The 122836-nt window shown below is 41.1% G+C and overlaps 4 protein-coding genes across 10 annotated transcripts; 3 read left to right on the forward strand and 1 right to left on the reverse strand.

Moving 5' to 3' along the window:
- Window positions 1-7608: 7608 nt before the first annotated feature.
- Window positions 7609-29074, reverse strand: LOC142369121 (B-cell scaffold protein with ankyrin repeats-like). Of its 2 annotated transcripts, none has more exons than XM_075451379.1 (15): window positions 29013-29074; window positions 28332-28727; window positions 26042-26181; window positions 25809-25947; window positions 25578-25720; window positions 24328-24442; window positions 23388-23584; window positions 15553-15616; window positions 15067-15264; window positions 13332-13394; window positions 11485-11669; window positions 9304-9367; window positions 9173-9202; window positions 9023-9084; window positions 7609-8869 (listed from the first exon to the last, which is right to left on the reverse strand). In XM_075451379.1, the coding sequence occupies exons 1-15, from the start codon at window positions 29023-29025 to the stop codon at window positions 8846-8848; spliced, it is 1833 nt and encodes a 610-aa protein (XP_075307494.1). In that variant the 5' UTR covers window positions 29026-29074; the 3' UTR covers window positions 7609-8845. The 2 variants fall into 2 exon arrangements, with proteins under 2 accessions (XP_075307494.1, XP_075307493.1); XM_075451378.1 differs by having other exon boundaries at window positions 23388-23587.
- Window positions 29075-32104: 3030 nt separating this feature from the next.
- LOC142369371 (protein phosphatase 3 catalytic subunit alpha) lies at window positions 32105-100003 on the forward strand. 5 transcript variants are annotated; one of them, XM_075451725.1, is made up of 15 exons: window positions 32106-32384; window positions 61947-62147; window positions 69901-70025; window positions 70601-70712; window positions 71132-71277; window positions 72031-72170; window positions 75486-75563; window positions 76429-76523; window positions 84173-84298; window positions 86479-86550; window positions 87992-88018; window positions 89444-89528; window positions 91481-91578; window positions 94665-94694; window positions 98188-100003. In XM_075451725.1, exons 1-15 carry the CDS (start codon window positions 32324-32326, stop codon window positions 98388-98390), a joined length of 1599 nt encoding a protein of 532 aa, XP_075307840.1. In that variant the 5' UTR covers window positions 32106-32323; the 3' UTR covers window positions 98391-100003. The 5 variants fall into 5 exon arrangements, with proteins under 5 accessions (XP_075307844.1, XP_075307840.1, XP_075307842.1 ...); XM_075451729.1 differs by lacking the exons at window positions 94665-94694; window positions 98188-100003 and adding an exon at window positions 91940-94533 and having other exon boundaries at window positions 32105-32384; XM_075451727.1 differs by lacking the exon at window positions 94665-94694.
- A 3706-nt stretch (window positions 100004-103709) lies between these two features.
- LOC142369084 (uncharacterized) lies at window positions 103710-110892 on the forward strand. 2 transcript variants are annotated; one of them, XM_075451323.1, is made up of 11 exons: window positions 103710-103941; window positions 105487-105546; window positions 106516-106653; window positions 106929-107033; window positions 107336-107425; window positions 107739-107759; window positions 108459-108512; window positions 109324-109425; window positions 109594-109618; window positions 109700-109782; window positions 110420-110892. In XM_075451323.1, exons 1-11 carry the CDS (start codon window positions 103887-103889, stop codon window positions 110431-110433), a joined length of 747 nt encoding a protein of 248 aa, XP_075307438.1. In that variant the 5' UTR covers window positions 103710-103886; the 3' UTR covers window positions 110434-110892. The 2 variants fall into 2 exon arrangements, with proteins under 2 accessions (XP_075307438.1, XP_075307439.1); XM_075451324.1 differs by lacking the exon at window positions 107739-107759 and having other exon boundaries at window positions 103716-103941.
- Window positions 110893-115840: 4948 nt separating this feature from the next.
- Window positions 115841-118052, forward strand: LOC142368836 (DNA damage-inducible transcript 4-like protein). The gene is made up of 3 exons (XM_075451034.1): window positions 115841-115941; window positions 116138-116278; window positions 116834-118052. The coding sequence occupies exons 2-3, from the start codon at window positions 116188-116190 to the stop codon at window positions 117322-117324; spliced, it is 582 nt and encodes a 193-aa protein (XP_075307149.1). The 5' UTR covers window positions 115841-115941; window positions 116138-116187; the 3' UTR covers window positions 117325-118052.
- Window positions 118053-122836: the final 4784 nt, after the last annotated feature.

Here is a 122836-nt window from a genome sequence, read left to right on the forward strand (position 1 = left end):
TAATTCCATAAGTTACTGCTGTTTGAGTCTCTTAAAGTGGTTTCTCCAGCCCGGATGTGACCTTTCCGAGTCATTGAAAATGCAGAGTAGCAACAGACAAACTGACCTGCAGAGGAATTAGCCGCTGCTCCTTTCGTCTCCAGCAAACCCAACAGCTTGAACACGCCTGGGCGCTGCTTCACAAAGACGCTCTACAGAGGAGGCCTATTAATCTTCCCAAAGCCTCAAAAAGCAAAGAGGCCAGTGTGGGCCCCTGAGTCTGGTGCCCGGGGCCCACAGACAGGGGTCCTTGGCAGGCTCTGTGGGGTCAGTCTTGGCCCGCTATCAAATAGGCGGGGGCGGGACAAGGGCACAGGATGGTGTAACTGTGCCCTTTAGCAGATGCCAGACTGGAGCTGACTCCGGGGAGAGGTGAGAGGATCATTCCTGGTGCTGCTGGCCTTCACAACATCAATCAGGATGTAGCTGCTGTTCCTCCTTCATTAAAGAGGAGCTGGATGGAAAGTAATCTGAATAAGCAACACCTGTGGGGCCACTTTTGGCTTAGTCTGTGTTGTTTAAATCAGCATGAGGAGACTTATTCTATTAGGAGTTTGATACACAGACATAATAGCTAATAGCACAAAATGTAAGTTCGGGGTGTAAATGGTTCGCTTGTTTGTGCTCTGAGTAAATATTGAAATGGACAAAAAAAAGAGTCAGTTCAGTTTAACTGTATTTACTGTAATCAAAAAATGACAGTAATTACTTACAAGTGTTTACTTCTAAATCCTTCAATAAAAAATGGACAGTTTTATAGCTGTATCAATAATCGGCTTTACATCACCACTACTTCATCCCAACTGAAAACTGAACAAATCCGATGAAATGACCATGAAGATGAACAAAATTAATAATTATGTATTATACTCATAATCAAAGTGGTTAGCTGATAGTAAACACAATATATCTGGCAACTTAGTGAGTTTGATGTTACCAGTTATCTCTCTGCAGCTGTAAGTAATGCACCAGCTGTGCCAATACCAGAAAAGGGGTGATATCATTCAAAAGTGCTAGATTATCAACAAGTAACACACACCATAGGACTCTGAATGTAGGAGGAACATAGTCCCCTGACCTGCGTTTGAATCTAACCTTGTTTTTGCTTTCTTTTTTTCTGTCTTTATTTTGACTTCCCTCACTATTCTACAGCGCGACTACATTACGTGATAAAAGCACTTGTTTAAATCCTTCTGGTTATGTGTTAAAATACACTATAGAACTTATTTCACTGCGGAAAGCATCATTTGCATTCTGCCCATTGCCATGGCAATAAGTCCCAAAACTGTTACGTTATCAGCTCAAGGGAAAACCCTTCACATCAAAAAGTTATGGTTTTGGGGCAAACCCTTTGCATTCAAAACTGATGCAACGATCGACTGTTCACACCTACTTTTTTTTTTTTAAAAACAACAAAAAAGTCCCACTAAGATCCACCAAGATGAGGCTTTTAAGTGCAATGTGGGGAAAAAAGCAAATAACTGGTAATATTCACTATTGACTGTAACGTCTGACAATGATGTTCTGAAACTGACTGCAACTACTCGTCGATTAAAAAGAGACCTGATCTGTTTGTAAGTTAGCTGGCAGCACAGTGATGTCTGGGATCCTATCAAAAATAAATGAACACAGGTGGTTGGGATTATCAGAAATTGTGTTCTGACGCAGCCTACACAGTACAGTTTAATTTCATACCTCCACCGTTGTTTCAAGCTTGTCCCCTGGGAGCTAGTGGTAGTCTCTGGACTAATTCTGAACATCCATCCATCCATTTTCTATACCGCTGAATCCGTCGGTCGGGTCGCAGGGGGGCTGGAGCCTATCCCAGCAGTCAATGGGCGAGAGGCAGGGTACACCCTGGACAGGCCTAATTCTGAACATATTAACTGAAAAAAAAAAATTAATCCACTTAAACACTACTTTTCGGGTAAGAATATGTGATGAGTTGAGGAAAATGAGAAAAAGTTTGGGTCCCCGATTACATTTGAGTGGGCTTTGGTTGCATAGCATTAGAGTCGGACAACCACGATCAAACTGGCATAAGTTATATCACATGTCTGATTGGAATAAGCAGCTTCAGACCCAGCATACTGACTGATAAATATAGCTATCATTACTGTACATATGCGCATTACAGAAGCCATTTCTCACTGAACCAATAGTTCCACACATGTAGCTGAGTAAAGAGACGCCCAGTTTAAACTGTATTTTTATCAGAAAGCTGACCTAACTTGTTGATAGCTACAGACATGAACTAAGTTTTACTCCACCATGGCTGTCACATGATCCATTTCCTGTCTCAGTGTTAAAGTTCATGCACTGAGTCCTTATACTTAACATTTGCAACCTCTGGAGACCACTGATTCTCTAAGTTATGTTTGTGGAATACAAACCGCTTCTGATTCCTTTTACTGTGGTTGATATACCGGTACTTGTTGGAGGGGCATCATGATGACATGATATGAGTGATTAATCCCAGAGGCTAAAGTCAACCCAACTAACTGGTAGGTTACTGGCCATTGCATGGAATGTCAAAGTCGCACACATGAAGAAGAATTAAAAGAACTAATCTGCGCTTAGAAGGGAAAATGAGTTTAAAGTTCCTGCTCGGGCCTTTTTACCTGCAGACATGCTTTTCACAAGCAAATACCAATAAGTAAACAGAGCCAGCACCTCATTACAGAGCCAAAACAAACGTGCATGCAGATGGCCTTCTACTTGTCCTCATCTTTAATTTATGTCTCATTGTCAACATCTTATTAGTCTGTTTTCTGGCTCTTTCTTGGAGTGCATTTCTTGGAAAGGTGAAGGGGCCCCCTGACTTCTCGGGCCCCCGGACCTGTACCCAGAGCAAACTGCCAGTCATTCCAGGAACAATGGACACCGTCTTTTGTTGAGTGTCCTGTTGTCAATAACTCTCAAATGGTTTCAAAGGATGCATTGTGGGCAGCTGAAAGCAGTCCTCAACATGCACACATTCTATTCTTGTCTATGTTTGCTAAAAAGTGCTGCGTCTGCTGTTTTTGGAGATTGGTCTGTGTGAGTGTGTGTACTTAACACCTTTTAATATTTGAATATATATAACTTTTATTTGAAGAATAGCATCTGCAGAATTAAATAGCTGTTATCCTAGAATATTGATATTTGATTGATATTCAAGAGAAATTATCTTCAGAGATCATTTCGATACATCTAACATAATACACATACAGTATATGATCAAAAGTTTGATTCTTCACATAAATGGGCTCTTAATTTTGTAATGACTAAAATGATAATTATGTAATTGGATTATTTTCGTGCCTTGGAAAGCATTCTCATGAGACACAAGTCCCAAGGCTTTAGTTCTGAATCCAGCAGTGGCCTTTGTTGAGGGAGTGGAGTTAAATCAGAATATCATCACGGAGAAGAAATATAACTCACACGATTAATAGTATCTGCATCCATTAGCCATCTTAAAGTGATGTATGTAAAAGGAGCAAGTGTAAAATATGGCCAAGGTAGAGTCCTCTGCATTAGAAACTTTTAAACTCCACATAAATCTGAATTAGAAGGGAGCAGCCATGTGCTTTCGAATCATTTGTCAGTAATGTTTAAGTCGAGACTTTTTCTCACAGGATGCAGATGGGTTTTCTCTCATCTCTCCATAATGGGTTTTATCCCTTTCATGTCTAGTTTGGCCATATTCCCAGTGAGATAAGAGTTGATATAGTCTTTAAGTATAGTATTTAGTGGTAAGTATAATTTTTTTAAGAAATAGTTTTTGTTTCTTAAGTGTAAAAAATAAAATTAATAAAAAAAAAACCTGCTATACTCAAGTTTCCTGATTTGTAAATACACAAAAAGCAAATGGGGAAACATGTAATTCGATTTTACGTCCAGTCAAATAAACCTGCCAAAAGCAATACTATAAAATGATCCAGACATTTCGTTAAAGCTTCAGCTGGGTCTGTTGCCTCTTAAACAAATAGACCCTGCTCAGGCTTTTCAGTGTGTGTAAAGACTTGTCAGAATAGATGTGCCCTGCTGTGGCTGCTGCTCTTTTCACCCCACAGCCTGCAAGGATGAACAGAGCTCTACTGTGCCTCTGCAGACATTGAAATTCCCCTGACATTTGTACAGTGAATTCTATTTCCTTGCCTTTTGATTCATACTCCTTTTTCCTGCTCTTTTTCCCTTGAAGTACCTTTTTGTCCCCTGTTTGAACTTGGTGAGGAATCACTCAGCAAATGGATGTTGGGGTCAGACAAAATGGGTGAACTAAGGGACTTCAGTAGGGGGGGGGTGTCTGTGAAGAATTGTGGGATGCAACAACAATGAAGAACGTTAAATGATGTATATGATGGCCTCTTTAAGCAAAGCTATTACTGGAAGTGGGTTATATAGGAGTAAATGGGAATGTGTTCAAAGTGGTTTAAAACTTTAGAAATCCCCAAGAATTTATGGTAATGTATGTTGAAAGTTCAACCAATCTATCCTACTGTTAAAATCTCTGAAACCATAATTATTTCACTTAATTATCTTTAATATTCTCTCATATGACTGGTGACTGTGAAAAAAAGACACAGATCTATCCACAATGGAAGTCAGTTTGCACTGGCTTTGTTTTTCCTACTGCATCCCACAGTGTTGCTGTTCGATGTCTCTGCAGCCAGTCGAAAGTGTCCACACTGACTGGTGAGGTCAACTCGGCAAAGCTTGTTCTCATCGCAGTGAGGTTCATCTATAACTGCATGTGGCTTGTGGATTAGAGGATGAAAGAATGCCACTGACTGTGAAATTGCCTGATTTTTATCGGGGATGTTGGTGAGCAGCTGTGCACAATCCTCTGCCCTAATCTCAAGGCTGGAGAGGGGACTGCGCAAAGAGGGCAGCTGTGCATGGTTTTTGCCTCTCTGTGTGTTTTACTGTACACACTATGGACTTCATACAAGTTTTTTTTTTTTTTTTTTTTTTTTTCCCACCTTATCGTATGTACATGCCAAGGTGCGTAACAGACCATTCTCAATGGCTGCGTTGCATGCTCCTTGAGTGGACTGCTTAAGAAGTTGAACAAGACTTTTCAGTTTATGCCAAACGATGGTTATGGTAATTTATTTCCATATCTCTTTTCCACCAACTTCATCCTGTTTGAGATTGTTTTTAGGTGGAGCCTACAGCATCCCAGCTACAAGGGGGTGAGAGGTGGGGTCCATCACAGGGTTCAGACAAAGACATCAAAACAACCATCCATGATCACTTTCATACCAATGGAGTATCTATGAGAAAAAAAAAAAACTCAAATAGATAATTGCTAGTCAAAAAAGTGCAAAAAAGAGAGTGAATGTTAGACTTCTAGGTTAAACTTGAACTCATGATAATCCTTCCAGAAAACAAACCACTTCAGGCTTGTGTTTAACATGCGTTTTTTAGCTTTGTGCGTGTCATTTTTAGCAGTTAAAATTGAATGTGAAATTGTTAGAGCAGGTCATCATCCTCTCACTGTACATGACTTGAAACATCATGGAAGCACAAAAAGTGAAGATTTTAAAAAAAATCCCGCAATTTCAGGAACTCAGGCTGCTCAGTCTCATTCCTTTGCAGTACATGGCATTCACTGACCTGCCAAAAAAGCAAAATGTGGTATGATTGCATGTAGCATAACTTGGTGTGTTTGTTGCACACTGTTCAATGAAACCAGGGTGCTGGGTTAGCCTGAAACACAACTCCAAACAACGATCGCTCTGAGTCTCTGAGTAACAATTAAGGGTCTGCTGATCTGCACTGGGTTTTGAAGACCAACTTGTTGTCACTTTGGTTTAGCTAACATTTTGGTGCTTAGTAACCTGTTTTAAAAAAAAAAAAAAAAAAAAAGTGTCTGCGCCATATCCAGCAGCATTTCATTGGATCAATTGTCTTCAATGCATTAATAAATGCAACATTGCCAGTGTCACAAATGAACTATAAGCCTATCATTGCTACGTTCATTCTAAGAAGCCATTGTAAGAAACTTGAAAATTTAAAATATGATTAATCATAATAGTTATGATTCAATACAATATTGTATACATTGGAATAATTAGTCCTTTATTATCATTATTATAATTAGTTATCTATTATAGAATATATTTCAGATAAACCTAAACTATTTGCCATAAAAGTACAATGATTTGCCTCTTTTAGTGATTTGTGTTTCAGAAGCATTGACCACAACCACTGTTGTGATCACTGTTGCATTAAGAAGATGTGAAAAAAAAAAGACATATAGAGGACAATTAGGGTCTGTTTGGTCAACTGAATTAAGCCTTTATTGATGTGTGGATCATTTACATTTCAAAAAAATCGCCCGGTTCATTTTATGTTCCTAGATGTGCAGGGTTTTGAACTGCTGTACAGTAATTCTTTGATCTTTTCTCTTTGATGTGGCGCTGCCCACGTATAGAAGTAATTTTTGGTGTGGGCGACGCATGCCACTGAACTTCTCTTTATGACTGGGGATTCATTCCTCGTCGTGGCGCTCAGATATTTGCATGCACAACGATTCGAGGCCTTTCTCTGTGGCCATTTCTGATGTGCGTACTGAAATATACTCAGCAGGTGACAGGCAAACATATGCCTGAAATGCCATGGGGTCCCGAAGCCGGATCATCTCCAAAGGCTAACTGGCAGGTCTAAGTAGGGACGGCATTAATACATATTATTCACAAAGAGCATGATTGAACAGAAAAATGTGCCCTGCGTGTACCCAGCTGCTTTGTTGGCACACAGCTCAGCCTCTGCCTGGGTTTCAAGACTGAGCTTGGATTTAGCCATGCATTCACTGAATTCCCCATGCAGCTCTTATTCATTCATTCAGGCACAGGCAGGGCTGCACCAACAAACTGGTGTCTGTGTGTGTGAGAAAGAGTGAGTGCACTTGTGCCAATTCCCGAATAGTTTTATAAATGACAGCAAATTCTGAATTTTAACAAGTATATACAGTAAATGTGCAGAAGCTTCCTGGACGTGGAATAAAAAGGCCCCTGTATGAGTATTAAATAATGCAGGTGTTTGCACTGTGGCAGCTGAACACAATGAGTCTCCCAGCAATATGAAGCCTCTGACCTTTAATTCTTCGCTCACTTGCTGTTACGGCAGCCCTCTGTGAGCGTTTTTTTTATCTATCACAGCAAGCGGACTCATAGTTTTACATTTTTCATTTTCCATCAATTCATTCACAGATTCGTTTTGACACGTCTTGGCTCATGCGAACCACAACTGAACACATGCTTCCTGTTTGCAACCAGACACAGCAAGAGGGGCTTCACTGATGTTCTCACCCTCCGCATGAGAGTTTTTACTTGCTGTTTACATTCATAAACATGTATGGATACGTTTTTCCATAGTTTGCCTTCCAGCCAACAGGAGGTCAGCAGGTGCTCCTGCGCTCACCAGATGGCTCAGCTGCGTCAGACTATGGGTGCTAGGGCTATGTTTAGAGATATGGCGCCCCCTAAAGGGAGAATTTAGATGTTAGATAAATGAGTTAAATGTAGATTAACTTTACCTAAAGTCTCAGTTATGGGTAAATGAGTACAATATACAGGAAAATAGCAGTTATGTAGGTAGTTTAATTGTTAAAATTAGGAGAATTACACACAAAGATTTGGGGTTACACAGAATCTACGTAGTATTGGTCATCATATGCACCACAGAGTATCTGACGAGTGTACAGCGTGAAGCCAAGCACATCCATTTCAGCATTTCATTTACCATTAACCTGAAAATCAAAATTAAGATGACACGAGTAGAAAAATGATGGTTAATATTACAGTTCTTATATATTTGGGATATGGAGCTCAGAAACATAGAATAAGGTATACAAACAGTATAACTGGATTTGTAAATAATCAAAAGAGGCTTACTTTAGAAACGGTTATTGGCATAGAGCTTGATTAATATTGATTAGTTGTTATTTTATCACGTGCATAAGTGCTGTCTCACAAGAAAACAAGAAATCTGGGATATATGTCCACTTGTTTAAAACGTAGTAGTGTCGCAGTAAAGGAACAGAAACCGCCTGATGTTTTGTGAGACAAATGTTGAGGTGATACATGATGACACCATGTATTGATTCATATTTGAATCTAACTATGAAAGCTTTTATCCCTAACCAACCTCAACTACATGGTGAACCCACACATGCACAGGCAGGCTTTTCAAACTCCATAAAGAGGCAGAGATCCAAAGCCTTTTGCTGTGAGGTGACAGTGCCATCCACCACACCCCATTCTGACAGCAAAGTGAATTAAATGAAATTCTATTTGACAATATTGAGATGGATGGGACATGAACTTGGCTGTCCAGTGAGAGTACAAGTCTGACCAAAACATGGATTTAAAACAGATGAGAACATGAAATCAAGCTTCTCAAACCCAGACTAACACACACAGATGATGGGATTGGGGACTGATTTACTCTGCATGTATATGCTCAGCTTAACTCAAATGGGCCTTGGCTGTCTGTACAAGCTTTGAAATTCCATCTTTTCGAAACTTCTGGTAAAAAAAAAAAAAACAGGAAAGTGTAAGTGTATATCATAAATATAAATCAAGCTGCTTTCGCATATTTTTCTGCTTCTAAACTCAGCAGAAAATGTGACTAAAAATCAGCCCGTCGAATCTACTAGACAGTTTCATGCTTACAAATTTGAAATTCAGACATGGGCATCTGAAAAATTTTGGCGCACTGAAAATGTTGTAATTTTACCTTTTTTTTTTCTTTTTTTTTTTTTAACCTTTAAAGTGAAACTGACATGTTTTAGATCTAAGACCGCACTGCACATTCTTCATTTTTGGCGCTTCCGACAGTTCTGCAAAGAAAAGAGAAAAAAATTGAGAGATACGTGTCATTTGAAATGGTTTGAATGACTTCTGTCAGTTCACTGATATACAGTGATCTATCAATGATGACGTATTCTTCCATTTTTGCCTAACTTTTCTTTTGGCAAGTGAGGTAAACTTACCTGCTGTCCTTTGAGTGGCTTGCTGTAAAAATCACACTCAGCCGGGAAGCTTCCTCTTCGACCTGGGGTCGGGAGATTGTACAAAATTTACTAGTACGTGTTCAGTAGAAATGGACATGGAGCACTCTGACATAAGTTCTTAAGACTCACCTGATGTATGTCGAGCAGTGCTGATTTTATCTGCAGGCAGAGAAAAGAGATTTTCAGCCATTTCCAATATTCAGTTTGTAACTCTAACCTCCCTCCATTGCCTGTTTAGCCCACATAACCAGAGTATTTACCATAAACGCTGTCGTCATCCTCTTTGATGTTGGTGACACTGGCTTTCCGGTGACTCGGCTTCTCCTGCAGTGACAAAGATCAGTGTTTGGGTTTTTTTTGCCTTTTTCATATTCCACCTTGGAACTACAGAGCATCACTGACAGTCTCAAAATCACAGATTCCAACAGTGAGTTTCCTACATCACAAAACTCAGGAGGCAGCCATGTCAGCTTGTGAGGTGGAACTTACCTGGAGCACAGCTTATTGACGCTACTGCAGCATTTAGACACTATTAGCAATGTGCTAACACGGTGCAGTCAAAGGCACGTTATGTGTGCAGTCACTTGATTTCAGTGTCTTCTGATAATTCTGCACCTCTTTCACCTCTTTGTACACTGTCATTTATATATCGTCATTTTTTCTGAAGGTCGAGTGGAAAACATGGAAACAATGTTCAAATATATACAACAGAGCAGATTCTCATTTATACCTCTACTCTCTCCACATTCATCTGATAGCAGTTAATGGTTACTTTTAAGATTCAGATTCACACTCTTTACTGACTAAAACATGCGAGATGAGCTTGATATTATAATAATGTTAGAAATATCAAAGCATGATGTAACATTAAAAAAAAAAAAAAAAAAAAGGAGTGAGCCAAGAAATAACATGAATTACTTGTAAAGAGCTTAGAGAAAAGCTTAAAATATCTGACAGAGGGATATATATATTTGTGGCAGAACCTGTGACTCTGGGCAGAGCTGTAACCAGTTATTGGGACCTCCTGCAACCCTGAATTCGATAAAGCATAAAAAATGAAAAACTGTGTTTGCTTCCTTTGTGTACTATGCTGCACTCGTGTCCTCCTTGTGTACAGGAATATGAGACTTACTTTCCTGCTGTTTAGCCTTTAGCCTGCCCTTTGACACTTTCCTTGAGTTAGTCTCACATTTGCTAATATAGTTTGTTAGTGTCCTTCTGTTTAACCATCACACTGAGTTTCAGTTTTGATATTTCAATGAGTATTTTCACTTTGCTGTATTGGCAGTAGATTTCATTAACAAATCTACCCCTGATCTAACTTGCACATCCTCATTTACATTCTCAAAATCTATGACTTATCAGAGAAGGAGAGGGGCAGGTGACACCAAAGACATCAACACTGGATTGCTGATAGATATTACACGATGGCAGCGAGCCAACATGCACAATAACAAGACCCTGAAACCAAATGGAAATCCCCACTCAGTCATTAAATCAATTCCTACAGTGACATTTCAAAATCTGAACAAGGCCTGTGATGAGGGCTCGTCACTTGAGTGTATGTTCGCAGTCATATTGAACTAATAGACTATAATGGTTTGTTTTTATTCCGTTTTATTGGCCATTTTCCCTGGAGCTTATGACAATAAATCTTCTGTTCGCTCTTCCTGCCAGTAGGGGTCCTCAGCTCTTCCTGCTGTTCCGGAGTTGCCTGATTCTTTCTTTCTTTCTTTCTTTCTTTCTTTCTTTCTTTCTTTCTTTCTTTCTTTCTTTCTTTCTTTCTTTCATTGAGGCTTTCTCTTTACTTTCTTAAACGATCATCCTAAGTAATGGAGCATTTAATCTATTTATACAAATGTTATATAATACAGCTAAACCTGAGTCTTAGTTTCAGCACTATATGGTCAGATTCCTTATTGCAGCACAGTCTTTTGTCTTTTCTTAAGTCATTATAATGATCTGTTTGCCAAATTTCCTGTAATCTCTTCACCTCATGATGTTTTTAAATAAATTCAAGGAAATGTGCTCAGGAAAAGCCTACAGTACGAAATGTCTGTTCAATAGAGTTGTCTCTTCCAGAATACAGACAAAAAAAATTATTGATAGCCAGTTGATAAGGGCAGTGAAGTCAACAGATAATTAGATTGGCCAGTCTCTGAAGCTGTTATTCTAAGTGTTGCATTTAGCCCTCCCATTGAAGTGTCAGTTTCACATTTTTGGCATATCTTGCTTCCTATACAGTTCATAGTCGATGCATCATTTGGAATGTGGATAGTTGTCCATCATTTCCTCCCTTCCCCTTTCTCTCTTATTTGATTGGATGACTATGAAGTACTGCATTCCCCTGTTACACAGCATGAGCAGAACATGTTCAGGTTTGGTCCTGCCCGTGTAAAATCCATACAGCAGCATGTGGTGACAGTATGCAGACGTCCTACCTCCTGCTGGGCATCCGTGCCCTTCCGAACCTGTGGACAATCACTAATGTTCTCAAGAGCCCCGTCCCCAGTGAGTAGACCTGCCTTCACCCTCTGCTGGAGTTCAACAAGGCCCTGAAGCTTGTGCATCTGGTTTGGTACAAAGGTGTCATAGGTGGAAGTGAGGCTGCCTTCCCGTTCACGTGCTGCAATGAACAAAGCTCCATAAGAACATCTGCTGCTTTATCACAGAAAGTTTCAACATTTCACTATAAAATAACAGATAAATATACTATAACAGTGTGTTTTCCAGATATCAGTGTTACGAACAGAACCGCAAGGGGAAAAAAAAATTCCTTTGTGGCCACGTATATGCTAAATGTAGCAGTTGCCTCACCCTGACACACTATTTTCTATTTTTCTAACCCTCTTGGCACCAAACTGTGTATAAACGTGCAACCTGCTTATTTTATTGCACTTTTACTGTTTGTGCTCTTATAATTTTGCCTCATAATGAGTCATTAAACAGTGCTTATAACAACAGTTTTAATCAAACAAACACACCTAATTATTACATTACAACCCAGCAGGTAACAAGGAACCATAGAGAGTAGTCAGGAAAAATAACTGCCACTGTGTAAGTCCTGCTTAGATGTACAACCTCTACATCACAAAGTGATCACACCATTCCAGCAGAAACAGGGGAAACCCAAGCAGCTTTTTGTTAACAGAGACAGAGCAGCCAGCAAGATGCTGATTATTTTCCAGAAAACTCAGCCAAGAGTCAGGCAGGTTATTTCCAACCAGCTCTGCAGAACTACCACATTTACAAATAATAAGCTTGCACCAAAACAAAGACTCGAGTAGAATATAGTGTTAGAAACTACTATAAGTAGTGATGCACCAAACATGAAATCTTTAACCTATACTGATGTTAAAGATGATAATTTGGCTGATGGCCAATAGATGATATTGGTTGTTTTTGTCGTTTATTTTCCTTCTAATACCAGGTTAATGATGTAATATCAATTTAAAAAAACTTTTACAACTCAGTGACTTTTCAGCGCTTACATTGACCAACAAAATGAAATGTGAATAAATGATTTCACTTTATCTGCCTGTCAGTCAACAAGCTGAACATCAGCTGATCCTTAATTATAAGTATGTAGTTGTGATCATATATACAGTTTATAAAATTACTTGATGCCTGGTTGCTGTCAATGTGTCCAAAATGATGTCCCGATAAAAGAGCAGAAATTGGGGGATGGTAAGTTACAGTTGCAGTTACTGATATTCAAACCTTAAACATGACCAATTCTTTATTTACTAGTAACCCTAACCAACTGTGGCTGACTGAAAAACAAGACCCCATTTGACATTTTTGGTCAAATGGGGTTTGAATGTGGTTCTACGGTGCGACGGCGGTGCAAAACCCTTGTCCACACCTTCCTAATGCCTCATAAATCTAGTTTCTTATCATGTCGAACAGAAGCATGTTACTGTTAGCAAAAGAAAACATTGGTGCCTTGAAAATTGTTATTTTACCATTTTTGTTCAAGCATGGCAGTTTCATCAAATGCAAAATGGAAACACCTTACAGTTTTAAAAGGCACATGTAGGCATGCAACAATTTTGGAGCCCAGATAATGTAATGTAATTTTACAACTTTTGAGCCTCCATTATAAAACTGCTATGCTGTGGACGAATATACGATAGTTAGACAGTTTTACAACTATGTGAGCCTGCATTGAATTATTCATGCACATCTACTTATCTTATGAGATGTTGTGGAGTAAATCAAAAAATGAAAAGCAACACTGTTATTCTAATTATTCTGACTAAACCATGTCAGGCGACTTGGCGCTCACCTTGTTTTGTGGGAAGTGAATACAGATCAGCATCTCCCTGTGGGGTCTTCTTCTTCTGGAACACTGTGAGCAGAAGTGCAATTTTTAAAATAACAAAACTTGCAGCATTTACACAGCTGGACAATAACTTCACTGAAAACAGTGAAGCAAGCCAGAGTAGCTTTTGCTGCAGTATTACAGTAACCTTTCCACAAGATGGAGCCATAAGCTGATTTAAAAACAACCTACTGATGGACATGCACAGCGACAGTGGCTCGCCAGTAGAAAAGCCTAACAGCGTTTGAGAAATTTCAAATATGATAGCATCTGGTATGCATAAATGGGTATGGATAAAAGTTGGACTCTTGGCTTCTCCTAGTAAAAGACTCATGTTCAGCTCTGGATTAAATTAGACACCATGAGTGATGCTTTTGGTTTGGTAGTGAGCTCTCAGATGAAAGGCTGCACTGTTTAGCTGTCAGAGGTGGTGGATCTGCGGCTATGTGACTAAAACTGGATTAAAATTCAACATCCACACCCTTGAGGATAATCCCACCTCTGACAACATCCCCTGTGACATCCTCTCTTTTCCACTTCACTTTTGAGCACAGCCTCTCTTCTTCTGCTTTTGCTCACAAGACAAGCTTGTCTTCCAGGCTTCATTCAGTAAATAGATGGACTGCTTTTAGTGTAGTTTACATGTCGTCTAATCCCCTCCAAAGGACTGCATTTAATTCACAATTCAGCTTTTTGGTCGAGACATTGCTGCGAATAGGAAGGAGACTCCTCATTATTTCCACTTGTACAGGATTCTCCAATAACTGGCTCCTCGCCTAATCCTCCAGCAAGCTTCAGCTCACCTCTACCATCTCTGAGAGCCGCAGTGGGAGTGAGGAGCAAATGGGATCCTTTTGTGGTTTGAAGCTCCACTGTGTCAATAGATGGAAACCTCTTCTTTCTCTTGTACACTCTGGGGACAAGGACGATGGAAAACATGTGTAATGACTTATTCTGGCTGACTTGGCCTTGGTCTGGCCAAGATTGGTTGCAGATGGCAGCCTAGTCATTCCCTCTATTACCGAGGAGATGGTTGGAAGATGGAGAATTCTTTGGGGCACTCAATTTCTTTGTAAGTCCCACTGGGAAGAGGATGGGCTGGTTAGATGCGAGCAAGCTTAATAAAAAGCTGCAAAATGAAGAGGAGGCATCTACTGAGCCATTACAATCACATTCATGCGTTTTGAAGGAGATTGATGGCGAGGGAGGGGTGCAATGTTGTTTATGGGAATAAGAATTGATTGTGGAAGCATGTGTTCATGTGTGCGTTTTCAAAATGAAACAGAAGTCACAGCTGTTTTAAAGATTTATAAGCCTTAATAATACCAGTCACTTTTGGATGTTTCATCTTCATGAAATATTCACGCAGTTGAAATTGAACAGTTAGCGTACAGGCTCTCACTGTAGCCAAATGTGTCTGCCTCCTGCCTCGCTCCTGTTTGTTTTGCAACAGGGAGCAACTGTGTTCTCGTGGTTTGTCAGATCGAAACAAACTGCATCGTATGAAAGGCTCTTCACTCTGTTCAGCAGCACTCCACTGACGATGGCGACTCATATTCCAGGCACTTCCTCCCTCCCACGTGAACTCCCCTTCACATACTGTGCATATCTCAGATTTGTTTTTACTCCCAAAGCATCTCTCTAGTTTAGGTGTTTAGGTGTAGAGAAGCTAGAGAATAATATGAGGAAAAGAACCTACCTTGGGAAATGTACGGGGTTTTGCTCTCTTTTACTGGGGTGCCCTCAGGCCGGGGTGTGGGGGCCGGTGGGCGATTGGCGAGATCCACTGCTTTTTCTGGGTTCAGGAAGGTGTCATATTCATCATTCACGTCTAGTGGCGCGTAGAGATCCTCATCCTCCCCCTCCTCGTCCTCACCTTGTTGCTGTTTCCGTACATCTGTTATGGAAAGAGGACCTAATTCAAAAAGTGTTTACTACACCACTGCTTCCGTGTCATGCTATGTGTGTGTGTGTGTGTGTGTGTGCTTGTCATGGTACTGTCATTTCACAACTAATGGGAAGCAATGCTACACGATGTCCCCATCAGCAAGGGGAAACTATTCAGCGGTCGGAAATGAATAGTAAACCGACACAATGATATACCGGAGAGGAAAAAAGAAAACAAGCAATTCCATTACCAGCTTTCCTTTGTCCTTCTTCCATTTCCCATCATTCCCACACTCACCTGAGTTGCACATCATTTCGTACACGCTGGAATCGGCATTGTCCTCGCCTGAGTTGAACATTTTCTGTAACGACATGACATGGTGACATTTTAAGCCTCACCTGCATCACAAAGAAGCAGCTTGAGAGGAACAGTTTTTCATCTGTGATGTTGAAGCTGAATGTTTGCCTTCTAAGGTTTATTATTTTTCTCAGTATTTGTGCTTTTGACAAATCTTACAAAGGGGACTTATGATTTTGTTGAATTTGTGAGTTTCTCCTTTTTACGGCTGATTTTCTCACCTGAAGCCTCCCTCCAAAGAAAAGGGGGGGGGGGGGGTAAAAAAAATATCCTGGGGAGTTGCTCCCACTTAAGTCCCACTCTGGCAGTTTAGATCTTCCAAAAACTTCTACCTTTACTAAACTATACCTTTTAAAATGATTCGATATGTGACTACATCTTCTTCTGGGAGATTGGCCTGTGAATATGTTAATCTGGCCTTGCCCGGGAAGCTGACGCAGGCCCTCCCTTTCTCTGTTAGGCAACGGTCACTTGTAATTAGTGTTATTCATCCATCCATCCATCCATTTTCTATACCCAGTTAATCCAATTCAGAGTCAGGGGAAGGGTGCGGCTCTGGAGCCTATCACAGCTGCCATTAGGCAAGAGGAAGGGAATACACAGGATAAGTCACCAGCCCATCCCAGCAACTCTTCCCATTGCTAGCAGCTTCTGCAGCAAGCTTTCAGCCGGCTTGCTTCCAAGCCAAGAGTCTGCTCTGCTAGCTCTACTGGAGCTAGTGGCTTCTGCAGTTGGCTTCCATTCAACTGGTCGCAAGGGAGCAGGCTTTGTTGCATAGTTCCAGAGCTTCTTGTTCGGCTTTACTTCTGCCCTGTTTTCCACCTAGCCTGTCCTAACTTCACCTCATCTGTTCCGTACAGCTTGTGAAAATTAGCTGTACATCCCCAACGAGCAAGCAGTCAGGATTGGTTGGTGTTGGTTCATCCAGTCTTTAACTCTGCTCATACTGGCTAACTGACCTCACCTTTCTATAACTTTCAGTGTTTTCCTGGAAATTCGAAACAGAAATCCTAAGCCATGGGACTGATTGCTGATTTAGTTCATAAAATGTCTTGTGACACATTTAAAAAAGCCATCTCATGGACACGTTCAAAAGGCCAAAAAAAAATTGACCTAGAAATCCAATGAGCACTCTTTGAACTCAGTTGAAACATGGCACGTTTGTTCTAAAAGGCTTGCTCTATTTCACTTGTATGACAATCTTTTAACTTGTGTTACTTATTGTGTTGCATAGTAACAGTGCTTAGTTAAATATGTCTGTTGATAATGCTCTCCTTGAATACTCTGTAGGCATATCAAATACATTTGTGACAAAATCTTTAAATATTAACACTGCATTATTTTCATCTTTTTTAAGCATTTACTTTTAGTCTTCTTTGGTTCTGCTAGAACAAATGGCTGACCTTACTCATTTCACCACATTCATTTATAAAATGCTTGATTTGGAATTTTCATCTTATTGTGATGCTTTAATGTTCACGGTTTTCATATAAGCTTTGATTTTATGAGTAAAGATTCATCACTTTCTGCTAGGAACTGCAGAAAAGTGATTTCAAGTCTATAAAATTAAATTGAGAGTTGTGCTGTTGGCTGCCTGCTGGCCTCACAGAGCAGTTTTCCTTTAACAACAGAGCTGTTGCAGAGTCGGCCTATTTGTTAATTGCATACTGAGAGACAGACGGGTATGATCAGGGTAATTATGAAATCAGACAATCTTCCCCTTTCAGTCCAAACATCTCATTTAGCAAGTGACTCAAGACCCGTTACTTGATATTAGACTGCAGCCATAATTAGAATCAGATATTAGGTTATTTTCTGCCACATTTCAGCTTTTGATAGATGTGAAGTACAAAAGAGTTGATTGATCATAGATGGACTTACATCAGGACAAAAACAATAATGATAAAGTCTGAACAAAAAGAATATTCTTTAAAAATATGTCTTCACATTTTCTCAGTTGCACTTGCTACTATTTTAAATCAGTCAGAATGTTTGTTTATAAAATTTGTTATACATGTCTGCTCATCTGTAAAGTAGTAATTCGATAATTCGGTCGATATTATTATACGTGTGAATTATGTGAATCTTTCGATAGTTTTAGAGCATATATTACCAATACAATATCAACAATCTCTCTAACTCTGCAGAATACATAAGATATGGCTCCATTGGATCAAACTATCACCACACAGCCAGCTCTGCACTGTCTGCCGTTTCCAAGCAACACAGCCAATCATGACTCAATTACAATATTGTACTGTTCCTAGAACTGCAAATTAGGTATTGGCTGCCATGAATGCATTAACTGACAGTAGATATTCTTTGCAGGCCCAACAGGTTGAATGAGCACATATTTACCACATTGAATTTTAATAGTCAGCTGCTGTGCTTCAGCACAGTGTGGTATTTTCAGAGGTAAAATCTGAGCAGGGGAGAGATATTTATTTACAAACCACAAATGTTAAATCATTTTACAGATGTCTGAATTCTGCAGAAGCCTCAGACATTCCAGTCAAATTCAGTTTCACTGCTGTAATCCAAGCAGCGGCACTTCAGACAAAACAGTAGGCATGGTTTTGTTATTTAGAGAAGAAATCTTGAGCATCTTTAGAAGCTATAGAATAAGGAGTGTAAATCTGTCTTCTGCAGCTGAAATGGTCCATTCAAAAACGGGGAGGTCTTTACTCTTAGTGGCAGCAGAATGATGTCTCTTAACACAGTGGTGTCAGGAGGAAAGTTTTTGATGCATGGCAAAGTGCAGAGTGTACCACTGCAATCATCATACGATGCAGTGCAGCCACAATCCTCTCAGCTTGTTTTTCTGTGTAAGGAAAATAACATGTGCTTAGGATGTAATACTCCACACAGAATTAATGTAGCTAATGTAAAGTATTACGAGCAAGCGTCATGACTGTTTGCGTTCGAGTTTGTTGTTTATTTACAAATCATATTCCATAAGTTGGGAAGCTACGGAAGCTTATTACTGCCACTCTACGAAAAAAAGAGGCTCAGTATCACATAATTACGTGAAAAGTTTATCACAATATCTTTTTCACATTTTAACAATATATTGTTAATGGTCTTAGGATTGAGTATCTTTTTATCACGTGGAACGTGAAAATGTTGTATCTTGAAATAACGTGATAGTTTCACGTTATGACGTAATAAATATATTGTTAAAACGTGAAAACTTTTCATTTTTTTTCGTAGAGTGGCAGCAATATGCTTCCGTAGAAATCTGTGTAAAAGGTTAATGAAAATATAATGCAGTGATTTGTAAATGCCATAAACTAATAGTTTTATTCTATTATATTCTTGGTTTATGAGATTTGTGAACCATTGCAGTTTGTTTTCATTTAGATATGACACAGCATCCCAACTTTTGGGTATTTGGGTTGTAGATGATTTTCCTCAATAACTTTCTTTGCACAGGCAAACCGTCGGCTAGCGAGACTCAAAATGCTGCACTTTGAGCTGAATGCAAATTACAGTCTGCTCACACTCTTTACCATGCTTCTTTTTTTTTGGCACATGAGTATGCAAACATGTACTGAACTCCCTTGAACGCCAAGTGCAGCTGAACCATGTAGATGGATATAGAAGTGTCTAATGGCAGCATATGAAAATTTAAGGGTTCCTTAAATCCATGGAGTTTATAATCCAGAAATCATGAGGTATTTGACTGCCCAGCTGGTGTCAGGGTTTTTGGTTTTTGTGCTTTGGTTTCTAACCTTTTTGTTATGGTCTGTGGTCTTGGTTGTTTTCTTCATGCTTGTTTGTACTTATTTTGTTTGTTCTCTTGTTCCTGTTAAGTTTCTGGTTTTGGTTAAGTTTTAGTTTTCTATCCTTTTGCATGTTTTGTTTCTGTAAAACTCCTGATTTATGTTCACTTAGTATTTTCTCCATTTCTTGTTTTATTCTTTAAGAGATGTACTCTTTGTGCTGTCTGCATTTCACACATGGGTTCTGTTCTGTTGATGAATGCTTCATCTGCATCCTATCAGTTATTACACTCCTCTGTATATATAGTCCTTGGTTCTGGTTGTTCTTTGCCAGTGTTTCCTTTCCTGTCCTTTTGTGTTTATGGGTGTCTGTTTGGATTTTGTGTTTTTGTACTCCCTGCTCGACAGTGCCTATTGTTGATTATTAATTTTTGTTGTTTTTTTTTTAATCTGACATCTACCAGTCTCTGTTGGATTTCTGCATTTGGGTTAACAAATGGTTAAGCTTGCTAATCAAGTTCACTGTAGTCAATATACAGCTGAATTTTTCACTGAGATTCATCCTGTAGTTGTTCAGAGATTTCACTGTGTGAAAAAATTCTCATCAGTGGGGTCGCAGATGGGCTACACACCAAAAAATACGAGGGATGAAAACCAGTTGTTCGTACAGCGTGAGTCGTGACGGTATTATTCAAATGATAAACAAATCTCCAGTTCCCCCACCTAGACTGTTCATTTTACCTGCTAAACAAACACAGTATGCAAAGTAAGGTCTGTGGACTCCCTGGATTGGAGTCTCGTATGTCACCTAATTTGGCTTTCCTGAATTTGGATAGGGTTATACTTTCACAAGCAGAGTGTGTTGCACATAAATGGCCCTTTGTATTTCCAGGCCTTACGGTTGCAAGCTAATTTGTATTTATCCAGCTCTGCTCCACATCCGAGAGCATGCAGTGAAATCTCATGGTCCGTCTAAATGCCAAGTGAAATTTATGACCTGGTATTAAGATATTAAATAAAGACCATGCGCCCTTATGTCAGTAATTCACCACGCAGAGTATTGCATTTTGAGGACATAAACATTGTAGATAACTGCAAAGCATTTTCTATATTTGTATTCTGGTTATGTTCTCTCTGAATAATTTAGCTTTCCCCACCGGAGCAGTTCACAGCTAATTAATGAAGAAGTGCGATGCCAGGGCAGACTAGTGGATCTGACGCAGGCCTTGTGAGTGATTCAGCCTGTGTATGAGGCAGGGGACATATTCATCTTGGACTTATTGACAGAGAGCTGCTACACCAACACCCAAATCACTGATGCATCATGGGTTGATTAATTGGAGTTTGGGGAAACACTGTGGATGAGTTAATGAACGTGCCAAACCGCACCACACAGTCACTACTTCTCCAACATGCTCCACCAGCACAGACTGCGTGTAGGTTTTAGCTGTCAAGATAAACTTGAATTCCCTTTAAAGAAAACGCACAGAAATGTCAGGCGCTTAGGCGTGTCGAATCTATCCGTTGTGTTACATCTATGGGCTTGTTGAGATCCCTGTGGAGAGACCTCTGTTTGACTATGTTGCTCCCCTGTCAGTTCATTCCAGGCTTCCAGGAAAGCACTCACTAAAGCAGTCTGATCAAACCATGCCCTGTCTACAGTCACTCTCAATTAGAAGTGTTGTTAGTAGGATAAGTACTACAGCTGTTGGACGTTCTAAATTTCCCTCGGGGCTAAACTCTCCATAGGTTGACCCAAAGCATCAGAAAGTTAAAGGATGATGGTAATAAAAAGACAGACAGATGTGTAATGCTCAGTCGTTCTCTGCTTCTGTTATAATCTTCTAACATAATAGGGATTCAACAGCTGGCTTTAAGGGATCGTCCCCAAAATGACAAAAATAGACATATTTATATTTTCAGATCACTGACACCTAGTAACAGCGAGCCTACAGATAGTTTTGGTTTTATTTGTCCAAGTTTTGATAAACCCATATTTGTTTAGCTTTTTCAGTCAAAAGCAGTACAGAGATATTATACTTAATGCTAAAAGTGACATATCTAATTTTGTATTGAATCTGATGATATTTTTCCTTAATTGATGCCAGCCACACATTTCTGAAAGTTTTTACCACTGTGCTCCATCACAACCTCTGAGGAGACTATTTGCTGTGTTTTTGAAAATTAAATATTTTCTCATCCTTGATTACAAATCACATTTTAGTTCATACTTGTGTTTTTTTTCGGCGGGTTTCTGAGGTGCAGGCAGGACTAAATGTATGTATATATGTATGTGTATGTGTAGATTTTTTTTTTTATTAGTTCCGCATCAATGGAGCCTTGACAGATCTGCAGGTTGCCGATGCCGTGTGCACTGATCCATCCCCATGGCTCAGTCTACGTGCTGCTGACAAGCAGGGTGGTCTCTCTCACTTATGACCAGGAGAATGCAGCATTCCGGATTTCCAAAAAAATTATTTTCGAATTTTGATGCACAGTTTGCTGTTTCATCTAAGAACAATGGTAGCATTTCTGGATTTTGTTGATACGTTGTTTTTTTTGTCTCTGTGTGGTTTTCACCTTGTATTTGTTGACGCAGTAACAAACTGTTCACTGACCATGCTTTTTTTTTTTTTTTTTTTTTTTGGATGTGTTCCTGAGACCGAGCAAGAATTTCCAGCACAGTGCTGCATGCCTTTGTTGCCTCTTTAAGACTGTGCCTTCTGTGATGCTCTCTTTAATCAGTGGTGTTGCTGACCTGTTGCCAATTAACGTAATTAGTTGTGGGATGTTCAGTTTGTTTATTCCAAACATAGCTGAGGCACTTTTTTTCTTCTACGCACTTTGTTACCCTTGTTCCATCTTTTGTGTGTGTGGGCGTGTGTCTGTGCGTGTTGTTGGCTTGAAATTTAAAATGAGCAAATGTTTTTCAGAAGTCCAGGTAAAGCTAAAGCTATCGGCCTATCACATTTTGGTCTAATTGAAATTATTTCTGGACAGACAAATTGCCTATTATTTTTTAAAATGCATTTTCTGACGCCTTGAGCACCACAATACCAGCGCCTCCCAGTTTCATTATATTTGAGGCAAGGCAGACTTGTCAACGTGTCCAATTCTGATCTCTTCTAAACAGAGACCAAAACAATCTACATGGCTAAAAAAAAATTGGACTTGGACTGATGAGGAACCGTAACCACATGCACAAAATAGTCACAAATACTTACAAACAGAAGCTCATCAAAAGACATGCCAAAGAAACAATGTTTGTTTAAGTGATCTATGGTTTAGCATTAAAAATGCTGTGGTGTTTTCAGTTTTCCTGCTTGGATTTATTCTTTTTTTCTTCTTGAATGATGCTGTCCTCGTTGCCTAATTAAATTTTCATCGGAAAGAACATCATGACACTAGTGTCCTCCATCCTTTATCAAATAAAGAGACGTCCATGCATACAAGGGGACTATTAAATCTAGATGGCCTCTCATTAGCGTGCGAGTGGAAAGCGTGCTGCTTCAGCATTAGTATATGTTTACAGTCAAATGGGAGGTTGAGCAGGAATCTTCAGATTAATATGAGAAAAATGTCATTATTCAAAGAAATTTCTGCGATAGTAGCTGCAATAATTGTCTGAATGTATTTAGATGGCCTGTGCTGGGAGCCATTGTGCGTGCATGAACAAATAGCCTGCCTAGTGTCTGTGGGGGTGTTCCATAAGGAGGACAGCAGGCCAGACCTCCTTCAGGATGAGAGGAGAGGAGCAATCATCCATCCTCTTACAGAGCCACGAGCTGGATGTAAAAAATACAAGTCAGGAGGGAGTGAGGTTGCATCTGACACATAGGTTGCTCTCCTAGCTTTCCACATTTCTATCCTCTCTGTTGTGCTCATTATTAATAAAAAGATACTCGATCCTAAGAGCATTCCTGAGAGCTGCACTGCATCTCCTGGTTGTGAGATCTCAAGCGCTGAGACGCCTTCTGTGTTAGTTCCCTCAACTTTGAGGATCATTCCAGAAATACATAAATATGCTTAAAACAAAGATGTGGAAATAATTACCAGTGTCTCTTTCAATAAGACATGAAGCTCCGTATGGCCGTGATTCCTGGCAATTTCGGTGGGAGTCTGTCTGTGGCGATTGGCTGTGCGTAGGGCTTGTTCAGCACCAGGACACTGCAGAAGAAGGCCGGAGAGATTTCGGAATCCATATCGGGCAGTAAAGTGGAGGAGCGAGGGTACATCTGCATGGTGGCGCTCTGCTGAGGAAAATAGCCCATTTTGATAAGGTGAGCAAGTGTGGATTCATTGTTCCTCAACAACCTCATTTTGACCTCCTACTTGAGTGACAACCTCAGGGTGATGCTATGCAATGAGGGTACTCTAACACATCCAAAGAAAGACAGCTTGGAGGCACTTATTGATCTGTTTGTTATGGCAACATCCCCCTCTGTCCATTTTAGCAGAGTTAAGGATCAATCTCAAGCTGATGAAGCCATCAGTCTGCTGCATAATGAGCCAAGAAATAATGGTAAGCTTTTTCTTTCGTTGTGGATATTGTTTAGCAGACAAGAAGAATGAGTTACAACTGTGAGCAATATGTTAAGTTCAATTCATTGCATTACACAAGTCAGATGGAGAGATTGAACTGAACAGACACCCTGTTCTGTTGAGGTCTTGGAACAATTGCAGCACTGTTTTCTTGTACAAAATACTCAAAATAACTGTTTGGTTTTTTTTACATATAACTATGACTTATTGCTATAGTTTGAAAGGATTTACACACAACTAACAGTATAACCTGTATTTTAGGTTCTGCCGTGTCTTCACACTGCAGTTGGGTATTTAGCAGATTTACTGTCGTGTCCAAATAATTTCAGATCAATGCACTGACAGCAGAGGGTTTTAGATGTTAAAAGCATAAATAACATATAAGGAAAACTCTACCAGGTTGGGATTTTCTCTTTGTGATTGCTTTGCAGCAAAGTTCAGAGTGCTCTACCTCTTTCATGTGTGTTTTCACTCTTCAGTCCCTGAAAACCTCCTGTGGGCATGCCCTCCAGCAGCATGGAGGACAACTTCTGATCCAGCTTGTCCACAGAGGCAACCTGAAGAGCCTGAAATCCAGTTGCACTTTGAAAAGTTTTACTTGAGTTATGGCTTTAAAGAAGAAACTTCTTTCTAACCAGACCAATGTAGGTAAAGCACAAACTAAGTCTTAAATTTGATGCAGAGTATCAAAAACAGTGATATTGGAAATGTATATAGCGGCACAATAAAAACGCCAGGTTTAATTCAACCATACACACATCAAACCTCTATCTTGTCGCTCCTCACCTTTTAGTTATAAATTATAAATTCTATTGGTAAATTCTTCTTCTGGCACTGCTCAAGTGTGCTTTTTCAGCAAAACTGACCCAATCAAATCAAGTTTTCATCAATGAAATTTGGACGAAAGCTGCTATCCCTTCAGTTTAAGACTAGAGAGAGTAAACAGTGCCTCGTATAAACATGAACAGAAATATGCTGATTCAGTGCTGTTTCACTACAACTTCCAAATTGCTTAAGAACCCCTATGAAGCAGTAAATAACTCCCCTCTATTGCTGGGTAATGTAACAGCATAATATATTTAGAGTTATTAAAAGGAGAGACAAATAAAGCAGCTTTCAAATAGCCTGCTTCACTAAATCAGTGACTGATGACAGTCTTTTGAATATTTTTGGGTATCTTAAGAGGTATCCCCACCTTTCAGTGTTTTACTTTCAATTTTATGACATAGCCTCTATTAAAGTGAACAAGGTTGGAATCACAAATGCACAAGTTGCAAGTGTTGTGGAAAGGTTTGGCTATATTGCAATTTCAAACACAAAAATATGAAAACTCAAGCTTCCTTTGATTTTAATGTATTCATCCATTTATCATTCTGTTTCCATAAAGTCAGAGGACTTGCAACAAACTGTTTAAATAAAGTAGAGCCAGCAGATGGTGAGATGTACTGACTTTCAGTCCCTTTTGCAAGTCATGCTGATCCTACATTTTATATAATCTAAAGGCTGTCAGTATCCAGTATGTAATCGAATGCCAACTGTCATCTCAGTAATTTTATCAGGTCCGTCAATGATCAGAAATCCCCTGGTAGACACTGACCTTTGCAGGAAAACAGGGTGTCCCGTCTGTAAAACTCAGATAAGACAACAAAAAAACTAAAGGTAGCTATTCCTTTAACCAAGAAACCTCTTTAAAGGCTTTACCTGACACATGAACTCTACAGGATCTGCCACCCTTGACAGGAGGCACGAGAGTTCCTCCATGCTTGTGTAGTACTGCAACTGTGTATTGCACAGTGGTTTTCCACCACTATAGACAGTCACCCTCACACTTCCTGCTGGAAAATCTGTAATAGACAATAATACATGAGCAGGACAATAAAAGGAGAGTACGTCATCAATCGTGCATCCATCATGTGCTATTATTTTGTTCACCTGGTGCTCTGACACACAGAATCCGCTCATTCCAGCGAATAGGCTTCTCTTTTACCATCTGATTGTCAACACTGAACTCGACCTCACAGTCACAGTCAGCCGCTTCATTTTTCAAAAGAATGAACAACTCCATGGAGCTCTGCCCAAGAGACAAGACAGAGGATTGCTGTGTAGTCAGTGTTCCAGATGTTTTTTGCATAAACAAATTGGATTGCAAAAAGAGTGTTTCTCACCCCGCATGAAATTCTTGAGGGAATGACTACAACGTTGGCTCTGACCCTTTCAGCTTCAGATGAATGCATTGGGTCAGCCTTTGGCTCTGATTCTATTGGTTTACGTGTCAGTGGGTTGATATTTGCTGTTGTTGACGCACCTGTAAAAGATTTACACCAAATGTCGAGGGCATCAATATCCTCAGAAGGTGCCTTGTTATCAGCATCGAGCCAGGTGGCTTGAACCTAGACGAGGTTCCCTTGGCATGATATGTCAGATATTTCAGTCTGGCAGAGATAACAGATGTTAAGTTTTTCACCAAGAATTTTCTACAGACATCCATTGTCTCCCGAGAGTCCATCTGATCTACTATTGTTTCCTGTCACAACTATGAGGTTCTTATTTATCGAGTTAAATGAATTCAAGACCACTTGAGGATGAAGTGTAATTACTTAGTGATTCCTTGACTTTGACCCGATACTATCATCACACCAAGGTTCAGTTGTTTATGACTGAATACATGAAAAGTATTTAATGTTTCTCTCAGAGGCTTGTACTTGAAGATAACCATCAATCTGTAGGGGCCTACTTAGTAGTGCTAAATAAAAGTTAAAAAATGGTGTTAGCCTTTAGCTCAACACTGTGCCTCAGTAATATATTATTTTAACTACACTATCATTAGCCTGATGGTTCAAGGGCTTTAAAACTGAACACTTGAAAACCAATCAAGAGCAATCTGTACTTTTATGTTTAGCATTGCTAACAAAAGTAGTGGTGAAAGTGGATAAGACTGCATCTGCCTGCTATAATGTTGTCATAAGTCAGCATGTTGGCATTCAAAGTTAGCATTTAGGTCAAAACACTATGTGCCTCAGGACTGTGTTGCTTAATCTAGCACTGCCATTAGCCCAAGGTTCAACTGTTTATGAATGAATATTTAAAAAATATTCAATGTTTCTTTAAGAAGTTCATATTTAAGGCAAACAATCAATCTTTACTTTAGCATGCTAGGAGCTAAATATTGGTGAAACTGTTGAAACTGCCTTTATTTTTTAAATGTCACTCTTGAAATGTTAGCGTTCAGATGTTCGCTCAGCACAGGGCACATGACTTACAGACCTACTGGTGGCTAAAAGCTGTCTTGTTATTCAAAAGTGAACGTGGTTAAATTTCCCATGTGTAAAACCTCTCCAGATTAGAGTAATTTTAGGAGATTCATAAACAACCTTGTAATTTCGATAATTGTAGTGGTTTAGTCTTGTCTTTAGGGCAGTTGCAGTAACCAGTCACATCACTTTTTAAAAACCTACATGTCATTTCACATTAATAAGCGTTAATAAGCGCAGCATCATGCTGCATGAATAGTGGACATAATTCTGGATTAAAATATAACTGTTCATGGGATGCTAGTCTGAACCACTTCACTGTATCAATGCCATAAAGTGATGTAGAGTGCTCTTAAATTTGCATGACTCGCAATGAGTAATCAGTGGCGACCAAATTTGCATCAAATGTTCCTCCTGCTCACGCACCTGTTTAAACACAAGCCTACAGCTCTGCTTTTGGATTTCATATAAATAGTGCAATTAGGAAAAGCGAGGAAGGAGGCAGTGGATAATTGGCAGGGTAGAGGAGGACATGGTCGAGATATGTGCAGTTCCACCAAAATTGTTTCTGCAGATGTGAGGAAAACATTGGTTGTCAGTCTTAAAGAAACAGAAATGGCATTAGAAAATAGTCAGCAAATGAGGTTTTCCTATCATATATGTGGTTGGTGAACAGAAAGCCACTGAAAAATATCCAGAGGGAAGGGCAAGACTTTACAAGGTTTAGAAGACTGGGATCAACTTAAAGGTTCTGTTATTTTCTTTCCCTGAAGAAACTATTTCTTTGGTTTAGATTTGCTTAAGTTTTTACAGACACAGAAATTGGATGTAAAAAGTAGATGATCAACCAGCTATTCTGATCTTAATAAATGTATCTAGTGGAAATGATAAATCTTTTGTTTGAGAGAGAGTTTTTAAGATGTATTTGAAATGACATAATCAGCATTATTACTCAGCAGCATTCAGATAGAACAGCCCTTTTCAGATTTGAATTGAAGCACAAAATATCAAACATTATCGCACCTGTCTGGCTTCTGATATATTCTGATATTCAAGACACTAATAGTTTATTGTATCTATTAATCCACAACCAAAGCCAGTACTAGGCATACCAAAATGCCACTTTAGTTCTGTTCGATATGTTTATAGTGATTTTGGAAGGATTAAAAAAAGAACTGAAAATATGTTAGAGCCAGTGCAATACCTTTTCTTACAATTTCAGTCACAGCAGACAAATATTCAGGAGCATCTTGTTCACTGGAGATCTGCAGGCACTCGTCGCCGTTCAGGGGGATAAGCTCCAGCAGAGGGGTCAGACTCTCCACCCCACACAGCAGCACCACCACATGAGTTGAAGGACTCAGTACACGGGAAAGGAAGAAGCGTCGCAACTGGCAAAAACCCTCCAGCATGCCCTTGGAAAAGATCAGGAGCTTGCAGGTGTAATGTGACAGGCTGAGAAAGTCATCCCTCCGACTGAGCAGTGTAGCAATATCATAGCAGCAGATCCCAGCCTCTGAGATTGGGCCAGTGAAAACTGATTGAAGGTAGGTAGCCCATTGCTTTGCCTCCGTCTCATAGATGATAAGCAGATCCCCACCTGTTTGAAAAAGGATTCAACAAAATGTTTGCAGAAATCAACTATCATCTGTAGGCTATACATAACACATATTCATCCAAACTAATTTTTTTTTACAGCTGATCGACATAGTAGTCAGAACTTTTCAATAAATATGTTGTGCAAATATTAAAGGCAAAATGTTGCTCTGAAAATTGCAAAGATTCATACATCATTGAGACTTATGTATTAAAGCACTAATCATCTTCATTAGCCAGTATAGGCAGTAATAAGTTGATGGATTAATAATGTGAAGGGGTTGCTCACCTGTCTGGCTCATTTCTACAGTGCTGCGTTTGTTGTCAGGTCTCACTTCCCAGTGACATGAAAAACAGAAGGGCTTTGTTAGGATAAGCTCAGATAAGAGGGAGTTTCCGGCTGCGTCAAAGTGGGCGAAATGAGACCTTTTTTTTTCTTTTTTTTATTCGTAGGACAAGAAGTCTGGGCTCTGCTCTTGTGACAGTTAGGGTGTTTCATTTTCTAAAACAAATTGAGTTTAATTGCAGTCCTGTTAAGTTGTTTCGTCAGTTGAGCGACATATCATATCATGTTCATGTGATGAAAAACAATCCTACCTGACCCTGGGGTTAGGGCACGAAAAGTTAAGGATCTAAGTACAGCTTGTGTCAGTATTATACCAGAGCCAGCAACAACGGGGCGCAAAAATTGGTAGTTTTAAATATTACATTTGAAATGTGAAGATATAAAAATCTTCATTATCTTTATTGACTGAAAAGGGCGGTGCAGATTAAAAGGGTGTCTGTATGTGTGGTTCTTAAGCTTTTCATCTGGAAAAAGGAACTTTGGGTGATTGCACATTTTCTCATTATATCACTGAATATATTTCATGTAATAAAATTCTCCAACAGTTGAACTACTTTAATCAGAAACTGGAAAATCTCACTCTTACAGCTTTACTTAGTATTTTACAGTGTCCTATATGAAAACAAAGCAGGTTGCTATGTAAGCAAATAGGGGATATGGCAAATATCAAAGGTGACTGTCAAGCAGACAGCAGGTAACCTGAAAGTGAAGATCCTAAATCACGATCTTGACCAGAGTTTAATTAAGTCTGTCTGCGAAGCAGAGCACTAGAACCTGAGGCGTGTTAAAACTAATGATCTGGTGTGAATGTCTCCAGTGCAGGCAAAGATGAAAAGGATGTTCTGACCTGCCACGCACACAGACCCTCACTGAGAGAGATGAAAAACTCAGGGCTTCATTAATTGCCTCCACCTGCCAAACAACTGACTCATACCACACCAGTGCCTCACTAATAGCGGTTTGTCTCCGTTTGCACTTAGCGGGGTAATCTAAATGTACAAGTGTTGAAGGAGAAAAAAGAAAGCGGAAAGTGAAAGTTGAGGTCTCCTTCATGCCAATCACTGGTATGTGGTGGTGACACACCAGTGGCTGATCACGCTGTTCCTATGCATACATTTTCACACACTTTCACTCGCTCATATATACAGGACATGAATTCTTCTTTCACGTCTGTGTTGAGTTCAGCTGAATAAACACACCCCATTTGGTGCACAGCCAAACTATCAAAGCAGTCATAACCGATGACAAGAAAAATGGTAAAACTCGACCTAAATTGGCTGTTGATGGGAGTTAAGACAGTGAAACTGCACATCCTGTACTGAGGGTGCTGCCAATGGAAAGGACATGGAGTAGCTGAAATTATAATGGTTTCTCTTCATGGAACCACAACCATTCCCTGCATTTACTCTGTGAAACTTGGTCTGCTATCTGCTGTTGTGGCTGGCATTGATGCTTATTCCTGAGGGTGGCGCTAGAGTAAACAAATGGAAATTGGTCAAACGTGTCTTTTTTTTTTTTTTTGTCAAAATGTTATTTAAGTGTTCATGTAATTATTATCTCGTTTTTAAATCCAGTTATACCTGTAAGTGACTGTGTCATCGTGTTCTGTCATCAAAATCTCTATTTATTCAGAACTTTTAAGTCTAATATGAGCTTTAATACCTAAAGTCATTTCTTCATATTTTGTCAGGAAATTGGGACATATTACAAATATTAAAGTGTGCAATCTCAAATGGAAATACAGCATACAAGGCAACATTAGAATTTGTACAATTTACACAAATTACATTTCTATTCAATATTTGGTATGACCACCTTTATTCTTCAACACAGCCTGAACCCTCTTAGACAGGCTTTCTTGTCATCTCTTTAAGTAGTTTTCAGGAATAGTTCTCCAGGCTTCTCCCAAAGCTCTTCTTTGGGTGTTGGCTGCCTTTTGTTCCGTGCTCTGTCAAGATGATCCCATACTGCTTCAATAATGTTGAGGTCCGTGCTCTGGGGAGGATTCATTCCTCCATAAGACCTGTTGCCACTGATTTTCAGTCCAGTTCTTGAGTCATTTGGTTTCCCTTCCTTAAGAATGCCTTTAAGGACACCCTGCACACTTGGTATGCCAAGTTTTGAGATAATACCTCTTTGTGAATCCACTTGGTTGTACAGAAATACTATGTTGTGTCTGTAAAACTGTGTTAAATTTGGCATTTTCTGTAGATGAGATTAGAGAAATGGAATCAAATTATGTGTCAAATTTGCAAAAGACTGTGAGTAACAAAGTGCCTAAAGATACAATTTAACATACAATAAGTTATTTGGTCAGTTGTCTGTTATTTGTAGACACAACACTTGAATTGAGTGTCTTTTTTTTATACTTGAATGATTCATAGGTCAGTGTTAAGTGGCTTAACAAAGAAACGCATTCCTCTGAAAATGGTCAGGTACAAGGTCTGGGCTGAAATGATTGAAACAGCAGCCAATGTGCGATGAAAAACTTTACTGACCTTCAGAAATCCTGGAGAATTCTTGCTCAACACCTATTTAAAAGATTAGAAGAAAGCCTAGCTGTTCTGAATGACTGTTAAATATAAAGAATGAAGGGTGGTTCGAGATTTTAGCACAGAACTGTATGTTTTAATCAATCCTTCAGCTTCAGGCAGAAACGGATTTCCATGATGCAAAGGCAAATTCTAAAGGCAACTACGCATGTATAGATGCTCTTTCAGCTAATTTGATATTTTTACATTATAAGTATGTCTTCTACTACAGAGCCTTTATCATGCAAATATTGGCTTGTTTATTAACTCTTTTAGATTAATCATTAAATCATTTGACAGAGCAATTCTCGCTATAATTTAGATGAAAGTTTATTACAGGTTATTCACCCCAGCTAGTAATAGAAAGACAGAAACAGTCCTTTGATAAATCTGACTATACAGGCACAGAGGCGAGCTGTCGCCCTCCACCAATGGGAAGAGCCGCTGTCAGTTAGGGGGCGGGTCTTGTGAGTCATCATGTTTGAGTGTACACTGCGTTCAGACAACTTGATACAGAGTAACAGTAAATCAGACAGAGCAGTTCCTACAGCTCCAGCAGTGAAATTGTAACCCTGTTGCAAGTATTTTTGGCCGCTGATAGGACCGAGTGAGCTCACTGCGGTCTCTTTTCTCGGCCAGACTCAAGAGTTGTTCGGCAAGAGCAACACAGGGACCGTTTTCACTCTCATTTCTGCTATATCTAAATTTTATATCACACTGGAAATGTCCGAAAACAAGCCGAATGATGAGCCGAAGTTATCTACGACGGACAGGGTGGTGAAATGTAAGTGTAATTTTTCGTGTCACTATGAAACGAGATGCAGGCACGGCTCTCTGTCTGACCACAACAGGCAGACTTGGAAGAATTCACGGTCGTCGCAGCGGCAACAGCAGCAGCAAATGCAGTCGAAAATTGTTTGCTGGCTTATGGAGGAAGAAGGGTGTTAGCCGAGCTATGACAACAGCTGTAAACTAGGAAGTGAGGGTAACTCCACATTGTAGACCACAGCAAAAAATAAGCAAGAAATCTCTGACTGTCTTTATATGACCCGTGATGTAGCTGCATGTCCAGCAGTGTGACAGATGACTGGTCATTTTGACTCAAATCCACTGCACAGCTTTACAATACGCATGCAAATATTGCACAACCATTGCTATCAACATTAAAGGCGTTTTTAACCTCCTAGTGCATGCACCACCAGACATACTTTTACTTCTTTTTAACCATTGCACAATACTCTATTTTAAAATCTTGCCATTGGAGGTGTTCTTCGGGTGCTTCCAGTGCCTTCATGCCACATGGGGTGGCTCTTCCTGCCTTCTGTGTTTACAGGTCTGACATTCCACCTTTGCAGTCTACCATAAAAATGCAATAAAGATCATAATCGAGTCGACCTATCCTGGAATAGGAGCAGCATAGCCTGCCCTGTATCATGTCAATCGACGTCCCCTGAAAGGCAGTATTGAAAGATATTTCTGGTTAAGGATATGAGCAATTAATGTGTCACTGGAGGACGAATGTACAGCCTCTCTTCAGAAGTAAGATGACAGTGCGTTAACTTGTGCTTTTTGTGTTTGATCCAGCTCTGTACATCGCAGCAGGCGTGTGCAGGGATCACAGTGTGCAACAGCACATGAGGGAATTACTGAGTGATTATTATTTTAATTTTAATTTTTTTTTTCTCTTCTATCTTTCTTTCTTTTTTTTGCAGGTTAAGCTGTCGATTGAAATGATTCCATTATCTGTGATCATTAACCAAGAATCTCTAAATAAATGAGAAAAGGCAGCGATCCAGTCCTCAATAGACCACGACTAAAGCGATTGACTATGCTCTGTACATCAAAGTCTGAGCTCTTGTTCCCTGATCTCGATCACAGATATATTTTGCTTTCTCAGCTTGTAATAGAAAAGTCTTGAACAAAACAGCATCTGCAAAAGCTTCTTTTTTTGTATCAAATACAGAGGGAACCAGTTGTGTGATGGCTACATTTTGAAAATGGGAGTGAGTCTTGGGTGCTTTTGTAATGAATATTTCAGGAGATCATACCATTCCAGTCTCCGCCAACTTGATGGCTAATGAAAAATGGATATGACAGGGATGGGCTCTAAAGAGATTTAACAGTATCACTGGGTGACATGACTGGTTATGTTTTTGCGGATCCAAAGCTACTTTTATCGTGTCATGGAAGATGCCATCCATTGCACGTCTCAATTCTTTGTTTCCACCCCCCCCACCCCTCCCGCTGCTCTATGTAAAGATCTGCAATGGTGTTAATCAGTTTCAAACGTATTGATTAGACATTAGAACGGCTGTCAGGCAGTATGGGAGCCCAGTTTAAATGGCTTTCTTTTTCAACCTGATGTCGAGATCGTCGCAGTAATTCAACTCATATTTCATTCATCAGGGTTTTGAGAAGCCGGGGTTTTGAGAAGCTGGGGTTTTGAGAAGCCGGTGTTTTGGTAATGCCTCAGTATTATGCCAACACAGATGCTGGCTGTGTACAAAGCACCTCTGCATATCTGCAGGCTATACATGGGAGGTCATTTGTTTTCAGCTGCCTTCTTTGCCGTGCTACAAGGTGTCAGTCCCAACTTATCGAAAGTGCTTTGCATCCACCTGTTCTCAAAAGGGCTTTATTATAATGCTCCTGAAAGCCAAATCTGCATCGTAATTACCTATAAGACTTTAATCAGCTGCGGCAGGGGAAGTTGCACAATTTATTTTTTCACTTTTACACCCCGGACCAAATTAAATATGGGAGCAGTTTCCACTTCACGGCGTTTCAGTTCAACGAGCTGTGTGACCTCAATGCTAGTTGATGTTATTGTATGGAATTAATGCTCGTTTTCTGACCAACGGAATTGCTGTGCATACATTACCCAAAGGTTACGATCATGATGATTTAGTCAAAAGTCGATATGTTTTTGTTTTTTTTCTTCCTGAAATTATTAGCCTTTGTGTTAAAACTAATAGCTGCCTATTTCCATTGATGATTAATTAGATGGTTTTCATTCAGTCTTACCGATGTTCTGAAATAAAAATATTTAAACACCGCAGAAGGCTTGAAAGACTATCAAATATTCATTTTAGAGAGCCAAAAAATTTTGCAGACTTTAGCAGATACAACTGATGGTAACTTTATGATGAGATTGAAAATGGGACAGAGCCTTATGTATGTGGTTGTATGATAGTTTGTACTCGTGCAACCATATATATACATAAAAAATTAGTCAGTAATATGGTTGTCATGGTGCAGTCATGACGACCGCCGCGCTCCAAAGCAGAACGAGCTCGGTAATGGTGTTTTTCCGTCTCCAGCTGAGAAGCAGGGCCTCAGCGCCCCCGATGGTGTTCTGGGTCCTTTTCTGTGAGTGGGGATGGATAACATCTGACATTTGACTTTTGAGAAGAGGCCCCCATGCTCAGACATGCGTGGGTTGGAGAGATCGTGGTGGTGACAGCGGCGCAATGCCAGCCACTGATCCCAGCTGGATAGCTGAGTCATTTATAGAACAGGACATTAAGTAATGCCACATACTTGAACCCGCCTTACGTGGGATCACCTGCATACAGATCTGCCTCATGTACATAAGCCGGCAAATGCGCCATAACAGCGTCTCTCTCTTATCAGGTGCTTTGCAGAGGTTTGAAAGTGCCAGCTGTGAGGAGTTTTTCTTGAGGTGTTGTAATTCTGAGTAATATCTCCTCATTAGCATTCATAAATCTTGTCGTTAGGTTTATTTGCCTTGGAACGGGATTGCTGTGGCAAAGTTGGGTGATTCATAATAACTGCTTAGGCTATTTATAATTGAATTCCCGTGCCAGTCTCCTGTGTAAATAATTTGTAAAGTTGAAATTTTCACTGGAAATGGTGTGCTTTGTTTGGATGTACTAAACCTGTACAAATCAAACAGTCATTAACTGCATCCTTTATTGTTTTTTTTGCACACAATTTATTTTTCTGCAAAACATCCAATTTAAATTAGGAGGCAGTAATGACGCAGGTTCGCTGCTCTGTGAGAAGTGCACTCAGAGACACTGTCTTTTTGTTGTTTGAAGAGCCATTATTGTGGCGTAGTTGAGGTGTACTCTGTCTGGAAAAGCATTTCCCTGACAGGGAAAAAATGGTATGAAATTGCTTTGTGAGGTTGTTGTTTTTCTGGCCATCTCTTTGAGAATGGCCAGACAAAAAAATTGGATACATTATTGGAAGTTTCTTGACTCAATTCTCAGAAAAAAAAAAAAAAAAAGGCACCGAGTACAGTCACTTTGTTATTCTAGTTGTTTATGACCCAGTTTTCTAAGCAATCTTTGGGAACTTAAACATAATAGCAGAGATTAAAACATTGTCAGTTTATGAGTCGGATGTTAACAGTTTCGATAAGCACTTGTTTGAGATGTTTCACGAGAAAAACATGCAACACTTTCCCTTGTTTCTTTTTGGGTCCGTTTTCTGGATTTCTTATCATTTCCAACAATAAACTTGTTGCAGCTGCCGTGGAGTGGCTGGTCTGACAAATGAACCAATGCAGCAAAGTGGGCATTTCAGTGGGAGACTGTCAATATCGTACCCAGTCAAGGTTAATTGTTTACAGAAGTAAAAATCCTCAAGATAGCGAACATGAACTGTGCCACCATGCTCCCTTATCTAAAGCCCCCCCCCTCAACGTTTTGCTTTCCACATTTGTCCAATTTTCCCTCGAATGACTGTTTTTAAACACTTTGGGTTAGAGACTTTTCAGGGACACAGCCTCCCTATATGTTGACATGTCGACTTGTCAGGTGAAGAGTTCTTTTTGCTGGTGGGTCTGGTTGAATGTGTGATGGTCGAGGGGTTTCCCACCTTCTGCCAAGCTGCACCTTTTGACAGCCGTCTCTTTGCACCTCTAAACTAGAAAAGCAGAAGCTATAAGTGGGGGGGAAAAAGGGCAATCAGACAAGCCTGCCGCGTATTTGCTTGCTCGGTCTGCTTTAACATTCTCTTTTGGTTGTTTATAACACTGTATTGCGTCATGGCATAGGAAGGAAGACCTGAGCCATCTCTGTTATGATGTGCCTCTCCGATAGGCCGTATGTGGTGTTTTGAGCCTGAGTAAGTGCACCTTTACTGCTCATTAGATTAAGGAGGAATTAGGCTCTGTTGTGGATTTAGGGCACCGCAAAGCAGCAGATTTGGACAGATTAAGCTCCATATAGGGGGATAAAGGCAGCTCTGCTCTGAGGTTGTAATCTGACTCCGTGCATTAGCTGGTGCTCTTGCTAATTCATGTGAACAAATTGATGTTGGGTCCTGATCAAGGAAAAGACCGAGGAAAAAATGTTTACCCACCTTTGTATTTTTGATTGTTGTTAAGCCCTTGAGTTCAATTTGGAGACATGCAAGCTTTTGAACCGTTGATGTATTCGAATCATTACACATGTACAAGCAGCAGTTCTGTAGCTTCTGTCTCGATGGAAGGATTTTACTGTTGCTTTTTTCTATTTTGGCTGTCCATAAGGTGCTTTGTGAGCGCCACATGCGCTACATTTTCCTCTTTTGCTTCAGACCAAACACAAAACTTCCCCTCTTGATTGCCTATATCCACATTTGCCATGCGGAAACCATAGAATATGACGTTGTGCTATTGTATTTTGTGAAAATCAGCCCATGTATAAACAAATCCTCAACATATTTCCCACTTAATGGCTGGCAGACACCAACACATTGCTCTATTGTGAGCTACAGTGGGTAACAAAAGCCATTCGGAATAGGGCCTGAAGTTGTGTGTCATTAGATAGCTCGCTGGAGTTGGTCGCAGCACAGTCACAAATTAATCGATAGAGTGTCTGCAACACATGTAACAACATGATGGGCACCCAGTGTGCTGACCGTGGGGGAGGATAACCCAGTGAACTGGGAGCTGTAGCGTTGCTAGGTTGTATTATAAGTCAGTAGAGTAGTCACTTTATCTCCCACTTACAGGGCTGAGCACGGAGAGGCTGCAAAGATGCCGGGTTTGCGGTGGGTTCAGAGAGCGACCATGACCCCACACTCAAGCACACACCCGTGCTCATGAACTGCGACATGGGCCACTTTTAGTTGATAGAGAAAGCAAAAAATTCAGAAAAACATCTGCCATGGGATTGATGCCAAATGCTGTTTCGCAAAATTTGGGAGCAAATGCTTTGTCAGCAGCTGGCTTAATATAGACTCAGTTCAATTATCAACTCAGTGGATGAAGAGTGACGTGTGTGTGTGTGTGTGTCATTTGCCTTAAGATTTTTTAAATTTTTTTAGCGCTGCTTTCGGTTTAAGTTGAATCTATTTGTGAGCTGCTTTTAAACTAATCACAAGGAATAAAACGTAAATGCTTTCTAACTACTTCTGTTAAATTAATTCAAATAGTGGCCATCCACTGCACCGCCACGACAGTGCTAATTATGTTGTAATTGTACCAATGGAAGTACCGGCATGAATAATATGAAAATCAAACTTGTCAGGGTGGCAGCGGGTGAATGAAAGTGGTGAACATGCGAAAAAGAGGGTAAAGGCAGTTTTTTTCCCGACTTTTATTTCACTAAATTCATAAATCAGTGCAATGAAGTCTTTTGATTGATCTGATATGTTGAATCTACCCATGTGGAGCCATTTTTAAAGAGATAAGGATGGTTACTTTTTTTCTTTTAGCATATTCCCGCTTTTGTGATCAACGCAGTCGATGGGATCATCTCATCATGAGCAAAACGACAGCAGTGTTGATATTTTCTGTTGGCTGTCTAATTATTTAACTCCTCTGGTTCAAGTAGCCGTGTTAAGCTGGATGCTAAGTAAAGCAAAACTAAGTAATGTCTCAAAATATCTTAACAGACACGGTTTTATCTTGGATACGGCGATGCCTCAAAACACCCAGTGTCTTTGCCTCAGTTTTTCCCGCCACACAATTAGAAGAGGAGCTTCCTTGTGGTGAGAACATTCCTGCATTCTAAATCTCAAGACTTTACTTTGTGGATTGGGACAAGCCTCAGCACGCTGCTGTGTGACAGATGCAAACATAGGCACACTCCTGTGTGGTGCAGGGCAGTTGTTTGTATTTAAATATGGGCAAAATGAGTAAGGCCATTTGCGGGTTGCCTATAAATGGTTGATTAGTAAGCAGAGAAAAGCCGCCGCACGGGAAGAGATGTTGTAGCTCGCCTGTCAGCTCATCAACTCAATGTATATGCAAGAGGGAATGACATCAGACGGGTACACAGTATCTCTAGGTAACTGTCTAGTTGAGATTGCTTCTAAATATGCTAATATGCTGTTGTGGCAGACTTTAATCATCGTCTTCGCTCAGAGTTTTGCCTCCTGCCATCTGGGAGGAGGTATACTTCTCTCAAGCGGGCCAAGTCTAACAGAGACCGGAGACGATTTGTTCCATCAGTGGTTGGGTTTCTTAACAAGCTATGGTTCAACTTTCCATTGCAGTCTATCTACAGTTTTATGGCGCTTATTTGACATTCGTCAACTATAATATGTTTTTTTTTTTTTTATATATATATATATTTGGTAACATGTAATTATGTCACTGTTTCTTATATTACATTTTATGTGATTAACTATGTTTTTTTTGTGCTAACTACTGATATCAAAGTTTATCCAGTCCGATCCAATCAGCGCACACACGTTGAGGCCGATGTAAATTTGACATCCTACTACGACAGATGCAATATTGATTTTTCATTTTCGGTGCATGCAGTCAGTCCTCAGCTACAGTCCTTAGTAGTGTGTTATGATGATATGACCGTGCCTCGGCATGTCAGCCGAGGCCAAAAAGGGACAGTGTCACAGGCTTATTGAACAACTCCCAAAAGCAAATTTGCCTCTAAATCACTGCACCCAGCGGAACGAATCGTGGACATGAGAGCCTGTGAGACCTAATTTTCTCATTTCAGTCAATGTGCCCTTATCATTACTGAGTTTTTTTTTTTTTTTTTTCCCAAGCGTGTTAGATAAAAACCAATCAGCGGTTGTAACCAGATTTCACAGAGACTTCACAGTTGTCTTCAGGGCACGGCTCTGCATTCCACTGCAGGTTTGTTTTGGCGGGACTTTGGTTTGGCAGAGCAATGATGCATAAGCAGAAGGAGCGGATTCAGCCAACATGGCATTAGCTCTGTGCATTCAGAAATGTCGCCCCAAGTGGTTTCTGGCCAGCGATTGGCCCTAGCCCTTAAAATGCAGTTGACATTTTCCAGGACAGGATTCATAGTTTTTGACTCTGAACCAGTGTTCAGAGTAACCAGTAAAGTGAGTCATTTTAAATTGTCTTGTGTACCAGCTTTCCAGTAAATTGCTGTAAGAGCTGGGCAATATGGACCAACTAAATGGCAGTGAATTTCTATAGATAATTAGTATATAATAATCATATTGGTACTGCACAGTATGCATTCTGCTTTCTGTCTGTCATTGTCATTGCAGAGCAGTAAAAGGAAGACAAGTGGGCAAAGAGCCCCTCTTTTACAACCAGCTGAAGTTGGCAGCCCATGCTCGGGGGGTCTACATCATCCACCGCATTCTACCTATTTCTAGCATTGCCCTTCAGAATCACGTGAACTTGCTGCTCATCTTTTTCCCATGCGTTTAGCATCCCAGAACACCTGCTTTCCAACACCGGTGTATGAGATCCTCCAAAGTGGGCCTTGGGGCACCTCACTCTTTCGATCAAATGGGGAATTAATCCAATGAGCATATAACTTTTTTTTGTGTAACTCGGGTAATGCTGTGATGGATATGATGTGTTGAGCGCGTGAGTCCAAAAATGACAGCAATCAATAGCCTTTACCACAGTGGTGGGGCAAATCATCCGGAGAGATGAAATCGATCAATTCCTGTAATTCTTTTGTCTTATCATCTCTCAGGGTACCTCCCCTCTTCTCTCTCACAGTTCTTGCTGCGTGTGTTTTTTGGACAAAGCTTTAGTCCAAGCTTCCTCAGTGAACTAAAGTATCATGATGTATCAGATGTTAAAACTTTAGGTGTATTATGGAACTGGTGCTATTGAAGCTCTGATACTGCTGCCTTGTGAAATGCTCAGATTGTTGACATTACAAGTGACTGTTGGACTGCTGTTGTTTTCCACTTAAGATATTTCCACTCTGCAGTTATTTTAGCATACTGCTGCCACAACTTTTTAGGACAGCTGTATCACGGTGCGACTGATGTAAAAGAAAAGTCGTCAGGTTTGAGGTCTATGTTCAGAGCGATTCTTGCTAATGGGATTTAGACACACCCCACATAAATTCATTTTCACTCTGCTGTGAAAGGTCCAGGCTATTCTCAGGGTCTTCATCCAGGCTTTGATTAGCAACTGTTTTTTTCGTTGTTGTTTTTTTTCGTTTTTCTTTTTTTTAGAAAATTGCTGTAAAAAGCCAGCTTAATTGAAGAAAGCCTTAATAACAGATGGGTAAATAAGGTGGGTGCCGTAAAGTTTTCCTCTGTTCATTCACGGTTGATCCCGGTGCGTGAAATGACAGTCCCGGGAGTCTTTTCTTTCAGGTGTCGTCAGCTTACGAGCCGAAATACCCAGCGTGTGGACAAGAGAGAAACTCCAGCTATACAAATACAGCTGGAGGTGAGTTGAGGCCCCAAGGTTTATTTGCACACACTCACTTGTGTTAATTATAGACCACCTGGCTGAAAATTAACCCTCTTATTCCATGTGGTGGTAATTTTCGTGTCGGCTTATTTTAGTTCACCGCTGGAAAAAAAAAAAAACTTTCATCGGATATCAGCAGGTTCTGGAATTGACTCGACAGGATGTTGTCTCGTCAGATCGCTGTTTGTGTGATGAGACATGACGGAACTGCCTGATGTTGTCTGACATGCTTCTAATCCCGGTGTGTACTATTTATAATTGGTGGCTATTTTAAAGTGGAGGGGGTTTTATTTGTTTGTTTTTTTTCAACCCATTGCGAAAACACAATGGGGAGAAGAGGTGTTAGGTTTGCCTCGGAGATGATGATGGCAGGTCGCTCAGTTAAGGCTGAGTTATACTTCTTTTAACTGCCCTTGCGTCTTGCGCTTGCGTTAATGGCTCGAGACGTTTATGCTTCATTTAGCTTTGCCGGCGCTTGCGTGTGCTGCGTGGCGATTCACCGCCAGGACAGTAGGTGGAGCAGCGGGTTTTTTCAAACTACGATGAAAGGAAATTCACCGCCAGGACCTCTTCGGCAAGTCTCTCTTCGAGTGGATTCATCATAGACATAATATATTATATATATTATGTCTATGGGATTCATGCTTCTTCTTCTTCTTCTTCTTCTTCTTCTTCGCTTTCTACCTTGTCGTTTGAAAACAGCGGTCTTTTATTAGGGGAAGAAACCGGAAGATGAACACGCCGCCAGTTGTGATGTAGATAGTGGCTTGTGCTCGCGTCCAGAGTGGCTACTAGAGAGTCTCTATTATATCTGTAAAAGGGCTTTGGTGGCTACTCTATAGCTCTGCTCGGGTCTTGCGTCTTGCGTGAAGTTTAGAAAATTGAGGTGACACACGCAAGCACGCAAGGGGGGGCTTGCAACTGCGCAAGGGCTTGCGTTGCGTCTTGCGTTACCGACTATAAACCAGGCTTTACTCCCACCGATGGTGGAGAGGTGAGGGAGGAGGACTGCTGCTTGGCCCGCTCACTCAAAACACACTCTGCAGTGGAAGGTCAGAGCCAGAGTCGTGACTGTGGTGTGTTTCCGTTGGTGGGGAGGTTGGGGGTAGTAAAACTGCAGAGGTGCCATGTATTTGTCCTCTGGCCTCGTTGTTGTGTCTATTGAATTAGTCCCCCCCCCCCTCCGATTTGATCCAGAAAGAGTCAATTTCCTTTGGTGATATTCTTGTATTAATCGCAAAGCGTATTGACCCTGTTGGGGTAGATTTAACAGCAAAGTTAAATTTGATTTACACTGGGCTTTTGTTTCCCATAGACTGTAGCTTTTCTGCATTTCTGGATGGTGACCTTCACAGTTGCCACACCGAGGTGTGCGCAGTCATAGTGGAAACTGATGTCTCTGTCTGGACACTATTAGCCAGATTTGCGAGATGTTTGTGTGTCCCATGGCTCCAATTGATTTTGTGCTTGTCCAAACACCACCACACAGCCATACATTTCATTGACCGATCATTTGAACCTTAATGTCGCCCCACTCTCTGTTAAACCACTAAGAGTTGAGCAGACGCTCAAATACTCGTGCTGTTTCCATTTATGACCAATTCCATTTTTTTTTAATCAATTACATACTGAGAGGCTCTCAGCTGACTGCGGTTGATGCACTAGTCAAAAATCATTGCAAATGGCATACATTTTTATTTGTGTGTTTTCATATTTGTGTGACAATGGCATTTAGTAGGAACCTCTACTTCTACCAAATCTTCTGCAAAGGAGGGTAGACAGCTGAGGTATGTGTCACTGTTGTTTGTTTGTCTTCCAATAAGACGACACAAACCTGCCAGGCAGAATTTAATGAAACTTTGTCGGAGCGTCGGCAAAGACAGAATTCATTCAGTGGTGGTGTGGATCCATGTCAGTTGCTGTAAAATTGAAAGATGGGGCATTCAGAGACCTGCATTCTCCGGACGCCCCTGCAGTTATAGTCTTTGTTTGTCGAAATTAATGAAAACTGAATCGTAAAACTGAGAGAGACCTGTTGTTTCAGAAAGGGAAGCTTCACTGTTTGCAAACTCCTGAGCAGTGATGCCCTGATCAATTAGCTGGTGACTGGAATCAGGCAGTTTTCCAGCTTTTAGATAATCTTTGTCAGATATATCTGATTCTTTACTCGTCAAACTTACATCCACGAGCAGCAGGATGGTGAGGAAGTACTGTGACACCACCAATAATCATCGCCACCATCCACACTTACAATATTGTGCATAAGTCTTGAGCCACCTATCATTTATTTATGTATTAAAATGGGAAATGGGTTAATCCTTTGTGTTAGCTTGAAAAGACTACAAAGCTGCTTGGAGTGAAACTACAAAGAAATTCCGGGTGTTTCAAGACTCTTGCGCAGTTTCTGTACACGCTAATCATGCAGGATTGCCATGAAAGACAGAAAACTTTGCATTTTGTTTTGAAGTTTGGGTTAAGTTGCATGGGTAAGTTAGAGATAATAGAGAGTCAACTCGGTGTAGCAGCATCTCTACAAATGCTCTTCAAGATTTCAACTTCTCAGATCAATAACTTAGAAGCAAAATGTTGTTAAAACACTGTAAGATAAGCTATTTTAACACAGGGGAATCGGGTATCGACTGCCTCTGCAGTTGCTAGTTGTAGTGTTTTGTTTACAGCACAACAGGAACGGTGAATGCGATTTCCAGTTTACACATAACCATTACGGTTATTGTGTTTATAACAATACTGCAGACATTAAGCAGCATCTGCAGTCTAGGGGGCGAGCTCGGTGAAAGCTCGAGGCAGCCTTATTTTTGTGAAAATGGCTGCAGATTATGTGTTCTGCACATAACAGTTCTATCCCGTGGCCTGGAGACCGTTTGAGTGGGAAGAGGTGCAGTTTAGTAGAGTTATTGAGAAGTCAATACTCTGTTATGAGTCAAACTTTCCTTCAGAAATTTTGCAAAAAAAACTCTGGCTTTGCTTTATGTACCATTTCCTTATCCCAATCCCACACCTACATGGGACTGTCATGTCCTGGCAACTTGTTTGTTGCATACAAACCTTCAATGGTGGCCCACCTCCACAGAAACTGGAAAAGGTTGTGGAGTGACACAGCAGCTCAGTGGTCTACAGCTACTGCAGTGAACATAAGTTTGAGTATGTCTGCATCCTTAACACAGTCATGAGAATACTTAGGGGTACAGTGCCTCTGACAGCTTTTCTACTGAGGCTCCACAGCACCTCGCTCAGCCTTTTTCTCTATCTTGTAAAAGTGAGGGGCATACTGTACGAGGCCCATTATTTTCTTTTCCACTGGCCCAACTGTTTTCTGTATCAGTCAGTCATGTATTCCAGCTACAACCTGATAACAGATTTAATACCTCTCTCTCTTTAGGAAGTTTTAGCTGCAGCTTTGTTATCCCTGCTTTCAACCACGATTGCAATCCTTTGCTCCAGCCCACCGTCGGTTAGCGTTTCTCTCATTCCCTTTTGCACACTTTCTTCCCGAAGCCATGTTGTAAGACCAAAACACCCATAATGCCTGAGGCCTGTCTCCCTGTATAGAGCGTAATCCGATCCCCCAGGAGGAATGTGGCAAGCCTTGGGGACGGCCAAATTGAGGTACAAATCAGCTGGTCAGCCAGCAGATAGCGTACCTCTAAGTGATTTTAAGCCAGCACTTTGGCAGTTATTGGAAGAATAAAATCAGTTTTGTATTCATCCCCCACTGAACTAGATTCATAGTTATATTTAATCTAAAACACTCTACGACAGCAGTGACGTCAGACAGTAGTTGTAAGCTGCATTAAGCATTTGTTGGGGACTGTGTGTTTTGTAGCCAGCAGTGAAAAGGGCAGGAGCTAACAGATGGTGTATGCAGTACAGAACTATGCAGTTCCACAGTACTGGGCTGCAGTACTGCATGTGATGTCTTTAAAAAGCCTGTTTGCTTTTGATGAAAGTAAATATAGTGCGTTTGAGAGCCAGATCATTTAAACACCCTGCCCAGCGCATGGGGTGGTGTATTTATCTTTACTCGCCGTTTGAGACAGAAATGGTGATGTAAGTTTTCAGGTCTGCTTGATTCACGCTTTCTTTATGTAGACATTGCAATTATTTGGCATATAATTGGCGGGAGAGCTCCTCTGGGCAGCACAGCCGGCAGGAATGCCTCTGGAAAATGTACATAAAGAAATCTGGAAAAACTGACTAACTGTATCTGGTCCACAAGATTTGCATGCACAGCTTGTGAAGTGCAGTAAAACAGAGTCAAGACTCCCCTCAGGCAGTCAAGCTGTCAAGTGAAGTGAACTTACTCACTGACCTGTCCTCAACAACACATGACCCTTGTAGCAGGCCTGTATGTCCTGAAGGGATCGGGGCACGCCCTCTGCAGCTCACTGCTGCCTGACCCGCACCCAGCACCACATTGCCCATAGTCTTAGAAAGACTCCAAACCTTCCGTCTTCTCTCATATTTGATTGGACGCTGACTGCAGAGAAGGCTTTTGAATGTGATGCTTTTACTGCGTTTAATCTCACGGCTGCTAGTAAAGCCTGGACAGATGGTGCCTTCAGCATAATTCTCCACTAGTGAGTTTTGAGAGTGCTTTCTCTGCAATATGGAGGTCAGGCTGGCAGCAGAGACGGATGATTTACTTAACAGTCACTTCTAGCCCAGAAAGGTTGCATAATAAGTGCTACTTCAGGGGCTCCGTCGGTTTCTCCTGCTATATAGCACTCCTCTGGGGGGTTGGCGAGACAAGATATGTGTGTGTAGTTGGTGTGGAGTAATATCCCTTGCTGACTCAGAATTCCTTTGGTCTGCAGAGAAGTAATTCCTTTGTTGCCCACCATCCCTGCAGTCCCAGCTCTGTGCAGTTTTGCTTTCTTTCTTGGCAGTCCAGTATCCCTGCTGGCATGAGAACCCACCACACCCGCGCAGTCATGGCCTAGAAACAGAGATGTGCATTAGAGGTGGGCGTGGGCAAGGGGGGGAAGGAAGAGAACTCTTAGGGGACTTGTTGTCTTGGCAAGAGGTGGGAGGAGGTGGCCGGCTGCGCCATCCTATTGCCTCACCACCTGTCCTCTGAAAAGCCTCGATCAGTCTGCCAGAATTTAAAACTCGACCACGGAACACTTGATGCCACAGAAATCCCTGCTAGAATCTTATTGTCAATGGCCAAACTACTTATTTGAGTATTATATATGCACAAACTCAAAGGGAAAACAATTAGTATTTTGTTTGCTCTTTGTAACCCAGCCTTGTTCTTTTCTCACTGCATGCCGGAATGCAATTTCATACATGTGAAGTTGCTATTCTTGTACGGTCGGGAGGGTTTGCCCCAGTCGTCAGATGGTTGTGATAGTTGGCAGTGCCGCATTCATTTTTAAGTCGAGCAGGTAGGCTTCTCGGTTAAGAGGAGTGGGGGTTAATTAACAATGAGGAGTGTTATCTACAGTTCAGATTGCGTTTTATTTGGGTCAGCCTCGGGTCTGGTGTGCTCCCTTTACCAAGTGTTGGTGCAAATATAGACTAGCCTCAACCCCTCTGTATGTGTCTAGTAATTGCATTCAAGAAATGCCAACATTGTGGCTGCCAACTAGCCCTCCTTGGGAGGTGCGATCACGCCTGTTGAGGCATATTATCTCAGAGGCAAGCTGTGAATGACTACAGAAAACACAGAAGTCAGCTGGAGTTTTTGGAACGTAGCGGCATTTTTGTTTTAATTTACGTTCCATACTGTGTCATATTGGATCATGTTGTGTTCAGGTTGTGGTTGGGGGGGTCTTGCAGTAGGTGCAGATTTCTAATCAGAGATTTGAGATGTCATAGTGTAACATGGCTCAGGACTTCACCCTCTGCAGATGTAGAACATCGGTGACTCTAAATATAGTCCTATATTTTCTTGAATCCATCATCGTATTCCCTTAACAAGGCATCGTATGTCTAGACAGTCGAAGCAGATATTTTCTGCAAGCTGACATTTATTTTCAGTGGGCTCTCCGTGGGTTATGTGGCTTGATATATTTAAAAGGGGCCGGATCTTTGGTAGTGTTCTAGACTGTTTACTGTAGCAAGTAGTGAAACAGATGAAAGCATTCAGTCGCAACATTACATCAGTAAACTGGGTGCAAAGTAAAACAAATTTTCTTACTGAGATAACTCTCAATAAGCAACCAGGATTTCAAAGCACTTCAGCACATGTTCCTGTGAGCTGCACACAGCAATTCTGCTAATGTACGGAAATATATTTTTGCTTTTCTGACATGTTATCATTATAGTATCAAATGTCAAATGCTTAGCAAAGCTTTTAAAGTCAGACTTCTGATTTTGTGATGACAACGGCAGCCCCGGCTGAACTGCATGCTGCGGATCTGTGTCATGTCCAACCACCCGTCTGCGTGTCACCGCACACTCATTGAACAAGCCACCAACAAGACCACTTTGTAAAGTGGCTGCCGTCGCTCCAACAGGGCTCTCCAGGTTTAGTGGGGACATATGTTCTCCATAGACTGGTGTCGTCAGTCCTTCCCAATACAAGCGCCAGTCAACTGTATGATAGAGGGAGGTGGAAGACTACATTTTTGTCCAGAATGCAATCCAAGCATGCTCAACAAGTCTTCTGCAGCTGTCTGACATTTTTGTCTACTATCTAATGAGATTATGTAGATTACATCCTTGAAGCCCAATAGAAATATGTCACCTTTATTGTATGTCAAGTCTTGGACATCATAGACCTTATGGCTAACCATTTTTAATTGATTTAGACCAAGGATTGATTCTTTAATTAATGAGTTGTCTCTATTTATTTTGCTTTAACTTTGTAGGCAACAAACCAACAAGAGCCGATTAAAGTTTCCTTCAGATACGCTCCGCTTTCCATTAATTTGGTGGCAACTGAACCAAAGTGAACAGCCCTCTAAAGACAACAAGCTCTGCTCATATCTATGTAGGGCTGTTACTTTACTTTTAATGATCACACAAATAATTGTCATTGTCAGTTTAATTGTCTCTCTGCTCCCTGTTGGTATCATTGAATTATTCACTTCACCCATGCAAAGATTAACACTCGACATGAATACGGATTCACTGTACATTATTGCTACAAAATGGATGAAAACGATTTAGGCTTTCTGAACAAAAAATGCAGGTGGCAGAAAGGCCACAGTGTGAAAATGTTTGATTTCTGATAGTTCTACCTCACAGAAGAAAGACGACTACCATGACGATCATGCAATTGCTGTTCTATGATTCTGTAATCCCTGTGTCAGGCTGATATGTATATTCCTTTGCTTTTCTCTGCAGTGGTGTTCAGAGCACAGCTTAAACGAGGGAAAACCCGGATTAAGTTTTCACTTTCCGCAGTTAGACTGACCGTGTTCTGTCTTATTGTTTGAAGACTGCCAAGAAGTCCAGGTTACCCTCCCTGTGGTGTCAACACCCTGAAAAGACCAATTAAGCAATTAACATTTGTCACAATGGCAGTCTTTTAAGAACGCACACAACGTTGGGAAAACACGGGTAAGCTACAGTGGCACAATCTGGGTGCTGTGTGCCACAGGTTACTGTTGTAGGAAAGGATTGCACACGGCTGAGCCTGCACCCATAGCACCCTGTCTTCCAGATCCTTTCAGCCTCCTCCATTGTTCCGTCTCTGCTATGCTTGAAAGCTGATTACAGCGCCTTCTCTAATGAAAGCTAATCTTGTGTCACGGTATTGTGGAGGAGGAGGAGGAGGAGGGGGCAGGCCTTAGCTTCGCAAAGCTACCAGGGAATGTCTTCTTCAAGGCCTGTCAGAGCAGCTTTCAGGCAAAAAATGCCAGCGACGCCACATCTCCACAAAGCTGGAAATCTGCGAGTGGGTTTTACATCGAGCCATTCTTTTCTGCACTGATCTGTTGGCTTTTAGCAACTTACACAAAGTAATGTTCAAGACTGTAATGTCCTGTTAATATTGAGTCTTTCTTTGTGGTGGATATGCAGGGGTCAATACAGTTACTTTAGTGTTGATATTTTTTGCAGATTTGGTAGAAATGACGAAAAATAACCTAACCCTAACCCAAAACTGTACTCTGAATCTGTTCACGCCTGTCCTAATAAGCCACCTGAGAGTATGCAAATATTATTTTGGTTAAATTCTTTTCAAATCGGTGCACCTCACAGAACTCAATGGAGTCAATTGTTTTTCGGCTTGATAACCTGGGGGCAGAGATGATTGTGCCACTTAAACATATGTATATATGTAAGCGATAACAGAAAACTGAATATTAGGAGGACATTAACAAAGAAACTCTATTTGATATAGATTGGTTGTGTCATGGCTGATACCGGATCAATGTAATCAGGTCAGTCAGGGCATAGAAACCAATCCATCACACTGGAGCATCTCTCTTTAGTTTTCGGCAGCTTTCTTATGTATGATTATGTACATTTGGAGAGGAGTGTGGCCAAAGAGGCAATATGATCAATATTTCCCCCTTTTGTGTACTTTTCCCAGAACATTTACCAATTCTGGCTTTTTTTCAACACGTCGTGATTCTACGTTGCGATATAGAGACGTCTCTTGAAAGGAAAGCTGTTAGTCAGCCCGTTTTCTTTATTTTTGGTCATGTTTCTCATAAATGTGGTTCTTGTGAAGAGCTGATCTTTCATCAGAAATTTCATCACGTGCTCCTCTGCTACAGAGACAGAACACCCACAAGGTCGAACTACAGTCGTCTCGGTAAACAGTGATTTTTCTCCGGCCTGTTGGTATGCTCTGAATGAACCCGAAACAGATGACTTGCGCTGCTTGATAAATTGTCCTGTTTGGTCAGATAATGCTGCAGGAACGATGGCGGCGGAGCTGCTGGTGTTCTGGTCGGGGCGAGGTTCACTCTCATTAGAAATAGATGTTCAAGCATACTCACTTCTGTTGGGATTTTCAGATTGGGTGTATTTGATTTACAGATCTAGCAGTGACTCTGACTTTTGTTGAGGCGTTGGTGGTTGTTCACCTATCGAAAGGATGCTTGTTTCATCCCCAGCCCCTCCACATGTCGAAGAGCCCTTTGGCTAAGCACTGACCCCACATCTTTTTCCTTATGTGCTCATCGATATCTGTAGAAGTAGTGCTCTATGAAAGGGTGAATGAGGAATGCCATGTGAAGTGTTTTGTTGAACCATCTACCATCACCTGCCATATAAATGATGGAAATCACAAGAATGAAATGTATACATTAATTCAAATACGTATAAGCCTTTTCTCTTTTTTACTTGCAACGCAAGCAGCAGCAGGCTCTGGTTAAGAAAGTCTTCTAAAACAGCAGGGTTTTCTGGGAAATTTGACAGCATTTTTTTCCTCAAGCCTCCAATGAAACCAGAAACATGCAATAATCATTTTAGAGGTTAAACCTTCGACTTTTATTCTAGACTACTGACTTTTACCCTTAAGCGTTGGAAATAATTGTATGTCTGAGAGCTGTCGATGGCTTGGCCATGTGGCACCGGGCTACAAAGATAAAAGCATGCATATGTCGCAGCAGGTCAAAAGAAATGATGCCGCTCTACTCCAGTTGCCACAAAATGAAAACACAGAACTTGAAAAACACACAATAGGTCGCCTTTATTACCGCCCCGTTTTGCAGACAGAAGTGATGGCTCTTTTAAGGTGTCAATATTCTGGCTTTCCAGACACTGAGCTGACACCAGGCATGGCTTATAATTTGCAGCAGTGTTGTAAGAATTGTGAATCTGCAGGGACATCCAGTCAGTGGACGGTGAGTCAGGGAGTGGAGGCTTTTGATTGATGGGCAGATGCTTTTTTTTTTTTTTTTTTTTTTTTTTCATCCATTTTTATGCATTTTCATGTCACTGATTGATCTTTCACTCTTCCTGACTGCTACCCTTCACCTGGACCCGCTCCAAATAACTGTAGTCATTTGCCTGTTGTGATCCAGCTCCCTGGCGGGCTCTCACTGCGCCATTGATCTGCCGCTGCACTGATGGCTCACCACACGCACCCAACAGAAACGCAGGACGTGGACATCACTCTCCCCAACCCCCACCACAGTATCCACCGCCAACTCCCCTCCATCAATCTTTGCATGCATATACGTTCACCCACCCCTACATTTCGCCCACGCTTTCGCCCCTAACCTCATTTAATTACTCATAGACAGAAGCAAAGTGCTGTGGGAGCTGCAGTGCACTTCGATCACCTGCTTCAGCAAATAAATTGTACATTTATCTTCTGAAATCTGTTGAGGCAAAGAGGGATTAACATCTGCTTGTCACTCACCCTGACATTGCTGTTGCCAAGACTCTAAAACACTGCCGTGGGCTATTTGCTGTCAGAGCTGGATGGTCATTGAAAACGTGAAGGATGGATGCAAGTCTTCTGTACAACGTTTGCTTATTTAGCACATGACCCGTCTGTCTTAATAATACACATTCCTTGATATCTGTCGTTGATGGGAACCTCTGTGGAGAGACAGCCAGGCATGTTTTTGCAGTGAACAGCTGTTAGGCGGGCCGTCACACTCTGGGTACACACTTCAGACATGTAAAAGAGGAATATGTATGAGGACACATCTGCCGAGCTTTCCATGCAGAATGTAACGTTCTCTTGGCAACTCGTGTTTAAGCCAGTATTTTGATGGATGAAATATTAAGACTGAGACTCTACCGCACTGTTTCCCTGGCAACTCCTTTTACTCACTTTTATCTAATATCTCTCCTGTTTGTAGATGCAGTGTTAAAAGCTTATATCCCTGCAGCAGATGATGGCGATGGTCAACAGCTCTTTACCGTACAGGAATAGGTGAAGAACAGTATACTGATGGTATTCAACTGAACTTATGGTTTTAAAAGCAACCATAGCTATACGCTAAAAAAAATCTGTATGATATGATTGTAAATGTTAAAAAGATTTGAATATTTTGAGCAAATCTCAGCTCCAACCTGAAATGTGTCGCCATTGTCCATTTAAGTAAAATTGGAATGAAACTTGTAAACTCAAGTGATCCCTTTGGATTTTTACCTGTCTGACAGCTTTAACTTAAAATGTTTTGATATATATTGCACAGCATTATTGTTATCCATTCATCCGCATTAGATTCTTTGAAAAAATGTACGCCTGTTCAAAGATGGAGCAACGAGCGCCTGAAAACGGTTCAGTTGTTTTTTGGAATGTATTTCATATGGTTTCCCTGTCATTAAAAGGAAAATAAATGACAATGTTTTTAACATCTGTATTAGTATCTGCACATGATCACAATTAGAGTATCCCTTTAAATGAATATTCTTGCAATGATTTAAAGAAATAGTATCTTGGTGGTAGCCATTCATATTAAAACTGCTCATGGTTTCTTTTCAGATGTCATACTTTCTGCTTCTTTAACTTTGATGAATTTAACTGGTCTGTTGTTTACTTAAAGAAGTGATTTGAGTTATTTAAGGACATGAATTATTAATTAGAGGAAGCAAATTAGGCTGTAGAGGTGTACAAATTATTAATTCAAGGCAGTGACTGATGATATGTGTGCTAAGGTGATTAGATGTGTTATCCTTGATACCTGCTGGGCGCTGTTGCATTACTCGTGTTCATAGCACGATATCTGTCTTGTTACAGGCCCCATGGGTCTTTGTTGGCACTTCTGCACAGACCACCTTTGAATTTTTATTTCCTCTGATGCTGCTGGGGGCTTCTTTTTCCTCTCTTTCCGTATCATGTGAGGTGACTGTTGTTGGTTCTGCTCTCGTTCCCACCTCTACCGCAATTCCCGTAACGGCATACAGAAGTAATCGGTACACTTTGAGCTTATGCTCGGCTAAGCGCTCCATCCAGGGCTGGCTTCTATCCCCACTAATGCACGCTAAAGAGGTTCATGCCAATTTCTGTGTGACCTTTTTAACCATTAGTCCAAAAGCCAGTAGGCTTTTTGAATATCTGGTCAGTGCTCTTTGGACATTGTGTCCCGTGTGTGTTCTTTAGCTTGAATTTCATCTCGATACATCTTCATATTACATAATATAGTAGGTTCCCTCTTCGTGTTACTGAGTCATGCTGAAAACACCAGATGCAGTGTACGCTGCCACATCAGCTCAGTGATTCAGTAGTGTATGCCGACTCTTGGTCTGTCAGAAATATAGTATGCAGGAAAGTTAGATGTTGGAAAGAAACTAAAAACGATTCCACAATTTACAAATGACTTCTCTTGTTTATCTTCCAGTCGACTGCCTGTTCAATATGAGGGAGTGATGTTTTTATCCACAGTATAGCTTTTTTCCTCACATTGAACTCCCTAATTTTATTTCATTTGAATACTTCATCTCTGTGTTTTCTTAGAAATCGGCTAAATGCACAGAAAGTCGGAGCCAGATATTACATCATCACACCATGACCAAATTAAATGCAAATGCAATATTTCGGAGGGCTTGCTGTTTTGTATTCGGGAGTAATTTTCCCCACGTTAACCCTTTCAGGGTTCGCTGCACTGCAAGCAGACAGGGAGACGTATAACCTAATCCGAACCACAGAGCCTTTCGGGGCCGTTCGGTGTCCTCAAGTGTGTGCAGAGAGTGGGGGAGGGGCTGTGCAGAGGGAGTGAGGAAGAGACACTAGCTTTGGTTCTGGTATGTGACGTAGCATCAAATTACTGTGATATAATTGTAATGTGTCAGCCTGTGTCTTGACAGAAAAATGTGGATTCATATTTTCAAACTAAATATACCGCCCAGCCCTAATGATACCCCATTTTTTCTGAGCCATTCATGTCATTTTCAACTGAGATATGTATAAATATATATATATATATATATATATATATGTTGAAATGCATCACTTCTGAGGAGTGCTGACAGATGAATTATTGAGTGTTAAAAGCTTTTCATGTGGGGTTGAGAGGGAGACTGTTGCAATAAAACAGATTTCAAATTCATTTTCATTTTTGTCACTTTTGGTCAAGCACCATTTATGCAATCTGCTGCCTCTCTGTGTCGATGGAAATATAGCAGCACGTGCTTTGTGTTTTTCAGTGATGCCGAGGAGACTTTGTCTTGAATCACGATGATGAATTGATCTTAGGTTTCCACGCTGTATCTCGTTTTGGAGAAATAAATGTGACAAATGAGAAAAGATTGTATGTGATAAGCTAAGTTGGCCATATGCTTTCTGTCGTCACTGCTGCCTCCCCTCTTGTGTGTTCATTTAGTACGCTGAACGGTCAATCAGCGCAAGGTTTTTCACAGACGGATGCGGCGCTCATCCTACAAGTTTACAATGCCAACGGTAGCAGCAAAGGGCGCACGCACTGATGGTGCAAGACGTGCCCGATAGGCAATTGTTGATTTAGTGTATAAGGCTCCTAATCCCTCCTGTACATTGAATAACACATCCTGGGCCTTCTAGTGATGTCACAGTCATGGGGGTGGGGCTTAAAGAGCACCTGTACTTTCCTTTCAAAGTGGCAGCCATTACTTTTTTTTTGACAAGTGAGGTTATTGATCAATTCCTTACAGATTTTGTTCTTCTTTTGATGATAATCAATAAAAAATTTTAAGATGGGTCTTAGTTTTGTAATCTAAAACAATTTTTACCCTTGCTAGTCTCTTTTTCTTTTTTTTTCTGACATAAAGCTGTCAGGGAATGAGGAGGAGGAGGCTCAGTTAGTTAAACTAACAGGTGAAAGTTCAGAACAGGATACACCATCCTTTGAGGAACCTGAGCAGGAACAAAGTGACGACACCCGTCGTCAGTTGTTTGCAATCTAGTAACGCTGTTGGATCATGTAACCTTTGGCATATTTGTGAATAGTGCTTTAAACTATACCCGTCTTATCCCAATGAATTCAGTAAAGCATTCTCCACGGTGGAGAGGAACACTTTACTGGACAATACTGGCCACAACCACCAGGATTTGAGGCTTTCTGATTTAACCAATAAATGTCATCAAATGGTTTTTGAAAATAAAAAGAATTAAAAAAAAAAAAAAAACACAAAGCGCACAAATCGGACAATGTTGCTTCGGGCGCTACAGCTCTTTGTTGTTTGTAAAGATGGAAATATAATCCCAATGTTTTTGCATAATGCATGGCAGCTAATCAGCCTCCCAGTGGACCAAATGGCGTAGTAACGATGCAATTACATTACTGCTACATGACATTTAAAGTTGGGGTGTTTTCTGTTGTTCAGTATGTCTTTTTCTTTCCTGCCGCCCACAGAAGGTCATGCATTCTGTTAATCCTGTTCTCCTGTCCCACTCTGATTCGGTTGCCGTTATGTAATTTAATTAAAAAAAACTCGACTATCAGTGGAGAGAGCTGCACACTCCTGGTGTCCTATTCAATGCTTGGCGGCTGTCCTTTGTGCTTACAACACACACGCGCATACAGAAGGAGGCTCATCACTAAAAGGATTCTAAAGAGTAAAAAGCACATCGTTATATTTTTATTCATTTATGTACTGTCGATTGCACATCTGATATTCAGATTTTGAAGCATGCTCCCATATTTGTGTTTTTCTTTGTGTGCTGCAAGCAAGTGCTGCTGCATGCCTTCCCACTTAGGTTGTCCTGTCTTACCTAGCAACTGGTATTTATGTGCCATTTGATCAGATAGTGAGTTTCCACTTGATTCATTACTCAGAGATCTTGCTTGCGCTGCCAGCCACTTGCCTCGCCTCAGGATAAAGAGCGCAGCACCGTCATTCAAAAAGGCAAATGGATCCGACAAACAGTGAGGGCTGCTTTGTGCACCGAAGGAAGCAAAGTCACAGATCTGTATCGCACTTAAGATCAGACACCACTCTGCATTTGCATAATAACATCTTTCCATGCAGTCAAATTACTTCTGGTATTCTATACTTTGTGTGACGTGACCTTTGGCGCTCTCAGACTTGGCTTCCGAGTCATTGCTCAGCCTCGGCTCCCTCTTGGTCGTGCTGAGATTTCCACTGGACATGTTATGTCTGTGGGGGGAGGAAAATTGCTGGTGTGGTGGCTTGTCTGGTGGAAGGGAGTGGAGGGTTTGATGTGGGCAGTGACAACCAGAGGCTCGCCCACGCTCGGGAAGGGCTGCATCATGCAACATCAGCCGTTTTTTTGCCGGGGTCAAACTGATGGATGGACGCAGTCCATCGCAGCATTTAGGTTTCTCTTACTGGCGTTGTTGCTTTTCTTACCACCAGCTTGCTGTGTCTGTGTGGTTTTTAAAGGTTCCAGTTGCAATATTGGAAACCTCAAATAAGCATTAAGCAGATATTTTGTACGTGAGAATATGGGAGCCTGTACCAGAGCGTGGAGCCTCTGTGTGACTTGTAATTCATTTCTCACAGATTCCTTGTTTTGAAAGCAGGGTTGGCTGCGCTTCACGTCCATACAAATAAGTCTCTTTCAGTGCCAGCATAGTTTCTAGGTTTTCCTCCACTAAATAACCCTTATTTTTCTGCTAAAAACAACTCCCACACAGATGGATAAGATCCATATTGGTCTGTGTTACCCAGGATGTCTGTACGCTGTATAAAAAGCTCCACCTCAGATTTCAGTTTAGTGTTTTTCTAAGAGGATTTTAGATATTTTTAGACAATTTCAGACATTTGTGTTCATAAGACACCTTTCTATAGGGGGAGCTTTCCCAACACGAGGGGCACCATCTGTAACTGCATCATGTCCCAACCTGTTGGCATGACTATATGGTGATTGGTTGAACACTGGCATTGGAAACGAAAAGCTACTGCTAAACATCGGGGAAATATTTTCATACAAACAAATGTTGGTAACATCAGCCTATAAAAGCCTTACTGAAACACAGAGGGATGGACTTTTGGAGGCCATATGCGACAGAAATTCTGACTGGTCTACCATCACCTAAGTGTTTCACTCTGTGTAGCAAGTGCAGCGAGACAAAAGGCCCATGATGGTATTATGTCCTTTGAAGAGGACATAATCCTCGGATAACCCTGAGAACTGATTGGTCCAAATGTGCCTAAACTTAAGTCTAGACCGGCCATTTCACAAAAAAACACTTGAGGCAGCTTTTGCCTAATTGGAAAAACGGATGTGACACGTAATTGTAGATAAAAATTTTGAATGGAAAGATTAGTGGTGATACACTGCACATGGTGATGAAATGACTGCCTCCAGACAACAATCGTGGCCAATACTCATGAGAGACATTAAATAATGAACACGACAGTGGAGAAGAATTCGTGAAGACCTCTCTCTATTTTCTTTCCTATCTGGCTAAGGTAACTGATTTTGTTGGGGGTTTCTTTCTCTAAGTTTTGTTCCCAGTTATTGAGCACCTCAGTGTTTATTACCGCTCATGCACAACTTTGTCTATACCTGCCACCAACTGACTACTGCACAGCCTAGTTTATTCACACCAAGCCAGTTAACGGAAATGAGCCTGATGTGTTTTTTCCATGACGCGACTTACGGCCTTTTATAATTTCGCTTTGGGATAGGCCTACATTTATTTCATTTCATGTTGTATGAAAAGAGCGTTAGCAGTGTCCTCACTTTATCTCTGCAGTTGTTCTCTGAAGTCTGAGGTTTCTCTTTTATATCGCTAAAGGTCATTGATCTGAGGTGTCTTCTTTTATTGTTACATTCAGTGCACACAACTTCCCAAAAGCTGGCGAGACCAGAAAGGAAGGATGATGTGCAGGAATCGTAGACGTGAACTGTCAGATCAGGCCAGACCTCTGCTCGAACTTCATGTTCCTCACTAAATGAAGCCAGGGGTAGATGAGCCCGGCAACAGTCCGGCTCACTTTCTCCAATTAAACTGATCTGTCCAGTGCCATGTGACAGCGCACCTCTGGCTGTCTCATCCCTCTGAGAAGTTGTATTGGCTCTGAACTACACCAATTTGAACATTTCAAGCTGCCCATTTTCCCTCGACAGATTTTTCACACCTGAATATCTGTTCTGGGATTTTTAGTCTTTCATGCTTGCCTCGTGAACAAAGATGGCAGCAGGACTGATAATCCAAAGCTTGCTGAGTTCCAAATTTTCACTCATCAAGACACTAAATGCTGCTATTAACCTCACCAGTGCAGCATCGCATTCTTTCATGACAAAGTTTAAAGCTCATTTAGTTCCAGACATTCAAAGGGTTTACTGCTCTGTTAGGTCTTAAACCTAATGGCTGATTGATGGCTTTAATTTGTAGCAAAGACATTACGATGCTAATCTGAGAAAGCAAAAATCAAAATTCAGCTACTGTATGTGATTTTTTTTTCTTTCATTTTCGCTGACCCCTTCGCACTTATCATTGTTCCATCTTGCTAGATTTGAGGCTGCGATGCAATTTCCCAGTTGCATAACAGAAGGGAGCAGAGAAATGGTAAAATTAATGAAGGCAAGAGCCACCAGTTAATGGAGAGCATTTCTGAGTCACACTCGAGTTTCAGGCATACCACCGCGGGTCAGTTTATGTTCTCATGGCTGTAAAGCTCAGTGTGACACGATGGATAGATGCACAGGCTTATGTGGAAAACCTGCTGTGGGAGAGAGTCCTCATTCTGCTGATAATGGAAGATTTAGCAAAATTATTTAAGAACTCTTTGCCATTTTGTTATGTGCATATTTACTGTATTCGAGTGGTAAATAACTTGAATTTCTACCATGTACTGTCTTTATTTAGACAAGTGACAAGTTCCACTAGTTTCAAATTTTAATTTTTTTTTTATCCACCTTGATCTTTTTTCTTAGCTCCGAGCTTTTAATTTGTCTCATGAGAGTAACACCTTTTTCTGTAGTGCACAACCTACCATTACAATGTGCCATGTAATGTTTTGGCAGAGGTGGGTGTTGCTCTTGTTAATAAGAGGGCTGTTAGAAATTCCACAAGAGGAAAGTTCACAGTGTTTCCATTGTCATGACTGTAGGAAACAGAGGAGTGAAGGAGTGATGTGTTGAGAGGTTGCCAGTGTGCCGGCAACCACAGCACTCACAAGGCCTACTTCCATTGTCGAATAGTATTACTCCTCGTTTTCGTTTTCTTTTTTTTTTCTTTTTTTATTATTATTTATTTTTAAAAAAATGTCACATTTTGCCACCTCGGTGAGAGCAGATGTGGCTTGTTCACAGCATCCACTGTGGCTTGAATAGAACGAACAGCTGCATTGTTTGTGGGAACGGCAATCTTCTCCAACCAGCTGGCTGGTGGTGGCTGTATTCCATTACCTGTGGATGTTCTTATTTAAAAGCATCGTGGCCATTTTTCATGTAATGACTAGGAATATTGTTCATGGAAACCAAATAACCATCCCAACTTTGAGATGCAAAGTGCTAATCTATTCATTTGTAGTAGCCTTCTATGTTAAAGTATGTGCAAGGGATGAAAGTTTAATAGGAAATAATTATTATGAAATGCAGTAATATGCTGCTGAGACTCCACTGTACATTTAAAGCAGTGTTTTTGTCCGTGGCATTGGCTTACCACAAGCTATTGTTCTACACAAGGAGGTTTTGTCCTCTGTAGACATACTTGAAAATAACTTTGCTTAGTCTGACTCGAGCAGGAAAGTTTCAGTACACTGATTTGGGATTTTATCTGTAATTATACGAATGCTTAATTGGCTAACAATGTAGGCGAAGGGTAACACTGTCAGCACCTCACCCTCTGCCTCCATCTGACAGTCACACACAGTGGCGCAGTCTTTATTAAGACAGCCAATTAAGCCAAAGATTTAGTGATTCTTTTTTTGTGCTCTTAAATTCCCCTTTCAACAGAAAAATCGAGTCATTCTCAAATCACTGCGATGTTCGAGGTCTGGTTTAGTTTGTTCTGTCGTTTCCTTGCACACACCTAATACAATTTCCATTCGTGATCAAAACAAGGCAGTCCTGGATCCGTGGCTCCTCAAACGAAGACAGAATCTCTTGCTATCTGTCTGCAATGTAAATGCATTTAGACAACTCACAGCAGTTGTCGAGATGCCATTGAATTAATCATGTCCACAGTACTGCTTATGCTAATTAGCCAAATGGTCCAGAGATTGTCTATAACAGTGTTAAAGACGTAACAAAGGAGTTTGTGGACCGTTCGTTAGTCTCTGCCTCACCGTTTTATTTACAAACAAAAACTATTCACTGTTTTTCTTTTTTCTTTTTTTTAAAGGAAAATCAGATTGAAATTGCCACTCAAAAGAGTTATAAAAAAGAGTACTTTATCACTGAACAAGCCCAGGGCAGCTCTTTAATTACCATCTGTGGTGTATCCGTTACATAATCATGTTGCAGATTCTTGGCCCAGCTGTCGTATTTGCACACCACAGCCCCTGACTTTCAGGTGGAAAAGACCCCACAGGTTCATAAACGTTCATATGAGTGCTCACGCTGTATGTCTTCAGTATCTCAGGAGGAGGGGGGGGGTTGTTTGCCACTGTGGAGTCCAAAGCCCCAAGGCTCCGGCCCTGGGCTAGAGTTGCGCAGCAGGTGCTCAGGAGAGGCCAACCTGGGGCCTTGGGTAATTCTATCTCAGATGGGGATCTCTGAATGCCCCAGATAACTGAGTGGAGAGTCATTAGTCTTATATTGTTTAACAAGATTTATTCAAACACGTTGACTTCTGATGTAGTTTGAAAATGATAGATGTTACTGTCCACTTTAAATGCATATCTGAGCATTTGTGCATTGTCATTACCTTTTGAAGGGATGGATGTTAACACATACATGTGCGCAGTGCTTTAGTTACTGGCTTGTTTGTGTGTGTGTGTGTGTGTGTGTGTGTGTGTGTGTGTGTGTCAGCCCATGAGGTCCATAAAAAAAATCAGTAAGTGGACAATAAATAGGTTTTTGTTTTTGTTGAATTTGAAGAGCTAAAGCTAGAGCGTTTTAATGAGTTTTGTTGTTTTATTACAGCATATTTTCCCTGAAAGGCTGCCTGGAGATTAATTGGGCCTTCTGCACCAAAAACTACAAAAAATCTTCCGTTTCTTTTGCAGTCATGACACCGAGGAGTGCACGGCTTTGAATTTAGATGCATGAAAGCAACGTTTTGACTTTAGAATGCTTGTTTGTCTCAGAGAGTGCTGTGAAAAGCCGTCCCTTAAAAGTCACCAATTATTGACGGCAATAAATTTGCTTTGGATTCCGCAAATCTAATTTTCTCAATTTCTTCAGTGCTCTAAGGAACAAATGTGTACTTTCACCGTTTTTAATAACCGCGACCAAGTAAATGCACGTCAGACCAATTGGGGATGTGAGTGATTTCTTCAGTCAAACGCATGAAACGGGCACGTTTAAGTGCAGAGATGGTTCCACATTAAACCTGCAGATGCACATGTTATTTAGACTCTGTCCTCGTGCGAAAGGCTTTTTATGCTAACAAAACAACAGATGTCTTAGTTCTCTGATTCATTATCAAAGTGTCATCTCATTTGCCTTGACTATTGCCAAGCAAACTAGAAAATGTGTGGATCTGTTATAAATATTGAAAATGAAATGACTCACAGATCATTGCAGCAATCTGGATAATTGTCTCGGAGGGTGGGCTGAAAGCACGGGAGTGAACAGCACAGCTCCCTCTCCAGCAGGGAGTCGATCCCCTGGAAAGTACAAAGTACCTGCTAATCAAACAGCTTAAATGCCGTTTCCCCAGCGATGCAGAATTAACCGAGTGTCCTCATAAGTCTTAAGTCAATGAAAACTAAAACACTGTGAATGTGTTGGGAAAGGATATTGGCCTCAATTGTGCTTTGTTTCCTTTTGTTTTTTTACCCTCACAGCCGTCCCCTTCCCCCCCAGCCACCGGCTGACAGCTAAAGAGGTGTTCGACAGTGACGGGAAGCCCAAAGTGGACGTGCTAAAAGCCCACCTAACCAAGGAGGGCCGCGTGGAGGAATCGGTGGCCCTCAGACTCATAGGGGAGGGAGCTGCAATCTTGCGTGCGGAGAAGAACCTGCTGGACATCGAGGCCCCTGTGACAGGTCAGAAACCGATTGTGGCCCATTGTGTTTTGTCACCAGAGTTCAGCTGAAACAATCGGTTTGATATTGTCTTTGTCTTCCGCTAAGGTGTGTTTGAGTTTTATGCTCAAAGTGAGACTTTTCAAGATGTTAGCACAGGCTTTATGAAATCTGGGCTTCGAGAAGAGGGAATGTTCAGTCTTGCACAACTCAAACCTCAAAAACCTTTTAAAATGTATGTAAACATGTTATTTAAATGATATGAAATTGAGCTTCTCCAAACTGGACTAGCACACAAAACAAGGGTTGGGGTCTGAATCAGTCGGGATGGGTACACCCAACTAAACTCAAATGGACTTAGTACATGCTCCAAAGTTGCATCCAGCCGAAATTTGAATGAAGCTGTTCTCATTCGCATATTTTTGTCTTTCAGACAGACCTCTCAAAATTGTGACTATGTGTCAATCCACGGTCGCTGAACGCCCCTCCCGACTGTCACTTTGTCCGAAATAAATCGTGATTTCGTCACCACTGCGTCATCAGATAAAATCCCAATTCGAGTAACTAAAAGGCAACGCAGAGAAAGTTAGAAGTGGCAGAACGTCTTGAACGCATTCTCCAATACCTAACGGGTCTAGCTGTAACCGTAGGTCAGCTCGACTGTGTCAGTGTGTCTGACCGTCTCATAGTTTGCATTTGGGGATAACGTTGCTGGAACGGTCGGTCACAGTTTCAACGCTGGTGTTAAAACAAAAAACTTGAAGAATATTAAATATTTATGGCACAGAAAACTTAAGATAGCTAAATTACTGACTCATTCTGTGTCCGGGCCACATGTGTGCCGTGTAGCTAGGAGCACACAGGTTTACTTCACCCAGTTTGACAGAATGACCAAACTTCATACACACTTTGCTGCTTTGAGCATTTAAACTCTGACACAGAGAAGAAATGTTTTTATATACCAAGAGATAACTATGAAAATGAGAGCTAACCTTTTAAACGGTAATGCAAAGCAGACTTTGTCGTAAAAGAAGATTTATTTATATATTTCTTTCACGGTTGGGTTTTTATTGAATGGACCCAGCAGCTGAAGTTGAGCCCATTCATGCCCGCTTCTGAACGAACATGCTGTGAGAGGGTCGCTGATGCATATGCACGCATCTTGTGCATGTATTGTCGTCTTTCTCCCCTGGTCAAGTGTGCCGTTCCTCCATTAGACTTTCCGATGAGGCTTCTTTGATGTTGGCGTAATCAGAGGCAGAGACCTACTCGAGAGTTCTATGGCAACACATCAATTCCTAACACGAGATTGTTTCCCACAATATCATCCAGAGGGGCCCGTGTTCACATTTAGGAGGCACCGCACTCGCTTGAATTGATCATGCATGACCCTTATGTGTCTCCAGTGTTTATTGAGGCCGTCATAATAAGAGATTATGTTGTCCAGCTGTTGAGCGGGTGAAGCTCGACTATAAGATGCAAACACGCTGCACAATGGCACGCCTTATTTTCTGCCACTTTGGGAGAGACCCTTTTGATTACTAATTATTCACCTGCGCATAGTCATAACCTGTCTTAAATGTTCGTGATTTACGAGTGACAAAGTGGTTCTCCTCAAACAAGACTTCAGTGTAAAAGGAAAAAAGAACAAAAACACGATTTGTAGCTGTGCACCAGCTCAACCGAAGAGGATTAATCCTCCAGTTTAAGCGAAAGCCTTCTCCACAGTGAAGCTGTGGGCTCCATTTGCAAAAATTAAACACATATGCACGAGAGGGAAAAGTTGTTCTCTTTCCCAGGCTTTCTCCTCTTGCTTTGCCAGAGCTCCAAGAAAAGAAAAAAGCTGAGATTTAAGATTAACTTGAATACTTAAAATACAAAATGGGATGTTGGGTGTGGGAGAGTTTAGATTACTGACTGATTGCCTTCAAACATGATTTGATTTCCTGGTTTCCCTCATTTGCTGTCAGATTGTCTTTCAAATTCTGAGAAGCTCTGTTCAGAGTCTTGATTTCAGATTTTGTAGCAGTTCAAGTGGCGGATGGGGCGGTAAAGCTCCCCCCGTTGTTGTGTTCCATAGAAACAGTGGCCAGCTTCTGTTCTGCATGCAGACCGCGGGTCCTGAGGAGCAGGGTGTGCGTTTGTGTTCATCCACTTGTGTATACGAGTACAGCAATGAAGCACTTCTTTCCCTCCCACTCAACGCCCCTGTCTCAACCCTTCTCCCACTCACAAGTCTTTTTCAACAAGGATTTCTCTGCTGCGCGTGCTCGTTCTCCTTCAGTGTTTCCCTCTCTTGCACGCTTCCAAGCTCACTCACAGTCTCTCCCAGTTCTCCTCTTCCCTCCTCCCGCCATATTTGAACTTTCTCTGTCATACTCTCCGTCAGCTAACCCCCATTCCAACACGTCACATGGTCGGCAAAGTAGTATGTAAATATTTATCGTGGATGCAAAGCAGCGTGACACGTCGGCTATCTCTCTTTCTGGCCCTCGCACTCGCGCAGTCGCTTCCTTGTTGGGCCAGATGGCAGGTGGGGCTCTCGTGTAGGGAGGGCTGTGACGAACGGCGCTGGCTTAGGCTACCGAGGACAAGCTGCTCCCATGGCCTTCGCTCAACTCGCCAATCAAGAAAGCTCCTGTAATCATGTCACCAGGCAACAGCAAGCTTCTCCACTGTTCCTGCATGTTTGCAGGATGTGAGCTCCAATACGAGCGCGGCCTCTGTCATATTGAAACACAATAAAACGTGTTTTCAGGCAACGCCGAATATGAAATGTCTCTTACCCTAGCTGCTCCCATATTTCGTGACGCTAGACTTTCTTCTTTTTTTTTTTTCTAAACTCTGAAAGTCTGATTAAGAAGACCTCGGCTGCGGAATTTCCTGTGTACACCTTTAGAAGAACTTACCAGATCGGGATGAAGATGGCAGTTTTATGAGCGTAATGTGAAGTGTGTTTACTCTGTGCAGCATTTTAAGGCTGTTAAATCTTCCAAGTAGGTTCTTTTGCAACAGCCTTATAATGAAAAATACAAGACCCCTTGTATGGGGTCTTCAGAAAAATCACAGAGTCCAAATTAGGCTTTTTGCAAATCTCATGGCTTTTTTAAAATCTTATTAAATAAAACGTTGCTTTCTGGGCTATAGAAAGAGCAGTTTAGCAGACTGACTCCTCCTGTAAATAGAGACCTTAAATAGAGAGAAAAAAAGTCTCCAGATTTGTGGAAATTCTATGTTTCGAGATATCACTGTTGTCCACATCTTTACTTGGACGCACTGAAATGCTCATTTTCACAGCCAGTCCTGCAAATTATGTGTTGTCAGTTGACTTAATTAGCTGTGAAGTGTTGAACCAGGTTTGATCCTTTTTCTTAACACATTTTTAGTTCCCAGATCATTTGAAATGAACGTTGCAGGCGTTTGATTGAAAATGAGCACATGGCTTTAAATGTTGTATATCTAGTATCAGTGAAGCTGCAGGGTGGAGGCCATCACAAAAGTCTGTGAAATGATATATCAACGATATATCATTTCTCTGTTGGGGGACTAGAGGCTTCCACCAACTATTGAAAGCCCAGTCATAAATCAGACATGTTAATCTTCATTGCTGCTGCTGTTCTTTCATACCAGCTTCTCAAGCATTGCAAACAGATTGAGGTTTCTAACATATTGCGTGCTCCACCTCTGCTTTTGCATAAATGCGAGCTCTGGAGGATGAATGCTTGCAGAAAGAGCCGCCATAAAAACTGGGGGTTATACTGTTATCAACCCAGTCTCAATCAAAACACACAGCCTGCATCAGCGTGGATTTCACTCACTCAAAGAGTCCGGCCTTTGGAGTGGCCTGTGTAGGTTCTGAAGCCAGGTTGTGTAATGCCCACCACCCACTCAATAGCTGCTGCCCGCTGATATGCTGCTACTCAGGGGGATCACTCTAGCACACAAGCAGGAGATGGCCAGAACGAATTGTTTCTCACTCCAGATAATGTACTCCCACCTGCTCTTCTTATGTGGGTTTTGGTTCTCACCTCGTTTTTTTATGTGTTGTGTGACAAGAGGGAGGGAGGCAAAGCATGTCTGTAGGTGTACTGGAACAGAGTGATGGGTGGATTGTGTGTGTGCTGTGATGAAGCAGAGCCCTGAGCTGGAGGAGTGAGCCGTTGTTTCTGTTTGACTTGCATCGACCGACGCTGTCCACGCTCGCTCGGATGCGATGACTGCAATTCACAGTGGCCGTCACATCGGGTCTTTTCAGCCGGTGATTGAACTGTCAGCGTCTCCTTGTCATCCCGCTGTCTTCTTCGGCAGCAAGTGATAGCTTTCCAAAAGGCCCGCTGGAGGTGCAGTCCTCCCACACACAGTGTGTTTGATGTGGGCCTCAGGTGCTCAATCACTCAGTCAATGGGCTGGTGTTGCTTCTTTCATGGTGAAAAGTGAAAGATTTTAAAATATCACATTGCTGGTTTGAATGCAGGTCTTCTTATTCAGTGAAAAACTGAAGACGCGTCCAAGCAAATGCTCTCTTTGTGGTCATCGCCCAGTGGCACATTCTGAGGATCACAGCCATTCAGTTTTGGTTGCACACTTGTTTTACAGATGAGATGCTTGTCTATTCCTTCCATCTGTGGGATTTTACACAATAGCTGCATTGTAATATTGCAATGCACATAATAGAAGTCCTTTATCAGGTAGGCAGCAGCTCAGGTCGTTGTTGTTTTGTTTTTTTTTCTTCTTCAGTGATATAAGCTGCCATTTGTTAAAGGATTCCGTGCTATTGGGATGTTTCCATAGCAATAACAAGCCTTCACATCCCACACCCTTCTGGATAAAGCAAGATCAGGCACTAGGGTTGCCTGATTGTTTTGTCATTTATTAAGTATACTCACATTCTCTGGTGTGATGATGTTGGGAAGTTAATGTGTTAATGATCGCATTTTGATGCGGGTGGTGGCGGCTTTAAGTCAAAGCTGCGGTGAAGTAGTCGCCCGGGCTTTTTTTTTTTACCTCCATTTCACCAAATAGAAATAAGCACATTCATTTGTTTTTCTAACCCTGGATTGATTAAAGTGTTATAAATGCCATTTGTGAGTTTTGAAAATAGATGTATGCACGATCAGACTGAGAGGTCAGGATTTCGTTTTACAAAGATTCTGATGTAAAGGAGGAAGATTAAAAACAGAGAGGTCGGTTTGCTTTGCCTCAAAATGTGTTTTTTTTTCTAGTTCTATTACTGTAAAGCACTGAATAAAAGCGCAGCTGAAATTCAAAAGGATATTTTTAAAACACGGTTACTTTTGTTGCATTAAAGCAGTTTCTCAGGAACTTTGCAACCAATCTTGAATAGACCAGCACCATGTCTGCAGTAGACTTGGCTTGATTGCAAGAGTAGAATGAGGACATCTTTAGAAATCAGACACAAATAGCAAGGCTCCTTTTTGAAGTCAGTCCCTGCTGTGGATTTAAACAGTTACACAGTGTGGGTTTAATAAAAGACAAATGGTAAAGCGGAGGTTTACGATACCGTCAAGGAGAGCAGATTCTCAGAGCTGTCTCTCGAGGCTCATAACTTGAGATAATTGCTCTCCAACGCTGTCCTCCTGCTTCCACTAATTGGGCATTTCTACATCAGATTTTTTTTTTCATAGGTTCTTATTGTATTTCATGCTCCGGGATACAGTTCATAAAGCTTCAGAAAAAGCACGCCGTGTCTTTTTTCAAATTAGATTTAATTCTATTCACCCTATTGTTAATGACTTGGTTTGCCAATTATGTGTAGGCCAGATGAATCAAGGCGCACTGGAAGCATGGAGACATCAGGCGTGGATTCCGTGCTCATTGCTGCTGTCGCAGAGCTTGAGCTCAGTGGATAATGCTGATTGTTATCTTTCTGTTATTTCAGATAAGAAAAAAAGAGGGTGATTGTTGTGTCAAATTTACATTCACAAAGACACATTAGTTTAAGATTAGGCTAAAATTTGTGATCATCGGGTCCTAACTAATAATCGGGGGCCAAATTCACACGCACACACACCAACTGATTTCCATTCATTCGCTCCATGTGTCAGCTGACACAAACCCAGGACTTTTTACAAGGAGAGACTGCTGACTACTGCTGTTCAGACTTAATGCACGAAATAAGAACTGAAATAGCTGAAGTGCAGCTTGCTTGCAGTGCAGTGAATATTAGAAGCAGACAGAAGGACGACACACTTGTAAATAAAATAAAAATAGCAGTATCTTGCATAATGTAGACTGATATTAAAAAGAACAGCTGCAGCGCTGAAAATGTTGCTTTCGTGTCAGATTTTGACCCAGAACTGTGTGTCACTGCATAAAAGTATTCAGTAGAGTTCATTTTCATTCAAGGCACTTGGCAGGCAGGCTTTGCAGAGAAATTGCTGCAGTTTCTTTTCCTGCTGCTTCTGCCTCTTCACGCAGTCCCAGACTTACTCCACGATGATAAGTTTATGGCTCTGTGGGGGCTTTACCATCTGTTACAAGACTTTTTGTTCCTGATATTGCTGGGGACGGGTCTTTACGACCCTGAACAACTAAAAGATACTGGGGGGGAGGAAAAGTTGGATATCTGTATCAATCTGAAATAGGGTTCTTGGAATTGAATCTTATCCAAAGGGAGGAATTATCTGAAAGGTGACTTAGCAGCTGGAAAGAAATGTTCAAGTTTATCAGTAAATTCGGGTGTTGCCGTCCCTTGAACTGATCTTTATCGCATCTACAGAATTGACTTTTAAATCGGATGATCTCACGTGCATGCTGTCAGTCAGTGATGGCTAAGCAGCAGATCTGTCTCAGCTTCTGCTCCTCCTGTCTCCCCAGGGAGTAATAGAGGATAGGATCTCCGAGGGTGATGGGAAACCAATCCAGGATGAATCACTTGTGGTTGCTCATTTCTCACCCAGATGTTTTTTAGTCCCACAGCTCACCCCTGATGGTATCTGATAGCTGCCTCCTCTACTGTTGGTAACAATACAGACTTGACATGATAGTCGATTTAAACTGTCAAGCAATGCAGCGAACTGAGCTACTGTGAATGCACCGGGAGTAACACTTTTCTGTTAGCATGAGGTGAACGTCTAATTATCTTCTAGTAACTGCCATGAAAATCCACATTTTGTGATCACACTTAACCTAACAGGACGAGTTTAGAATTGCCTCAGCAAATGAAACTTTAGTGTGTTTGGCATCCACACACATGTTCAGACGGAGTCTCGCTCGCCAGCTGAAACAAAAAGAGGATGTGGTGGAAATGCAAGACATGGAAATGGACACTGAGGCCAGCTCTCATCATGGATGAATATTTTATACATAAATTAGTGTGCACTGAAGTGTTGCTTTGTACAAGGGCTTGCAAGGTATCACGTTTTGTCTGTTATTAAAGCCATGACTTGTGACAATCCTGACATGTGGTACCTGTTATGGAGATTTAAAGCTAAACGCTGGATGCAGACTGTTATTCTCGCTCTCCACTTTGTCTTATTGCAATGCAATCCCACTCTTTTCATGTTTTTGTTTGTTCTGTCCTGTGGATGATTATCTGGAGGATGCCGTAGAGCTGCTAATGAGCTGCTGTTCATCTCATCACTTCAACAGCTACTACCAGCGTTCTGTATGAAGAGAACATTGTTAGATAAGATAAATCAAAATATACAAACTAAGAAAAATGCAAAAGCAAACATCCTCCCACCATCCCACTGTTGTTTTCACCGTTGCTGTTACCCTGACGGGCTGCTGTCCTCTTTCTGTCATGTTCCAGTTTGCGGAGACATCCACGGGCAGTTCTTTGACCTGATGAAGCTGTTTGAAGTAGGAGGATCACCTGCATCCACGCGCTACCTTTTCCTGGGGGACTACGTTGACAGAGGGTATTTCAGTATTGAAGTGAGTCTGAGTATTTGTTTTTTGTCCTCACATGGGACTAATCGAGTGGGACACACGGCATGTGCTTGACAGAAGCTGGTTTATTAATAGCTTTTTTTTTAGCCTAGATGAAATCAGGCTGCACGTATCGCAGTGGGAATAGACTTTAGTGATCATTTCAAATGCAGCCTGGACAGTAAATGTCACAGCAGAGTGGAGTTATGTAAAGAATGATTTTTAATATTGGCTGAAATACTTGGATTTAATTTAAGGACATATATATATATATATATATATATATATTTTCCTGCCATTGCATTGCCTGAAACACTACACTCATATTAATAAAATATGTTCTAATGGAATGTGCAGTGCTTGTCCTCAGATATTTCCTTTAATGGGTTGTCATCTCTTTTTCTTTCAGGCTCCAAAACCTGCAACAAAATGTACTGCATGAATATTTAAATACAAGAAGAAGTACTCGTACTGTGCCACTCTATGAAACTGACAGTCGGACTCGATGCGTTTTGCTTCCAGCGGCGGTAAAGATGACGAGCTAACTCTGCCCCGCTTCTCTTTGTCCTTCTTTGTTTCAGTGTGTGCTCTACTTGTGGGCCTTAAAGATCCTTTACCCCAAAACACTGTTTTTGCTGCGTGGGAATCATGAATGTCGACATTTAACAGAGTATTTCACGTTTAAGCAGGAATGTAAGTAATGCCCTTCATTATTTGTTGCTTTCAATTTTAAAGACTCTGAAGCTCTGAACGGAGCGGATGGAGAGTTGTTCTTTGTAAAAAAGAAAAGAAAAAAGCTGTTTATTATGTGTACAGTTCAACCACTGACCTCAAAAGTCACTTAAAAGTACACTCTGGCCTAGCTCAGGATTCAGATTCTTGATATTCATATTTTGTCAGAACTGTTTCTGTTGGATGGGAAAAGTGAAAAAAAAAACAACAACAACAAAAGTGCTGTGAAATTGTTCTGTTTTTAAAATATGTTTGGGAAGTTTTTTTGGCAGTGATGAGAGCCTTTCCATCCCAGGCTAGCACACTGCCCCAATATAAGAGAGCAGCTCTGTTTGACTTGGCACGCTCTGTTTTCCCTGCCCTGTTTCCCCCACTGACAGGTAGAATTAAGTATTCAGAGAGGGTGTATGACGCATGTATGGACGCCTTCGACTGCCTTCCCCTGGCTGCACTTATGAACCAGCAGTTTCTGTGTGTACACGGGGGACTATCTCCAGAAATCACAAATCTTGACGACATCAGGAAAGTATGTGTCTGATTTGACTTCACTCTCTCAATAATTTCCTAAAGCTGCAGTCTTGTGTGTTTGTTTTAACAGCAGGTGGTCATTAATGGCCTTGAAAACGCAGTGCGTTCATTGAAAATGGGAGCCTCCCGTCCGCTTTGTGTATTTTCTGCTTTCAGTCAAGTTAACGAGAAAAAAAACCGGCCTTTATTTATTTTAGCTTTATGTGCTGTGAATAGAACGTCCTCGCTTGCAATGCATGAATAGAAATCTTTTTCAGATGCTCAGGACGTTGACACGGGGGACTGTGAGCCCTGGAATGGTCTTCGCTCTGATTAAAATATGTTGAAGAGTCGGGTCCAGCTTTCAAACTCATATAATAATTCCAAATGGATTTTGCGGCTGTAATCAGAGGGCATGCATAATAGAATGTCCTTCTCTCAAGTGTCCATCATGGTACCCATCCAAACTTTGGTTTAAGAAGGAGCCTGAAAGCAAGGCCATTTGCGTTCAGTGCTTTGAACGGATGGATACCATGAACTGTTTTACTAGTACGTTTCCAAAGTACGTCTGTCTATCTACTGAAAGATGAGTGCGGTCTTTAAATATCATCCATACTGTATACATTTTTAAATCGCTTCAGCAAGCATGTTGGCTGTAGTCGCATTTTAATCATGATCAGATTCACAGTTGCCAGCACGGCGCTCGCAGAAGAAAGCAGCAGCCTATCTCAGCGGTTATACAAAAGACTTCATGTGCATGTTTCTTCCACAGCTAGACAGATTCAAAGAGCCTCCGGCATACGGGCCAATGTGCGATCTGCTCTGGTCCGACCCTCTGGAGGACTTTGGAAATGAGAAGAGCCAAGAGCACTTCACACACAACACAGTGCGAGGCTGCTCCTTTTTCTACAGGTGGGCATCATTTGTGTCGTGGTACGAGTTAGCTCAGTGCTATTGAAACTTGCAACAAGGTGACAGCCAGAGAGATAAGATAGTTAATTCACTGTTGGCATTAAATAGCATATGTAGGCCACCATTTTGTTTGAGATTCCTGTTACAATCCAAATTCCAAAATAGTTAGTATAACGGAATACTTTAGCTGAATTGGGGATGCATTGAAATATTGTGCTTCAATTCTCAATAATTCACTGATTTGAGTCGACTGATTTTCAGAACAATGAACCGCAACAGAATATTTCAACATAAAGCAGCAGCCAAAATGTTACCACGAGGTGATTAAACCCGGAAATCTTCTTCTCGTCCCCTTATCATTGCAACGAAGGGGTGACCAACACTGTACTATTTGAGATTCCTCAAATGCGCTCGCCATGTACGGAGACTCTTCCCCAGACTGTCGCCAGTATTTATGCAGCCCACATAACCGTAAATTGAACTGAGTGACTGAACAAACTGAGGAAATGCTCGAAGCAAGCAGCCTGCACTGTCACTGGATGTAATGAAGTGGCACGTTACCACAAGGCACAGTCCTGCGTCTGAACTCATTCAGCGTTCCCTCTGCTCATTATGGCCCGAGCGACGCTTACTTGGGCCCAGCGTGCCACGGGCGAGCCAGCAGGGGTACACAGAAAAGTCCAGAGGCTCCTAACATGCATCTCGTCTTCATATTGATGTGATAACAGGTGTTTCATAACAAGTCTCTTAATCGTTTTTTAATGTCTGTGCTTAGAAAATGACCCCTTGTGCTTCAGTTCTGGTGACTTTGAGAAGGCATATTTCTGCCTAACTATCTTTTCTTATGCTAAATGAGGCATTACATTGCAGATCCACAAGTGGCTCTGCGTTAAAAGAATGTTAGCCACTAATGTTTTCATTTAACTGATCTGAGACTGGAAAGAAATGCCTGGTATGTAGCCGTTTTACCTCAAACAGCTCGTCTGAATGTCAAACGTTTGAGTTGAACCCTCATCGCAGTGAACCCCTCTGTCATTTGGTCAAAATTCCTTCGGAGTCTTGTTTTTCATCAGCGTCCAACTCTTCATCTGCCCAGGGAACGATCGCTAATTGGCTTCACACTGGTTTTCAGGATTTATGAGAGTGTTTCAGCCAGACACAGAGAGAGAGCCATACCTCATTCCCCTCCTCAGACACCATCAGCTTCTTTTGTTGCTTCTGTCCATTTCCCCCAACGCCGCAGGCACGCTCGTAAAACTTTTACAAACGTAATTGAGGCATGAAATTGCACATGCTTCAAATATGGTTGCTTTTATAGTTGCCTCCACACGGCATTATAGATGGGTCAGCCTAAAGTGTTTTTTTTTTTTTTTTTTTTTAAACATCTTTTATTTATGGTTTTTAATCCTAGATATTGATGTAGACCTACATTAAAGCTGTGTACCTAAACCAATTACTCTCACAACTCCTCCCAGGAGTGCATTAACATCTGTGCCCTGTTGTTGGACAAGTGGGAGATGAACTGAACTCGGAATATATTATATTTTTGTCCACCAAATGGCACCATATGGCACGTGTCTACATCTGCTGCAGAGGATAAAATGGAAATGGAGCATTTATTTTCAATTTCTCAGCTCCTGTAAAGAAAGCGTTGCGTTTGTAATTTCCTCTTGGGGATTTTTGCTTCACATCTTTTCCAGCAGATGTGTGTTGGAATTGTCAAAAATGCATGTGTTCTCGTGTCTACGTGGACCAAGATTTTCGGTAAACCTGTCTTTACCCCCTCACTTTCAGTGGTGAACTTCTTTGCTCAGCGTTGCACCTGATCAGATGAAGTTAATTTGCTGTGTGAGCTTACTTTCTAAGGAGCCGCTCCCTAAAGGACTATACATTAAGAGATGCTGTAAAGCTGGGTAATAATGTACCATGGATCATAGTTGACCAGATATCTTAGCACTGTCATAATGAAACCTCAGTGTTGGGTCGATGATTTAGAATTAATTGCGTCTAAAAAGCTGTTTTAAAAGCAGCAGCATTTTTCTTGCTGCTGTTGTAGGAGAAACTTTATCGCTCTGAGTTTTGATTGCACCATGTGGGTGTTCATTGTTGTCCCTCTATTGTTGCAGGGGTGTGGAGCTTGCATTACAGAACTTAGTGTGAGATCCAGCCTGTATTTCGAACAAGCACATCATATTACTTCAATTAACCACAAAAGGTTTGGGCGTTCGGGGGCGTTTATGGATTCTGCTTGAACTCTGTTAACTTAAGATCACTGCGCTGAATAACACCTGAACACAAACTAATGGAAAGCTAGTGAGACGAGCCCAAAGGGGCCGATATTCCATTCATACCGACAACAGGACACATTTTCATAGTGACTGAAATATAGCAGCGACATTACTTTGGCATTACATGAGATAATGGAGATGCCCGCGTCCGATTCGTCTCCTGTCTGCCTTTATTTTGCCTACATTTCACCTGCGGTGCTGCCAAAGCTTTTCAGTGACTATTACAGTACTTTAATGAGCCAAAAGCTAGAAGCAAAATGAGATCTAACAAGAGCAATGCTTGCATTTAGCCCCTGTTTATGAGGAACGAAAACCTCCCACATTCAAGTGTTTTTAGCTGCAGTGTCACTCATTCATTGTGAGCTGCCACTTACAGTCTTCATTTAAAAAGCATCCCACGATTCACTAACCCTGACATCCACTGGGGTTTGGTAGATGCGCTTGTCACGTGTCTGTTGGCAATGAAATGCTTTTTATTTCAAATTTCTGCTGGGGCGGGGGGGGTAGAAAAATCTGAGACCTCGACATACCATCGTTTGATTGTAAAAGCTTTTGGTCTTGCCACTCGCAGGCTGAATGCATCAGCATGAGCATAAAACATGCTCTCACCCTCCCCGGTGGTAGCTTTTATTTCCCTTAAAGGAGTCTGATATGAATCCTGTCATACTTGACATTTTTAGTTGCGCTGAAAGGAAAAATCTTACATTTGAGAAAGATTACACCTCCTGGTCTTATACTCAAGCTTATTTAAAAGTTAAGCATAAAGCTAAATAGCAGGTAAGGATGGCTTTACTAAGGGAAATCTTAACTTTACATTTCGGATATGAACATCTTCTTTACAGCTTGTGCTTTTGCAGGAGCTGCAGTGGATATTTTGCCTGAGCTCTGGTTGTTTGTCCACTCTTCCTCGGAGCACAATCAATAACACCTTTGGCTTATTTAGTTTTCTTTCTATTGATTGTCCTTCTTGAGCTTAGTGGGATTTTTCTTGATGTATGAGTAAACGAAATGTCTCCTTATTCAACAGCTACCCTGCAGTCTGTGACTTTCTACAACACAATAACTTATTATCTGTCATCCGGGCCCATGAAGCGCAGGATGCTGGGTGAGTGTTGTGGCATTTTGTCTTCTCACAGCAGTGATTTAAAACCTGTTTTCTGTTTTTGAATGAAAAGGCTTCCTTTGTTATCAGTGGTGCTTCTTAAGCCTGTTAGGAAGCGGGTTTGGCAGTGTGAACTTTGAGAATGCTGTTGTTAATCAAAGAGAGGGAAAGGAATCTGGTGTTGTGAGTCAATTGGGCAAATGTGAAGCAGCAAGAGTGACTCATGCAGATCTGGTTCAAAACTCACAATTTCCCAACAAAAGATGGACACCAGAGGAGGGACAGCAAATGGTGCACTCAGCATTTCAAAGCAGAGCAATGAAATAGCTCTTTGAAAAGTTTGCTCCTTGAAACGAAGAATTGGCTGGATGTGCCAAGCTGATTTTCCTCTGAGCGAGGTTCACGCGGTGGGAGGCATGGCACAAAGTTGTTTACCAATGCGCTCCCACAGCGTGGTCACCTGGGACACCTCACTACGTCTCAGATGAGATAGTTCCCCCAAGATGCCTCCAACCACACATGCAATCATGTCACTGGGCTCTGTTTATGTCCAGCAAATAAATCCCGAGGGTAAGCTGCAGATGATCCTAACGTTGCACAACAAAATGCAAACATTCCCCATTAATTCAGAAGGTTGGATGGGTGTGATGTCAACCCCTGGGCTTGTTTCATTTGTAACACAGGGATTTGCTCTCCTGAGGGTGTGCAGAGGTGTCCTTATTGCCCATGCATCAGCTTGACACAAACACACAACCAAAGTGAAAACAAGGGGCCATAAAAAAATAAATAAATAAATAAATAAATTACAGTCACTGCTCATGTTATGCTCTGATATTAATCACTGCTTCCCTTTTGGACATTTCACCAGATATCGCATGTACAGAAAGAGTCAGACCACTGGCTTCCCATCCCTTATCACCATCTTTTCAGCACCTAACTATCTAGATGTCTACAACAACAAAGGTAAGGAGAGAAGGGGGTCATGTGACTAATTTATATGCCAAGACAATGTGTACCATAATGTGTTGTATAGGGTTAGGGTCTGTATATGGAATATGTCATTATCGGTGTGCAGTGGCATGTAGCACGATTACCACAGTGTCATGTTCAGCTAGCCTCAGGGCGACTTAGAGTTGGAGAGTTGGCAGTCTCCCATTTGAGTAAAATTAACGGAGTGCATTTAATTAGTCAAAATGCTTTTCTGACGCCATCTTGACGTCGCTGCAGGAAAAGCACGGGTGTGTGAATTGTTTTGTTTGTACGGAACATCCAGCAGACGTGTCTATTGAGCACAGGGCAAGAAAAAGTGATGTCTTGTGTTTAGATGATGTAAAAATGGAAAAGATTAGTGTTTATTTCCCCTTCAAAGAAGTTTTAGTATTTGATCATAGAAGTGTATTTGATCAGTTCTAAGTGCTGCCACAGGGGAAGAGAAAGAAATCTCTGATAAGGCAGCTATTTGTGTCTGGCACGTTTAAAAAGAATTGTATTTATGTTTATATGACTTAGTATTCCAATGGAAAACAACTCCACCCCATATTCACAGACAGTTTTGTAACACTGATTTAGATCTACTGAGGGGAGGGAGCTTGTGTGAGATGAAGTGGCCCGGTGCCGGTTCACTTGGCACCTAGCGGAGCCCTATGCTGCGCTGCTGCGCCCATGCACCAAGACAGGCTTGCCTTTGTGCTTATGAGTCAGCACTTTTTCCCCGCAGAACAGACCGTATCTGCTTTAACTGTGGGGGTATAGTTGGAATGGAGGCGGCAATGGGCAAAGCACAGGAAATGGAAATGGGAAGGAAAGAGTGATGGTGTCGGGACATGCTGTTTTGCAGCTCCTCTCGTGATGACACGCTAGCCTGGCTAATGACACGCCATAATGCTGCAGTGTCACCAGTGCGAGGAAACTACACACAGGAGTAGGGGGTGTCCCCTTTTTTTTTTTTTTGTTTTCCCCTGGCTCATTTACAATTGGGCTGTCTTTTCTGTAAGTTGAGCTTACATTTGTTTACTCTTTTCCTCATGAGCCGACTCCACGCAAGATGGAAAGAGCGTGGCGACGTGCCCGTCTGAATTGTTGTTTATTATTAGGGAACCTATTTGTTCCATGTCAACTAATCTTGCTATGGCTCCCATTCAACACAAGACAAAATAAACTAAAGGATGTCAGGCACATAGTGTTTTTAGCTTTGGCTTGCAATCCCTTGGAAAATCAATTGCATCCCTCACACTCAGTATGGAAAAGTCCAAATATCTATAGTCATCTGTCTGCGCACTCAGTTTTTTCTGCGTGCAGCCCACCTGCAGTTGATATATGGTGCTTAAGAGGAACATTAATACGTTTGTTTTTGGTACTGACTTTATTTAGGCACAAAGATGCATCTTACTTAGCATTTGTGTATGTTTCTTATAGTGCTTCTCTATCTATCATTCATTGTCTGACGAGCCTTCTCTCTCGCTTAATTCGTCTTATGATGAAAGGTTTTTTGGCTTAAAGTACAAATATAAAAGCAGAAAACGAGTGCAGTTCCAGAGCAAATCAGCATCCCCCGAGCCAAAAGTCTGGCCAGAGATTTTATGTTCAAGCTTTTAAAACTTCAATAAATTACTTTGCTCCCAATTCAGTTTATCAATTATTTCCTTGACTCTGCTTGATGGATTTTTTTCCCCCCTCACAGTTACATAATTTCATGGATTACCCGCGGCTAACCAGAGCAGTCCTGTCAGTGCTTTTGGTGCTCTTTTTATTAGTCATGTAGGTGGGGTCCATTGGTAGAAGCGAAGCCTCTGTAATGAATCCTACTGCCCTTAGCTTCATGCGGTAGCTCCAAGCCCACTAAGCAACGCCCCTGTGATTGATGGCCAGTCAAGTGGGCAAATAAATCTTCAAAGGAAGGGAGGAGGCATCAGCAGTTCCCATCAATCCTTAGCTGGGAGTTGACCAGATTGGCCAATGAGGCATCTCTGTGTGGGAGGAAAACGTCACGAGCGGTGCACCTCCCATCAAAGAGGAGGAGGCGGCAGTAAATTGAACTTGTAGCTGAGTCAGAATAATCAACATGTGAATGATGCTGAGGATGGGATTTACTGAAGTCCAGTTTCAAGATGCCACCCAAACCACCTCCTTCTTTGCAGACATAGTGTTGGTTTTGCAGTTAAGTGTCAGGTGTTGACCAGCTGTCCATCATGGCTGTGACCCCTGCACCCCTGTCAGTGAAACTAAAAAGTAGGGCAGACACTTGTTAGCCGGCAGGGAGGTTGTGCTTAAATGGAAGCACAGCAGTGATTTGGCAGTTTGCATTGTTTGATCTTCCTCAGTCTTGAAGTGACTCCATTGGAGAGGGAGGGAGATGGAGCAGGATCGGGGTGTAGTTGGCGGTTGTGCATGTTGGTTATTGTTTGCTCTTTTGCATTAATGGAATGTTTAATGCTGCTTCATTATTGACCAGTCCAGAAACCCAACAATGAATCCTGATGCTCAGGTCGCTTGAATGGAATATAGAAAGTGATGTTGCCAGTGCTGTTAAGAGAGTGAAGTATTTGATCCCTCTTAAGGCCCTTTCTTGTGGTTTTCTCAGTGATGAGGTAGAAACCAGAATGGACTGATGGAGTGGAAAGTTGAATGAATAAAAAGGAAGATCCAGTTGCCAAGTGAAAGAATCTGGCTCACTTAACCAGACTGATGTCCTGGACAGGTATCACTCAGCTCTCTATTTCTTTCCTGCAGTGAAATGGAGTGGGGTGATTGGCTCCAGGTTTTGCCTCTGGAATACAGAGCAGGGTGGAAGCTAGAGCAATGAGGATGCCAGCTCTGCGGGGAATTCGTTTCTTCTTTCTCGTGGATTATGCCACGGACAAGAGTATCCCAGCCTGCAAGATCCTCATCCATCTGTTGACACTCTGGGCATTTCCGGGCTTCCCTTTGCTGTTCTGTAAACATGGTTCTGCTTGAGAACTTTTCACGTTGTGTCCAACAAGAAAAATGAGCAACGTAATGTCATGCAGGACAGATTTGTGTGCATAATTCTTGAGCCACTTTTTTTCCCATATTGCCAAAAAAAGGGGAGAAACGTGCAGTGATGTGGTGAAACGTGCAAACATAGATGAAAATGAGGTAAAACCAGACTTTGTACGATTCTAAGAAATATTTGTTTATTTATTCGAACACAGCCCTAAGAACCCTCTTAGGTCAGATTCCCTTGTACACATATCAGGCGTCAGCTGTATCGTTTCTGATTCACTTTGAATGGAGTGACGTCTTGTGTTGCCAAATTGAATTCGGGGTCCATTGGGAAGATGAGAACATTCAACTTTTTTGAAAGAGCAGAGGAGGTGCCATCCAGGGAAATCGCCTTACTAATTGTTTGTCAGATCTCACGACTGATTGTTGCTACAATTCCAAGCATCAGCCCCATCAAGTAATTGCGTCTGTGTGATTCCTGCCTCAGACAAGCTTTCTAGTAAAGTCTTTAAGTAGTCTTCAGGAATAGTTCCCCAGGCTTCTTGAAGGACATCCCAAAGCTCTTTGTTGGACGTTGGCTGCCTTTTGTTTCGTTCTGTCAAGATGATCCCACGCTGCTTCAATAATGTTGAGGTCCGGGCTCTGGGGAGGATTCATCCCTCCATAAGATCTGTTGCCATTGATTTTCAGTCCACTTCTTGTGCCATTTGGCATAGCTCGGCCTTTTCTCCCTGTTTCCCTTCCTTAAGAATGGCTTCTTGACAGCCATCCTTCCATGGAGACCATTTCGGATCAGGCTTCTGATGGATGAACTGAAGGATCAAAAGCATCTCTTAGGTTCTGTGTCAGGTCTTTGCTGGATTGTTCCTATTTCTTAAGAACATCATCTTTAGATACTGTTCATCTGCTGTAGATAGTTTTTAGGTTTGCCACTTCTTTCTTTATCCTCCACTTATCCAGTTTACTCAAAACGTTTCAGGGACACACAATCACAAGCCACAATATGCCATGTTTTTTTGGTAAAAAACTTTGTGGGGATCACCTTTTTGGAGCAAAAATGAAATTTTCTGATGGTCAAACTGTGTTATCTTTGGCATTTTTTATGTTGATGCAACTAAAAAATTTGGAACAAATGATGCGTCTTTGCGACAGGCTGCTTGTAACAAAGAGTAAATTCAAAATTGGTTCTTTACTAAGTTGTCTGTGTAGACACAACACTGGTTCATCCCTTTAGTTGGGAGCTTTTTTTATGCTTGAATGATTCATAGGTCAATGTTAAAGTGGCTTAACAAGCAATAAAGCACACAACAGTCGGGTACAAGGACTGGACCAAAAGTATGTGAAAAAGCAGCTAATGTCCAAAGACAAACTCTGAAAGACCAGAGAACTATTGCTCAAGACCGTTTTAAAATATTCCAGGAAAGTCAGGCTGCGTGGAAGCGAAGTATAGAAAAAATTAGGAATGGCTCAAGACTTCTGCACAGCACTGTATATTATTAGTTATGGGCTATTTGTGATGGTGTCCATTTAATTTAATTGATTCAGATTCTTACCTTAACCACAAATAGGATAGGGACACTTGCAATGGTGGGGCCTTATGACAGTTTGTGGCAAGTTGTGTCACACGTTGTTATACTGCATTCTTGCACACTGCTGTACTGTCATACTGTAGCGTTATTACTGCAAATGGTACTACAAGCTCTGCTGTCACATTTGTTTTCTGATGCCTTGAGTGCAAGGTCCTAGTTACTTGTTCAAAGCCACTAAACATAGAAGTACAGATGGCACAACAGGTTATTTATAGTTTTCAGTGATACTGCAAATGTTTAACTAATTCGTCACCTGGAAATGAACAGTTTTAACCCTTCGTGCACAGCAACAGTCTCCACCGTACACACATCTGCCATCATCTCGGAGCAGAGTACTGAATGTAATGAACCAAGAAGGTCTGGCTTGGAATATTAACCAAGTGGAACTTTATACCAGAGGCATTATAGACAGCTGTGCAGTCAGCATTAAGTGTTGGGGAAAGACAGTGGGAATCTCCCCGTGGTCTCAAAGCAGATTTAACAGTCCTCGTTACCGGGGAAACCGGCAAAAGGCACTCCCTTATGAATAATTAATGAGCGGGTGTCTTCTTGCAATATTTGTGTAAGCATTGCAGCAGGTTGGGCCGCGGCTGCTGCATTAACCAGCACCAGAGCAGCAGAGACCTCTAGTGGCTGCCATGCAGAGGTCGGATGTAACGGAACCTAAATTCTTCTGGGTGTGAACTAACTTTGTGCTTTTGTTGTCATGAGTTCTCTAATGACAGAGAAACATGGTACCGCTCATGTCACCCTCGTCTGCATGTTCCGTGAAGTATTCTGAAAAAAGAAAAGTGGGCTCTGAACTTCTCTCAGCCAGAGCTCAGCAAAGGTGTTTGTTTTGCACCAGGGAGGTAGTCGGGTGTCTCTGTTCCTTTAAAGGGAATCTGATTTAAAGGAGCGACAGCAGGGGAGCTGACCTTCTCCCCCGCTCTGCCTTTTTCCCTCTGGGCTTCCATGGCTGCATTCAATCAAGCGTCTCAACGATGTTTATGCAGTTTGTGATGTTTATGCAATGGCTGCCCACGTGTTCGATTGCTTTCATGCACGCCAACGCACACGGATAAACACCCACAGCTCCATCTGAGTGAAGTGTGTCGGAGTGATGCGGGCTTTTGCCGATATTGATAAGAATGCGACATTAATTATACCAGTGTGTCGATGTTCCCATTTACAGAGTTTTCAGTTTGTATTGGGGGACGTGTCTGTGTGGAGGGGACCGAAGGGTGATAGCAGTGGAATGTAGTGCCTTGCAGTACTTCAAGCACCAATTTGCATAATAACTGCACTACATGGGTTACCGTGCCTCGCTATTTTCACTGAAACACATGAGCATTCACGCAGTGAGGCAAATCTTGGCGAATTTTGGCCTGATTTGTGTGTTGCACCTGAGCTTATAGCTGCCTGGAATCCAGGTTAGATGGCTAGCTATTACTGAGCTTGAGGCAGGAAAGTCCCCCATGGTGACCCAGCAACGGTGTCCGCTTTCCTCGGACTGGCCTTGTGTATTAGAAAAGCTGTGGCTTCTATTTACAGCATGGATATATTTATGTTTGGCAGCTCTCATGTTTGCCTCTGCACCCACATTCACACTGTGCCCCTAATCACGGGTGAGGAGGTCACATGGGGCATACCACGGTCAGTGTTTGGGAGGGGGTTTCTATGTGCACAGATACCGTGTGATTATCATCTGGTATTTTGTTGAATATGCAGGAGAATGCACTGAATACGGCATATCCAGTATGTAAGCAGGGGCAACTGTCACTGCAGTCGTTTTGTGTATCTTTCAGATCTGCTGTTGTCAAATAGCTTATTTGCTGTGATGGTTTTGTTCTGCTTCCCTTTGATACACTCCAACAGTGAACAACAGCTTAACCACACCCACCGGAGTCTGCCCTGTTACATGATCAATAGAACCGTGTGAATAATTCAAAGCTATTATGTGTAGAAGTTTGTATGAATGTGGCGTCTTTGAAAACATGTATGATGGGAATATTATCAGACATCAGACGTTATTCCCAAATGTTAATAAGTGCGGTAATTGACTCGCTTTCCTGCCTAAATTGATGTTATTCAGTAAATATGAAGCTCCAGAAATGAGCATTTTCCATCTTGTTGTTTAATTGGATTAAAAACTATAAAGAGAGGAAAAGAGAAAGTTGAGATTTGATGGGGGTTTGTGTGAATGTTCCAGGCATTTAAGTAAACCTAATCACTCGTATCAATTCTTGAAACCCTGCAGCTACATTAAATGGTTTAGGGTACATGTCAGATTACATGAAATATTAAGAATACAATAATGGTGGTCATTGTGTTCGGTACCATTGTAGTTATTGCAGATTAATACGTGAGTTTTCTGCTCCTTTCTGTTCTCGTCTTCTCTCCTCACCAGAAATTGCTTTTCTGTTGCCTAATGAAAAGTGCTCAGCCTTACGGAGCTGAAACGCTGCCTTTCTGTGATGTAATTCATGTATCCGACCCTTTTTAATGACAGACATGTTTCCCAAACCGCAGAGGTGGTAGTCAATACACAAAGGAAATTAACCTTGAGAGAAAAGGAGGATTGATTTTTTTTTTTTTTTTTTTTTTTTTCTTAAAATTCATTCTTAATCTTTTGCAGTTTGTTGTTTAACATTAATTTTCACAACTCTGGTTGTAGTTTTGCATTTGAATTTGTCCTCCTGTGAGAATGGGAGTGGTGAGGACTGTCTTTGGGTGTCAGTGCAGGTAGTTTCGTATCTCATGTCTGGTCATCACCAGAGGCTGACTGATGAATTCTTGCGTTGCATCCGGGCCTAAGTGTTGCTGCGGACGACAGCTTTTGCCGCTTTGCTCTTTTTCTCGAATGTGTTCTTTGCCAGCTGAAGCTCTGTCGTAATCATGGTCCTTTTTTAAGCACACCTCAACACAACATCTGCCGCGAAGGAATCGTTAACTACGAAAGATAAACCACAGAAACACTTTTAACACGATACCTTAAGATTAGAATTTTATTATTTATGATTTAGCATCGCTAAATCAGGGTCATCATGTACTTACAATTTCTTTTCTGTCCGTCCGCAGCGGCAGTGCTGAAGTACGAAAACAACGTGATGAACATCCGACAGTTCAACTGCTCACCTCACCCTTACTGGCTGCCCAACTTCATGGACGTTTTCACCTGGTCCCTGCCCTTTGTCGGAGAGAAGGGTGAGCCGGCAGACACACGCTGATGGCACGAAAGGGAAATATTGAGCATAGAAAAATAGATTTAATAAATAGCCTTGAGAAATGTTTTACAGACACTCGAGTGCTTTCATTAGTTTGTAAATGTATTAATTACCATACATTATTTATGTGCAAATGCTGTGTGAATACATACAGTATATGAGGGCATAAAGTACACACTTCTTCAGTTTGATGTATCAGGACACAATGAGAAATCATTTAGTTCCTTCCAGGTCTGAAAATTTGGAAAATACAACGTCAGAATGACAAACAATCAGACATGACGTATTACACAATGTCTTTATTTATTTATTTATTGATACTATGCATGAAATAAGAAATGCATTCCATGATTTGATGGCTTGTAGAGCCACGTGAAGCAGCTATAACTTGAGGTAACAATTTTCTTTGTGATGTTCTCATTCTCTCACGTCATTGTGGGGGAAATTCGGCACCAATCTTCCTTAAAATGTTGCTTTAGTTCAATGAGGGTCGTGGGCATTCATTTATGCACAACTCAGTTAAGGTCCCACCACAGAATTTCAGTCAGTTTGAGGTCTGGACTTTGACTGGACCATCGCGACACCGTGATTCTTTTCTTATTCAGACATTCTGTTGTAGATTTGCTGCTGTTTTCGGGCTCACTTTCTACTTCACCCAGTTTCAGTTTCAGCCAAGTTTTAGCTGTCAGACAGATGGTCCCACATTTGACTCTTGAATACTTTGGCATACAGAGGAGTTCATGGTGGACTCCTTGACTGCAAGCCCAAATCATCACCCCTCCACCACCGTGCTTAACAGTTGGTATGAGGGATTTGTCCTGATATGCAGCTTTGTAGCTTTAAACTGTGCTGTGTATCTTCTTTTTTAGGGTGAAGACAGTTTCTCCTGGCAATTCTGCCAAACAGGCTGTACTTGCTTCGTCTTTTTCTCGTTGTACCGTCTTGAACTTTGACATTTGATATGCTAACTTAGGCCTGAGGAGTCTGAGACATAGCTCACTGCACAGCATTTCACAGACTGACCCTTGGGTGAACTTGCTGGGACGTCCACCCCAGGGAAGATTAGTATCTTTCTACTTGTGAATAATCTTTCTCACTGTAGAGTGATGAATTGCACATTGTTTGAAAATGATCTTATAGCTCTTCCCAGATTGATGGGCAGCAACAGTTGCTTCACTAAGATCACTGCTGATGTTCTTGACACCGTATTAACACATACTTGAATGCTTCAGACCTTCAAGCTGACGAATCATCTGCTTTTATAGAGGTGTTCACACTTTCTGATGATCAATTAATCAAATATATTTGATTTGCAGCACCTGGCTGCTACTTACCCTCTTAATCGTGGAAGCAATAAGAGTGGACTAAAGGGACAAATGTTCTTTTTTCATTATGTCCTGATAATTAGAACCTCAAAATTGAAAGAGGGTATTACTTTCTTTTTTCACATTGGTTGGTAGAAATACCTCAGGTTAAAAAGAAGGATTCATTTTTGTGGTACTTGTACACATGCAAGCTTCAGAGAACATAAGAGAGGTGGGGATTAGTGTGTTTAATAGTTTTAGTGGAACAGAGTAGTCTGAAAAGAAGAGGTAATAATTCCAGAGGCAAACGCAGCGAATATGCAAAAGTGAATAATGAGTCGTTTGATTATCACAGAAATTCAGAAATGCACTCAGAGGCTTCAAGTTCAGCAAACCAAAACCTTAATCCTACTGGCAGCCGATGGAAAGTAGCCACCGCTGCAGTAATGGCTCCCTTTGCTTTGTCAGAAAAAGGGCTGTGGCATGTTTTAACCATCTGCATATGAGCTACAGCTTGTTATCTGAGGCAGGAGTAGAATGATTTACGATAGTCTAGTTGTGACTCTTTTCAAATGTCAAATAATAAATCATAGATATAGAGGAGTCAATAAAAGTGGGGGAAAAACTAAATGTATGCAGAGATCTGTATTGCAGAGGTCTTTGAATCCTGTAAAATTGAACAAAGTGGTTTTGTTTGGGGTTGTTTTTTTCAGCAGTTCAGCAGTTGATAACCACAAATGACATACTCGTTGCAGGATGGAGTTATTCAGGGAAACCTTTTTTTGTCCGACTCGTGCAACTAGCATCTTGGCTCTTTCCTCAGAAGCTTTTGCAGTTGATTGTCTTTTCTTCGCAGTGACTGAGATGCTTGTGAACGTGTTGAGCATTTGTTCCAATGACGAGCTGACGACCGACGAAGAGCTGGATGGTAAGCTCCGTAGCTGCTCACTTTCACTGTAGTTTGCCTTAGCTCCTCTAGAGGGAAATCTCTTCCCATTCATTGTTTGAAAACTCTTAAACTGCATGTGTAAAACACGCATCACCTTTATGCATTTAGGAAGAACATTGAGTTAACCTTTGAGCATTACAGATTAGACTTCAAATGACTGAATCATTGTTGTAACTGGCTTCTCAGTGGATATCCATCCATATTAAAAATGGAAGCTTCAATATTCCACATTCAAAATGCCTTTAAAGACAATTGTGTACAGTAGCATTTTTACCACAGTTATTCAGATGTTTTTCATACATTTTATCATCACATACCAGCGACAGGTCTGATGATCTTGGTTTATCTGCTTTGAGATGACCACTTTTCCTCTCCCTGCTCCAGCTCTTATTGCCAAACAGGAAGTGATCTCACCAGTCCTTGTCCTGGTCCTCACACAGTTCCACCCTCCCACACACGGGTGGATCTACGGGGGTGTTGCCACATTTGAAATGTTTCTTAGCATTTCCATTTAAAATGTTCAGTCATTGAAGGATCAGGGAAAACTGATATGAGACGATAAATTTACATTCGCTGTGCTTGTGCTCCGGGTTAGATCCTGTTTTTTTTTTTGGTTTTTTTTTGGTTTTTTTTTAGATGAATGTCCAATCAAATTTAAATAAATTTTGGATTTGCATTCATTAGAAGTAACAACTGGGTTTCCAGGAGTTGCAGTTGATGATATATAAATGATATTTTCAACATATATTTCATATTTGAACAATGAAATGATTTGCATCGACTGGATATTTGCACAGCTCAAAGATGACACCAATCCTCCAATTATGAGCAGTCCTTTAACATCTCTTCGTGTTTCATCAACTCATTTCCTCAGTTATTTTAACCGAGCCACCAATTCTGCACATTGTCATTCCTCGCCCTCACTCTGTCTCCTCATGAGCTCATTTTCTTCTTAAGTTTTTAAGCTGTCTTCACTCCACTGTTATCATATCAGTTTTTACTGTTGACATTTTAATTATTCTATACTTTCTCCTTTCTCACTCAAGATCTCCCTTCCAGTGCCCTTATAATCTTTCTGTTGCCCTGCTCTTCACCTGCTATTGTTTCCATGGTTTCCAGTTGCCATTACATCGATCTTTCCAGCCTCACTACATTTTCACATCTTCCTTTTGACATCTTTCTCTTTCCTCTGTCTCTCTTTCTCTCTCATGCTGTAACGTTGTCACGCCCCTGGAATTTCTACTTTTTTTTATGTTTTCCAGAGTTTTGTGCTCAAGGCATCGCTTTCCTTTACACTTGTTGTGCTCTGTCACCCCTTATTTCGCCTCCCTCTCTTCCACATCACCTTTCATTCTACAGCCATCCACTGATCTCTCTATCCTTTCTCTTGTCTTCTCTTCTGGGGGTGGTTCATGAGAAGGACAGCTAATATATCCCCCCAAAAAAGGTACAAACACTAGCTATACTGGTGTGTGCAGCAGTAGCTAGACTTTTGCTTGCCGTCTGCCTTTCAAGAGTCTGTAAACTAACATCACTGTAAAAAGCACCTTTTAACTGAGATTTTGTGTTGTTCTTAATCGAAACGGAAGACGTGTCCGTCGTTTCACGGTTACAAACCTCATGTGCGGAAAAGTTCAAATGCAAAAGATTTGAAATTTGTTCATTCTCTTAAACCTTTATCCAACAGAAACAAGTACAAAGAACGGTTCCCACAACAGTTTTCATAAATGAACAAATCTGAAATTTGATGCCAGTAACACACTCACAAAAAAAAAAAACGTTGGGAGAGAGGCAGAGACAGACGAAGTCTGAGACTGTTTGAGTGTGTAGCCGACATCAAGTTGTAGATTTATTTACATTTTCTAATAGCAATGTAGCTGGTCAGAGAAGACACTGACAATCATTTCTTTGGGTTTGTGTCTCTTGAATAAAGAAATATTGAACAAATGACAGATTTCAGTTTTTTGTTGCATTTTAGAACAAACCAACTCTTCTTGCAATAAGGTTTGTACATGCTCCTGCTTTTGCAAGGTTTGAAAGGCAAAAAAAAGGCTGATTCTCATCAGCCAAATTAATCTATTCTGTGATTTTTAAAGCTACATTATCACGATTACTGCAGTGGGCGAGTCCTGTAGAGAAACTTATGTCGAGGTAAAGGTCAGAAATTCAACGAGAGGATGGCAGGAACAGTTTTAAAGAAGGCGTCAGACCATCATTCTCTCCTTTACCTCATTTCCACCATTCATTCTCTTGCATTTTCCAGGCTGAGTCCCTGGAGCCTTGAAACCTGTTTTTTACAACCAAAAAAGAAAAAAAAAAGTTTTCTTTTCCAGACCAGGAAAAGTCATGTTTGAGTCTCCACAACCAAAACACAGCACAGGAAAACTCACAGAGCGCGTGATCATCGAACTTGCTGAACAGACATGTTTGGACAGGGACCAGACCATTTTCAGATGATGTACACTAACGCATTTAAAAATGTTTGAGCACTGCCAGGGGAATCTACTGTGTAAGAAGGACTGCAGCTTCATACTATAATTGACAAAACATATAAAGGCAGCATGAATGCACTGAATGCTGAGAATTGCTCCAATGTGATGCCAACTTTCTCTAAAATCTGAACTTGAGACTTCAATAACCACATTTTGTTTGTAATGTGTCGCACTCCTGGTTAAAACTAATAGTACAACAAACATACTGTGTCTTAGTTTGACGGCACCCAAGTGGTTTTGAGGGGCATTTAGATGTTGAAACAGTCACAAAGCCAGTAAAAGCCATCAGATTGAATTTGCACATTGTTTGAGTTGTTTAGTATGAAACGCCAATGAATCGCTGTTTGTGTGACAGTTTTCCCGATGTCTGATTCCTGTAGGTGCCACAGCTTCCGCCCGTAAAGAAGTCATTCGCAACAAGATCCGCGCCATTGGAAAGATGGCCAGGGTATTCTCTGTGCTCAGGTATGCCACCGTGGAAAATCTCAATTTCACCGTTGTTGTGTTTGCTTCAGAACTACAACATAGCAAAAGACTGAGCAACCTACAATATCAGATGAATGGGTGTTAACGGGGAAGCCGATCTGCATTTCTCCGATGACGTTTGAAAACTATAAAAGTGAGCCCCTTTCAAAGACCTTCTACAGTTTTCTTATTGTTCCGTGTTTGGCACTAAAGATGCCGTCATCTACCCGAGTCAACGAGCCAGCGATCATTTGGACAAAGCAGGCAGCAGTGTGGGGAATATGTTCTTTGATTTCTTTGAACACAATGCAGTCTAAATGCAGCTCAGGCTGCATTGTTATGGAGAAGCTCCAGAAAACCATGACTGTACTGTCTCCATTTATTTTCACTCTGTGCACCTCAGACTTCCAGTACAGCTCAGAAATACTCAGACGACTCCGCAGTGCATCAGTGATGGACAAGACGCTGAGTACAGGGAACTGGTCAACCATTTTGTGGCACGGTGTGGGAACTATCATCTCATCTGTTAGGGCACAACAATCTGGGGTGCTGCCTTCTGTTCTTTCAGCAGCATCAGAGCCAGTGACTCAAAGAAACCGAACAAACTGATAAAGAAAGTTGGCTCTGTGCTGGGGACTGCTCTGGAGCCCTTGGAACTGATTATACACAGAAAAATGTTGTAAAAGCCGCTCAACTAAAATGGGCACTGCCGCACTCTACACAGCGTAGTAATACAAAGTGTGCTCAGTCAGAGGCTTCCTCAGCTCTGCTGCAACAGAGAATGTTACAGGAGGTCATTCCTGTCCAGAGCAATAACTCTACACAATTACTTTTTTTTTTATTTTTTACAGTGATTAATAACAATTTTTTTTATCATATTTATGCTGCAAAAATAATTACCCATTTTGAGATTTATTAACTGTTCTGTTCAATTCATACAAACATTACAATAAAATGACTGTATTTGCTTTGTGTGCAATTATGCAACTCTTAAAAGTAATAGTTTGTCTCTTCTGTATTGAAAACATATGCCACTGCCCTCTACTGGGTATAAAAAGTATTTTCATGCCGCTTGAACACCTAACGCTCATGATTAAGTCCTACCCAAATTTGTCGTTATGCAATTTGAAAAGATATAAGGTTGGTATTCCGAGTCATTCAGCTGGTTGTTCAAATGTGTTAGCATTGTCACTTTTCAGCTACGGCTACGCTTACACAGACTTAAACTAATTACAATATATGAATAATGCGCTTGTCTTTTTTATGTGCAACCTTAATACAAAAACACGGGAGCAGTGAACTGCATCAGCATGGTTAAATAGGAAAAAATTAATTTCTGTAAATTTGGTGTGCATTATTACTTTGAAAATGCAAGTTTAAATTTGACTAAACTCAATTTTTCAAATTCTGGTGAACATCCCAGAAAATTTGGTTTGGAATTCCAATTACTCCTGCGTGTCTACACTCACCTGGACTCAAACTGGTCTGGCCTTCTGCATACAGCTCCTGCTTCACGCTTTGACCCTGGAGCAGCAGAAGAAGAGTAGCCACAAAGTGTACTGTTTGGCAAAGCTGTAAAGACGACTCGTTTTTGTACTTATTTGCCACCAGATAGACTGTTTGACAACCAGAAAAAGCCTGATACTAACAACCTGAAAGAGGCGTATCGCCACCTATTATAGCAGAGTGGGAAATAGTCGGGAATTTCTTGATCTTATTGACGGTCGTACAAGTTGACATTTACAAAAGTTAAAAGGAAATCTCTTGTACCAAAAGCAGAACCAATGACACTGCAGCTTCTCAAACTATACTCAAGTGTTTAATAATTTAGCCAGAGGGCTGTACTGGTTTCTGCACCCACCCTGTCTTATTTCTTGGTGGTCTTTAACAATAAACTGAGCTTAAAGGAAGTGCCACCTTGGAACTTGTGTGTATGTTTCTGTCTATTCCAGAGAGGAAAGTGAGAGCGTGCTGACGCTGAAGGGACTGACCCCGACAGGCATGCTACCAAGTGGAGTGCTGTCCGGTGGCAAAGAAAAGCTGCAGAATGGTAAGACTGTCACCGAGACCCCCATCCACAGCCCCCAGGATGGATTCTCATACATGCACACGTTTCTCTTATAAAGCAGGACTCCGAATACAATGCTAACTCAGTTAAACTTAGTTTAATCCGACTAACCAAAAGCAGCTGCTCTATGTGGCTTTTTTTCTACTTTAATGTAGTTCTGTGTTTCTAGTTAAATGCAACTTTCCGCGACAATGTCGTGTAGATTTTCTTTGGCCTTTTGTCTTCTTCAGTGTGTCCTCTTAACGTCTGGCGTTAATACCCTGTCTTCCAGTCCTGTTTTCTGTATTCCACTGGTTTGATCTCAAATATTACTTATGTCTTTTTCTTTCTCCTTTCTCCCTAGAAACTGCAGGTATTATCGGTTGTGCAAGTACTCTGTTGTGTTATCTTTTTGTTTTTGTGAGACAAGTTTAGAGTTCAGTTCATCCTCTCAATTCCAAACACTCCCTCAGCGAGTTTGACAAGCTGCTGCAGCTCAGGAGTAAAAGGCTTTCTGTAATCGCTTTCAGGAGTGCTTCAAATTTAGTCCAACTCCTGACAGAACTTCACTGTCCAGATTTAGAGAGCTAGTTGTGAATCTCAGCATTGTTCTGTCAAGTTAGATGTTGTTCAGAAGACCAATTGGAATTGAAACAAACATCTGTGAGTGAAAGGGGGAATAGCTGCTGTCTGCCTTGTCATTCCCAGAAATAAAGCAGAAATCCAGACCACTTCCCTCTCCTCTCACAGGTTCTCACACGACATCAGCTCGCACTTCCCAGAATACACGTGACGCATTTAACTTTACGTTAAAGTGAGCGTTAGCAGCATCAGTAACAGATAAAGAATACTCATTTAAGATGGAATGGAGGAGTTTATATTTTGTGTTTTTGAGTTCTGATACATGTCTCCCTTCACTCGATTTTCTTATTGTCATAACCATTCTATGGTGTTATCAGTGCACATTCCTCCCCATACACATTGGGCCAGGAAGTTCTGCCTGCCAGCAGGCAGTGGTCACCCATTCACATCAACGGAGCAAACATCATGTAGTTTTTACTGGGGAAAGGCACAAAGTCCACATTAGGCGGAAAAGGAAGGAAGGTTGGTTGTGGGGAGGTGTACGACGTGAGAGTCTGTGGCACTTTAACTATAAAATTCCTGTTTGGAGAGGACAATACACCAACTGTTTCCTCACTTTCTTGTTTTCATTCATTCACTCTTGGTAGGAAAAAAAAATCACGATTTGAGCCATTGTTGTGCTAAACTAAGTCCACGGCAGATTCAACGATTCCAGCATTTGGTTGTCACCAAGCTGTGTGCGAATTGTCCACCCATACACTATATCATCCAGATATCTAGTGAGTCAGTCATTTTGTGGAGCTTTCTATCCAGGATATAGTGTGCCACAAAGTCATCATATGGTACACAAAATAGCACCCATTTAGTGTAAAATGTAAATATAGATCTAATGCAACCATTTGCAAATCTCATAAACTGATATTTTATTCAGAAGGGACATAGAAAAAAACGTATCAAATGTTTTAACTTGAATTTGATGGCAACGACATGTCCTGCATTGTAGTCAGCAGCTACGGAGTGATGAAGTGGCCCGTCTCCTCCTCTGCCTGAGCTGCAGGATTTAAAAAAAGCATTTCGATGGTTTCCAAGGTGATGCATTAACACAAGAAATAATTGAATGAATATGATATAAACCAGTTGGCATCGCAGGTACCGACTGACCCATTTGAATGGCGAAACTTTGCACTGACAACACTTGTAGAACAAGATGGACTGTTGGACTGGAAGAAGGGACCAAAGCTGGCCGTTCTGTCCATCCGAGTCGTGAAGGACGAGACGCTCGTCTCTGTAGGAGTCCCGATGATTTCCAGCGTCTTTACTTAGCTTTCATCCAGAAGGGCATTTTTAACCCCCAACCACTCTGGTACCTTTGAGAGACATTTTCCTCTGACAAGCTTGACAGCAGTGGTCCCGATGATTGTCATTTATAAGAAAAAATAAATGAATAGTGGCTGCAGATTCTTTGTTTTTCAAGCTATTTGAAAGCAGCTGACACTAAAGAGAACCAGAGTGAAGGTAGAGTGATGTTCCGAGATTCCTGTTGCAACATTAGTAGAATCACATTGCTCCCCTCTTTTAGGCAGACACCAGTGTGCTTCTACTGTGATGTTGACTACATCATCCGTGCTGTTAAGTTTGTTGCTTTTGTGCTTTTCTTTTCGGTGGTTTCTACTCATCCCCATGGAAATATGTTTTGTAGTCATCTGTACTTTTGAGCTCTCTCCCCTGTCTTTGTGTGACGCTGATTTTATGCAGTTGTGTTCTGTGTAAATTCATAACCTCCAGGATGACTGTTGTTACTTGGTAAGTGGCTGAAAGGTTTCTTCCCCTCACGCTCCAACCAAAGTACGCCAGCACCTTTTGATATTTCACATCATGAACTGCTTAACCTGCACTTCCAGATGCAACTTCATATGGTACACACCACAGCTCCATACGTCTTCTGTGTGGTGCTGTTATCTCAGACGAGCTGCAACCATAAAAGCCACAATCCCTCATGCACCTAGATCTTATTCCCGTTTTCCATTCTCTACTTCCAGCATTGCTTTCTTATTGTCTGCTCTTATTTGCGTAATGGAAGAAAACTAATGTTTTTTCAGCTTTACTGTGTCGTATTTGCTATGAATGTTTGTTCCTGCAATATTGCTTTTTTTTTCTCTCTTTTTTGTTGTTGTTCTGCTACTACATTCCCCCCCTTTGTTAGACTTTTTCAAAGTACCCCAGATGCAGTCCTCTCCCTGAGGTTTGCTGCCACAGACACGTGTCACCTTCCCTTTACAGATAGGAAACTCATCACAAAGCTAAGGCTCATCTCTCTCCTCTTTCTCCACCTTTCCTGCTCTTTGCTAACATCCACCTGTCCTTTTTGCCATACAATGTGGAGATGACGTTAACCTTTGTTGTCGGCATTGGCTGTCTTTGCTGCTCATTGACTTTGTTCCTGGGACAAATTGAACTCCTCTGCTCACTTCTCTCATTCATTTTGCAACCCCTCTTCTTCTCTTCAGCTACTATTGAAGCTATTGAGGCTGACGAAGGTAAATGGGTCTGGCCGCCCTCTTCTGTTGCTTTTCATGGCAATAGCAAGGGGGCTCCGCTGGGTTTTCATCCATTTCGCTGGTGCTTGAATAGTGTGTTTGGGTGTTTGGGCTAACAAAATGTGGCGTAGTATTAACAGAAAAAGATGTAAGTAAGTAAGGAAATCCCATGGTCGCACGTTTTAAAGGGGAACGCGTTTCATAGCACAGATTTCATGATCACAGAGGTCATACTGTGATTCTGAGTGAGTGCAAAGCAAAACATATGCTAGAGACATCCCAGCATTACAAAGTAAAAATCAGTTCAGTGGTTATTTTTGATACTACTGTCACGGATTGCTGTACAGTCAAAGTTGAAGGGTTAAAGTTTTTGGCTTTACATTTCAGGAGAACTGCTAAATGTACTTTCTCATGCAAAATATCTCAATGAGCAACACGGTAGTGACGAGATAGAGGTTGCACTTGAGGAAATGCACATTCACACTCGCACAGTGTGAGGAGTGGGAATACTTGGATCTTCAGGCAGCTGTTACAAGCCTGTCTGGAAAACGTATTGTCTTCTTAAAGCCCCTGAAAACCTGGCTTCATATTTCACTGTTTGCTTTTGTATGATATGACCTTTTTCTAAACTAGATTTAAGCCAAAATCAGATCAAAGTACAGTCACAAGTCAGAAAAAGTTGGGACAGGTTAGATTTATTTCGACTTTCTTTCATTGTCGACAGCATGAACACAAAATGTCATCAGTCGTGTCAGAAGATCTTCAGATTTTCCCACTCGTTGGGTGAGAAGATCTTCTAAGTGAAAACAGTGTGCCTCAATGAAAGATTTGGAATTAATTTAAGAGTTTCTCTACAGTGCAGAATATCATTAAACAAAAAGAAACCTGTTAATAATGAATACGTTTTCAGGACCTTTAAGAGATACAAAGTCCCACAGCACGTAATACAGCTAATCCAGACAGCATCCAAAATATTTCTGCCAAGAAAATCCCATCGATGTCGAAATAGAATACGTTAATAAAGTAACAGAGAAAGTATTGAATTGCATGGTAAGTTTCATTTCTAATGACAAGCCTGTTTCTGACACTGTAGAGGTTAGTGTACCTTTTGCGCTGCCCTCACACAACACAATGAAGTCTTGCTATGAAAGCTTACGGTGGGTTTTCCCCTTTGAAACAACTGAAGCAGTTGTGCATTGTTGTTGCTGTTGTATTTCTAACGTAATGTCTGTCAGGCTGAATCTGAATTGATAGAGTACTGCTCCACAGGAGTAATCTAAATTGGATTCTACCTAAAATCTCTCATTCACATCGCCTTTGGCGCAAGAACAACCTCAACTGCGAGCTAAATAGTAGTATGCCAGCTGCTATTTACACTGAAATTGTCCAGTACTTCCTCTTTAGCTCCATAGAGGACAGTCCATTGCAGTGTCAAGACTCTTCTCTGCTTCACTCTTCATGTGGATCCTCTGTGGCCCTGCTGTGTCGTGTTCTATTCCTCTGAGCTGCTAATAACCTGTGTCTGACCTGTGCTATGCAGCAACACAACTACACTACCCATCTCTCCACACTCCCCCAATTTGTCCTCTAAAATGATGCCCACCACCCCTCTCATTCTAATAAGGGTCACTTTTTTTTTTTTTTTTTCTTACAATCATTGTACCCATCACCACCGAGACCCTTGGTCTTTGTGAGAGGTGGAAGTAAGACAATCTGAAACTTTTACAGGTAAAATGAACCTCAATCAAGCTGACTATGGGAATGGTTTATTTTCCCTTTAATTCCCATATTCAGTTCAGTTGAATTTGATCCTGTTATTATTTCATTTGATTCGCGCTGAGACTTCCACCCCTCATACCTTCTAGAAAACCTTAATTGCTGCATGCTCCAAGCAGGCTAAACAAGTCGTTAGCACCCCAAGTATTTGTAGTGTCTCTGTACGTGAGCTCAGTCTCAACGTGGTCCTATTTTGTGGAAGTGAATGTCTCAGTGGGCTCCACTCTAGTTGTCTTCCCCCCACCCCCCAACCCCTCTTTCTTTTAATCTTCTTTTTGTTTCTTTGATCATTCTCCTTCCCTATTTGATGTTTTAAGCTGTGATGTGATTGGCGATCTGGATGTTCGGGGTCCTCAGGTGTTCTGGAGCGTGATTTTGAAATGGGCCACATTTACACTTTTACAGAGTGCGAGCAATGTTGAAGATCTATTTAACGGCAGCCCAAGATGGCCATTAGACGGTCCCGCATTGTGGAGGTTAAAGCATGGATCCGTGATCCAATGAAAACCTGTTGACCCTGATGCCAGCAGCCCTCTGTATAGATTTAGAAGGATTATTTCATCCTTACGTCTGTCCAGCTACATTCTCTAAAGTGCTGATAAGTGGTACTATTGTGTTGTCCTCTCATTAAGATGAGTTATTTACCTTTCATAGCACATGATCATCTGAAGCTAATCGTTCAAAATGTATAAGTGAAATATAAGCTGTTGTCTTTTTGAAAAAAAAAAACAAAAAAAAAAACACATTTTTAAACAGTTAACATCAAAGGTTGGTGAGTTATTTTAGCTTTTTATGTTCGGGTGAATGAGCAGTTCAACAAGTTGTGAAATGTCCTCATTTTCTTCCTTAGATGGGGTTACATGACATGGTTGATGCCACCCTTAAATGTCTTATTCAAACACCAGTCTGAAACCAGACACACACACACACACACACACACACACACACACACACACACACAAAACGCCACAGCAGAGGTGTCCTGAATTCAGCCTGCATTCTTTCAAATGTTTTTTTCTAAACTGATAATCGGCGCGCATTAAGGCGGGATTGCGCAGTGACAGCTATCCAACCACCTACCGAGCTTCCACGGTTCTCAGTCCGATCCGATCCTCTCTCGTAGCATTTACTATAGAAAAAGAACAAGGTGGAAGACTCTTATCTGCATCAGTCTGTTCAAAATGGCAACAAACCATTAAAGAGTCATTTCCTGCATCTGCGTCACTTCTGACTAACAGCATGTTCTGAGTATTCACTCAAAAGGAAACCCGTTACTCATGCCACACATCTCCAGAACATTGTTTTTAAACTGACACATCCAGAAACAAATATGCTTAGTGCTATTGATCTTCTTATTTGTCTCTACCCAAGAAAGAGAATTTGTGTATTTCCCAAGCTGTTGAACTTTTGAAGATTGGCGTCACACATTATCACAAGTGTAAACGGGGCCTTTAACATGCTCAGTTTTCATGGTCGAGCTGTAGTTGGATCAGCTGATGCAACCCTTGATGCAGCCGTCATGCTATCTCAGTAAAACGAGTTTGTTTTTTCTCTATGAACTGAAATCAAACCCAAAAAAAACGGCTAAGTCTGGTGATGTGCGGGTGAATGTGAGCAAGTGTGACCCCATTATTTTAATCATTTAAAGCCTGTCCGTCTAAAAACCACCCCTCATTCCCCGCCCTTCTTTTCCAATTTTTTTCTCACATCTCAATAGCCATCAAAGGCTTCTCGCCCCAGCACAAGATCACTAGCTTCGAGGAGGCCAAGGGTCTGGACCGCATCAACGAGAGGATGCCGCCACGGCGAGACGCCCTGCCCTCGGACGCCAGCCTCAACTCGCTCAACAAGGCTTTGTCCTCGGAGACCAATGGCACAGACGCCAAGGGGAGCACCAGCAGCGGCAGCAACATCCAGTGAAGGCCAGCAGCAGCAGGCGCCGCCTCGGCCGACGGGGCTGCCTGGCTCCCAGCCTCATCACGGCCCGCCACTGCAGAAAAGGGGCAAAGGGTGAAGAAGTGAAAAAGGAGGGGGAGGGTAGGAGTGAAGGAGGGAGGCAACTAGGACTGAAACTGGGGACATCTCACTTGCTAGTCTTTGGCAATGCCTTCATAATATTAGTTCATAGTCAAATCTGCTAAGTTATTTTCGGGTCCCATTTCTGAGCGGTCAGGCCCTAAACATGCCTGATTGTACTCCACACCACAGTTAATCAGAGAGGAAGACAGAAAGCGGGGAAGGGAGACCGTAGAGGTGACAGGTTTTCTTTCTTTCTTTCTTCTTTTTTTTTTTTTTTTCCTTGAAAGACCCTTGCTCATTTACACCGAAATGGAAAGTCGTGTAACTTCTTACTAACTATTGTACGTTTACAAAAATACAGCACTAAAAAGGACAGAACATGAGATAATGTTTTTAACATATAAGGGTGTACAAACTAAATAAGGACTATTTATTGATAACTTTTTTCTTTTTGCTACTTTTATGAAATAGCTCTGAAATGAATTAGGCAGTCTTAAGAAGAATGTTGCAATGTTGTCGAAATTCCAAATAATGGAACGTTTTATGGTTTTGTACATATGCTTACCTCAGGTTCTTTTGGTGTGTGCTTTGACCTGATTTTTCTGTATAATGGCTAAATAACTTGGTAATGAATACCTATTTTCTTGAGTTTCATAACTGGAATTTACACTTGCGTATCTATCATTTGCAAATATGTTTTATTTTTTTGTCTCTTTTGGAAAGGGGGGGGCTGGATTTATCGTGGCTTGCTGGAATTGAGTGTTCATTTTTCTCTTTTTAAGTATTGCGAACAAAGTAAAAAATAGAGAAACTATATTGTGTAAGAAAAAAAAGAGTACAATAAACTTAAAGTGTCTGCCTATGCATGTTTTATAAGAATCAAACAAAGGAAATAGAAAATCTGAATACCTTGGCTGTGGAGGCCTGTTTTGAGATATATTGCGCTTTAGTGAACATATACTGGAAACGTATACCTGCATACTTTCAATTAACACCATGATGCTCTATGCCTTCAAGTCCTTTTGTAATTGAAGCATTTAATTATCTAAGATGGATAAGGAAATCATATTTTTAACCTGCGCTTGTAAGTTCACACAGTCCATTTAAGCATGTTTGACAATTCTTGTGAGGTGTGTGGTTACATGTGGATCTCCCAAATGCATGATTAGCTGTTTGTGTCATATAACAGGTGAATCGGTTTTTGTTTTGTTTTGTAAATGTGCCACAGAAAGTGTAATTTGATTCCTATTACTATTATTTGGAACTCTGCTTTGTATATCAGTTACAGGTTTGATACTGCTCAATACTTTAAGATGAAACAAAAAAAAAAAAATACTGAGATCTTTTTTAAGAACTGCTTTAAGTGCCCAAGTAATTCACTACACAACATGAAGCCTTGCTTTTGTAATTTAAACTTCAAAACTGTCGGCAGATGAGGCATGCACTTGCAACTATGAGAAGTATTTTATATAACTGTTCAATAAAACTGTGCATGAATTTCAACTTGAAACAAAGCCGTGTGGTCCTGTGTGAGTGCGACTTGAGTTACGCTCGACCGTCCTCCAGTGAAGGGGCGGCCATTTCACATAAAAACAATCTTAGTTCATGTGGGTTTGTGTTTCCGTTAAGACTACAAGAAACACAGCCTCCATTGCCCAGAAATCGAAACCAAAGGCATCGACAACGGAAACAACAAAGTCATAATATCCCATTTCCATTTGCTCCCCATGTCTCTTGGCACAGGTGTGCGTTTGATTTGGTCAGTGTTTTTCTCCCTCGTGTACCGTTCCTCCCAGCAGAGCATCCAAGGGTTAACTGCCCACGGTGTTGATGGGAAATTGCTCCTTGGCAGTTCCTCAACAAAGGTGTTTCCTCTTTATCAACCTTCGTGACTTCTTTGATTAAACTCAGAAGGCCAGGCAAAGATTACACAAACATACCTGCGTGCGTGAGCAAAAAAGATCATCTTTTCTAAGCGAGGATCGGAATACGCTTGGAATTAGTTTGTAAAAATACCAGTCAAACCGTGTCAAAATGACATATCCATTGTTCCATATTACTTATTTACATCGACTTTGCTTGTATGCATTTCCAAAAATTCTAATATATTTAAATGTCCTTTAAAACCTGAAATTAAAATCCTACATTTTGACATGAATCAATTCTACAACTTCAAAACGTTTTAGTTAAAAGGTTTTTTCCCCCCTTGTGTCCCTTTAATTTTCAGTGTCTTTCTTTGGTTTCATCTGTAATTAAACACAATGCTCACATCAAAAGGAAGTAAACTCTGTCATCCTGTTTTTTTTAAGGGAGCGCCAAAAAACCAGGAGCAAATTTTTTGCACCTACAGAGGGAAGAGCATGAAGGCCAAGTGAGTTCGCTTATTGTGAAGGCGACAATGAGCCGAGGAGTGGAAAAATCTCTGGGTCTCAACGACTTAGCTGAAAAGTCATTATAATCTGTGTGGATAAATAAGATAGAAAGTGACAAGATGATTCTTTCAAATTACAGAGCCAACGGGAAAATGTTCAGACCCTCTGAAGAGTCCCACAATGTGCATTATCATCATCACTTCAAATAAATAAAAGAACTCAAGTTCCAATCTATTCAGTGTGCATTTAGTGCCCAGCTAAAATCATCCCCTGTAACAGTGACAGCCTCAAATCTTCTCAGGAAACATCTTGGCACACTCGTTCCTTGAAAGTTTCCTTACTTGGACACGTGGAAAACCTGCACTGGATGGGGATGCTCAGTGTGGAACCGCCTCCACAGACATGCCAAACTGGCATCAGATTCAGACTTTGACTGGATAACTTCAAGGGCCAGATGCATAAAACTCTAGTTTCGTGACTAAAATTGTGCTCACGTGCAAAAGTAGAAAAGCGCCTACGGATTATTTCCACCACATTTATTGAGCTGTTCTTTGTGGGGCGAATGTTTCACTTTTCTAAATCAAAACAACTGCTGTATGAACAGCGGGAAATGACTCCTCTAGTTTGGAGGAAAGTACTTTTGATAAAGTGGATTAAAAAAAATAAATAAGTGGTGCCATTGCAAACAAGAGGCAACAGCTCAGAGAGGAGAGTATCAACACTAATGACTCTTTATCGGCAACAGATAAACACACAAGACGTATAACCGGTTTGTGTTGAAAAGCTGATTATTAAGAGGAGGACAGATGGAATTCTGTATGTTGGCGGTTTTCTTTAACAGCCTTTTGAAGCCTGTTGCAGCATATGAGCCAATCTCATGCCAGTAAATCAAAGTAATCTCAAAGTACTGCTTATAGCATCCCCAATTAAATATCATGAAGGCAGATAAACAAAATTTAATTTTATGTATATATATATATATATATATTTTTATTTCCTTTTCATTTCTGCTGCTCTAAAAATGGTCTGAAAAATTTGTAAGGTGTGCACATGCTCGCCAAGCAACTCCATTTTAAATATCACTTTGTTTGTAGGAAAAGACGTACGTTTTCATCATTTGGGCATTTACATTGTTTTCAAAGACTTCTCCCTAAATGAACTCCTGCGTTTTCTGGCGTCCAAAATGTGAAACTTTGCCCCAACTTACGATGCTGAATAGGTAAGCGGTAAAAAGCGGACTCTTATGCACTCTCAAAGGTTTCTTTGAACATGTGATGAGAAAGTGGTCAGTGAATCTAAGGGTTTGTCCAGATGGGAGGCAAGAGTCTCTGCGAGAGAAGAAAGGTTGGTCATTTCCTGATTTACGATTGGAAGAATTTCCACTGACTAATGCAGGGGTTGAATTAAATTCGAGATGTTTCTTTTTACTTTTGCAGGAGTCCGGTGGGACTTTGAGGGGAGGTGCTTGAGCCGTAGGAAGGTGAGCAGGCAGCTATGGAGCAGGTCAGTATTCCCCTGCATAATCATGACAGAAAAACTGCAAATAAGCTTTTTACTCTTATCTATATTCTTTGATAATCTAGTGATGCTACTAACAAGTTTTAATGCCATGTCTAGTTTCATACAACATGTGTAGATCCATCTGTTTATCAGATAAGAGGAGTTTGCCTCTCGGGATGTGGGAGTAATTGAGTTGCCTTTAGGAAAACTAACAATAGGCCCTTATGTGATAATGAGTGAAGAATACTTTCCGCTGGGCCCTCCCAAAAGGCTCCCCCATCTCCACAATGAAGCTCTGGATCCGTACAGTAGCTCTCATCGGCTTGTTTGTCACCAGTCTGACTAAAACCCTCCATCCCTGCTTTCTCTGTTGAGCTTAGCAGCCAAATATCTTTCCCTGTATTTTTTCCCGATCTGTGTGTTGACACAATCCTGCCTCGCAGGTCTACGGGCAATTCTCTCACCCCTGTGGCTTGGTTTTCACTCTAATGCACTTATAAATGGTCATTTGTGTGACTTCATACAGACAGGTGTGTGTGTGTGTCTTCTTCATTATGTTCAGTAAATTGATAAGCTGCACTCTTTTCAAGTCGCACACAAACACTGATAGATGAAGGATTCCTCTGAGTTCATTTCCTCGTGTCTTTAGAGTCTTTATCCTCAAATAAATGGATGTTTTGAGTCTTTTACATTTTAAAAAAACACACAAACTGTTGCTTTGTGGAGAACTATATGTAGAGCAATAAGAAAAATAAATTAAATCCATCTCAAGATGAGTCTGATACATGACAAAATATGTGAAAATGACCATTAGGACTGTGTCGGTGAGGGAAAGTACTCGCTTTATTCATTAGTAGAATTAAAGCTGTTTCAGTAGCAGCAGCAAGTTTATCTCTGTACTTTCTGAAGGCATTGTTCCAGAAACAGTGAAGAATAGTGAGACGTCATGGCTGGTATTTGTGCAGCTCCCTTGGGCTGTCAAGTGTTTATCATCTGTTCAAGATTTTATTGGACAAAACAAACTGCCATTTTGTGATTGTATCTCTTTTCAATTTTCTTTTTCTAGCTCTGTGTTGCTGTAACAACCAGAGCGAGTCTGAAATCTGTTGAAGTGCGTCTATCCTAACTTATTCCAAACTTTGAGGCTTTGTTTGTCTTATATAATTACTTACATCACTAATGAATTGCTTTTGTACTGTCTCTGGTAAGCCCCCTCCCAACTGGTCAAGTGTTGTTGGAGCAGGAAAAAATAAGTGATGGGAGTTGCCTCAAACACATTACTCCAAACTGAGATTGTTGTTAAATGGACTCAGGTTTGCACCAAGTGGCTGCCTTGTGTTAGTCTCCTCATACACCCGCTTTACGTCAGGAGGGGAAGCCAGTGTATTTCCTCCCCTTCTTTATCTAAAGGAAACGCGAAAATAAACACCAGCGGTGGAGTGCCCAGGCTTGGACACCTTTTGCGCTGACCACTGAGCTTGAGTCTGTGGGAGAAGTCGGAGGGGATCGCAGCCACACAGTCACCATGAAGTCCATCAGGGTTCTTGTTCTCCTGCTGTCGTTTCTTCATGTCTTCACAGGTAGGGCGATGATTCAGCTTGACTTCAACCTTGTTTCTACATTAAAAACAGGCCTTGTCGATTGGATCTAAAAAGAAAAACTAATCTAAAAAGCTTGCACCGTCCAGCCACTTCTACAGCCAGCTATTCTTCTGTCAGTGACTGCCTTCATTGTTGTAAGACAATTCATCTCTTTTTGTCTGTCCCGTGGCTGATTAGATTACATGTTTTATCCTCGCTTTTAATCCCCAAATGCAACCGAATTTTTTTTCTTGGTATGCACAAAGATAAAGATCACAACGATGTTCAAAAGAGGCAAACACTTTGAACGTTGCCTTTGATACATCTACCCAGAGGGTGTATTTCCATTTATCTAGGCTGAGATATGCGTGTGCGAGCATGTTTATTTTTGCGGCAATTTTTTCCATGAACAACTTGGAAAAAGTAGTTGTTTGTTTTTATTTATTTATTTTTGCCATATCAAGCAAAAGTGTAATACATTTAGAAATGTATTAAATTTATCAAAGAAAAATCTAAGGTGCCGGTCTTGGCTGAAGAAAAAGACAAACATATTGGCACATGATTTGTTTGTTCTACCTGTGCAGAGCCAAAAGAACTTTTAACTACCCTGCGTTGGTCTGATAGGGGATCTGACAGCAGATAGCCAGTGGGAACCAGACTGCCCCCTCTCTCACAGAGACTCTGGGACTATTGTCCTGAGACCCAAAGGTCCCAGCTGGCAGCAAATCGACTTCCAGCAGTAAACATCTGGAGGAAACACCCTTTCTTGAGCCAATCTGCCTTTCGGACTGGTCAGAATTACTGCAGGCTTCACTTGGAAATGCCGGAGCAAATACTGAGGACTTCAATCTTTTTTATTTCGCTCCAAGCATTGGTATCTTGACATGGTCCAAGCAAATTAGAGTTGCTTTGGGATTCAACCCAAAACACTGGTGACATGGGCGTGTCTGAACCGACTTACAAGAAATGCTCAAAGCACCCTGTTGTTTCTGTGACTTACAGGCCTGTCATCCGCCACTCTGCTGTGAAATATGTTGAATGAAATCACAGCAGACAGTTGTGAAGACAGGAAGCCTGACGCAGGTCAGGGGACAACAATTGTGTGTCCGACAGGATGCAGCTTCACACTTGGAGCAGAGGATGTCCACCTCAACATGGCACAACCTCTATTTGTATCTTGACTTTTCATCCCCAATATAACACTTGGAGAAAGGATGTCTTTGTCTCAGACATTGAACTTTAAAGCTGTGCCAAACAGGAATTCTGTAAACGTGGAAATAAAAAAACCTGCGCGTCTGTCTGAGGAAATGTCTCACATAGACAAACTTACGCTTGTGTCTTTGTGCCACAGCAGTCTGTGACCTCAGACGGTGAGGATGTAGAGAACGCTGACCCAGTATGCTCTGTCAGTGAATATGTTTGCATGTCTTATCAATAACAAAATACTTGGATGTCTGGGAAATTTCTGCAAACTTGTGCACAGTATGCAACAGTCACAAGTCTAAGATATTTCTGTGAGGTCACAGTCGTGTTTCTGCTTTACAGTTACATCAACTCAATCATCCAATGAAACTGAGACAACAACCCTGGTATTTACCAGTATCGGTGAGTATGACATCAAAGCATTCAAACAGTCTAATGTCAGATAGAATTGTCAACCTGTTCCCAGCTTCATCAGTCACTTGGAGTAGACTGATTTTAAGGATCAGAACCAGGTTAGCATATAATCATTGAAAAAAAAAAAAAAAACGCATTATGGATATATGCACACATTTGTTCTATAGCGCTGACTATCTCAAGATCAATACCACCCTCATATTTTAGAGTTAAGAATAGGCTTAAATCAGTAGTCAGTTAGGGTAGCTTACCACAATACTGGGAAATAGTTTAAGAACAGATATTTAAAAATCTGCTGCAACACCATTGACCTGTTATGTTGTTGTTATGTTATGTTGGTGCTTGATGCTGCTGCCTGATCCAAACTGTTGGTTGGACACCAAAGATTATACAGAAGCATCCTTACAAATTTCTCATTTCAAACATATTGCAAAACACATCAGAACAGTCCTCATAAATGTAGCCTTCTTTGACTATTAAGAAGAGCCTTGGATTTTATTTTTATTTTTTCAACTGAATCTTTTTTTTAAGGTCCAAGGATATCCACTAGTTGCCTGGCAGCTGCAATAAAATATCAGCTTGATGTTGTCACATGATCATGGTTTCTTTATGGATTAAACAGTGGAGATTTATCAAGATAAAAAGCAGGATTTAATGGTGTTGCTGATGGATATTTTAACATTTCTGATACACATGCTGCCTTTTCCCTGTTTCTGATCTTGCTGCTATGCTCGCTCGCTAGCTGATTTTTAGCTAACCTCTTTTCTAACCCCCTCAAGAGTAATTATGAATGGCAAACATCTTCTGGAAATAAAGTTAAACATTTGTTTAATTTTCTTAACAACTACAGTGGTCAGTTTAATTCTGTGGAAAATTGAGCCCATGAGTTCTGATAGGCCTCCTTTTTTCCACAGTTCTATACGTATTTACATGTTGGCGCCTCTCTTTCCATCACAGCAGGAACAACAAATACACCAAAAGGTTCAACTGAATCTGCAGCGCCACCAACATCACCAATAGCAACAAAAGTACCAACAACAATGCCAGTGTCTTCCGCTACTTCTCCTAATAACAGAAGCACAACTCCTGATAACCGTGAGTTAAAGTCCAGCAACACGTTTGCTCATATTCTAATTAATAAAACTCAAGGCATGATTTGTGACATTGTAATTTGGAGGCCATTCACTATCCATTATGTGATATAAAATGGATGTGCATTTACAGTTTCTAGCTCACGTGCAAAGTTGATGGAATTCGTGGTGTAGTAGGGATGTAGAACTGTTTTGTGGAAAAATGCCTGGAATATAAATATATGATTCAAATGATCAGAAAATGTAGTCTGAAGATATAAGCCTTCTTTTTCCTTACAGGTAAAACTGAACCTTCATCCCAAAGCATGAACACTGCTTCACCTACGGCAGCGTCTACATCCCAGCCAAGTTTGAATGACTCAGTTACCCCGACTCCTAATAAAAGTTAGTCTTTCTGTTAATCTTTTTATTCGTGTTGATTGGTTTGTTGACGATTCGCAGTAGGATGCCATGATTTATCACATGCGTATCAATGATGTAAAAGAGGATTTAAATTGATTCCATTAGTACTCAAAAACAGTGTGCAACAATGGACATGAGATTTGTTGCACTGGGCCCAACTTTATAAAACCAGTTAATCTAATAGTCAGTACAGAATTATGTCTTCTGCCCTGTTTTATGGTTTTGGGATAAGTTAGTGGGCATAACCGATACTCTTGAGATCAGTTGTATTCTCTTTTTTTCAGCTGTTCAGGTTTCAAGTTCAAACAACGAAGCTGGAATTAGTTCCCAAGGAAATACCAATGAGGACGTGACCAAGACAACAGAAGCTCAAGGTGAGATACGACTTGGCACATTGAGTTTAACAGTTGTACTCGAAATTTTCTTCCATTTGGTTATTTGACATTTACTGGTATTAGGGGGAAGTATAACCAAGTTGCATGCAACATTGCATTTTAAAATGACATTTGGATCTCAACTAGTTTCAGCTTTGTTAGGATCATAGGAGAGCACTGAAAAGCAAAAACAGCAACTTACCAACATCATATGGGAGCACATTTTTGTTTCCCCATCGTCCCAAACCCATGTCAAAGTATTGATTAGATTTTTCTTTTCAAATGATAACATACTGATATTCATCATCCGCAGGTTCAGCTGCTTCTGCTTCAGGTACTGTGTGCATTTGCATATGTTATGTTATTATCTAGCCCTCTAACATGAATTCTTCCTTCTTTTTCTTTTCAATCTTCATTCAGGCACAAAAGTGTAACATAGAAAATCTATATAAAAAAGCTTGTCTGTGTGGAAGAACATCAACTGGTATCCGTAACACGAATTTAATGTAAATGAGTGGATATCAGATTCATTCTTAACTCTGCAGCTGAGGGATATTAAAAGACCATTTTTGTTTTGTGTATGTGGTATTAACTGATTACTTAATTTTAGTATGATAGCATCACATATCAAGAACGTGTTGGTGCCAGTTGGGAAAAAATCAGATATTATTGTATCACAAGTATTGATTTCATGATATAGATGTCATGTCCCAGTCTGTTACTATGCGACCAGGTTGTTCTTCATCTTATGAGTGCTCAAGCAAGCTGTAAGGAATGTGATAATTGGTGTTAAATCGAGAGCAGCTCTAAGTTAGTTCTGAGATAAGAGGGAATTCTTGCAGCTTCAACTCCCTCAAGTGAAACACTGCTGAACCGACTTATCAAGACTTATAAGAAGCTGTCTCAGAGGACTGCTCACTGAGCATCGCTTTGATCTTTGTCGGATTGCATACAACTTCTTGTTAACAAGAATTAAAGTGCTTAAAAGTTTCAACTTACCGAATCCCACTCATTGTTTTTTAACTCCGAACAGCCCCAAATGAGAGCAGTGAAAGAAAAGATGGCGAAAAGGCTCCACCGAAAGCTGGTAAGTTGTACCCTGTCACCACACTGTTGTAACTGCGCGTGTTGTCATGAATCAAACTAATGAAGAGAAGATCAGATCATTTATAATTACCCTGATAGCTCACAAAGGGGAGAAAGCTGACCAAAAACTTCTAGTTGCTCACACATTTGGGCTTATTTCGTTCAACGACTCGGGGTGAGTAAAAACCCAGATTGACAGGTTTACAAATAATGAAGACGGCCTCTAAGATTTATGTGAGGGGAACACACATATAAGTGCAGAAATTCATAGCAATCCATCCAGTTGTTGAATTCTTTCATTTGTACCAGAGTGTCAACCACAAATTGACTTTGTCACCAGAGTCTGGTCAGTGGGGTTGCTATAATTATTGTACCTTCTCGACATTCCCAGTGTAACTACACAACCTTTCATCCGTCTTTCATTAAGATCCCCCCAGGGTTAGAGGTATTTCAGCTAAAACTGTTACAAAATGCACAGTTTTTACAGTTTTAAAGTAAATTCATGTCCCATACAAAAAGACCAATATGGCCACTCCAACAGTAGTGGCAGCAGTTCCACTAAAAACTCATCTTTGTTCCCCAAACTATGCACTTTTGAAGTTTTTCCCTTGGACAAAATAATCACAAAATATCTCATTGGCTTAAAATGCTTGACTTTGACTCTACACCCTCCCCCTCACACACAGGTATGCGTTTAGGAATCGGAGCTGGCACTGCTGTATCCCTTTTCTGCCAATTTTTTAGACATCAGTCTGCCACAGATGCATGTTAACCTACATGGATGTTGACCACTCTTGTTCTTGAATTACCAGCGGACAAAAAGCTGTGGTGGATTGCGCTCCCTGTTGGCCTGGTTGCAGTTGCTGCTGGCATCTTCCTTAAATTCAATCACAAGAAAGTACACGATCACACAGGTACATGCACAGATTTGATGTAAATGAATTCAACTTCCAACCTGAGATGGCTTTTTAAAAACATTTCTGTCTCTGAATGCTTCCACTCTATCAGTGTAAGTTGTAAGTAGTCATTTTGTTACTTCAGTGAAAACATTGATCTCTCCCTTTGTTTCTCCCGCTCATCAGAAACCATTGACACTGGAACTGAGAAGTGAGTTTGACCATTTAAAGGCTAGATTATATTTCAAGTGTGTGTGAACCAGCAAAATATATGTGACTGTTTCCTCCTCAGCGCGTCTTTCCAGAGCAGGCCTGAAGGCTCCAAAGATGGTGTCATGCTCCTCGGAGTGAAGTCATCAGGTGGAGAGGAAAATGGTGAGCTGCCTTCCCTCTGTTTCCTGCGACAGTTCCTCCTGTTTGCACATTCTTCCATCACTCGGTGAAGCTGTTTCTTCAGACTCAAACTTGCAATTATTTCAGGGAAGTGGCAGGCTTTTAATATCTCATTGTACTGTATGGGCTTTGGGGGCTTTGCTGGGCAACAGAAGGTGTTTCCTGTGATTTCTCGCCCCCACCCTAAAACAAGCAGCAGGGCTTGAAAGATAGGGACTTCCTAACATAAACAGGGATTATTTTGGACAGCAGCTATTGTGCGGCCAGTAAATGTCAGCATGCCCCAGACGCTGGAGGCGTGCGTGAATATACGTACTCGTCCACGGGTGTGCACACACACACTCCCTCATCCCGCCTGTGAAAAAAATGAAAAGTTTCAAATCTGGGCACTGAATGTCCTGTCTTCCTTCCTTACTGCATTCAGGCCTGGAAGCTTTGGCTGAGAGCTACACAGGGAAATGGATTAATGCTTTAGGAATTTTGCAAATGAAGAAAGTGTCTTTGTTGGTACAGAGTTTTGCAGCTTTTAAACTTCTGAAAACGTTGGGGAAACACCTCCACCTATAAATCTTCTATGCACGGTCTCATCTGAATCTCATTTCCTTATGGTGTGTTTCAGCTGCTGCGAGATAGAAAAAGAAAACGAAAGGCAGCAACATCGAGATCGGCGAGTGGAAAAACGACAAGACTCGCCCACAATGTTGCTGTTCTGGAGAAACGTAGATTTTTTTCTTTTCTTTTTTTCCTGTTTTCAAATTTGGGGAAATATTTTGAGTAGCAGGAAAGTATTCATGTGTGATTGTGTAAGCTGGAAGCTGATTTATGAAGTCGGAAAACTTTACTCACAAATAGAAAATGCATTCCTCACTGCAAGGACTGCAAAGCTCTTTAAATTGAAATGGGTTTCACTGCCTGTGGAATACATTAAATGGAAATGATGATTTATTATCTATACAGGCTTTATTCAATGAAAAGTATCGCTGCATCACTGACCTCTGTCAACTGTATGTGTTGGGCCACGAACATGTTTCCTGTAAAGTGCACTGACCTCAGATCTGTCACATATTTGATGGAATAAATCACTTTATTTCATCGCGTTATCGTCCTCCTTTGGTTGTGTTCTCACCCATCATTTATCTTTCTTGAAGTATTACATAGATTGTAATTCTTTTTGTCTGTCGGTTTCACACAAAAGCTGTTTATAAGAACAGGCTCTCTGTAGGTGGAGTCCATTTTTGCTGTGATAAAAAGAGTATCTTCAAGCGAGATTCCTTTGTAAAGTTTTGGTTTGCAGATTAGCTTTGTTTAGATGGGTTGAATATTACACAGATTCAGATGAGTGTAATTACTCTAAAGCCTTGGGCTGGAAGTTACTGACTGTCAACCTCAAACTCACCAATAAACCACTTGATAATGGCTCTGTTTTGGAGCTTCACTTCATCGGATTTGTTCTGTTGACTGCTGTGAAATAAGTCGAATTTGATTTTAGGGTCAAATTATATATGAAAAGTAAACGTTTAGATCATAACTATGTCCATGGCATATCTATTAAAATAATCCTCATGGCAATGACAATGTGTGAATAAAAGTTCATTCTTAATATTAATCAGAAGCAACGATCAAATGATTCTGTCAGCATGGAAAATATATGCCTTGTTCTTCTTTTTGTAGGGCGAATGTTGGTGGAGTTTAGTGATTCACCACCAGAGGGAGCAGATAATCAACACAAGTTTATGTGTTTGCAGAGAAGTTTCACGGGGCTGTTGACAGAGGAGGGAGGTATCAGCACCCAGACTAAAAAGATCTTCTCCCCATAAAGAAATACTCATGAGAACAAACTGTCTGTGGCCTTGGTAAGGTGAGACAGCTTCCACTGTGGCTACATTTCTTTCAGAGACACAATGAGCAGGTTGGCGAAAGGCCCATAAAACACACCCACATTGCCTTGCCACTTTTGGCTGACCTACAATCAGGATGTCACTGCTGGCTGTCTGCATACCATAATTCATATCACTTTTAAATAATGAGGCCAACTATACATGGACCATCAAATTCCAGTTTCTATTCGTCATTATTCATTTTTATTGTTGCATTAAGAGAAGCTGAGAATACATAGATCTCATGACTTGTAGTGTTTGGCTGGGAATTGAAGAAATAAAAAGGGCTGAATCGACTGTTTCATCTCATTTTTTAATCTTTGACAGAAATGTTTGAAGCGCAGCTGTCTGGCAAGATCAGTCACATTAAGAGGATCAGAATGTGTACGAATTATCATGACTAAGGTCATATTGCCTCTCTGAATCTGTACTATATAAAATGTTTCCTCTCTTTCTATTCTTGGTGGCTCTTAGTGGACATGTCAGTAGCTGTGCGCATGGCTCACATGTATATCACTCTCTGCACATGCAGTCGGCTGTCTCTCACTGGAGTGAAATGCAAGTCAGCAAAAAAGCTTCACAGGTGGCACGTTTCACTGGAAGGAGAGTAGTGCGAGCCTGGCATACCAAGTGCCTTCACAGGATGATTGAATGTTCATCTGAACTGTGCTGGATTAGTAACCTGAGACGCGGCACATTTCATCTTTAGCCGCATTCAGGGAAGCAAGAGTTGGAGCAAATTGTCAAACAAATTTTGGTTGATTCTCTTCACCATCAGGCAGTGAAGGTCAAAAGCACACGTGGTTTACGCTTTTGTCAAACACCTCATGTTTGATACACAGTGCAAAGTTATATGTGACCTGCAACAAGTTGTTACAAAGCTCCGTGCCAGAAGAAAAGTGCTGACCTAAAAAAAAATGGATCGATCCTGCAGAGGAGAGGGTAAACACAGACCTTGTGAGCTTTTAGCTGCAGAACATTGTTGCATTCATGAGTTCAGAGGACTCCTAATACACACCTCCCACTAAAAATCAATATTTTAGTCACAATAGAACATAGAAAAGCACATCAAATGCTAAAAGTGAGATATTTACTATTTAAATACTAGTTTATCTCGAATTGGATGGCAGCAAAAATATTTAATAAATTGGGATGGGGCAACAAAAGACTGGAAAGTGAGTGATACAAAAACAGATCAACCGGAGGAACATTTTGCAGCTAAGGAGGTTACTTTGCAACAGAGTGGTAACATGAGCCGCTTTCGGACTGTAGGAACCTTTGGCAGTTCTAATAACCTTTTAATCTGCGGGGCCGTTTTCTCCCGTGTTCGGACATACAGGAACTCGGGGCTTTCTCCCTTAGTTCCTATAACTATTTAGCTCCTTGTCCGAGGTCGGGTCTTTTCATGGTTCTATAGAACGAATCTAACGGAGGTGTGTGGTGGTCGGTAGCTACGCCCCATGTCATGCTATCACGGCTGAAATGTTTCCTCATAGACACAGACACAACCGGCGGGTGTTTAATAAGTTAAACTTACACTGGTCTCATTTGTCTGCAGCGCTCTGCTCTCCTTTCTTACTTCATGAAATGAAAAAGTATCTCCTGACTCTCTCTGTGAGCTTTTCCAGCCTCGATATTAGACGCCTGATGTGATCGTCCATGATTAATATCACCATCATGCAGAACATGAACACGGTGGCCTCCCCGGTCTCCATATTAGCTTCTTGGTGGTGTTTTTTCTACTCTCCTTACTTTTACCGTTTTCTTTTGTGTTTGAATGTAGCGCTAAACGGCTAACGGCTAACACGTCACTGAAGCAGACGGCTGCGCGCGGCGCATCAGTCCCTATCAGGTCCCGACTCATGTGCGAATGCAGACTGAAACAGTTCCGCTGGGGAATGATAGTTATCAGAACGAAATTCGAGGAGGGTAGTTCTGATAACTACTTTCTTAGAACGGTCTGTCCGAAAGCGGCTATGATGTGGTGTAAAAAGAGCACTCTAGAGAGGTAGAGTCTCTCAGAAGTAAAGAGGGGCAGAGGTCACGCTATCTGAAAAACAATTATTGTCTGTGAACACAGTTCACACTGCCTGCCACAAAAGCAGGTTTAAGCTCTATCAAAGAGCGAAGTGCAGTGAAGAAGCCGTATGTGACCATCAAATTCAACGTGAGCAAAAAAAATTCATGAAATAGTGAAATGTCTGAGTTTCGACATTTGGCGTGGTCTCCATGTTCTTTTGTGAAGCAATTATTGGCTGAAAAGGGTGAAGCTGAGGTGTACTGTGCCAGGACACAATCAAAAATCTGTGGGCAGGGACAAAAGAGCAGCGTTTACAGTACACACAACGTGTTCCAAGTTGTTCACAGCAAAAGCTTTGCCCTAGTTACAAGTGATACTTGTTCAAGTGATTGTCACTGAATACTGAGATAAGTGCCCAAACTCTTTATTATTTTAAAAGTGTAGAAGGTGAGAAATAAAATAAGAGTTTGCACCATTCTAACAAAACGGGCCATCTTTAACTTTATGTCTTCAGGTGACAAGTTAATCTTTTACTTGTCTGACTTTTCACACAGACTTTAAATGGGCTCTCTCCTGCATACCGCTCACTATATGGATTTGTACATCTGCTCTCAACTTTGCAGTAATCATCATTTTCTATTTTCACCCTGGCTCCACAGTTAACCCACATTGTTGCAAAGTATGTCAGCCTACAGATAAGAAAGGAGCACTGTGGCAATTATAGGTCTCATGCAATGTATCTACATGCCGCAGCTTTTTTTAAAACTTGATCCTCACATCAGATGTATATTTCAATGATGCTCACTCTCAGCATTATAGATTTTAAAAGTATCTCATTTGACCTGCTCTTAATTAAGCATTAACTTGATGAACTGCTTGTAAAGTTTTTATTTCACATTGCAAAATGCTGTCAACTGATTGTAAGCCACAGCTCAGAGCTGCTCAGAGCAGCAGCAGAGCTTAACCACCATAAATATAGGTCAAAATCTCACTGAAAGCTTCATCACAATGATTGCTATGGATCTTTAAACTGTGGTCTTTCTGAGCTTTGGTCTGGATATGATTTTTTTCTTTGTCATGTATGCATACGCTGTGATGAAATATTCAATATACTGTAGTTTGAAGTAGTCATCAACTATTTTCAAGCAGAATACTTCAGATGACATGTTTTTCTGACAGGCTACATTACTTTATACAGGACATGTCTGCCTCCACAAACGCTGCAACACTAACTGAAGAATGTGACTTTTTTTTCCGAGACATATCCAGTTCTCCCCATGTGACAGGCAGAGAGCGTCTCTCTAACGCACCCACCGGATTCCAGCACCTTTTAGCCAGCAGAGCTGCTGGGGGCCGGAGAGCCAGATCTAATTACTGCAAGGAAATCTCTGTCGAGACAGTGTGTGATGAGCGATAAACTGCTGACGAGCTGAGCAACTGTCAGTGTTTTACCAGTGTTTTACCTGCCAAATGCACACACTCACATGCACACACAAACACAATAAGATAAGATATGCTGGCTCAGTTGTCCAGGCAAAGGGTTTTCTCCCTCTTCAAATGCCACATGTGCAGGTTTTGGGTCAACATTTTGCAAATCATTTCATATTGTTGTATAATTAAGTCTTTGAGAATAAAGAATAGAATAAAAGTTTAATTTAAGACATCATGCTGTGGACCTCTTGGTTATTTTGTACTTGGTGGGGAAGGATTACAAAACTATACTTTTGAGATCTGACTATATTTTGGGGGTCAGACCACAAAACGTCTTCACTTTTTCACTTTTTAAATGTGGCTTTTCCAGTTGTCAACCATTATCTAATTAAAGCAGAAACAACCACTGGAATCAATAGAATTTAAAAAAACAATGCTTTGTTTGCCATCCATGTGAAATGTAAAACGCGGTTGTCCATTTTTCAACGCGAACAGAACAGCCAGCAGGTTACCTAGCCTACGTAGCAACATAAATGTTCTCCACGAGTATAATTGGGCAATTATTTAATTCGAAGTCTTTTAGTCAGCCAATTGGGAAAGAGCTGTGGTTCCACCTATAAGCCCGTGTTCTGATTGGTCAAACCCTCTGGTCAGCTGAGTGGAAGAAGGTTTAAATATTCCTCACACCGCTCTCTTGATGCAGTGTGTTTGTGTGACAGTGTACGTGTGCGAGAGGAGAGGTGGCCCGTATGTGTGATTGTATTTATTGGGAACCGTCTAAACTAATTTATTTAGCACTAAATAGTGTTTAAGGTGAGTCATTTAAAATTCTCGACATGTCTGCTAGCTAAAATGAAATGTTCAAGTAAGTTCATTTGAGAGTAATGAAATACCGGCTTGTTTAAAGAGCCTCAGTTAATTACTAAAATAATGATCTTCGCTGTTGTTTTCGCTGCTTAAAATAGGTCCACTGCTACTGATTTATTGACCCTACTGCCTCTGTTTTCAGGCAACTTGTCAAAAAAAATCGCATAAGAGTCGCTTGTTAAGATTACCATCATGGTTGCAACGAGCACATTGAAGACCAAAGGCAGCGAATGTATTTCGGAGCTGGTTGAAAGAAGATATGACCAGGCTTGCATTGAAAAAGGTAAGCTTACTGGCCCTTTCTGTGTGTTGTTTTGGGGGGTTTTTTTGTCGGCGTTTCCAGCCTGGATATTTCCAGTTGTGTGCTTGTTTATCACTGTGTGGTGCATGGCTGCAGCAGTGGAGGGCAGGGGGGCGGGGAGATGAAGTCATCATATCAGCCTGCCTGCACAATAGCCTGCGACTGATGCCACAGCTAACACAATGTTTGTATGCCTTGTGCCCACAGCTAACTGTTTATTTCTTCTGCTTTAGTCTGTTATGTGTATATTTTTTTTGTTTTCTACACGTTTTTGTACCATTCAATGCATCAACCACATCCTTCTTCTTATGATTCACTCTAACCAGAGGGCCTGCAAAGTCGGACCACAATCTCTCAATCATTTTAGTAGTTTAAAACTGGCTAGTTCTGCATGGCAGCCACATGACATGACCATCTATTCTGCAGTTGCTGTGTATTTATCTAGGTGTTTTGTTTTTTTTGTTTTTTATGTTTTTTTTTTTTTTTTCACATGAGACAGCTGCTTTTGGTGCCTCACTCTTCAACTTGTTTTCCCAGAGCTGGACTACTGGGATCACTGCTTGACTGAACCCCAGAGGGCTGCAGACGTCATCGAGGACAGAACATGTCACCAGCTGGCCAAGATGTTTGAAAACTGCCTGTCACGGGCCAAGAAGACAACGCTGCACTGCTCCTCTGTACTGGTACCAGAGAAGCTGACGCGGAGGATGGCTCGTGAAGTCCTGCGGCTGGCGTCTTGTGAGCCCTGCGGCCTGCGTGGGTGCGTCTTATACGTCCACCTGGAGCTGGACAAGGGCTGCAAGCAGCTCGAGAGCATCACGTACGACGCAACGGTGGTGCCCACGTTTGAGCTGACTCTCGTGTTCAAGCAAGACGGCACCGCTTGGCCCAGCCTGCGGGACTTTCTTTTCATGGGCTCCTGCTTTGCCCCGACTTTCCGGCACGCACTTAAACTGAGTCCAGGTTTCCGGCTCGTCAAGAAAAAACTGTACTCCTCCTCGGCTGGTACCGTGATAGAGGAGTGCTGAACTCCAAGAGTTTACAGTTACAGAACTGGGTTACCTGTGGGTAGATGCACTTTAGCCCAAATGTAAGTGCTGCCCCAGTGGTGTTATATTTTCTACAGTGTTTTTGTATGTTTTCAGTTCAACTATTAGCCAGTCAGCGTGGGATGTGAGGTTAAAAGATCACTCATAAAAAGCTCAATGGTTCTTGGTTTTGCTTCAGTATCTCAAAGTAATTTTTTAATCAGCAAAATTGTCATTTTCTGAATGTTCTTTTCCCTAAGCATAATGTAGCTAGAGCACTATTTTAAAATGTACTCTTTGCAAATGAATGTAAAACTGCTCACATCTATTTATTTTCTTTTCTTTTTGAGGTACATACTGTGGGTATACTTGTTAAAGACACTAGCCACTTTGTTGATGCGTGTTCAGCAGCAGTGAACGCTCCTAGGCTTGACTAGGAGGCGGACATGTAGTCTTTGGGGGCCATATGTAGCTTGTTGTGCAATGCTGTGTGTTCAGGGCTGTGGGTGTTTTTAAGACTTGTGAAGATGCTGCTGTCATGGTGTGGGCTCCTCACACTCTGGGAGTGTGGATGCCTTAAAAGTCATAGAAATATAGATACTTCACTTGATCACAGCGACGTCTTTGTGTGACTGTTTTATTTAATTTTTATTTTTATACCTTCTCCCTCAGATGCACCTTTTTCCAATGCAGAACATTTATATAATTAAAAGTTTTGTTCACCCAAATGCATTCAGTCTTTTATTTATTTTTTAGTTCCCATTGTTTTTAAGACTGGATGTGGAAGGCAACTACGTGTCTGTTGGACAATAAACAATCCACTTGCATTCGTCGACCCTATTCTGTGTCTTCCCTTTGAACATTTTGTTTAGTCTGTCGTGCAGTTGGGGCCAAGCCTGCTGAAAGGGGGACAAAGTGGGCTTTTTCAGAGTGAACAACCAAAATGTGTTGTGCTTAGTTCTGATGGGTATGATGAGCATTTACAGATTGACATATAAGCCACTAGCTTTTGCTCAAGAGTGGAAAGTTTCTAAGAGCTTACACAGAAACAGCTTTATTTAATTTAAGCTCAAAAATAAAGACTGTCTAAAACCATGCTGCCTCTGAATCAAGTGTGGCATTTCACTGTAATATATCTTAACTTTTATGGGACTTTTAGTCTGACCCATGAGTGTTAAATGATTTTTCTCACTTGGGTGGGACATTTGCCAAGGCTTCTCTTCCTTCCAGGTCAACCTTTGGAAATGCAATTGAGGCTCAAAGTAGGTTACGAACATAAAGGTTTAACATTGAGAGTAAAGTGTAACCAATTATGTAGTCATGTCATTTACACACTGAGCAGGCTGACACAGTTGCAGCAGGTTAATGAAAGGATCACATGCTGTGCGGGACAAAGCAGCACTGCTCATCTTGTCACACTTGGCAACCTCTGATCCTGTTCCCTTGCTTTGCTAATGTGGATCAGCATTACAAATCTGCACTATTGAGCCTGTGGAGACTTCACTAAAGTGGGCGAAAGGAACACAATCAATACTTAATACCACTACAAAGATGAGCCAAGTTAGTGAGAGAATGACTTATCTGATTTATAGGTTACACTGACTGTCAGATGTCTACATTTAGTTTCATCCATGGTTATTTTGTTAGTATATTTGAGTTGTTTCATGTCATCTTTTTTGTTGTTTAACCAAACGAGGCTTATTCTTGAGCTTTAGAGATGCTCAAAGTTAGGCTAAGATGTTGACCAGCATTTCCTGTCTTTATGCAAAGTTAAGCTATTAAGCTGGTTTTCCAGTGGCTCTGGAATTTTTATAAAAGTTTGATTAGCATATAGCTACGCTACTTAAAGTTTCAGCCCAATGTTTCAATGTGTAGCTTTATATTAAGCCTCTCCAATTGCTTGATTTAATTTAATCTATAAACCCTCCAGTGGTGTTTAATGTAAATCTTATGTCAATGTGATAACTTGCAGTGTTTTACATCCATGAGAATGTGGAGGTGGCAAATCTTCCTACGGTGCTCCAACAGAATTAATGTAGCTTAGGCCTCATGGAAAAGTACTGTAGGGCTACTACCAAAAGAATGTGAGCTCCTTTGTACTGACATTGGCAGCTTATTAGCCGAAGCTCGTGAATCTGCTGGTGGCTTTTGAGAGCCTCAGTGTCAACATGATTCATCTCAGCCTGCACAGTGTGGGTTACAGTGCCGAGCTGGGAAAGGAGGGCTTTGCAGCCACAGCTGAGAAGAGTCGATCTTACTTACTGATGAGATGATCACATGTCCTCTGCCTACAGATGTTTGCCCGCTTTGAGTTGCCTCTCCATCCCCACGGGGTCAGAGTCACTGGATAGGTCTGTTTGTATCAGAGTTCTGAGAGATATGCTGGGCTTGTTCCCATGTTTCCTCCTGACCTGTTTAACAGCCTGCTTCTTGGAAGATGGAAATCTGATGAACTTGGCTGAAGGGAGCATGCATGTCTCACTGGGACTCACTGTGTCTGAAGATCCAAATATGTTTATCTGTGTTGTTTTGCATGTATCATACGTAAACAATGACTTTCTTTCTCTGAATTATCATTTTGACTTTATGTTCATTTACAGGATATTCTCAGTCAGTGCCTACAGTTCACAAACATGAGAAAAATGAACTATTTCAGAGCCTTTTTTTCCTCCTTTATGCCCAATTCCTGCCTACTTCAAACCCCCACCGGAGGGATTTAAGTTGTGTTTTTTTCCCCCACTACTTTTCAAGTCTTTTTTTCAGCCTTCCCTTGGAAGATTTGCTTGTGTTCTAAGGATCATTATTCTGTTCCAGTTTGACTTCGACTTTTTGGACAGATGATCTCACATTATCTCAAAACACTCCTTGATACAAGGCATGACATAGAGTTAAATCAATGACCAAGTTGCACGCTTCCAGAGGCTGCAAGGCAACACTAAAACATGACACCACATCTAAATCAATGCATCAATGCTTCACAATTGGTTCTTCTCCTGAAAAACTATTGCCAAACAACTCTGTCTTTGATTAATCTGTCCAGACCGCATTAGGAGAGCCTGGGCTTTGTTTGCACATTTATTTGCAAACTGTAGTTTTCCTGTGATATTCTGCAAGGGGTTTTTATGGCATGCCTCTAACATAGGTCAAATTTATGCAGTCTCTTTCTAATTGCTGAAGCCTGCACTTGACACCAACAGTTAGAAAGTTTGGTGCACATCCTCGTGAACCCTTGGGATTCCTGTACATTTGTTTTAGCATCACACAGCCCACCTTATTAACTGGGTTGGGCGGTCAGTCTTGGACAAATAAGCAGTTTGAGAGCTATAGCACTTTTAGATTATTTTCTTTCCCTTGGAATTGCCAGACTTAAAGGCATCCACAACCATATTATGCTGAACGCCTCAGAGAGCTCTTCAGATCTCACCATAATCTCACCTCATGGGCAATACAGATATGTTCACTTCACATTTAAAAGAATGAAGTCGTCCATTCATGTTTGGCAAGGGATTTCATTTGAAATAGATAAGATTGTAAAGTGAAACTGTGGTGTAGATGCAGGTCACAGTGACAAAGCAAAATACCCAGAGTATAAAATCTCCATCCAGAGAATGTTGCACTGAATCAGTGGGTTTGTGAAGATGACCTTTCCGTTTAATCCTCACTGACGTTTTGTCACATCATTTGTGAGTATCGAAATTCAAATCTGCCCTCACTGTTGGTAACATGCGCTATGATGAGTGGAGTTTCAAATCTGCTTTGCCAAACTGCACTTAAAGACTTGAGCATTTCTCATAATCCATGAAAGACAGTGCTGTCCAGCTTTTCCTTCCTTTTTTCGTTGCCTTCACAGCCATGTATGCGTAACAGTCATCTTGTGAGCGACTGAATGTTCGAATTTCAAGAGACCACCTGATTGCAACATGTTGTCATGTCAGTGATACTCTGAGGTAGTGTAGGAAGTAACTTCCTAAGAACAGAGTGCCTGGTCTTCTGTACCAATGTGGCTGCACAAATGTGTCTTGGCTTCTAGATTTGGTTATGCATGTTGACCTACGTTTTATCAACTCGAGTTAGACGTATAATCTTAAGTCGTAAGTGGACACCGAACTTTGATAAACCGTTGCAACTGCTGTTGAGTGAAATTAAATATCTTTGAGAGCCACATGACCCACAAATGTAACAGCAATGTATCTCTAAAAAAAGAAAATTGGATATTTTAAGATGTTGCTACACTGTTCGCAGCAGTGAGAACGAAGTGTCACTACAATGTTTATCTGGCTGGTGTGTGACCTTTACAGGACACTGCCTCTGGAAGGTTTAGAGCCTGCAACGCCTCCATAACTAATGCTCTGCTGGCTTGAAACATGGATATCTCTGGCATATGACATATGGGCGTTGTCTCACTTTTGCTTTTTTTTATAGGGTGCTGCTGAAGGTAGGTCATCCCTTTGCATGCATAAAACCGTGCAAAGGGCATAAAATGAAAATGTGTGCCAAGTCATGACTTTGGTGTCACGAGTGGCATGAAACACTTCATACTAAGCACTAATAAATGGAGCAAGAAGAATCCCTTTTTGAGTTTCATGAGGAAAAGCCCACTGTTTATAAGTCAGTTGTTTTTAAATAAATTATTTTTCTGGTTTAGATGGAAAGTCTTTTAAAGTTGACAACTCTGCACATTCCAGAAAAGCCTCTAATATAGAGAGGGAATGTAAATGTGCAAATACTACAGACACTATACGACCGGCATTTTGACACTACGTGTCAGTTTTTCTGATTATTTTCTCTGACAATGTCAGCTGAGTTGCGTTGACAATCAGACAGTCAAACAGGAAATGCTTTTAGATCACTGATGATTTTTGTTCTTTTTCAAGGAAATGTAAAAATCACCTTCTCTCCCCATGAAATATGAGGTAGCATCACTCTAAACTCGACCACAGTTTAAAACACATTTGATCATACTCTGTTTTATTTGCAAAATCCAACCACTGTATACAAATGTTTCAGATTTGACATAAAACTACAGCAAATGGTCTTTTACATTGTAAGAACTGAATACTAATTTAAGACCCACAGAAATAGATCCTAATGATCTCTGTCATGAATGGCTGTAGCTCATTTATTTGTTGTTTGAGAGGGTGTGGGTGTGATGAAGTGGCCATGGCCCCTCTCACACTTCACTTCATTAGCATTCATAGAAACGGTGTATTTATATGCATTCCGCTTGAATATTCAATTAATTCACATTCAAATCTCCCTATCTTTACATAAAACATGGCAAGGCTGAAACCCTTGTTCCATGTTGCCTTTATTATTATGATTAAAAAAAGATTTATATTCTAGACTTTAGATTTACGGAAAATATCATGCAACGGTTCTGATATTAAACCAAGTATTAGTCATTGGACACAACTTTGTGGCAGAGGTGGTACATTCAATGACTGGATCAAGCAGTATTACTACTCACAAGTGAAATCATTAGCCTTTTAAAGGGATTTGCATACATGTGTGC

This window comes from Odontesthes bonariensis, chromosome 19, assembly GCF_027942865.1.
Source record: "Odontesthes bonariensis isolate fOdoBon6 chromosome 19, fOdoBon6.hap1, whole genome shotgun sequence".
NCBI classification, from domain to species: domain Eukaryota; kingdom Metazoa; phylum Chordata; class Actinopteri; order Atheriniformes; family Atherinopsidae; genus Odontesthes; species Odontesthes bonariensis.

What these genes read in the sequence shown, in the direction of transcription:
- LOC142368836 (XM_075451034.1), top strand. Translation starts at nt 116,188, where the DNA reads ATGGTTGCAACGAGCACATTGAAGACCAAAGGCAGCGAATGTATTTCG. An exon ending in CCAGGCTTGCATTGAAAAAG is followed by an intron (nt 116,279 to 116,833) that starts GTAAGCTTACTG and finishes TTGTTTTCCCAG; the next exon opens with AGCTGGACTACTGGGATCAC.
- LOC142369084 (XM_075451323.1), top strand. Translation starts at nt 103,887, where the DNA reads ATGAAGTCCATCAGGGTTCTTGTTCTCCTGCTGTCGTTTCTTCATGTC. An exon ending in CCTGGTATTTACCAGTATCG is followed by an intron (nt 105,547 to 106,515) that starts GTGAGTATGACA and finishes TTTCCATCACAG; the next exon opens with CAGGAACAACAAATACACCA. An exon ending in AAGCACAACTCCTGATAACC is followed by an intron (nt 106,654 to 106,928) that starts GTGAGTTAAAGT and finishes TTTTCCTTACAG; the next exon opens with GTAAAACTGAACCTTCATCC.
- LOC142369121 (XM_075451378.1), bottom strand. An exon ending in AACCCCGTACATTTCCCAAG is followed by an intron (nt 13,395 to 15,066) that starts GTAGGTTCTTTT and finishes TTCTGCTCACAG; the next exon opens with TGTTCCAGAAGAAGAAGACC. An exon ending in GCACGGATGCCCAGCAGGAG is followed by an intron (nt 9,368 to 11,484) that starts GTAGGACGTCTG and finishes TTGTCACTGCAG; the next exon opens with GAGAAGCCGAGTCACCGGAA.
- LOC142369371 (XM_075451725.1), top strand. Translation starts at nt 32,324, where the DNA reads ATGTCCGAAAACAAGCCGAATGATGAGCCGAAGTTATCTACGACGGAC. An exon ending in GGCTGCTCCTTTTTCTACAG is followed by an intron (nt 72,171 to 75,485) that starts GTGGGCATCATT and finishes CTTATTCAACAG; the next exon opens with CTACCCTGCAGTCTGTGACT. An exon ending in AATATATCCCCCCAAAAAAG is followed by an intron (nt 88,019 to 89,443) that starts GTACAAACACTA and finishes TGATTCCTGTAG; the next exon opens with GTGCCACAGCTTCCGCCCGT.